Source organism: Pelophylax lessonae (assembly GCF_965119305.1).
Source record: "Pelophylax lessonae genome assembly, chromosome: 3".
NCBI classification, from domain to species: Eukaryota; Metazoa; Chordata; class Amphibia; order Anura; family Ranidae; genus Pelophylax; species Pelophylax lessonae.
In genome coordinates, this window is record NC_138770.1 from 642,906,655 (window position 1) to 643,050,833 (window position 144,179).

Consider the following 144,179-nt stretch of genomic DNA (forward strand, 5'->3'; position numbering starts at 1 on the left):
TTTTTTAAAATATTTTTTTTTCATTTATTTTTTACAATTTTTTTTTTGGAAGCCCCATTATGGTGCTTTGGATAAATATCAAGGGTCATTTTCCTTTCACTTAAATATCAAGAGACCCCTGATGTCTCATTTTTTCGGCAGAGAAAGAAACTAGGGACATAGATTCCCTAGTCCTTTTCTCTGCAGCCTGCAGTAAACATAGTTTACTATGCTTCAGTTACGAATGAAGACAGAAACGATTGGTACAGATCACTTACTTTGTTCATTCAGAAAAGGAAGGGGCCAGTTAATGAAATATATACTAGGCTCTTACCCTGCTCTTGAGAGGAGAGGAAGGAAGCTGGCAGCACTGCACACGCCTATGGTCAAGTATCAATGCAAAAAAAATATAATACCATTTGGTAAGGATTGGGGTTGGGGGTCTTTTTAAATGCTTAAAGGGCAACAAAAATACAGTGTGTACTACAGCAAAAATGACTATTAGAGAAAAAAACCATTACCTCTTAAATGATATTTCCCAACTGGTTTAGCAGAACAAGAGGGTAATCTTCCAAACAGGGACACAAACAGAAAGAGACAAAGACTCTAACCTTTCTCCACTTTATCCAAAACGACTCCACTTTATCCAAAAGGAATATAAAATAAAAGTTTGGGTTAGAGATATACTTTAAAGTGAACCTTCCATGGCAAATGGAAGGCCCTCCTTTTTGCCAGCCCCCCCCCCCCACTCCCCTCTAAAGCAAAAGTAATTTCCTTAAAAAACAAAACAAAAAATAAATAAATAATTACCTCGGACCGCCGATACTTTTTAAAGTGTTTTTGGTGATCAATGAACGTAATGATAAAATGCGTTTGTTTGATAAGACTGGGGACCCTTGGCTCAGATATTTGGCAGGCCCCCCTTGAGGGGGGAGTGCCGTTGTCCCCCTCGGGGGCTTGGAGGTGTGAAAAGGCCCTGATTGGGACAGACGGACCTGGATGCAGACCCCCTTTTTTACCCGCCGCTACTAATCTCTTCTCCTACTTCTTTCCTTGCTATTGCCTTGGCCCTTGCAGGCTACCTGGCCTCTTTCTCTCTTTTCCTTCTCTTTTCCTCTGCTCCCCTTCTCTTTCTTTATTTTATTTTTATCCCCACTTTATCATTTTTACTCCTTACAGTGCAATGCCGGAAGGTCAATGCCTCCCTCGGCTTGAGGTGTGGTGGTGAGGCCGGGAGTTGGGGGGCGCCTCCCTCCTGGGGCGCAGTGTTTTCCCGTACGGGGCGCCGGGGGGGCGGGGCCCGGGCCCGCCGGCCAGCCTGGTGGCTGATTGGGGGCTCTACTCCGGCCCTGACTTGAGTCACCATTCCATGGCTTACTCTGTTTATATGGTGTTTCTTAATCCTGCTATATATGTGTCAGTTGTTCTTCAATTCACGTTTTGATGATGTTCTACTATTTCTGTTATGTATGACCAAGCCTTATGGGCACACTTTGCACTGTTGTATATTTTGTTTACCTTTTCGTAAAACTTTAATAAAAATATTGGAAAATAAAAGTGTTTTTGGGGTCTTTTTAATTTCCAATAGTTTTTATTAAAGTTTTACAGAGAGTAAACAAACTGTACAACAGTGCAATGTACGCTCAAAAGGCTTGGTCATATACCACAAAGATAGCTTAACAATCTCGAAAATAGAAGTCAAGGCTCAACTGACACAGATATTGCCGGTGTAGTACATGTAACAGAAACAGAATAATGCTAGGAATGGCAGCTCAAGTCAGGGTCAAGTCAGAACCCCGAGTCGGTCGCCAGGTTGGCCAGGGGCCCGAGCCGCCCCCCCCCCCCCCCCGACGCCCCTCAAGGGAACATGCTGCGCCCCAGGAGGGAAGGCGGTCCCTGACCCCCGGCCTTGGCCCCCCTTCCCAAACTGAGGGGGGGGGTACCGGCTCTCCGGCTGTGCACCGTATTGAATAAGAACAATAAAACGGGGAAAAAGAAGAGAAAAAAAAAAAAAAAGGAGAAAGAACAAAGCAAAAGTAGAGAAAGGTAGGAGTAAGCAGAGAGAAGGGGAGCAAAGTATAGAAGAAGGGGAAGAGAGAGGAGAGTCAAGTGGTCCTCAGGGACAATTTGGGGTCTTTTTAAAAGTCTCTCCCCTCTAATGACACCCTTATTATTCCTAATAAATTCCCCTTAAATTTTTAGTGAACTTTGTTTTGTAGATTAAATGTAATTTTAGAATATAATAATTTAAGAAAAAAATATATATATTTATACACAGTATCTATATATACCACATGTACATATATACTGAATATAGGCCCAGACAACTTTAAAAGAGATTTTTTTTTTTTTACATTAAGATCTTTTAAAGTTAGAATTCTGAGATTAAAAGTCAAAATTCTGGCTTTATTATCTCTGAATTCTGGTTGGTTAAAAGGTCAGAATTCTGAGATTAAATCAGAATTTCACGTTTGAAAGGTCAAATTCTAAAATTAAAATTAGGAATTTTTACTTTATTATCTCGTAATATCTCATAATTTAGGGGTTTACATTCAGAATTATGAGATTAGTCAGAATTTTAAAGTCAGAATGTTGAGTTTCAAAGTCAGAACTAAAAGTCAAAACTAACTTTAAATTTTTTCAGAATTCCGACTTAATGAAAACTCCTAATTCCATGATTAAAGTCAGAATTGTGAGATTAAAAGACAGAATTCTCCCTTGCAAGCTCAAACTTTTGTGATTAAAAGTTTAAGTTTTGAATTTTAAAGATAGAATGTTAACATTACAAGTGATAATTCTGAGCTTTAACCACTTGCCGACTGCGCACAGTATATTTACTGCGGCAGTCGGCCCCGGCCAGGCAGAGTGACGTAGGTCTACGTCGCTCGCCTGTCACTCCTTCTAGAGCCAATAGCGGGCGAGCGCGCGCCCGCCTCGGCTCGTTCACGGAGGAGTGCGGGAGTGTGACTGGCGGACCCGATGTCCGCCGGTCACACTACGATCGCCGGTACAGCGGGAGAAAGACAGAGCGGCTTATGTAAACAAGCCGCCTGTCAGTTCTCCCTGTGTAAAAATGAAGATCAGACGGTTCTACTATGTAGAACCGTTGATCTTCGTTTTTACACCAATAGCAATGTCCCACTACAGTTAGAAGCAGGCCCCTAGGACACACTTAACCCCTCCCTGTCCAATACAGTTAACCCCTTCCCTGCCAGTGTCATTTTTGCAGTAACAGTGCATATATATAGCACTGATTACTGCAGTAATGTCACTGGTACCCCCAAAAGTGTCAAAAATGTCAGTCAAGGGTCCGATCTGTCCGCCGCAATGTCGCAGTACCGCAAAAAAAATCGCAGATCGCCGCCATTACTCGTTAAAAAAAAAACACCAAAAATGACAAAAATCTTTCCCTTTGTTAGTAAACGCGATAACTTTTGCGCAAACCAATCAAAATACACTTTTTGCGATTTTTTTTTTTTACTAAACATATGGTAAAAAAAAAATTGGCCTAAAATGTCAAAAAATTTTGATTTTTACATTTTTTTGGGGAATTTCATATAAAAAAATGTGAAAAATATTGCTATTTTTGCAAAATGGACGCTCTTTTTTTGTTTATAGCGCATGATCAAAAAATCGCACAGGTGATCAAATACCACCAAAAGAAAGCTCTGTTTATGGGAAAAAAGGACGTCAAATTCATTTAGGTACAGCCCCTTATCTGTATAGACCTTGTGTGTCAAACACAAGGCCCGGGGACCAAATGAGGCCCTAAAAGCCATTTCATGTGGCCCTTGCACCTCTCCTGCAGCTTAGCCCCTATCTTCTTCCTGGCAGCAGCACAAGTTAAGGGGGTGCACTGTGATGTAAGGGTGGAGGACTCTTGACTTTTGATGGTGGGGGGCTCTTGACATTTGATGTAAGGGGGGGGGTGGAGTGCTCTGGAGATCTGCTTATGTATTATGAGAATACTATGATTCCATGACAGTTAAAAAGGAGAGTCGCACACCGCTGGGATTATCCACAAGAAACTTTATTGGAGACTTCAGACAGAACACCATGGCAGCACCATGTTCTCTCTGAGAAGTCTCTAGTAAAGTTTCTTATGGATGATACCAGCGGTGTGCGACTCTTCTTTTCAGAATTGCAGTGGATACATTTATAGTCTTAAGGCCCGTACACACGTGCAGATTGTCGGCCGAAAAGATTCGGCCGACGACCGATCGGCCGATTTTCGTCTTGTTAGTATGATGCTTCCGACAGCCGACAGCGCACTTTCGGCCGAACAGAATCTGTCGTGCAAGCATTAAAATTTTTGTATGCCGACACCAGAACGGCCGATTGTTCGCCAGTCAGTACAGAATTTGGCCGACAGACAGCAGATTTGCAAGACTGGGCATGCTCAGAAAAGAAAAAACACAGGGAAAGTTAACCATCACATGACATCACTTCTGCAGTCGGCGGACAAAATTCGTGTGCAGTCTTTTGCACTTTTCAGCGGACATGACAGCCCGGGGACAAAAGACGGCCGATCGGTCGGCCGACGATCGGTACGTGTGTACGGGGTTTTAGGCCCCTTTCACACATGCCCAGGGGCGGACTGAGAACCCTCAGGGCCCCCGGGCAAAATAAATCAAGGGCCCCCTTCCAGGCCCCACCCATGTCACGCCTCCAGTCACACCCTTGCCCTGCCTCCAGACACACCCACATCCCGCCTCCAGACACATCCTACACAATCTTTAGACACAAGGAACAAAAGTGCAATAATTTATAAACAAGTGCAATATAAATAATTCACAAACCAAGACCAGTGCATTACAAAAATCATAAATAGACAAAACCAGAGCATTACAATAGTAAATTGCCAGATCTAGGTGGGGTAGGGTTGCTACCTCATCCCTTTAATCCAGGACACATACGAATTACCAGTGGCGGCTGGTGCTCAAAATTTTTTTTTTGCGCAAACAGAAAAATGTAATAGGCATTGCTTTGTAGCAAAAAACACTGTAAAAAATTGCGTGACTTAACAAACAATCATTAGGTTGGTTCAAGATAGACCAGCGTGTCCCCATTCAATGCACAGTGTCCAGCATGTCCCCCATCAATGCACAGTGACCAGCATGTCCCCATCAATGCACAGTGTCCAGCATGTCCCCCATCAATGCACAGTGTCCAGCATGTCCACCATCAATGCACAGTGACCAGCATGTCCCCCATCAATGCACAGTGACCAGCATGTCCCCCATCAATACACAGTGACCAGCATGTCCCCCATCAATGCACAGTGACCAGCATGTCCCCATTCAATGCACAGTGACCAGACCAGCATGTCCCCATTCAATGCACAGTGTCCAGCGTGTCCCCATCAATGCACAGTGACCAGCGTGTCCCCATCAATGCACAGTGTCCAGCATGTCCCCCATCAATGCACAGTGTCCAGCATGTCCCCCATCAATGCACAGTGTCCAGCATGTCCCCCATCAATGCACAGTGACCAGCATGTCCCCATCAATGCACAGTGACCAGCATGTCCACCATCAATGCACAGTGACCAGCATGTCCCCCATCAATGCACAGTGACCAGCATGTCCCCCATCAATGCACAGTGACCAGCATGTCCCCCATCAATACACAGTGACCAGCATGTCCCCCATCAATGCACAGTGACCAGCATGTCCCCATTCAATGCAGAGTGACCAGACCAGCATGTCCCCATTCAATGCACAGTGTCCAGCGTGTCCCCATCAATGCACAGTGTCCAGCATGTCCCCCATCAATGCACAGTGTCCAGCATGTCCACCATCAATGCACAGTGACCAGCATGTCCCCCATCAATGCACAGTGACCAGCATGTCCCCCATCAATGCACAGTGACCAGCATGTCCCCATTCAATGCACAGTGACCAGACCAGCATGTCCCCATTCAATGCACAGTGTCCAGCATGTCCCCATCAATGCGTGCCCCCCCCCCCCGAGGACTTCACTTACCTCTGGTGCCACGTCTGTCGGGCGTCTTCTCCCTCCGAGTCCTTGTCTCGACCTGCATGCGCGCCGCCCGTCACCGTCCCGACTCCCTGGCGACCGTGCTGCTTGGGATTGGGAGTCGACTTCTTCCTCCTCCATGGCGCCGCGACTCGGTCGGACCGGTGTCCTCCGACCGGACACCGGACTCTTCTTCCTCCATGCGCGCCGCCCGCTGCCTCTTCTCTGACGGTGGGCGGGTAGGTGACGTCGAGAGGGGGGGGATAGGTAGTAGTGAATGATCAGGTCTGAAGGGGATCGCATATTGGGGTGGGGGGGATTACAGTGTTGTGCTGAATTTGGGGGGAGATCATATATTGGGGGGGGGGGGGGGCAGTGCTGAATCGTCAGTCCCGGGTGTCAGTGGTGAATTGGGTGTTGGAGAATGAGAGCGGTGGTGAATTTGGGGGAGATCACATTTTGTGGGGCGTAAGGGGGGTGGTGACACAGCAGTGGTGAATTTGGTGGGGGGATCACATTTTAGGGTGGGGGGTGTCAGTGGTGAATTGTGTGGTTTTGGGGGGGCTACACCACCACTGTATCATACCCCCCGCACACAATTCACCACTGATCTCCTCACCAAATTCCCCACTGCTGTGTCATACCCCCCACACCACCACCAATATGTGATGTCCCCACCAAATTCAGCACCGCTGTGTCACGCCCCCACCCCCGACACCACACAATTCACCACAGAGTCTGTGGTGAATTGTGTGGTGTCGGGGGTGGGGGCGTGACACAGCGGTGCTGAATTTGGTGGCGAGATCACATATTGGTGGTGGTGTGGGGGGTATGACACAGCAGTGGGGAATTTGGGGGACATCACATATTGGTGGGGGTGTCAGTGGTGGTATGACACAGCGGTGGTGACACCTCTACTGTGTCATACCCCTCTTCCACCACCCCCCCCCCCCCACTGACACCCCCACCAATATGTGATCTCCCCCAAATTCACCACTATGGTGAATTTAGGGGAGATCACATGTTGGTGGGGGTGTCAGTGGATGTGGTAGATAGCTGGGCTTGCCTTGAACAAAACTGCTGTACTGTACTGTATTCTGTTATTATCTAGTCACTGAACCTGACCTCACTGATGAGGACACCATAGAAAGCCAGCGCCGCCGGGCCCCTCCTCCCACGGAAGCAGCGCTGGCCACCGGGCTCCTCCTCCTACTTCTATAGCACTGGCCGCCGGGTCCCTCCTCCTAATTCTATAGCGACGGCCGCAGGGCCCTGCCCCTCCTTCATTTCCATAGCGCTGATCACCGAGCGGCGGGCCCCCGAAAGCCCGATGTTGTCTGTGAGACAACATCGGGTGAATTAGTGCTGTACTGGGCGGCGGGTTCCCTTCCCGGGCGGGCCCGCCTTCCCAACCGGGCCCTCGGACCAGGTCCGAAATGCCCGACCGCTCAGTCCGCCCCTGCACATGCCGCTCCGTCGGCGGACTCAGTTTTTCTCAGCAGGGGATCGATCCGCAGATTCCCTGCTGAGCAGGCGGATGGCGGCTCTGTCTCCGTGCTGTGTGCTGAGACAGAGCTGTCAGGTCCCCGCTGTTCTCTATGGGGGAATCGGATGGGATTGGACCGCCTGTCCGTTCTCATCCGATCCGATCCGCCAGACGGATAGAAAATAGGGTTTCCATGTGTCCGGATTTGACGGGAAGGATCGGATCAGATGTCAGAGGACATGTCTCTGCTGATATCCAATGCCCCATAGAGATGCATGGGGCATCCGTTCAGATCCACCAAAAAAACTGACAGGCGGATCTGAACGGTCCACAAGTGTGAAATGGGTCTTACAGATACAACTGGTCCTTTGAGGGCAACCATAATGCTGATGCGGCCTGTGATGAAATTGTGTTTGACACCCCTGGTATAGACAGTTAATTGGTAAAGGTGAACCCTTTAATTATTACAGAATTAATGTTTTATTGACAGTATATTAAAAACTCAAAGTACTTTATTTAAAAGTAAAAAAAAAAAAAAAAAACTTTATTTTTGTCACACAGACATTAGTGTTTTACAGGCACTGTAATGGTAGCAGAGGCTAATAAACATCCTCTGCACGGTATAAGGGCTTTTTGTTTTCCCTCAGGCCCGGTGGGGAACACAAAAGGCAGTGTGGCCCCTGTCTGTGAGGTACTGGGCCCCTCAGCTCCGCGCCCCTCCACACCTCACACTCCCTCAGCTAATGCTACCGGGTTAGCCCTGCCTCTCCACCAAACTTAGCGCACGGGCCCGCCCTCATTGCGCATGGTTGGCAGCCAACAGCCCGCTGATTGGACTTTCTAGGCAGCCCGAGCCACGCTGTCTTGGCCGTCCCGCCATCTGATTGGCCGGGGCCGTTCGAGACGTCTGGCGATTGGCTGCTGGCCGCCGTCAGTCAGGGCTGTCTAGTCCTCTTCGTTATTTTGCGTCGCGGTCAGGTTGGGGATGCTGTGCAGCCTCCATAGTGTCTGCGGGGGAGCCGCCGCCGCCGCCGCTGAGCGCTGCACACGGAGAGGAAGCGGAGGCGGCCTGAGCGCTCACTGGAGGCGGCCTGCGGGCTCTGGCTGGGCCTGAGGATCGCCTGTGGTGTGAGGAAGGGAAGGCCGCGCTGCTCAGCCGGGACACTGACTGGTGAGTGAGGTTAGGCGGACTCCCATCCGGGGTATGAGTGCCGTCCCCGAGTTTTCACTGCCCCCCCCCCCCCCATCCGGGGTATGAGTGCCGTCCCCGGGCTTCACCCCCACCGAGATCAGTAATCCCCATCCCTGTCCATTGTTATCACACTAAATGGAGTCATTCCCATCCCTGTCCATTGCTATACTAAATGGAGTCATCCCTGTCCATTGCTATACTAAATGGAGTCATCCTCATCCCTGGCCATTGCTATACTAAATGGAGTCATCCCCCGCAATCCAGAGGAGCCCCCCTCCGAGCAGGAAAGTCATCCCCATCCCTGTCCATTGTTATACTAAAAGGAGTCATCCCCATCCCCCCATCCAGAGGAACCCCCTGAGCAGAGAAGTCATCCCCATCCCTGTCCATTGTTATTATACTAAAAGGAGTCATCCCCAGCCTCACATCCAGAGGACCCCCCCCCGAGCAGAGGAGTCATCCCCATCCCTGTCCATTGTTATTACACTAAATGGAGTCATCCTCATCCCTATCCAGTGTTATACGAAAAGGAGTCATCCCCACATCCAGAACCCCCCCCCCCTGAGCAAGAAAGTCATCCCCATCCCTGTCCAGTATTATACTAAATTAAGTCATCCCCATCCCTGTTTATTGTTATGCTAAAAGGAGTCAAATCCAGAGGAACCCCCCCGAGCAGAGAAGTCATCCCCATCCCTGTCCATTGTTATACTAAAAGGAGTCATCCCCATCCCTGTCCATTATTATTTATTATTATACTACATGGAGTCATCACCATCCTGACTAGGATCCAGAGGAGTCCTCCCCATCCAGTGTAATAATACACAGGAGTCATCTTCCTTCTTATATACAGAGTTATACCTCCATCCATATACCTAGGCTAGTATCCAGAGGAGTCATCTCCATCCCTGTCCAGTGTTGTTCTATCTGGAAATGTCATCTACATCCTTCCATACAATATTACACCTAGATTAGAATCCAGAGTAGTCCCCTCCATCCATACAGAATTATTATACCTATACTGTAGGTGTCATCTCCATCCTTTATATACAGAGTTATTATACCCAGAGGTGTCCTCTCCATTTACTGTGATCTCATACCCAGAACAGAATCCAGAGGTGTTATACCCAGAGGTGTCATCTCCATCCATACAGTGTTGTATTATGTATTCAGCACTACAATGTTCTATATTCTGGAGGACTGTCCAGGGTTCTATGTATCCAGTCCTACAATATTCTGTTCATTGTTATACAGTGTAATCAATCATGTGTTCAGTGATGTATACAGAAAATGTACAGTACTATGATGTGTCTTACCCAGTGCTGTACCCATCATCCACTGCTATAGTTTTCTGTCCGAAGCCTTATATATATTATATATTTTTTTTTTCTTTGTCCAGTACTGTACTGGAGTGCTCTGTTCTATGATCTCGCCAGTATCTCCATTGTTGTGCAGTGTTCTATGTATTAGGTGCTGTGATGTTCTGTTGCTGTATCCTCTGTAACATTCTGTGCTGCAGTTTTACATTTGGTGTCACTTCTATTGTTTCTAAACATCCATCTTTTCAAGCACAGCAGCAAGCGAAGTTAGTGGACAGAATACAGTCACAATCCAGTGATAATTGTGGGTTTTTTTTTTTTTTTTTTCATTTTTGAACATGCATTCATACACTCATTGCTCCATCCAAGTTCCTGCCCCAGGTGTTCTGGAGGAAAAACAAAAAGATTCTTGTTGGAAAAGTTGAACTGTGGTGGATGTTGTGTAGTAATTGTTGCACACTTTAGAAAATTGGGTGATTCTTTTTTTTTTTTTCTTTTCTGACCCTGTTACTCTGCTATTGCATCTGCATTTTTTAATTTACACTATCATGCCTGTATTGCTTCCACCCCCCCCCCCCCCCCCAGTGGGTTGCATATAGAAAGATCTGTGTATGTGTAGTTTACCCAGTTCTTCCTTTTTTTTTTTTTTTCTGGTAAGGGCTCTCTGCTCAGTTGTCTGATTATGTGTGCTGGTATTGCTACCGCTCATCTCCCTGCACCTATTGGTGTGTACCTATTGCCCTCAGAAAGCAAATTTAATATTCAAGACAAGGATGTGTGTGTGTGTGTGTGTGTGTGTGTGTGTTTTCCCTGGGTGAATGTGCATTATATCTAGACCATCAATTGTTCTCACAGCAGTACTTTTTTATTTTGTGATCCTCCCTTGTTTAGTCATCTTGTCTACATCCACATATCTTGTTATACTTGCTACATCCACATCGCTGACAATTATTGAATGCAAGTGTTGGGATGCAAGACATTTAACTTGCCTGAACCCTAGTTTATTTTATCCAGATATCAAAGGTTACCATATTCGTTTTTACAGCAATGCACGTGGGATGTGTGTGTATTATCTATAATTTAATACTGAATACATTGGTGCAATGCATGCTACTTATACAGCAGTGTAGATATAGTGAAAAAAATGTTCACAGGTTAGATTGTACTGTACACAGAGCTGCCTTCTAGTAAGCTAAATAGTCATATAACTGGGCACTCCGATATCCAATATCACAGATATATGCTGACAATTGCATTACTAATCACAGATGTATCCCACTACTAACTATTTCTTACTCACACTGATCACCTGTATCTCTGCAGATGGGTATCTTGTATTGCTGAATATGTTTCCTCATCATTTTAAAATTTGTTTTTTCAAATCTTTAAATGAACTTTACTGGATTACTGTTTTTTTTTTTTCCCATTTGTCACTTCTTTGTTCAGCACTATTAGAGATGACAGTGCTGTGTATAATTTAATAGTAATGATCAGATATCTTTTGGGTCTCTAGTATGAGAGCTTTGTTCCTTAGACCAGTGGTCCTCAACTCTGGTCCTCGGGGCCCACTAACAGGCCAGGTTTGCAAGATAACTAAATTACATCACAGGTGATATAATTTGCTGCTCAGTGATTGCAGTATTCTACTCTGCATCTCCCCAAGGTAATACTTAAAATTTGGCCTGTTGTTGTGCCCTGAGGACTGGAGTTGAGGACCACTGCCTTAGACCTTTTGCGCAATGTTTTCTGCCTAACTCCATTGCATCCTGCCTTCATTTACTATGCATAGAGGAGCAGAGTCCTGTGCAGCCTCCCCTGTAGCAGCATCCAGTATATAGATATTTGTCTTTGTGACAGACGGACTTTAGTGACGATGTACAGTTTTTCTGCAGCTAGATCATCAGATTTTTTGTGTTGCTCATTTTCTGTTTGTATGTCATATTAGGTTGTGGTATGTTTAATTTCTCTTTGCAGCAGGGCTGTAAAATGTAGATGAAATAGAAAAAAGTACAAAATTGATTGTCCTAATCGGACAGTAAGTCATAAAGCGTGGGTTATATGCCGCAACCCTCTGGTAATTGGGAACTGGAAAAATCGCACCCTCAAATCCCTGCCCACTCTGTGACCAAAATTTTTTATTTTTTTTTCCTCTTCCTGTCCTTAAGGCTTCTTTCACACGGTCCGCCTCCGCAGGCGGATCCGTGTTGCTCAGCGGGGATCGATCCGCGATCCCCGCTGAGCCGGGCGGATGACAGCTCCGTCTCCGCTTGCAGAGCGGAGAGGGAGGTGTCTCAGCACCCGCTGCCCTCTATGGGGGATCGGAGGAGAGCGGACCGCTTGTCCGCTCTCATCAGATCCACTCCGATTACTGAACGGATGGAAAAATAGGGTTTCCATCCGTCCAGATTTCAGCACAGGATCGGATGCGGAGGGCAGCGGGGGTCAGCGGAGGTGACCTCCGCTGACACCCGCTGCCCCATAGAGCTGCATGGAGGATCCGATCAGATCCGCCTAAAAAACTGACAGGCGGATCTGATCGGACCGCCCGTGTGAAAGAGCCCTAAGGGATGGACCTCTTCTGCTATGGAGAAGTTTTCTAAACCCTTTTTCTTTCGTTCATTGACACACAGCTCCTGATATTTATAAAAATTGGGTCATAATGCCCCCTACAGGAGTAGTACACTAGGTAGAAAAACATTCTGGCTAGACCGAGGGGGTATACTCCCCTCTCTCTGCTATAGCCACTCAGTTTTTTTTTTTTTTTTTTTTCTGCCTAGTCAGTACTAAGGACCTATTTCCTTGCTGGGATCTTTGGTCCTGGCAACATTTTTTTTTTTTAGATGGAACATTTTTTTTTTTTTTCCTGTGAGATCTACAATCAACTGCTATACTGGGTGACATGTTAGATAATCTAGGTGCTAGGTCGACCACGACCTAGCCCCACTGGACGCAGGCTGGCCCGCGACCGCGTTTTGACCCGAGTCACAGCATTCCTCCTGGCTGACAGTTCTCCCCCCCCCCCCCCCCCGTCCCTTATTTCGATGGAGAGGAGGTTCTGTCTGGAGTGGTGCCTGCCTGGTTCCTGGTATGGTGAGTAGCTGTCCCCACCTGATCCCCCTCTCTGAGGCTGTGAGGCCCTCCGGGTCCCAACCATCCATCCATGCACTGACGGCGTTGCTGGAGTCCCTTGTGTCCCGGGTGAAGGTGGGTTTTGGGTGACGGGCTAACACAAAGTGGCCCCTGCTTTCCCCTACCTCACTTGTCTTATTAGATCCTGAATCTGATTCAGTCCCTGTGGACGTGGGTCACCCTGCTGGGTCTGCAACCACTCGCCTCTGATAGTGAGGATGATTCTTCTACGTCTGCGCCCGTACACAAAAAGGCGCTGGTGGATGCACTGATTGTATCTGTGCATGAGACCCTGTGTCTATGCATGAGACCCTGAAAATGGAGGACACAGCTGAAACTGCGACAGAGGCGCAGGTACCCTTTGGCACTCCTAAACCTTCCAAAGCCCCAAAGGTGTTTCCTTTCTCTGCCCAATTTAACAGAATTGTTGCTAAAGTGTGAGAACGACCAAAGCGTCCTTGTGGGGTCCCTAAGCGCCTTACTAGGCATTACCCCTATGAGGAGTCCCTTCCTAAGAAGTGGATTGTGTCACTGGTGGTGGACCCTCCGGATTGAACCAGGCAACCATGATTCCAGTTGAAGAGTCCCTGGATTTTAAGGATCCGGCTGACCGGAAGGCACTCTTGACTGGTTCGGCAGTGAGGCCGGTATTTACCATTGCCCTAGTGTCGCAAACTCTGACAGAGTGGGCTAAGCTCCTACCCTGTAAATGTATGAAGAGAACCTCCTCTATGATTGGGGTTTTAGGGGAATAATTAATTGATTGAAACATAATTTATATTAAAAAATATTAATTTTATTGATTCATTATTCATTGTTAAAACTACATATACATACACCATATTTAATAAGTGAAAACATCAAATCAAGTGTGGTTACTGAGGTAGTTGTGTTGATTTTTTTTTTTTGCCCCGACCAGGATAAACCATGGAAAGGGGGTGATGGAAAATTGGACCAAATGATTCACAGAAGGAGAGATTGTCCAAACCCTGTGACTTGGAGGGTGAACAGCTCCCCCCTGCCTTTGCCGAGCTGGGGGACCAGCTGGTCCAGGGACTGAGGTTTTATCTATGATGCTTCGTTGGATGCGGCTCCCCTTATGGATCACCTCTGTTTTGGCAGCGGTCCTTCGACATGTCTTTTGGTTCAAGTGCTGGTCTGCGGATCGGACTTCAAAAAAGGCATTGACTGATCTTCCTTTTCAAGTAGTTTGCCTGTTTGGAGCTACCCTGGATGACATCATTAAAGGTCTCACAGTGGGGAAGAGTACTTTTTTCTTCCGCAGGCTAAGGGCAAGGACCCTTATCGTAGACGTGTGTCTTCCTTCTCAGCTTCTAAGAAGTTTTTTTCATCCCTCAGGGCCGACTGAAAAGGGCTCAAAGCCTTTCAGGGACTTTTCTGGAGGATCCAAACGAACCTGGTCTAGCAAGCCAAGATTGATCTTCTCCAGACCCTTGGACAATGCTTCTTCTGCATGAAGGTGCACCCTCGCCTGTATCGGAGGTCAGGGGATGTCTTCGCTGGTTTCCGGACCTGTGAACTTCAATCCTGGACCTCAAGGTGCTAAACTGCTTTTGCGGGTACAGAAGTTCAGAATTGAGTCCATTCGAGCGGTGGTGGCATTCATGCGTCAGGGGGATTTCCTCGCCTCTGTCGATATCCAAGGATTCCTACCTTCATATTTCAATATGTGCTAGTCACTAGCATTTTCTGAGCTCCACTGTGGAAGAGAAGCATTATCAGTTTGTATCGTTACCCTTTGGTCTCGCATCTGCTCTTTGGGTCTTCACAAGTGTTAGCCCCGGTGCTAGCTTTGCTACGCCAATGGGGGGGTCACAGTACTGGCCTACTTGGGACGATCTACTTCTGCAAAATGGAGTCTCCCTCTGCTCTGGTGGAGAACCTGGAGATCACAATACGAACCCTGCGGGAGTTCGGCTGGATTCTGAATTTTCAGAAGTCTGCTCTGGTTCAGTCCACAAAGCTGGATTATCTGGGCCTGACTCTGGACTCGGCCTTAGCTAGAGTTCTTCTTCCTCTGAACAAACTCCAGAAAATGCAGGTTGCAATTTTGCCTACTGCTGTCCAACAAATGGTCATCCCTCTGGACTTGAATGCGGTTGCTGGGCCTGATGGTGTTTCCACCTTTTGAGGGGGTTCTGTTTGCAAAGTTACGAGGTCCCTGCAAAGGGAAATTCTGGACATTTAGATCCGGCTAAGTTAGGGCATGAAGGAGTCCCTGATATGATAGCTTCCTTCTCTGGTGCTTCGGCTGGGAAAATCTTTCCTCCCCTTGTATTGGACAGTTGCACTACGGATGCCAGCCTGTCTGTCTAGGGAGGCGGCCTCGGCAAGCGTTCTGCTCAGGGATGCTGGGAAGAGTCCAGGTTCCCAATCAATGTCTTGGAACTTCGAGCGATCAGACTGTCTGGATCATTAATCACCAAGAGGTCTCAAGAAGTGGCCTGGCGACTCTGGAGGTAGCCGGCACTTCTAAAGGTGGGCAGAATGATTTGTTCCAGCCCTCTCCGCGGTACACATTTCCAGGGTGGAAAATTGGCAGGTAGATTACCTCCTCTTAAGTAGGGATGCACCGAAATGAAAATTTTGGGCCGAAAATGCACGATGCCCTTGGCCGAAAAACGAAAATTACTTTTTCCCCCAAATTATTTTAAAATGGATAGAACAGGGGCATACACCAAAAACAGGCAGCGACGTACACCTGTCGCTGCCACCCTGTCACAGTATATGTACTGTGACGGGTTGGCAAGTGGTTAATTTAATTACCAATGGTATTTGTATTATGCAGCATGAGGGGGTTAATGTATTGGCACTGCTGGTCACTGATGCATTAGTGACCAACCAGTGGCAGTTAACCCCTTTGTGCTGCATTACTGCAACCAGTATCCGTGTTAATTCACACTGGTTGCACTGATACTGGTTGCACTAATGCAGCACAAAGGGGTTAATTGCCACTGGTTGGTCACTAATGCAGCAGTGACAATACATTAACCCCCTCATGCTGCATATTACTAATTCCAATGGTAAGCTCGCCTCAACCCCCCCGCCTCAGCGTCCCTCTCCTACTCACTCAGCTCCTCCGGTGTAAATTATTCAAAAGTCCCGCCTCTGGCCGGCCTCCCGGTGATGTCACTAGTACTACCATCTGTGCATGAATGAACTGCACACCGGGCGGGAGGGCAGGCGAGCGGCCGCTAAAAACTATGTGAGCCTTCACTTCCCTGTCAGCAGCACGATGTCCATGAATGAACTGACACACTCCGGGTGGGAGGGTGGGGGGAGCGGCCGCTAATAACTATAACTATGTGAGCCTTCACTTCCCTGTCAGAGGAGATACCCGCATGACAGGGAAGTGAAGGCTCACATAGTTATTAGCGGCCGCTTACCCCGCCCTCCCGCCCGGAGTGTCAGTTCATTCATGGACATCGTGCCGCTGACAGGGAAGTGAAGGATCACATAGTTATTAGCGGCCGCTCGCCCGCCCTCCCGCCCGGTCTGTTCATTAATGCACAGATCGCAGTAGTAGGGACATCATTGAGAGGCGGGCTGCCGGCCAGAGGCGCGTCTTTTCAAACCTGCGCTGCGCCCTCCTCCTTCCTCGCGGCGGCCATTACTTTTCGGCATTTTTAACCCATTTTCGGCCGACATGGGATAGGCCCATTTTCGTCCGGAAATTTCGGTGCATCCCTACTCTTAAGCTTCTGTCCAGACTTATACGCAGGATCGAGGCAGAAGGGATTCTGGTCGTCGTAGTGGCTCCGGAATGCCCTAGCTGGGCTTGGTACGGCTGGTCGTCGACGTTCTTTAGCAGCTTCCTCTCATGGAGGATCTGCTGTCCCACGGGACCGATCTTCCATCCTGCTTTAGTCGCTGTTAAACCCCCTATCCTTCAGCACCTATCGTTCATCTGAGTCAGTGATTCCTTCACTGTTGATAGCTAGAAAATCTACCTCTAGGAAGATCCATTATCGTACGTGAAACACGTACATTGCGTGTTGTGAGTCTATTGGGGTTCTTCCTTGCTCTTTCTTGGCTTGGATCTTGACCTTCCTTCATCAGGGGTTGAAGAGAAAATGGCCTTGGGAGTACCATCAAGGGCCAGGTGTCTGCTCCTGGCGTTCTTCTACCAACGGCCTTTGGCTACACACTCCCTGGTGCATGCATACCCTTTTTCAAGGTGTCGGACATTTTGGTTCCTCCAGCGTGGGCTCCTTTGCCACCTTGGGATCTTAATTTGGTGCTTTCAGCTCTACAAAAACCTCCCTTTGAAAATATTTAGGAGATTCCCCTGCTTGCGCTGTCCCAGAAGGTGGTCTTTTTAGTGGCCATCACCTCTGCACGCTGTGTGTCGGAACTGGTGGCGTTATCCTGTCGCTCACCTTGGTGATTCACAGGAATAAGGTGGTTCTTCGCCCCCTGTCCATCGTTCCTTCCAAAGGTTGTCTCTGATTTTCATTTGAATGAAGACGTTGTGTTTGCTTTCCCTGTGTCCCAGGCCTAAACATCCAAAGGAAATTGCCTTGGATATGGTCCGGGCAATTAGGGTATACCTGGCAGCTACAGAGTTTTTCAGTAAGTCACTCTTTGTGCTTATCGATGGACCTCCAAAGGGTTGTCCGCTTCCTCTGCGACCATTTCCAGATGTATCAGACAGACGGTGGTTCAGTCCTATTCCATCAGGGGTCAGGTTCCTCCTACAGTCTACTAGTGCGCTTAGTGCCTCCTGGGTTTTCTGTCATCAGGTGTCAGTGATGCAGGTTTGCAAGGCAGCCAGTCATCGGTGCACACTTTTACAAAGTGGATGTGATGCTTCTTTTTGGCCCGCAAGATTTTGCAGGCTGCAGGTTTAAAAGGACCTGATCCCCTTTGAAGGTGTGTGGTGTTTGTGTGTGGGGGGTTGGTGGGTTTTTTTTTTTTTTTTCCAGGTGGGCTCCAGTTGATTGAGCTCCTTTAGGAATATTTTTTGTTGTTCCCACCCCGTCATGTTTAACACTGGTTTGGGATGTCCCAATGGTTATTAATATCAGGAGCTTTGTCCGACAATGAACAAAAGAGAAAATGGGGGTATTGACTTACCGTAAAATCCATTTCTCTGATGTTCATTGACGGACACAGCACCCACCCCTCTGTGGAGTTATAATTCTTCTGACACTGCTAGAAGCCAGCAGCGTTTTTGCATAAAAATGCCTGTCGCTTGTAAAAATTGTCCTGAGCTTTTACAGGTGTCAAGCTCTTGGATGTTTAATTTCATTGGCCAGAATAAAAAATGTATTCTAGTCATTGAAATTTAATGCTGGAGTGTTTAGCAGTTTTAGATACTAAGCTGTTAGTAGCTTCAAGCGTGTTTTTTTTTTTTTGCCCAAACTCCGCTATTCCTGAATGCACTGGCAGTCATTCTTTCTGCCTGTAAGGCCTCATGCATACAGGGTGTTTTTTCCCTCCATGTTCTATGGCCTCCTATGCGTGCGCTCACACAGGCTTTCAGGAGCTGGAAGTGGCATAGGCATTTTTAAGCTGTAAAAAAAACAAAATAAAAACCCCAGGGCCCGTGCGTTCTGGAGCAGCGGTGTAAAGCTGTAAAAACGCCTGATGCTGCATACAGCATTAGGCCATGTCAGACGTTTTTAAGGCTCTAGTTGTTGAATTTGAGGTTGGAAAATAGAAGAGGGCAGAGAGAGGCTGCTAAACGTGGCTGAAACGTATATTCACGCCAATACAAAATGCTTCTAAAAGCCAGTTTTTTTTTTTTTTTTTACAGCGGCTTTTTCCTGGCATCAGAACTGGCTTTGCAGCTCGCGCCCTGTGTGCATGAGGCAAGCTTCTACCACTAAACGTTGCTAAAAGCCTATGCGTGCATGGACACACAGGCTAACATGGAGGGGCGTTTAGAGGCAGGGAAAAAGAAAGCAGACTTCCCTAGAACCAGCTGGAAAAACGTCCAGTGTGCATGAGACCTAAATGTCCCTACTATTTTAGCGGTAGGTGTTATTCTTGTGTTAACCTTTTCAAACTTGGTGGGTTTTTCCCTACACAGCGTTGCTGCTTGGGTGGAGACGTGGTGCACATGACAAGTCACTAAGGCAGATTTCATTGCAACTATGTACATTTAACTTTTTGGAAATTTTGCCCTTTTTAGAACCTTTAATCCACAAGGTCTAAAAATGCTCCTCTGCTTTTCCATCGCCTCAATCTATTCAGGTGTATAACTGAGCATCCCCACCTCTGAGGATGATATGGATAAAGCTGGGTTCACACTGCTGTGTGGTGCAGCTCACAGCAGGGGACCGGTGTGTCCCTGTTTCAGTGTGGAATCAGCCCCGGATTTTTGGCTGGATTTGGACCAGATGATGCACAGGACTCTTCTGCACACTGCTCCGCAGCCATCCTGGAGCTGTGTGAACCAACTCCTTTGAGAGCTGGTCACTGTCTCCTGACCTGCGAATTGGATATGGGGAAACCCACATCCAATTCACACTAGTTTGAACATGGCCTCAAGGTGAGGTGGCTGTAGAAGGGAATCCTGTAGAGGACTTTTCATCTCCTGCATTTTGTGATCTCCTATTGGCGCTGTATGTACTAGCTTTTGCCTCGCATCTCCTCAGCCTAAACGTGCTCCTATAGGAACTAAACTCCTAGCAAAGTCTAGAAAGACCTTTTTTCCTTGCACACGCAAATTAAAGCGGCGTTCTGCCTCCCCTTCCAAAAATTTAGTCAGCAGCTACACATACTGTAGCTGCTGACTTTTAATAATGGGACACTTACCTGTCCTGGAGTCCAGCGATGTCGGCACTGCAGCCGATATTTCCATCGCCATTGCCGGTAAGGGAATCTGGCAGTGAAGCCTTGCGGCTTCACGGGCGGGGGCGGGTCCCTACTGCGCATTCCTACTGGCTCGGCAGCGGAGGAGGGGTGCCGAGCTTCCGAGATCCGGCACCGTCCCTCGGAAGTGGGGAAAGGGTACCTGTCAAAAACAGGTACCTCCCCTCCCCCTTGAAAGGTGCCAAATGTGGCACCGGAGGCGGGGGGGAGCGGGGACAAAAGAGCGGAAGTTCCACTTTCGGGTGGAACTCCGCTTTAACTATGCCTTACATGAGGATTGGACAAATGATTTGCTGAGGGATATCTTATGGAAAAGGAATTTTCAATTAAAAAAAAAAAGAAAAAAAAGTCTCTCCTGGTAGTGGATCCTGCCATTTTCTGTTCCAATAAGCATATCACTGTTGCTCTTAAGCGCCGGTTCACACTACCGTGACGCTACTTCCCGGGGCGACCTCCGAGATCGCCGAGCGAGCAGCGCGCCGCGACCTCGGAGCGGCCGCCACGGACTTCATAACATTGAAGTCTATGGTGGTCGCCTCCTGGTCGCCCCAAAGAAGCTCCGGACCCTTTTTCTAAGTCGGAGCGACTTGTGTCGCTCCTATTAGAACGGGTCCGCAGCTTCCCTATGGGAGGCGACCTGCGAGGCGACCAGGTCGCCTTAGTTTGAACGGGGGCTTAAGGATCGTGTTCATTAGAAAGTTTTGACACTATTGAAGGCAACCTTTGCTTTTACAGGTCCTGCCTTGCAACCATTGTGGCTATGTCAAATTGTCAGACTGTTGCTAACTGGAATGTGCAAAATGCAAATGAATAGAGAACACAATTCTGTTTCTGAGGACCCTGTTCTGCTGGAACAATTGCAAATCATGGCATTCATGCGGTTTGAAAATGTACCTTTCTGTGTGTCTAGTATGACACTGTCCGTGGCAGTGCTTATTCGCAGGTTTGGTCTGCTGGAACGTGCTTGCAAAAGGTCTCATGTACGCATGCCATTTGATGGTAATTGTCAACCTTGGCAACTTCATCAAGGAAGTTACGGGGGGGTCTGTGGTTGTACTTTTATCTCACAAAAAACCGTCTGCTACCTGTTGTTATAACAGAAGGGGTCCTTTTCTCTCCACCTGGGTGTCACTCCTAAATCAATGGCCTGTTTTGTTGCAAGCTCTGGACCCTAAACCATCCAAGCCTTCCCAGAAGTCCTCCTCAAAATGGAGGGCTTTCCCACTCTCTGAAATGGGTGGCACATCTGGTGGCAATCTGGATCAGAAACATCCGAGTCCTCTGGGTACATTCTGTTATTTCCAGGGGCTACAAAATAGAATTTCCATCCCAGCCCCCCTCTTTGATTTGTACCCTCTGACCTGCCAGCTTCACCTCAGAGTGAGATTTGTGGGCCTCCCTATGTCCACTTCAGGCACAAGGAGCGGTAGTTCCAAGTTCCTACAGCGGAGAGGTAGATAGGTTCCCTCCACCTGATTTCATGGCCTCAAGATTTAACAAAGCTTAGGCTCCGTTCACATCTAGGCGTTTTGGGGCGTTTTTGGGGCGTTTTTCTGCTCTAGGATCAGCTCTCAAAACGCCCAACAAGACAAATCCTATTCATTTCAATGGCCCCTGTTCACATCTGAGCGTTTTGACGCTGTATACAAAACGCTCAAAAAAGTACATGAGCTTCTTTTTGGGCAGATTACAGGCGTTTTCCATTGATCTCTATTCAATCTAAAAACGCCTGCACAAAAATCGCGGTAAAAATCGCGGTAAAAAACGCCGCAAAAATCGCGGTAAAATCGCGGTAAAAAACGCGCGAAAAACGCTACGCTCAGGTGTGAATGTAGCCTTATCTAGACAGGTTTGTCTAGGTTGCCCAGGTCCAGAGATTCCTTAGATCATCATTGCTCTAATGTGAACAACGGAATACATATAAATTAAAACAAAATATTATTTCTCTTACGTCCTCCGACAGTCGCCGCCTCTTCATATTCGTCACATATGGGGGTATTACACTTTGCTCCGAAGGAGTAGCTAGGCAACAGAATATGTTAACATTAAAGCTTTTAACATATCCCACCCTCAAGGGGTGGTCCCCTCAGTCAATACCCTCCTACTTCCTGCAACCATATCTCAGTTTCAATGTCTAGCTTGTCAGGAGTGGCTGGCTCTCTCTGTGCTGGGGCTTTGTGCCCCAGACTCTTTTTTTTTTTTCTTCTTTTTTTGATTTTTTGTTTGAGTTTTCTCTCTACCTTTTACTTAGCTGTTCTTTTTGTCAGCGTTAGTTAGTTCTTCGGATGAAGAGGATCATGCAGGCTGGGTCTCGGGCTGATCCCCCTGGTCGCAGGTCGTGGGTCAGTGGCTTCCCAGCCTGCCATCGAGCGTTCAGCCAGGCACAGTGAACGACCCATCCCTGTTCGGTGCAGGGATGATTGGTGAGGTGGCTACCTCACTGGACGCTGTGCGGTTTCTTAACCCCCATTCTGTGCGTCTTGTATGCGACTCTCCCTGCCTCATGTGCAGCGGCTTGTTCGCCTGTGCGGGTCCCCCGCGCCATTGTGAGGTAAGTGTATCCATGTGGGGACCTGTCTGTCTGGGGGGGTGTCAGTCTGGGACTGTGTAACCTGCCTCTGTTCTCACTGTTTGTCTCCCTATCACTCGGCTGCATGCTGTGGGCTGCAAGGGGGGGGGGGAGCTGTGTGACACTGTGTGTGTCAGCCTTGTCAGTGTGAGAAGCTGTGTGCTGTGGGGCATGTTTTGTGGCATGTTTGGGCACTATACAGCGATCGCTGCGGCGATCTAACATGTTTTTTTATACATGGATAACATGTGTGCATTACTGTACTGTGGAGCGGCGGTTTCGGCGCCAAACGGCGCCATTTTGCCTACACTCGCTCCGGCCGCATGTTCTACATGCATGGCGGCCATTTTCTTGTAGCCTCCCATAGGCTTTAATAGAGCGCCCTAGCCGCATCACTTCCTCTTCTCCAGGAACACCTATCGAGGCAGCAGCAGCGGCGAGGGTCTCCTCAGGTTATATCCTTCTTATCCATTGCCTGTGTCAGTTTTATTGTCCCTGTGGGTGTCTCATTGTGCTTGTGTGTAGTGCGGTGGGCTGCGCTCGCCGCGCTTGTTAAAGGGGCAGTTAACCCTTTCTTATCCGGCATTTGTAATTGGGGCAATGGATTCTCAGGAGGGAAAATTTCCTACCGCCTTGGTGGAAAGCCAGGGGACCGCTGTTTCCCCCCCAGGGGGGGATTTAGCCACTATTGTGGCTGGCCTTGCTGCTCAGGTGCAGATGCTGGTGGCTGCTCAATCTACTAAGAGACCCAGAGTTTCTCTTTCCTCTGATTCTGAGGGTGAAGGTGATGGGGCTGTTATGGCGGGGGCCTCCTTATCGGGGTCCCGCTCCTCCCTGGATCTAGTGGGGTCTGAGGTGGAGGCTGAAGTTGAAGGGGTTGATAATTCTCCCCCTGGCTCGCCTGAAGAGCTTGCAATCATGGATGAATTGATTGCTTCCATAAAACAAACGCTGCGTTTGCAGGATGAAGTGTGTCCCCCCGCTGCCTTGGCGGCTTATGGGACGCAGAGAAAACGCAGGACGCCGCAGGTTTTTCCCTGCAATGATGATTTTCAGCGCGCTGTTAAAGAACAATGGCGCAATCTACGCAAACCTTTTGCTGTACCAAGTAGGTTCAAGCTGCGTTATCCTTTCTCGCCTTCCACTGATGAAAGTGGTGTGTGCCACCCCCGGTGGATCACGCAATTGCGGTTTTAAACAAATCCACTGCGATTCCTGCAGAGGATTCCCCTGTGTTCCGTGATGCCACGGATAGGAGATTGGAGTCTCTTGCCCGTCATACTTATTCTGTTACGGGTTCTATGCTTAAGGCTCTGTTTGCCTCTCTCATGGCGGCCCAGGCTGTCGCAAGTTGGACGCGGATGCTTAGGCGCGTCCTAGTGGCCGATTCGGCCTCGCCGGTGACCCTGGATATGGTGGATCAAATCCACCAGGGTGTCATGTATCTGTGTGATGCGGACTTGGACCTAGTCCCGTTGGTTGAAATGTTGGTCGGTGGACCAATCTTCACGTAAGACCTTTTTGGGGAGTCCTTGGATGTGTTGATTAAGGGGATCACCGGAGGTAAGAGCACTCTCTTGCCCTATTTCCCCAAGGCTAAGGGGGCTTCTGGGAAAAGCATGCTAATTTTCGGCCCCCTCAGGGGTCCTTTCGTGCCTTTCGGTCGCACTACAAGGGCAAACCGTTCAAAGGTCAAGGCTCTCAGAAGAAGCCCTGGTCTGGGAAACAGAAGTCCGGTCAATCCGGATCCGCAGCCCATAACAGTGCGGCCTGAAGGGGCGCCCTCACCCAGTTTTGGGGTGGGGGGACGCTTGCTCGGTTTTCTTCAACCCTGGTTGGCCCGTGTGCGAGACAGATGGGTTCAGGAGATCGTTCGATCTGGTTACAAGATCGAGTTTCTCTCTCGGCCGGAGAGCAGATTTTTTCCCTCAAATCTTCAACTGTCTCCGGAGCGTTTACGGGACCTGCACCTGGCGGTGCGGGACCTGAGGGCTCAGGGAGTGGTGGTTCCGGTGCCTCATCGGGACAGATTTCGGGGGTTTTATTCCAATCTGTTCACCGTGCCCAGAAAGGAGGGCAAGGTTCGTCCAATTCTGGACTTGAAGGCTCTGAACCGCTCTGTGTGGGTTCGCAAGTTCCGCATGGGATTCCTGCGGTCGGTGGTGGCTGCCCTGGTGAATTCATGGCCTCCATCGATTTGAAGGATGTGTATCTTCACATCCCCATTTTCGAGGGTCACCAGAGGTACCTTCGATTCGCCATTGCGGAGGATCACTACCAGTTCGTGGCGTTGCCTTTTGGTCTCGCCTCGGCTCCGCGGGTCTTCACCAAGGTGCTTGCACCGGTTCTGGCATTATTGAGGGCCCAGGGCATTTCTGTCCTGGGGTATCTGGACGACATTCTGGTTCGGTCTGCGACCAGCCAGGGTCTGGAGAAGGACCTGTCTGTCACGATGCAAACTCTGCAGGAGTTTGGTTGGACGATAAATTGTCCAAAGTCGACACGGAGTCCGTCGGTTCGTCTTCCCTACCTGGGAATGATTCTGGACTCGGTGCAGGCGAAGGTCTTCCTGCCGGAAGACAAACTCAGACCTCTTCTGGAGGAAGTCAGGTCCCTCAGGGACGTTCCGCTCTCGTCTCTGCGGACGTGCATGAGATGTCTCGGATTGATGGTCTCGGCCTTCGAGGCGATTCCCTTCGCCCAGTTTCACACGCGGGGTCTCCAAGCGGAGATCCTGTCCATGTGGGACGGGCGACCTCAATCTCTGGATCTTCAAATCTCGTTGAGTCATCGCACCAGAAGAGACCTTCTGTGGTGGCTCCAGTCCCCGATGGTGTCCGGGGGCAAGTTGTTTCGTCCTATCTCGTGGACGGTAATCACCACGGATGCCAGCCTGTCGGGCTGGGGTGGTGTTCTGTCCGCCCAGGGGACTTGGTCGGAGGGGGAGTCCTCCCTTTCCGATCAACATTCTGGAATTGCGTGCGATCAAACTCTGTCTTCATCGCTGGACGGACCGGCTGCAGGGCTGCCCGGTTCCGGTGCAGACGGACAATGCCACGGCGGTGGCCTACATCAACCACCAAGGGGGCACCAGGAGTGCCCGAGCGGCTCGAAGTGGCCGACATTCTGTCTTGGGCCGAGACTCATGTCCCGGCGATAACGGCGGTTCACATTCCAGGGGTGGAGAACTGGCAGGCGGACTATCTGAGTCGCCAGACCCTGGATCAGGGGGAATGGTCTCTCCACCCGGCTGTCTTCCAGATGTTGTGCGCGAAGTGGGGTCTTCCAGATGTGGACCTGTTCGCGTCTCGTCTCAACAAGGTGAGGAGGTTCGTGGCAAGGACGCGCGACCCTCGGGCAGACGCGTCGGACGCGTTAGTGGCCCCGTGGCATCAGTACAAGCTGATGTACGCGTTTCCACCGATTCAGTTGCTGTCCAGGTTCCTTCGCAGGTTACACTCGGAACGCAGCACGGTGGTTCTTGTGGCACCGGACTGGCCTCGCCGGTCCTGGTACGCAGACCTCGTGAATCTGGCGGTCGACGCCCCGTGGCGTCTGCCTCTTCGAGACGATCTACTGTCTCAGGGCCCGATATTCCATCCTGCTTTACAGTCGCTGGCTTTGACGGCCTGGCTGTTGAGACCGAGGTCCTGAAGGAGAAGGGTCTCTCCCCAGAGGTCGTTCATACCTTGATCAACGCGAGGAAGTCTTCCTCGGGGAAGGTTTATTACCGTACTTGGAAGGCCTATTTTGCCTGGTGTGAGTCCAGGGGGTTTTCACCCCGCACGTACTCGGTTTCCCGAGTGCTGTCCTTCCTTCAAACGGGTGTCGATCAGCGTTTGGCGCTGGCTACGATAAAGGGTCAGGTGTCTGCGCTGGCCGTTCTGTTTCAACGTCCCGTGGCTTCCAACTCCTTGGTTGGCACTTTTGTTCAGGGTGTGCGGCATCTGGTTCCTCCTAGGAGGGATCCTCTGCCCCCTTGGGACTTGAATCTCGTTCTATCTGTGTTACAACGTGCTCCTTTTGAACAGATCAGGGAGATCTCGTTGTCTATGTTGTCCAAAAAGGTCGCCTTTTTGGTTGCGATCACTTCGGCTCGCAGAGTGTCGGAGCTGGCGGCTTTGTCCTGCAAGTCTCCGTATCTGGTTGTTCATTTGGATAAGGTGGTCTTGCGACCTAATCCTTCTTTTCTTCCGAAGCGAGTTTCGGAATTCCATCTTAATGAAGATATGTCTTGCCTTCGCTGTGCGCGAAGCCTAAACATCCAAAGGAGGTGAGACTACATTCTTTGGATGTTGTTCGGGCGATAAGGGTTTACCTTAAATCGACTGAGTCTTTTCGAAAGACGGACTCCTTGTTTGTTCTTCCAGAGGGTCCTCGGAAGGGCATGGCGGCGTCGGCCTCTACCATCGCCAAATGGATCAGGCAGACCGTTGAACAGGCCTATGCTTTGCAGGGGAAGGTTCCCCCTGTGCCTGTGAAGGCGCACTCTACTAGATCTCTGAGTACGTCTTGGGCCTGTCGTCATGGGGCTTCTGTAGCCCAGGTGTGTAAGGCGGCGACCTGGTCGACCGTGCACACTTTCACAAAATTCTACAAAGTAGATGTTCAGGCATCGGCGGATGCTTCCTTTGGCCGCAAGGTTCTTAGTGCGGCAATTCCCTAGGGTCCCTTGTTGGGGACCTCTGTCTGTTGGGATAAGTTTTTTATCCCCTGGTTATTTGTCTTTTCCTGGGTTGTTGCTCCTGTTGAGCAATTATTTTTCCTGTAGCCCAGCTGGTTTCATTCCTTTGGTAAGGTTCCTTTCTTTGATGCGGAGACTGCGTTGCCTTTCGGCGCGGATGCGTTTCCCACCCCTCATGTTTGCACTGCTTTGGGACGTCCCCATATGTGACGAATATGAAGAGGCGGCGACTGTCGGAGGACGTAAGAGAAAACGGAATTTTTGTAAAATCTTACCTGTAAAATTCCTTTCTCTGAGTCCTCCGACAGTCGCCGCCCCCGCCCCTCTTTTGGGGTTTGGTTGTATACTCTACTGCTATTCCACTGAAACTGAGATATGGTTGCAGGAAGTAGGAGGGTATTGACTGAGGGGACCACCCCTTGAGGGTGGGATATGTTAAAAGCTTTAATGTTAACATATTCTGTTGCCTAGCTACTCCTTCGGAGCAAAGTCTAATACCCCCATATGTGACGAATATGAAGAGGCGGCGACTGTCGGAGGACTCAGAGAAAGGAATTTTACAGGTAAGATTTTACAAAAATTCCGTTATTCCAGTAGCGCAAAGATGGTGGCAAATCATCACCATCTAACAATCTATAACCATAACTGCTAGTGCACAGACAGTCTGGATACAGTCAGTATAGATTTCACCAAAACAGCAGGAATAATAACAATAAACAGTCCACAATCATTATTCCTGGGATGTTAATTAATATGTGCAGATATACTGGATCACCATGTCCGCCACCACCGTGCTCGAAGGGGGGAGAAGCAATGCAAACTCACCAACATCTCTGGCTCCGTTACTCTCGTGACTGAGCAGATAAGCCTGATGTAAAAAATATCCACTCAGGGGTCCACAATAGACACAGCGATAACTGATCAGTCGAGCTCAGCAACATGTAGGGGAAAGAACAGTGCTCCACTAGACTGATAACGCTTAACGACTTTATTTGCACAAAAGACAAGTAATGCACTCACATGTATCCAGTAAAACATCCGCATGTCACAACATAAGGAGGTGTGCACCCTTCGGGACTTGTGTCCAGACTCCACGCCGTGGATCGCGCGCCTTCCGGGTGTCCAAGCTCCTCGTACACAGGTAAAATTACGCCGCCTGGTCACGCCCCTACTTTTGGTATCGTGGTTTAGTAAGCTCTATTTAGTAATCTCTATTTATACATCATTGCTCTAAATTGACCCTGGAGAATTTGGTATATTCGTGGGGGATGAACCACGGCTCCTTTTTATACAGGTAAGACTTCCTGTCAGATCCTCTACTCCACCTTGCTTCTAAGTCATTGGCTTTAATGGCATTCCTAGTGAAACCCAGGCCTTAAAGAATGGGGGAAATGCTGATCATTCCCTCCTTAACACGTGAAAAGCTACTTTTTGTAGGATCTACCTTCGCATCTGGAGGACCTACTTTAGCTGGTGCAAATGCAGGTTCCTCAACCCCTGTGAATGTTCTATTCCTCGCATTATGGCTTTTCTCCAGCCTGGCTAAGACCACCACCTGGGACAGGGAAAGGTTTCTGCCTTTTCCATCCTGTATCTCAATGGGATCTGAATCTGGTGATTTGGTTCTTCAAAAATCTCTAAACCAATTCAGGATATCCTGAATTCTGTTCCTGAGTTCAAGGGTATTGAATTACAATTCATGGAGGTCGGATTTTTTAAAGTCTTCTTTTAGCAGAGGTCCAAATTGCATTTTTGTGCAATGACTCGGATTCTTTACATCACAGCCCAGGTGTGCAGGCATTTGAATGGGCTGCTGTCTGCATTGTTTGCTGGGGGAAAAAGCCCTGACACATTTTCAAAAATGAAGCCGCATGGAAACTGCATGGTGTGTTTGCACCATGCAATTTCCATGTGCGGGAAACTGCACCTTGTATTTCATTGCTTTTAAGAGTCAATGGTTTTTCATGTCCCCCGCTCCCCATCCTTCACATGTTCACAAGCCATGTCCTTTCTTACCTTCTCTCCTACCTTACAGAGCGGAGAGAAGGAGGTTGGACAATCCTGAACTGAAGGCAGAGGCACAGCAGCACTGGATGGAGTGTGGGACCGCCTCCTAGCAGCCAATCACCTCTTGGTTAATTTGAACAGTTCATTCAAGCAGAGCTACCTCTCTCCATGTAGTGCTGGTCCTGCCCCAAGTCCGGAATTGTCCCATCGTCTGCTCTAATGGCAAAGGCTGGGAACAAAAGCAGCAGTTAAATGGGGTGATGGCGGTCCAGATAGAGCAGTAGCTCGGGCCGGACACAGAAGGCCATCTGCCATTTAGTGATGCCTGCCATAGTTGGTCTTATGGGTAAGGTGGCCTTTTCTAGTGGCCTTAACCTCCATCAGGTGCATCCCCCCCCCCTTCCCCCAGGAGCCTTTTCGTGTCTTACACTGGGTCAAGGTAGTCCAGAGACCCAGGCACTTTTCTTTTTTTTTTTTTTCCCCCAATGCAGTCTCTCTTCCTTTAAACTCAGTGAGGACATTTGACTTCACTGCCTGTATGGGGGGTCACAATGGTTGGGCCCTTCCTAGCCCACATCTTCTTCTTTCAGAAAAGAGTCCCTTTTTGTCCCCCCTAAAGGTTGCAGGTATAGACATCCTGCTTACTCTTCCATCTTTGCTAGTTGGCTCATGGCAGCTTATTCCTAGAGCTTTATGCCCTCAAGGAAAGGCTTCCTCTGTTCCCTATTAGGGCCCAATTGCTCAAGGTGTGTGTGTGTTTGTGTGTGTTTCTATGTAGGCTATTTTTAGTTTAATTCTGAGAATTGAATTCCCGGGATTTATTTATTTTAGGTCTCGTGTTTCCAAAATGAATGTTGATTAAATAAGAAGTCTATTTGTTTTTCGCACAATTGAAATGGCCAGGTGATCATTGCTTTTTCACCAGGATAGCCTTTCCACTGCATTATGGCAAATTATTTCCTCTTATGATACTATATCAGCTGTCATGTTTTCTGCTTCAGTTCAACAGTAAATTTACCCAGAAAATAATATGCTTTTCCTTGTAGACAGGGATGTGTGTGGTGCCCCCCACCTGTCTTTCTCATTGCCCCAAAAACTGTATGCTCATGTTGTACTTATTTCTATTTGTTGCCTTTTAAACGTTAGCAACATTTAATTTTCAAAGCCTTTAAAACAGGGCTTGACAAATTTGCCTGAAATCTAGGAGCCAGCTAAAAAAGTTAGGAGCCAGTTTTTTTTTTTTTTTTTTTTTTAAACTAACAACCAAGCTTATTTAATAAAACGGATACTAAATTTACACATAAATATGACTAGAACCCCACTCTCCTCTATAGCGCAATTGGATGGAAACAGACTGTCTGTCTCTTTCCATCCGATGCCATCTGATCCGATCCACGGGATGGATAGAAAATAGAACCACCATCCGTCTGTTTTTGGCGGACAGGATCAGATGGCGGCAGATTACTGCTCCATGGAGGAGAATGAAGGGTCCGATCAGGGGGTCCGATCAGGTCTGCCTGAAAAACTGATAGGCGGACCTGATCAGACAGCCCGTGTGAAAGGGGCCTTCGGCTGTGGCACGGCGATGAGGGAGGAAAAAAGAGTGTGTATATGTGTGTGTGTGTGTGTGTGTGTGTGTGTGTGTATATGTATATAATTTTAATAAGAATTGGAAAAAAATGAATTTTTTTACATTTAAAAAATAAATTAATAACCACACTCCGTGTCCACTTAGCTTTAAGCAAAGGTAACTGGACAGAGATGAAGCCTTAAACTTCCCTCCTCTCCTCTTTGGAAGAAGATGGGAAGGCATTGAGAACATGCATTACTCCCGGCCACCACAAGAGGGCGCCAGTTCCCCTAGCCTCTCAGGTCACAGAAGAAGGCCGAAAAGCCGGGGCCTCAATTTTTGTACGGCGCGGAAGTCCGTGCACTCGAGGAGGTGGGGGGCGCAAAAGGGACAGGACACCTCCTGCAGGGCACCCCAGGTCGCTAATTCTAGTCGCAAATGCGACCTGGCGCCCGGGGTTTGCCGAGCCCTGCTTTAAAAGAACCCTGCCAACGGTACTTTTCATGATATACTAGAAAACCATTGTCTTTTGAGGGGGGGGGAAAAAAAAATCGCAACAATGTGTATATACGCACACGGAACAGCCACATTATGGCCACTGACAGGTATAGTGAATAACAACTGATTATCCCTTTTTATATGCAATATAAAAGTAGGTGGGATATATTAGGCAGTAGGTGAACATACTGTCCCTGAGGTTTGATGTGTTGAAAGCCTAAAAAAAAAAAAGGGCATCGGTTTGTTGTGTATGGGGCTACGTAGCTGCAGACCAGTCAGGGTGCCAATGCTGAATATCATAACTGGTACATGATAGCCTGGTCTGATTAACAACTTTTTTTTTTTTTTTTTTTTTTACACGTGTGCGTTGCTTACCTTGGAAAATATGGCACTAGGATGCAGTATGGGAAGAAGGCAAGTCTGCGGAGGCAGTGATGCTTTGGGCAATTTTCTAATAGGAAACCTCGGATCTTACCATATATGTGACTGTTACTTTGACACACACCACCTACCTAAACCTTTTTGCTGACCAAGTACACCTCTTCATGAAAATGGTAATGCGCCCTGCCACACTGCATACATGCCTAAAGAATGGTTTCAGGCACATAACGAGTTAGGGTGTCTACTTGGCCTTCAAATCTCCTCCAGATCTCAATCCAGTCGAGCATCTGTGGGATGTGCTGAAATGAAAAGTTTGATCCATTGAATCCATACCTCGCAACTTACAGGACTTAAAGGGTCTACTACTGAAGGCTTGGTGCAATATAATGCAGCATACCTTGTGAGGTCTAGTGGTGTCCATGCCATGACGGGTCAGGGTGGTTTTGGCGACTAAAGGGGGGCCTTTTCAATATTAGGTGGGTATAAAGTTATGGCTGATCGGCATGTATGTATGAACGTTTTCCAGGTTTTATGTGCTGTAGATCAGACGCTAGCGTAGTTGACAGCGTTGGGGGCATCTGTGGACTAAAGTTGAATGTTGCTTTTATTAGGTGTAGACCTTTTTTACCTACCTTATGAAGCCTGGCCAAAAAAATACCAGAGGGGGCATCATCCCATCTTCCCTTGTTGCTAGGATATTGATACATCTAGCCATTATTGCAGTGTCCTAGCAACGAGGCAGGATAGGATGATGCCATCTGGATGTTTTTGGACTAGGCTTCAGGGGATATGAAAAAAATGGTCTACATCTGTAGCAAGGGCATTTTTTATTTTTGAAAGCTGCAGTGTTCTTTTTTTTTTTTTTTTTTCTTCTGCAAGCACCTCTTACCTGCATATAGGCAGTTTTTTTTATTTGTATTTATTTTTTATTTTTTTTTTTTAAAAAAAGGTGAACTAACCATTTTAAGTTTTTAAATGCACCTTTTGCCTAAAATTATTATTCTCCTTTTTGCTTCTGTCCTATCATCAATAAACACCAATGACCCAGTGCCACTGGAAGCCATGCATTCCTATGCCATCACATTGTCTTCTTCGAGTCTTCTCTTGATAGTAGACTTTTGACAATGATACGTCCACCTCCCGGAGAGTGTCCTTCACTTGTCTGGATGTCCTTCACTTGTCTGGATGTTGTGAATTTTTTTTTAATTAGAGAGGATCTTGCCATCATCCACCACTGTTGTCTTCCGTGGACGTCCAGGCCTTTGGCCCTGTTCACACCTGAGCGTATTTCAGCTCGTAAAACGCTCATCTCTGAAGTCTCAAAACACACCCAACAAGCAAATTCCCATTCATTACAATGGCCACTGTTCACATCTGAGCATTTTGTCTCCAGAAGAAAAACACCTGAAGTTCAAAAAAGTACATGAGCTTTTTTTTTTTTGGCTGATTACAAGCGTTTTTGTTAGACGTCAATGCCTGCCTCCAAACACCTGCAAAAAAAGCCTGAGAACAATACGCTCAGATGTGAATGGAGCTTTAATGTTGCTGAGTTTACCAGTGTGTTCTTGCCTCAGAATGTACCAAATTGTTGATTTGGCCACTCTTAATATTGCTGCTATCTCTCTAAGCCCCGGTTCACACTTGTGCGTGTGCGGGGTTCACATGTAATGTCGGAGTGCACTGCTCCGACATTACATGCGATCGGCTGTGCGGTGCGAGTTTAGCCATACACTTTGTATGGCTAAATTCGCACCGCAGCCGCACCACACGAACAGGGACCCTTTTTGGAAGCCGCATCAGGATCGGATCGCACAGCGGTTCACACTTGTGCGATCCGATCCTGTGCGAACTGCGCGATCGCACTGCGATATGCGATCAAACTGGGGGTGTCGTTAAGATTACATTGACACCCCCAGCATATCGCATATGGCAGTGTGAACTGCCGGGGGTGCGTGTGCGATGCGGGAACAGGCTGCGGATTCACAGCCTTCCCGCACTCGCATAAGTGTGAACCGGACCTAAGGCTCCATTCACACCTGAACGTATCGTTTTCAGGCGTTTTGGGGTTTTTTTCAGGCGGGCTTCTTTTTTTTTTTTTTTTTTTTTTTTTGAGACGGCCATTTTTCATCAGCCAAAAAAAGAAGCTCATGTACTTTTTTTAAGCTTCAGGCATCTTGCTTCAGGAGAGAAAGCGCTCAGATGTGAACAGGGGCCATTGAAATTAAAGGGATTTTGCTTGTTGGGCTTTGGATTTGTTTAGTTTTTGAAGCCTTACAATGGCCTATTTCACTTGCATGGACAGCTCCTTTGGAAGCATGATGTAGGTTCACGGCAATAGATTCCAAATGTAAATACCACACTTAGGCCCCTTTCACGCTATCTGTCCGTTGGACAGATTCCGGTTTTCTCAGCAGGGGATTGAGCCGCCGATCAGGAGGATGACAGCTGTGTCTCCGCGCTGTGTGCGGAGACACAGCTGTCAGTTCCCCATGCATCTCTATGGGGGAAATCGGATGGGAATGGAACGTCGGTCTGCTCTCATCCGATCTGCTGGACGGATGGAAAATGGGGTTTCCATGCGTCCAGATTTGACGGATCGGATGTCAGCGGACATGTCTCCGCTGACATCCGATCCCCCATAGAGATGCACCGTTCAGATCCGCCAAAAAATCGGACAGGCGGATCTGAACGGTCCGCCTGTGTGAAAGAGGCCTTAGAATCAACTCCAGGCCTTTTACCTGCTTAATTGATGAAGATATAATGTAGTAGCCCACACCTGGCCTTGAAACTGCTTTTGATTCAATTGTCCAATTACTTTTGGTCTTTGAAAAAGGGGCATGGCTATTCTTAGGAGCTGTAATTCCTAAACCCTTCCTCATTTGGATGTACATGCCCTCAAATTAAACCTGAGACTGTGCACATTCAGCCCATATCCATTATATAACTGTAGCTTGAATATATGTTTTGGGTAATGCCTGAAAAAATCTAAAATTGTGCCTGTGTTCAAATATATATGGACCTAACATTATAACCTGAATATTTTACCAACATTACCGAATGGGAAAAGCCTATTTTTATTTTGTCTTTCAGCAGCTTAGTAGATGCCCCCTACTTATGTGGTAGTGCAGTGTTTATTTTGATGTCAAATTTTCGATTTCGTTTTGACTAAGATGCCATGTTAGTCGTCTGAATTATTTTAGTCGACTAAAATCTCCAGTTCATTTTAGTCAGTCGACTAAAATACAACTAAAAGTCAAAATGAACGAATATACCGCAGTGCAATCTGCGTTGCATTATATTGTGCAGCACAGGGGAGACCTGCAGGATCTTTTAGACCCTGAATATCTCATTACAGAGAACCTGTCACCAAAACAAATCATCAAATAAGGGACTTTTTGTCCCCTGTGTGATAGTTTAAATTTTTTTTTACAATGGGGGGGGGGGTTAAAGGTACACCCATGTACAGGGCTTGAAAATTTTGCTTTGAATCTAGGAGCCATTTTTTTTTTTTTTTCGATGAAGAGATGGCAGATCTTGAATTTGCACATGGAGGGGTCTGGAGCCGGCAATGCTGCTGGGTGGGGCGGTTTTCCCACTGGGTGGTAAGGGGATGCATGTCCCTTTTGGGGCTCTCGGGATGTGGGGATTTGACACTTGAGGTTGTTGGGGCTGAGGTTTTTGGTTTGTGTGTTGTGTGGCATGCTGCGTGGCCTGGGCTCTGCTCCCCTTCCTGCTTGCCTATAGCGCATGCACGGGGACTGGCTGGGAGGAGGAGGAGGAGGAGGGGGGAGCCTTTCCACACAGTGGTTGGGTGGTCTGCTAGTTGAGGGGGGGGTGCATGGAGTTGTCAGTGTGTGGATAGAAACTTTGGCTCTGCTACAGTGCTGTGACAAGGTGATTTGGTGCCCGGGGTAAAAAATGCCAAACTGGGCCCTCCCAATCTTAAGCATTTTTTTGGACATCATAAACTGCATACCTAAAATCCAGACCATTTAGGTTTCATGTTTCAGAGGCATGATAGGTTTAGATGCACCCTCAAAAAAATCCTACATGCTGCAGTTTTAGCATGCTGCTCAGCCTGCCCAGGACTTCCCTGGGAACAAATCCGAGCTCTAGGTTGTATATGACTTGAAGTCCTTTTTTTTTTTTTTAGAAAGTGTCAACCCATAAACGCTAGCTGAGCATTTTTACATAAAACAGTAAACCTAGCAACTTATTTCATGTACTTTTTCTATCCAAAACAATCCACTCCCACGCTGCGTTGCTCTTTCTTTTTGCCCTGGGGATATAACTTGGGGTGGGCCGAAATTATTAATGAAATTATTTTCATTATATTATATATATATATATATATATATATATATATATATATATATATATATATATATATATATATATATATATATATATATATATATATATATATATATATATATATATATATAGAAAATAATTTCATTATTATTATATTGATAATTCACAAGTAAAAATGCTGAAAAGGTAGTGTTATGTGCAGAAAATGTAATCCCTAAAAAAAAAAAAAAGTATATTATAATGAAATAAAAAAAAAAAAAAATATATATATATATATATATATATATATATATATATATATATATATATATATATATATATATATATATATATTCATTCATTACAATATACATTTAATTATTTATTTTTTAGGGTTTTCCCCTCTCTCCCCCCCCCCTCCTCTGTCCTTGATTACCTCATGGAAAGCTCATCATGCCATAATTTTCTCAGACCCGTGAACAAATAGGACCTTTTCACTTCCGGGGACAGAGCAGGCGGGGCTGAGGTGGGACGGAAGACACCGTCGCGTCATCTGCAGACTTGAATTGAGGAGGCGTGACGGAGGTGCGGCCTGCCGCGTCATCTGCAGAGTGCTCAATGGAGGAGGCGTGATGGAGGTGCGGCCTGCCTCGTCATCTGCAGAGCGCTGAATGGAGGAGGCGTGACGGAGGTGCGGCCTGCCTCGTCATCTGCAGAGCGCTGAATGGAGGAGGCATGACGGAGGTGCGGCCTGCCTCGTCATCTGCAGAGCGCTGAATAGAGGAAGCGTGACGGAGGTGCGGCCCGCCGCGTCATAGAGGAGGCGTGACGGAGGTGCGGCCGTGAAATAACCCCACCCCCAGAATCGCCGATATTCGTGATGGAGATCGCATAGGGGGGTGGATCGAGATCGCGATCCCAGAACGATTAATCGTGCAGCTCTACAAGCAGTATGGCTTTCAGGCTTCTTGTGCTGGCTGCAGGATCTGCTGCGCGGGACATATAGTGTTAGGCATTAGGGCAGATTGCAGATTTTAGCAGCATACATGACGGCAATAGGAGTGCCGGCGGTGAGTGGGCTGGCCGAAGCCCAGGAGCCAGGACCTTGTTTCTGGTTACCACGGCGACCTGGCGCTTGGGGTTTGTCAAGCCCCGCCCAAGCACATAAAAGCCCCCCCCCCCCCCCACATAAACACAAGGATAAACCTAGACACATGCCTGAAAGTGTAGATTGCAATACACGTTGCATACCGCCGCGCACGCTGGAATGAGAGCAATAAATCTATCACCAGACCTCCTTCGTAACGCTAAACTGATCTTCTAGAGGGCATTCACAGTGTTGCCTATGGAAAATATAGGGTACCGAAGTTTGTCACGATTTATGGGTACATGCAAATTTAAAGGATAAGCTCACCTTTTAACAAAAATAAATGCACATTTTTTTTTTCTGCAAAGATATGTGCATTTATTTATTCCTGAAAGGTGAACTTCTCCCTTAACAAAGAGCTGAGACCAAAAACTAAAATTCAATATGTGATAAAACTTGGTAAACTGTAAAATGTCTTTGTCATGTAAATGCTAGGATATAGAGAAATGTACCTGCCCCCCCCCCCCCTCCAGCTTGTCGGCTTCCTTTATTATGGGGACAACGCAGCTTCCTCACTTTCCAAATGGTTCTATTGTCCCCTTTTTGCTTAATGCCGCAAGGAACTACAAGAGAAACCATGGTCATGGGGACTTTGAGGCTCATCACACAAATAATGCATAAAAATATAATATATAAATTTATTGCATAATACTGATAAGGATAACAATATCAGACATAATCAGGTGGGTAAAAAACAATTTATTGAGCTGTATTCTAGTCAATAGTCAACATGATTATCACAAAATAATATTTATACACAATGTTTGAGTAAATGGCTTTGCAAAATTAAATGGGGTAAAATGGCGCTGTGACGTCATGGGGGGCATTGCTGCTTTTCCTTTGCTCTAGCGTTTCAGTGAAGACATGCCAGGGCTCCGCCCACTTCTCACGTTTGGCCTGCCTATGACACTGCCCACTGAATCATGGGAACTGTAGTTTAGTTTCCTGTGGGAGATGTAGACGCTAGCATAGTGGAAGGCAATGATTGCTAGCTCTGTAAAACAGATGATGGGGGGGGGGGGGGGTAGAGCATGCAAATACATGTGTATGCTGAGGTAATTATATTTTTTTTAAATGTTGCACTTTCATTACCTTTATTCATAGTGTGGTTCTAAAAAGACCAACTCCTCCTATGGGACATTGGTGAAAAGTGGGCTTGGGGGGACTTTTTCTTGTATCGTACTCAAAAAATATACAGCTACATATATGTAAAAAATTGACAAATTTTAGAACCTTACAATTTGGGATGTATGTATCTATTATAAGCTAAACTTAACATAATAGAGCACAATCAAATTAATTTAATCCAGAGTGTACACTATAAAAATATGTAGGCTGCCTTTAGTTGTAGTTTAAGTGTGAATTCAGACAGATCTGGCATCGTGACCATAATTGTAGTTGCGTGCTGGATAAAGCAGGGTTTTTTTTTTTTTTTTTTTCCCTTTTCCTGAAGGTCTTTGTGGTCCGACACTTTTTTTGAATATTTTCCCCAGGCTTTGTAAAAGTTTTTATATAGCAGGCTTCAGCTGTTGCTTGGCATCTGAGGTACCGTGCTATCCTCTGTCTCGTGATCATGCAATATGTTTAATTCACCATCTGGTGCAACCTGCATTAACAATTAATCAGATTACAATAAAAAAAAAAAAAAAAAAGCTGCCTGACAATTTTCTGCTGCTCTGAAATCCGTGGGCAGATGCAGCCACATTTGATAACATCCTTATCTCATGCGAGTTATATAAAAGTTTGCTGAACAGATGTGAAATAAGGGCAATGAGTATGGAATAACAGGCCACATTTTTAGTTTTGACCCCCTTCCCCCATTTTACATGGTACATAAGTTTACTCTTCAGCATGTGTTGGCCTTTTACAAATGCTGTGCAATTCAGTGATCTATGAGAACAAAGTACTAAGGATCATTTTTATATATGACTGCATTGCTTTCTGCATGTATATAAAATTTGCATACATTATCCAGCACTGTGTTTTGGTACTTCCCGTCCTGTTTCTAGAACCCAGCCGCTGCTAAGTCGTTCACTGGAAGCCTTGTATTTTTATGAAGGGGCTTTCTTTCGTTGGCTGAGGGCTGATATTACAATCTCCACCTCAGCCAATCAGAGGAAGCCTTGTATTCCTAAAAATAACTGAACAGCAAGTAGCCTGACTAGGTTTTTTTCCAGGATACTACATACCGTATATTTTTGTATATAGATATTGTGTGTATGTAAAATAGATTAGTGAAGGAACTTGTTTGGTCAAAAACTCACTATTTTAAAGTGATTATAAGCCCCCTTGCTCACGGGGTAGGCTCTGTTGGAGTCCACCTGCTCAGTGGAGAATCTGTCTGTTTGTCCACACACAGCCCCTCCGCATATGTTTGGATGTAGACAGACCGCCTGTCCCATTTAGATCTGACTACCATCCACTCTGTCAAATTGATCCCCATCCATGTTTTTAGCGGATAGGATCAGATCAAATGTTGGCAGGTGTCAAGTACACATGTCCATTGACACCCACAGAGGAGACTGGATGGTCCAATCAGGTCTGCCTGAAAAACTGACAGCCCGTCTGAAAGAGCCCTGAAGGATTATTCATTCAATAATATACATATCTGCTCTGTGCAGAGGTAGTGTGCAAAATTGGCAGAGAATGCATTAGGTAAAAAATATCTTGACTTTGAAACCACTTTAAAGTCATAGTATTTCTAGAATTGGGCTTTAAGTTAGCACAACATACCTCATTTACTAAGAGGTGTAAATTTCCTTTTGAAAGTGAATATTCTCTACTCTAGTAAGGCTCCATTCACATTAACACTTCTCCAAAGTTGCATGATTTCCAATGCTATTTTGGTTTGTTTTTGCCCCATGTATATGCGTGGAGTGGGAAATGCCTTGCTCACTTATGACAGGGCTTGACAAATCCCAGGTCAGCATGATGACAAGAAATTGCTTGCTGGCGCCTCAGCTGCCACCCTAAAGCTTCCACGCGTGCCGTGTGTATCCTGGGCTCCGCTTGCCCATTTGCAGGCCCGGAACTGGCATAGAGGGTGCTGCAGCGTAGAGGGCTTCCAGGTTTCCATTGACCATTTTCCCAGCCATCAAGACCAGGAAAGATTGTAATGCAGTGCGATGTGCATTACATTCAATGGAGTGCAGGGGAGACATGCAGAGTCTTTTAGACCCTGATAATGTGGTATAAAAGAGAATCTATCATCAAAAAAATCATCACATAGACTTCTTGTCCCCTTTCTGATGAACAATGGCGCATGCATATTTAGGGTTTGACATGTTTGGTATGTATCTTTTACTTGGTGCAACCTCAGCTTTTATATTTTACCACAAAATTGGGTCATTTTATTGCGTTTTTGTCCCCCCCCCCCCCCCTTCCCCCAAAATCTTTTTTTTTTTTTTTTTTTTTTATGTTTTTTACCTTTTGCGGTAATATCCTGTGACCAAAAAATGGGACTAAGAGTAGTTTATTCTCTAGGGTGTCAGAAAATAATGTTCTGAGGGTTTTATGGTAATATTCAGATCGAACGTTTTATTTATTTTATTTTTTTTCATGTGTGCAAAAAAAAAAAAAAAAAACACAAAAAATGGCTCTAGCAGCAAAAGGGTTAAAGAATGAGTTCACCTTTGGGAACATGTTACATGTTCTACCTTTAAACTTTTTGTTTAAAAAAAAAAAAAAAAAAACTGGCTCCTACGTTTTTTGGCTTGGTCCTAGATTAAAAGCAAATTTGTCAAGCCCTGACTTATGATTGGCCGTGTGCAATGGCAGCTTCCTGGAGTGGGATATTAAAATGGCCTGAGCTCATCTCTGCTTGCAGAGTAATTACTCTTTGGTCAGGGAAGTGTTAAATTGACGTCAAATTTTTTTTTTTTTTTTTTTTTTTTTTTTGTAACTGCTTATCATAAAATAGACATGTTTTTTGCCTTTTTTTTTTTTAATTGTCTGCTTATTTTTCCTAATTTTTTTTTTTTGTCTACAGGTTTAATGGCAGAACGCTGAATAAAGGATTTGTTTGCACTGGAAGCGGAGACCTCCTCTTCTTTTCTTAACTTGCACTTGTCATCTCGTTGCCTTGGAGCACTAAAAGCCACCCTGCACTTGAGCATAGAAGCTCTTCAGCACTTAGAAATGTTTGGACTAACTAGAATGCACTAAGGGTCAACTTTTTGTCTGGATTGGAGAATTGCAGGATTTCATCATGAGGACTGTGATGAAGAAATAATTACGGTAGGTGTATGAGAATGGGGATGGTGCAAGTGGGGAAAAAAAATAACCATCAGTCACTGACTCTGGCCACACAGAAATTGGAAGATTAACGCTGTTTTAGGTGTTCGTATGTTTATTTAGGCATTTTTAAAACTTGGGCTTGTTAAACAGAAATCCTGCCATAACAGAATAATGCCAGCTTCAATTGCTAACTTTATTTGTAAAAATGCTAGTTGCCGGGCTGTCTGGTTTTCTTTTAAATTACGAATCTGGAACAAACAAGCAGAAAGTGAGCTCAGAGCAAAGTCAGATTCTATTTATTAAAGCCTTTGGGCCCTTTTATACTGGTGTGCTTAACTTGAGCCGTAACGACTTAATAAAAAATGTTATTTAGCAAGGAACATGCATTCCACATGAAAAATCATGCCACCAAAATTTTGTGGGCACTGTAAATTGCCTCCAGCATTGTTCCTACTGCTACTTGCTGGAGGCTTCCATTTTGCTGAAGCCCTGGGCTGCCCTGTGATAAACTACTGAACAGAACAGGTGAGTATCCCATGTTTTTTTTATAAAAAAAAAAGACTTTACAATCACTTTAAGGCCCCATTCACACTAGTGCGACTTGTCCCGCGATTTTGGATCGCATGACAAGTTGTTTTCCATTATTTTCAATGAGCCCCATTCATATCAGTGCGTTTTGAAGTCGCACCGACTTCAAAGTAGTTCCTGCACTACTTTGCCACGATTTGAATGCGTTTTGAGGCATATAGCCTTGCCATTGCTTTCAAAATTGCGGCAAAGTCACGGCGAAATTGCGGTAAAATTGCGTGGCATAAGTGTGAAAGGGGCCTAAGGCCCCTGATTGAGAGCATTGTGGTCATGGAGGTGCTGCTTCACTTGTTGCATGCAGTGCCTGATATCGGAGTGGATGGAGGATCTCGGGGATAGAAGCATATTTTTCAGGACTGTATCAGAGACAGTCAAACTGAAAGTTGAAAGGATTAGCAGAGGTGCATGGAAGTCAGCCAGCCCCCAGTCTGATGTACTCACCCTCCAGTCTGCCACCAACCAAGTAGACCTGTCTCATGATATAAATAAACAGGGGTTAAGTTTACAAGCATTTGCAAAAGCATGTGTAAGCTGCAAGGCCACTACACGGCACCCTGTGTTACCTGCAGTCCTAATACTTTCTATTTGAAGTGTCTCCACAATGGAAGCACATGGCTGCTAATGGATAGATGGGAGACAGGTGGAAGGGAGGCAGCCCAAACCTCCCCCCAACCTGCTCCCATCTATGACTGGTTGAATATATCAAAAATCTAATAGCGATCTACAACATCCACCTGTCTCCCATCTATCCATTAGCAGCCATGTGCTTCCATTGTGGAGACACTTCAAATAGAAAGTGTTAGGACTGCAGGTAACACAGGGTGCCGTGTAGTGGCCTTGCAGCTTACACATGCGTTTGCAAATGCGTGTCAACTAAACCCCTGTTTATTTATATCATGAGACAGATCTACTTGGTTGGTGGCAGACTGGAGGGAGAGTACATCAGACTGGGGGCTGGCTGGCTTCAGTGCACCTCTTCTTTTAATCCTTTCAACTTTCAGTTTTTCTGATACAGGGATGGAAATGCTGGGCATTACCTGCTGGTGTCTCACTTAAAGTCCCACATAGCCTATATTTTCCACGTATCAAAGACAGTTTGCCCCTATCACCCCCCCCCCCCCCATTGGAAAGTTTGCTATGGGGTCTTGCAGGTCAGATACAAGGTCTGCATGGGGCTGTAGTACAGGGCCTAGCTCCATAGTAAGTACCTGCTCGTTTCCAGGGGGAGTCCCGGCATAGTTGCGCCTTACCAGGGCTCCTGGAGGATGGAGAGACCGGGGAAGAGGTTCCTGAAGAGCCCTCACTATCTGGATTAGCCACTTACCTCAGTTGGTGACCGTTGCGGGCTCCTTCTCTGGCGCCTCTTGGTGATGACAGTGTCCGGCCATTTTGTTGTAGTCCTGCGGCGTGCGGGAAGGAGAAACCCTCCAGCTTGTTGAGCTGTGGGGGTTCCTTCTTTGGCTGCGACATCTGCGGCAGTGTCCGGGTGCTCTTGAGGGGCAGCTCGGGTGACGGAGGATGGTGTTAGGGAGAGAAGTCCCAGGTGGCCAAGGAGAGTGTCTGGCTTACGCGACCATCTTCCTCGCCTGACTCCACGCCACCGGGACTTTTTTTTTTTTTACCAAAAATTTGTGGCAGAATACATATTGGCCTAAATTGATAAATTTTAATTTTTCTCTTACGTCCTCCGACAGTCGCCGCCGCCTCTAAGTCATCACTGTTGGGTATTGACTTCCGCTCCACAGGAGTAGCTAGGCATATAGACTTAGTCAAAAGACAAAAGGCATTAGCATATACACACCCATGGGGGCTGTCCCATCTGGTCAATACCCCCCTGCACGACCACTCCCAACTCAGTTTTAGTCTGCCTAGCGTCAGGAGTAGTCGGGCTTCCCTGTGCTGGGGCTTCAATCTCAGCCTTCCTAATCTTTTCTTTGATTTTCTTTGAAAATGTCAGTTTTTTTTCTTACTTTACTGGCTGTTTATTTTGTCAGCTTTTAGTGTTAGTCGTTTCTTCGGATGAAGATGGATCATGCGGTGCTGGGATTCGGACTGACCGCCCTGGTTCTCCAGGGCAGAAGGGTCAGATGGACCCCCAGCCCCCCCATCGAGCGTTCAGCTATGGTTCGCCCTGGCATTACGAATGACCCATCCCTGCTCGCTGCAGGGATGCAGCCGTGAGGTGGCTACCTCACAGGACATCTGCGATGCTGCAGTGTCATGTCCCTTCCTCAGATGAGGACAGAGGTTTTCCGTGCATAGAGGCTCCCCACACCATCTGGTACAGGTAAGTACTTCTGTGTGGGGCCTCTGTCTGGGGTGGCAGTCTGTGTTGCTGTGTGTTCCCCATGTCTGTGCCTGTGTGACTCCCCATGCGGTCCCTGTGGGGATCGCTTGTGAAGATACTGTATGTTTTCTGGTGGTCCCCTTCCCTGTGTCACTTCGGTGCATTGTTGGGGATGCAGACGTTTTTTTGTGTGGCGACCGCAGCGGTGTGTATTCGTGCGGTCCGCCATCTTGGATATGGGCAGGCATGTGTAGCTTCCCTGGGGGCGATACTGCATGCTATTTTGGCGCCATCCGCCGCAGCCATTTTGTGGGAGATGGACGATCGGTCCAACCGCATGTTCGGCGGCCATTTTGGCGTAGCCTCCAATGCATTCCTATGGGGCAGCCATTTTCCCTAAGTCTAGCAGTCATAGTTCAGCCTACTTTCAGCAGCACTTCCTTTCCATCTGCAGCAGGACATCGGTAGCAACACTCTGCGGGCTCTGCAGGTTATCGCTCTCAATTTTCCTCTGTATTATCGCTTCTGGCTAAGTTTTCTCTTCTCCTTTTGGGGTCTTTGTAGCTGTAGCGGTGGGCTGCGCATTCTGGTGGGGATTCCCAGTTCTCCTGTGGCCCCGCTGCGACCCGATTTGGCTGCTGTGGTGGCGACTTTAGTGTCTAATATGGAAATGCTCATGTCTGAACGTGCTGCAAAGAAGAGGCCCAGATTGTCTCTCTTCTGATTCAGATGGGGATATGGCTGCTGCTGCGAGCGTGCCCTTTTCAGGGTCCCGCTCATCCTTGGACCCCCCGGGGTCTGAGGGGGAGGCTGAGGTGGAGGGGGTGGATACCTCCTCCCCAGGGTCACCTGAAGAACGGGCGACCATGGATGAGTTAATTGTTTCTGTTAAGGAAACCTTACATTTGGAGGATGAGCCCTGTCCTCCGGGTGTTGTGTCCTCATTTGGGACGCACAGGACCCGCAAGTCAGCGCAGGTTTTTCCTTGCCCAGCTGAATTTAATTACACTTAATGAAATGTGGCGCTTGTTGAAACGTCCATTCCTGGTACCTAGTCGGTTCAAATTGCTTTATCCTTTTGCGCCGGCTATGGAATCACGATGGTGTGTGCCTCCCCAGGTAGATCACACTGTGGCCGTGTTAAACAAGGCTACCTTGGTTCCTACTGAGGATACCCCGGTTTTCCGGGATCCCACGGATCAGCGGTTGGAGTCTCTAGTCCGCCATTCCTACACGGTGGCGGGTTCGTTGCTCAAACCCGTTTTCGCGTCCATTTTGGTGGCGCAGGCGGTGGCTGATTGGACTAAGATGCTTAGGAGCAATCTCGTGTCTGATGGTGTTCCGCCTGCCCGGCTTGAAATGGTGGATCAGATCCACCAAGGAGTCATGCATTTGTGTGATGCGGCCTTGAATGAGGCCCCCTTAGTGAATCGCCTCTAGTGTCGCGGTGCTTAACCGGCGACTGATATGGCTGAAGAGCTGGTCGGCCGACCAGTCCTCACAGAAAACAGTTGCTGATTTTCCCTATGCTGGCTCTCGCCTTTTTGGCGAGGCGTTGGGATACCCTGGTGAAAGGCGTCACTGGGGGCAAGAGCACTATGCTGCCCCAGAACCTGAAGAACAAGTCTTTTCGAGGCAAGCGGGGTTCTGCGCCTAGATCCACTCAGGGGTCCTTTCGTGCCTTTCAGAACCAATCCAAGGACAAGCCCTTCAAGGCCCAGGGCAACCAGAAGAAGCCCTGGGCGGGTAAGCAGAAGTCGGGTAATGCCGGCTCGGCGGGTCAGTCCACCTCTGCCTGAAGGAGCGCCCTCACCCATTTCAGGGGTGGGGGGACGTTTGCACGGTTTCCTCCAACCTTGGCTGCTCCGGATATCGGACAGGTGGGTTCAGGAAATCATTCGATCAGGGTACAAGATCGAATTCCTTTCCAGGCCGAAGGACAGATTTTTTTCCCTCAAATCTTCACTTGCCTCCGGGCTGTCTGCGGGACCTGCACCAGGCGGTACAGGACCTTCTTGCTCAGGGGGTGATTGTCCCGGTGCCTCATCGGGACAGATTTCGGGGGTTTTATTCAAATCTGTTCACTGTGCCCAGAAAGGAGGGCAAAGTGCGTTCTATTCTGGACCTAAAATCGCTGAACTGCTTCGTGCGTGTTCGGAAGTTTCGTATGGAGTCTCTGTTCGGTGGTGGCCTCTCTGAGCCCAGGGGAATTCCTGGCTTCGATAGATCTGAAGGATGCGTATTTGCACATCCCCATTTTCGAACGTCATCAGCGGTACCTTCGGTTTGCTATTGCAGAGGACCATTACCAGTGTGTGGCGTTACCTTTCGGTCTCGCTTCGGCACCCAGGGTTTTTACCAAGGTGCTGGCGCCGGTTCTGGACCTACTGAGGGCACAGGGCATTGCGGTCTTGGGCTATCTGGACGATCTCCTTCTGAGGGCACGGGCCAGCCAGCACCTGGTGCGCGATCTGTCCACCACGGTACAGACGCTCCAAGAGTTCGGATGGACCATCAACGTTCAGAAATCCATGTTGTCTCCATCGGTTCGTCTTCCCTATCTGGGAATGATTCTGGACTCTGCTCAGGCAAAGGTGTTCTTGCCGGAGGACAAGCTCCGGACCTTGCAGGACGAGATCAGGTCCCTCAGGGACAACCCGTCCTTGTCACTCAGGACCTGTATGAGGTCTCTGGGGTTGATGGTGTCAGCCTTCGAGGCGATGCCCTTTGCTCAGTTTCACATGCGGGCTCTCCAGACGGAGATCCTGGCGAGGTGGGACAGACTGCCTTTGTCCCTGGATCTGAGTGTCTCCTTTAGTCGTCAGACCAGATTGGCTCTTCTGTGGTGGCTCCAGTCCCCGTCGGTGGCAGAAGGCAAGTCCTTCCGTCCGTTGGTGTGGACGGTGATTACCACGGATGCCAGCCTGTAGGGCTGGGGTGGAGTCCTGGGCAACCTGTCGGCCCAGGGCACTGTGGGGTGTCGTTAACTTTTAATCGACACCCCCTGCTTATCGCCGATGCGGGAACACGCTGTATATTCGCAGCATTCCCGCAACGCAGAAATGTGAACCGGGATTAAGGGCTCTGTGCAGTGAAGAACAGCATCTGAACCCAGAAAAGGTGGAGGCCGATAGACTAGATACGATATAAGGCATTACAATTAAATTTAAAGTAAAAGTTTACTAGTATTGTGCATTATATTTAAAATGATTATATCCATGAAAAAAAGTCTCAGCTTTTAGTACTACTTTAATATAAAAATGTTATTTCCCCCTTTCACTCTTCTTATAGCTTCATGTCTGACTCCCAGTGAAAATATCCTGCATATCTGACTTCTGGGCATATTTTTTTATATACATACACATGATACAAGATATAATACTTTCACTGTTTCACAGTAGAAATTATAATTACAGTAGCGATTATCTGCTGTTCTTTTTTTTTTTTTTTACTATAAAAGGCTATATATATAATAAAAAATTTTAACCCCATCATGACAGGTGATTTAAAAAAAAAAAAGCAAGCTGCTGCTACTAAATGTCTTCTGCCGCCCATACATGTATTGGATTTTTGTATGGAAATATTTTCCATCTATATTTGTACAAAACCTATTTGTATATTCGTTGAATGGACGAGTGTTGTTTGAAAATTCCACTTGCTTTTAACATTAAATTTTAAAATGAATATAACTTCTGAGCGAAAACGACATACACTATTTTGAAGAATAATTTGATCGAGAAGTTTTCTATTCTGCTCCTTCAAATTTTCCTGTCACTGTGGTTGACAACGAACACTGAATAGACCCCACTAATGGTTAGAAAAATCGGATGAATGTTTTTTTTTAAAAATGTTCTTAAAAAAAGTAGTTTGTGTATGGCCAGCATAAGTGACAGCAGGCGCTGGGAGCTTGTATCAAACTACCTGCCTATTATTAATAAGGGAGTCTATCATGAATATTATATACCAATCCGGTCTGAAAATTTGCAAAACAGTGTTTTTAGATCTTTTAAAAATATTGATCTTGGAGTCTGATATGTACCACATGTAAACCTCTAATACATAGATCTGTCTCAGAGTAGATTAAATATCCAAATATAGCTTGATACTAATATTTACCACTGCATATAGATATCCAAGAATATTAACTAAATTATACACAACCTTTTTTTTTTTTTTTTTTTTTTTTTTTTTGTCGATTAATCGAAACAATATTCGCCAACTAATCGATTTATGAAAATAATCGTTAGTTGCAGCCCTAGTCTGGGGACTGAGGAGACAAGCTGCCCAAGTTTAGGAATAGGAAGGTTGTCCCATTCTTGTCTAATACAGGCTTCTAGTTTCTCAAGTGTCTTAGGTCTTCTTTGTCACATCTTCCTCTTTATAATGCACCAAATGTTTTCTATGGGTGAAAGATCTGGACTGCAGGCTGGCCATTTCAGTACCCGGATCCTTCTACACAGCCATGATGTTGTAATTGATGCAGTATGTGGTCTGGCATTGTCATGTTGGAAAATGCAAGGTCTTCCCTGAAAGAGACGATGTCTGGATGGGAGCATATGTTGTTCTAGAACTTGGATATACCTTTCAGCATTGATGGTGCCTTTCCAGATGTGTAATCTGCCCATGCCACACGCACTCATGCAACCCCATACCATCCGAGATGCAGGCTTCTGAATTGAGCGCTGATAACAACTTGGGTTGTCCTTGTCCTCTTTAGTCCAGATGACATGATGTCCCAGTTTTCCAAAAATAACTTCAAATTTTGATTCGTCTGACCACAGAACAGTTTTCCACTTTGCCACAGTCCATTTTAAATGGCCCAGAGAAAACACCTGCGCTTCTGGATCATGTTTAGATATGGCTTCTTTTTTGGCCTATAGAGTTTTAGAAGGCAACGGTGAATGGCACGGTGGATTGTGTTCACCGACAATGTTTTCTGGAAGTATTCCTGAGCCCATGTTGTGATTTCCATTACAGTAGCATTCCTGTATGTGATGCAGTGCCGTCTAAGGGCCTGAAGATCACGAGCAGTGTAAAGTAATGCACTTGGGGGCCAGAAACCAGAAAGCAAGCTACTCACTAGGGGGGGAATCTCTGGGTGAGTCTAGGATGGAAAAGGACTTGGGGGTACTGGTAGACAACAAGCTTGGCAGTGGCATGCAATGCCAAGCCGCCGCAAGCAAAGCCAACAGAATACTGGGATGTATAAAAAAGGGGATTCACTCCAGAAATAGATTATTCTCCCAATCTACAAGACTCTGGTCCGGCCACATCTGGAGTATGCTGTCCAGTTCTGGGCACCGGTCCTCAGGAAGGATGTGCTGGAACTGGAGAAAGTCCAGAGAAGGGCAACAAAAATAATTAGGGGAATGGAGGACATCAGCTATGTGGAAAGACTACAAGCCCTGAACCTTTTCTCTCTGGAGAAAAGACGATTGAGGGGGGATATGATATCAATGTACAAATACTGTACTGGTGACCCGAGCATAAGGAACAAACTATTCAGAGAAAGGAGATACAATAAGACACGTGGCCACTCACTAAAACTAGAGGAAAGGCGGTTTAACCTTAAAGTGCGTAAGGGGTTCTTCACTGTAAGAACGGTAAGGATGTGGAATTCTCTTCCACAAGCAGTCATATCAGCAGGGAGCATTGATAGTTTCAAAAAACTATTAGATGGACACCTTAAAGACCACAACATACAGGGGTATACAATGTACGGTTAATAGCAAACACACACACGCATCATAGGTTGAACTGGATGGACTGATGTCTTTTTTCAACCTCACTAACTATGTAACTATGTAACATCCAGTATGGTTTTCTGGCCTTGACCCTTACGCACAGAGATTGTTCCAGATTCTCTGAATCTTTGGATATTATGCACTGTAGATGATGATAACTCCAAACTCTTTGCAATTTTTCTCTGAGAAACTCCTTTCTGATATTGCTCCACTATTTTTCGCCGCAGCATTGGGGGAATTGGTGATCCTCTACCCATCTTGACTTCTGGGAGACACTGCCACTCTGAGAGGCTCTTTTTATACCCAATCATGTTGCCAATTGACCCAATGAGTTGCAAATTGGTCCTCCAGCTCTTCTATATATGTACATTTAACTTTTCTGGCCTCTTATTGCTACCCGTCCCAACTTTTTTGTAATGTGTAGCTCTCATGAAATACAAAATGTGCCAATAGTTGGCATGGCATTTCAAAATGCTTGACATGTTATCTATATTATATTGTGACTAAAATATAAGTTTATGAGATTTGTAAATTAGTCCATTCCTTTTTTACTCACCATTTGTACAGTGTCCCAACTTTTTTGGAATTGGGTTTGTATATACCGTATATTATCTTTCTTCATAATTGTTGGGTTTTTTTTTTTTTTTTTTTTTTGAGCAAAAAAAGTAAGCGCAGAGGTGATCAAATACCACCAAAACAAAGCTCTATTTGTGGGGGGAAAAATACATAAATTTTATTTGGGTACAATGTTGCACGACTGCTCAATTGTCAAGTAACAGTGCCGTAAAAAATGGCCTGGTCATGAAGGGCTTAAAGCTTTAGTAGTTAAACTGGAACTAGCTCCACAGACTGCAAGCTATATTTAATTTGTGTTTATTATTCAAAGCAACCGTCCTCATCCATCCATGTCCCTATGCTTTATTTTGCTGAGAAATCACTTACACCCCCTAGCATTTCTGGCGTGGCCGTCTGTGCTAAGGGCAGATGATTAATGTAGTATTACTTCCTAGAATCCATCTGCCCTTGGGGCACACATGCAGGCAGGAGGGCGTGGTTAGCTGGGAGAACCCCTTCTCTCTCCTGCAGACTCTGGGATGTATGACCTAATTTACCTAGGCCTGGAAACCAGGAAGTAACTGAGGAAATGTAAAAAAAAGTTTTTAAAACCAGTAAATGGGATAGGAAAATATATCTATTTACACTGTGTGCACATTTATTAGGCAAGTGAGTGTTTCGACCAAATCATCATGTTTATGCATATTGTCCAACTGCAAGCTGTATAAATTTGAATGCTTATTGGATTAAGAGCCCTTTCACACAGGCTTTCTGATCAGGTCCACCTATCAGTTTTTCAGGCTCAGGCGTACCTGATTGGATGCTCCATGTACCTCCTATGGAGCTGCGGATGTCAACAGTAACTTGTCCGCGGACACCTGCTGCAATCCAATCCTGTCCGTGTAATATAGACGGACGGGAACCCTATTTTTCATCTGTTCTCCCATAGAATAGAGCGGGATCTGACAGGTCTGTCTCTGCAAAGTAAGTGGAGACGGACCTGTCATCCGCCTGCTCAGCGGGGATCAGCAAATCGATCCCGGCTGAGCAAAACGGACTCCGCCAGGTAGAAAGCCCTGTGAAGGACCCTAAAACATATCAGGTGATGTGTATTTGTGTAATGAGGCATGGTGTGGCCTAAAGAGATCAACACCCTATGTCAAGGTGTGCATAATCAATAGGGAGCTTCTTTTACTCAGGCAAAATGGTCCAAAAAATATTTACCTGACTCTGAAAAGTCAAAAAGATATATTGAGGCGTGTTCACAGAACCGTCAAATGTTTTGTTGCAAAAAGGCAACAGGGTCCCATGAAACGTGTTGAGAAAGAGGCATATTAACTGCCAAAGATTTGAGAAGAATCAAACGTGCAGCTACCAGGGACCCATTATCTTCCAGTGCGGTCATATTCCAGAACTAAAATCCCTACCAGGAGAGCCCAGAAGTACCAGGTGTTAAGTACTCAGATATGGCCAAGGTAAGGAGGACTGATTCCTGACCACCACTGAACAAGACTCCTAAAGGTCAAGACTAGGTCAAAGAATATCTCAAGACCGTTTTTTTTTTTTTTTTTTTTTTTTTTTTTTTTTCCCCAAAGGTTTTATGGACTGACGCTGATTGACTCTTGACAGGCCTGTGGCTGGTTCAGTAAGGGGCACAAAGCTCCAATTTCACTCAGACTCCAGAGTACTGGTATGGGCTGGTATTATTAAAAATGAGCTAGTTGGATCTTTTCAGCTTGAAGATCAATATCAACTCCTAAACCTACTGCCAGTTTTTAGAATACTTTTTTATGCAGTGGTACAGGAAAAAGTCTGCATATTTCAGGAAGACCATGATGCTCTTATCGTATGCATCAAAATACTCCACTGCATGGCTAGTCAGTAAAGGCCTTGAAGATGGAAGAATTGACACAGCCCCTTTCTCACCTGACCTAAACCATATTGAAACCTTTTGGGCCCCTCTTAATCGTGAGATTTATGGTGAAGGAAAACGGTACACCTCTCTGAACAGTGTCTGGGAGGCTGTGGTTGCTGCTGCACAAAACGTTGATCATCAACAGACCAAGAAACTGAAAGACTCCATGAATGGAAGGCTTATGACTGTTATTGGAAAAAAAGGGTGGCTTTATTGGTCACTTTTTTTTTTTTTTTTTTCTTTTTTTTTTTTTTTTTTTGGGGTCATGTCAAATTTTTTTTTATTTTGTAAATTTTGAGTTTATTACTCACTTTAACAGATGAGAAAAACAAGTGAGATGGGATAAGTTTCGTTTAGTTGCCCAATAATTGTGCATTCGTAGATATTCTCCTAAGAAAGCCAAAACCTAACTTTTTTTACTTAAATATTCAGGTTTGAGGCTAACATTTTGGATTGGCTGAGAGCACTGTAGTTCAATAATGAAATGAATCCTCAAAAATACAACTTGACTAACTGTGCACACAGTGTACTAATGCTAGCAGCATAAGGTTTAAAAGTTAATATTGATTGAGAGAATGAAGTTCCACCTTTAAAATACCTGGTGATACTGCCATAAAGGTCTTTGTTCAAGTATAGGGTAACAATGCTGTTCCTTGTGTTGTCACACACAGACTTCTATCACTACAGTGGTGATCGTAAGTTTGGGCACCCCTGGTAAAAATTTGTATTAACCACTTAAGCCCCGGAAGATTTTACCCCCTTCCTGACCAGGGGGTATTTTGCGATTCGGCACTGCGTGACTTTAACGGACAATTGCGCGGTCGTGCGACGCTGTACCTAAACGAATTTGACGTCCTTTTTTTCCCACAAACAGAGCTTTCTTTTGGTGGTATTTGATCACCTGTGCGATTTTTTTTTTTTTTTTTTTTTGCGACATTGGGGCGGACAGATCGGACCCTTGACTGACATTTGTGACACTTTTGGGGTTACCAGTGACATTTCTACAGTAATCAGTGCTATACATATGCACTGTTACTGTAAAAATACACTGGTTGTGAAGGGGTTAACTTTATTTGGGAGGGAGGGGCTGTGTGTATCCCTAGGGGCGTGCTTTCTACTGTGATTGGCTGTGGCTTGAGCTGTAAGGACACTGATCAACGGATCTACATACTAGATCCGTTTGATCAGTGTCTTTACAGCGAGGAGAATGACAGGTGGCTTGTTTACACAAGCTGCCTGACATTCTCCCTCTCCCCCGCCGATCGCCAAGTGACCGGCGGACATCGGGTCCGCTGGTCACACGCGCGGGGGGGTCCGTGACCACGCCTCCGGGGGCGCGCGCTCGCTCCCTAGACCCTCACAAGCTAGTGACGTAGCCCTACGTCACTTTGCCTGTGAGGGGCTGACTGCCGACGTAGATCGGCGTTAGGCAGTCGGCAAGTGGTTAATGTGCATAAACCAAGGAAAGATGGAAAAATCTCCAAGGCATCAAATTACAGATTAGACATTCTTATATGTCAACAAAAGTTAGATTTTATTTCCATCATTTACACTTTCAAAATAACAGAAAACAAAAAAAAAATGGCTTCTGCAAAAGTTTGGGCACCATGCAGAGTTAATATCTTGTACTGCCCACCTTTGGCAAGTATCACAGCTTGTAAACTCTTTTTTTTTTTTTTTGTAGCTAGCCAAGAGTCTTTCAATTCTTGTTTGAGATATCTTTGCCCATTCTTCCTTACAAAAGTCTTCCAGTTCTTTGAGATTTCTGGGCTGTCTGGCACGAACTGCCCTTTTAAGGTCTATCCATAGATTTTCAATTAGGTTGAGGTCAGGAGATTGTGAAGGCCATGGCAAAACCTTCAGTTTACGCCTCTTGATGTAATCCCCCGTGGATTTTGAGGTGTTTAGGATCATTATCCATTTGTAGAAGCAATCCTCTCTTTAGCTTAAGCCTTTTCACAGATGGCATCAAGTTACCAACCAAAATTTGCTGAAATTATATTGAATCCATTTTTCCTTCTACTCGTGAGATGTTCCCTGTGCCACTGGCTGCAATACAACCCCAAAGCATGATTGATCCACCCCCATGCTTTAACAGTTGGACAGAGGTTCTTTTCATTAAATTCTGTGCCCCTTCTTCTCCAAATGTACCTTTGCTAATTCCGGCCAAATAGTTCAATTTTAACCTCATCGGTCCACAGAACTTGTCTCCAAAATGCATCAGGCTTGTCTATATGTTCATTTGCAAAGTTCAAACGCTGATTTTTGTGGTGAGGAAGTAGAAGAGGTTTTCTTCTGCTGACTCTTCCATGAAGACCGTATTTGTACAAGTATCTCTTTATAGTGGAATAGTGTACCACAACTCCAGTGTCTGCCAGATCTTTCTGGAGGGATCGTGCAGTCAAACGTGGGTTTTGAATTGTTTTTCTCACAATCCTGCGAGCTGTTTTGTCTGATATTTTTCTTGGTCTTCCAGATCTTGCTTTAACTTCCACTGTTCCTGATGACTGCCATTTCTTAATTACATTCCTAACAGAGGATATTGACATCTGAAAACGCTTTGCTATCTTCTTATAGCCTTCTCCAGCTTTGTGAGCGTCAACTATTTTCAGTTTTCTAGACAACTGCTTAGAAGATCCCATGGTGTTGCTTGTTTGGGTCAGATGAGTCTGGGCATTTAAAACCTTTGAGATTGACATCACCTGGTCTTCCCAGACCATGATTGAGAACAATCCATGACACTGGCAGGTCTCAGCCTTGCAAAGGGGGCAGGGCATGCTATAAATTCTGCAGGGTGCCCAAACTTTTGCAGACACCATTTTTTTGTTTTCTGTAATTTTGAAAGTGTCAATGATGGAAATAAAATCTAACTCTTGTTGACATATTATAAGAATGTTTAATCTGTAATTTGATGCCTTTTGGAGATTTTTCCATCTTTCCTTGGCTTCTTTATGCACATTAATACTAATTTTTACCTGGGGTGCCCAAACTTTCGATCCCCACTGTATGTGCGGCTGGTTTCAAACGCCTAACACAGGCATGGTCCACTGTTATCTTCATCTCCATCTTCATCTTGAGAAAAGCCATGCACCTATCATTCGAGGGCATGTAGGCAGGAAGTGGCTGAAGGGGTCCGCAACACAGTATTAAGAAAAATATAAGTTTCAAGGTCCCATTCACACGGGGAACTGCATGGGAATCACACAGTAATGCTGTGCATTTCCTGTGCAATTTACATTCAGGTCTGCGCAGTGATCTCAGCTTCATACATTTTAAATGTGCTGAAATCGCGATGCACCAAAAGTGCATGCACTGTAACTGGATCGCATGGTACTTTTTGTACTATGCGATCTGGTGTGGGAAACCGCTCTGCATTTACAAGCGGTGTTTGGGGTTTTGGTAACATTGCACTGACACCCGCTGCAGATCGGAAGGGCAGTGTAATTTGATTGCGGTGCAGGAAACTTACATGAAATGTGGGTTTCCTGCACGACACCAGTGTGAACTGGCCCTAAAAAGTGTTCATTTTAGAAGGAAAAATTCTGATTCGTTTTAGGATGATGTTTTAAACTGAATGTCTTAGTTTAAGGCCTTGTGTACACTGCTACTTGTAAACGGACGTTTAGGAGCAGTTGGGCGTTTTTTTCAGAAGCCCCTGAACCCTCCTCTATGTTATCTTATCTGTCCATGTACACAGGGTCACTTACAGGCAGTTGAGTTCAGTGTCGTTTTTTGGAAAGCAATTATTTGCGTTCAGGATGTTCTGAACGTTTGTTTACCGCCGTTTCAAATGCAGAACGCGATCACCCGCGTTTAGCGCTTGCGTTTTTCCTGTTTAACCACTTTACCACCGGAGGATTTTGCTGTCTTCCGTCCAGGCCACTTTTTGCGATTCGGCGCTGTGCGACTTCAACTGACAATTGCGCGGTCGTGCGACGCCGTACCCAAACGAAATTTACGTCCTTTTTTTCCCACAAACAGAGCTTTCTTTTGGTGGTATTTGATCACCTGTGCGATTTTTACTTTTTGCGCTATAAACAAAAAAAAGCGTTTATTTTGAAAAAATAACAATATTTTTAGCATTTTTTTATATGAAATTCCCCCCAAAAAATGTAAAAACCAATTTTTTTTACATTTTTTGGCCAATTTGTTTTATGCTACATATGTTTGGTAAAAAGAATCGCAATAAGCGTATTTTGATTGGTTTGCGCAAAAGTTATTGCTTTTACTAACAAAGGGAAAGATTTCTGTCATTTTTGGTGGTTTTTTTTTAACGCGTAATGGCGGCGATCTGCGTTTTTTTTGCGGGACTGCGACATTGCGGCGGACAGATCGGACCCTTGACTGACATTTTTGACACTTTTGGGGGTACCAGTGACATTACTGCAGTAATCAGTGCTATATATATATGCACGGTTACTGTAAAAATGACACTGGCAGGGAAGGGGTTAATTTTATTGGAGAGGGAGGGGTTAATGTATGCCTGGTGCTTACGGACGTGTAGGGGGGGAGGTGACTGTGTGAGTCATGGACAGATCGGATGTCCAGCTATGCTGAACACTCCGATCTGTCACTCCCTGTCACTATGGAGATCCGCCCGCTGTGTTTACACACAGCGGGCGGATCTCCAGACTCGATCCCCGACGATCGGGTAAGAGCAGCGGCGATCGCCGCTGCTCCTCCCCTGGCCCGACTCCCGCTGTGAATGAAAACAGCGGGAGCGAGCCTCCGGCGGCGCGCAAGCGCCGCCCAGAAGGGGGAGTGTCTAACGACGTTAATACTACGTCGCTGGACGATAACGAGCCACTCTGCCGCAGTAGTATTACTGTGAGCGGTTCTAAAGTGGTTAAAGGGGAATGGTTTTTTGATCTGAGCGCAGACGCCCGCTAAATGCTGCTGCAAACGCGACACAACGGACGTTTTAAACGTCCTTTTACATAGCTGTTAAATTCCAGCGTTCAAAGGACTTTTTAAAACGTCCCATGTACATGTAGCCTAAATGTGCTTTAGGCTACGTTCACATGTGGGCATAGTGGATCACGGGCAAAATCACCAATTCTGCCCGCGATCCGGAATCATTGCAAATCGATGTTGCCGCGATTTCCGCCTGCCGAATCGCGGTAACATCGCGCAAACAGAATCGCGGGAAGCATGACGCCCAAAAAGGTACAGGAGCTACTTTTGTGCGTCATGCGTCCCGCGATTCTGTTTGCGCAATGTTACCGCGATACGGCAGGCGGAAATCGCGGCAACATCGCACAGCGTTTGGGGTGCCATTGCAAATCACGGGCATCGCACAGGCGTCCTGCGATTTGCAATGATTCCGTATCGCGGGCAGAATCGCGGGGATTCTGCCTGTGATCAGCTACGCTCACGCGAACGTAGCCTTAAGCTTTGGCAAGATACTTTGTGAGCTGACTTCCTATTCGGTTTCTCATATCCAGTAACATTACTGAGGTGTGTAGTAGATGCCATGTAAAATCCTTTATTTTGGTATATGTATGCTTTGATTTTTTACACAAAAACCATCCCTCTAAGTAGGGACCAAATTTTGCTCTTGGCAAGCTGTAACTTTTATTTATATTTTGTGGTGTTTGCTTGTATAACAGTTCAAAATGTTTGCACAGATACATGAGCTGTTTCCACGTGATTTGAACCTTTTCCAAAAAGCAGATGACCCTGGGGATTTTGCAGAACAATGAAGTCGTTGTTTTTTTTTTTTTTTTTTTTTTTTTTTTCCCCCTCTTCTCAGGAAGTGTTTGTAGTAACCTTTTTGGTTTTTGGCCCAACTAACTTCTCCTGAGTGGTTCTTGCAGATCAATGGTACCTGACTTTTCACTTGTGTACATGAGCGGTTTTAAGGGATTTGTCCAAAGCTCTTTTGGTCATATTTCCAACCCAGATTTTACTGCAAAAATCAGTCAGTACAGAGATTGCCACCCCTGTATGGTTTGCTGGAGACTGGTCAACATCATTCAACCCACTTTCTCTAAACCCGGGTCATTCTGGATCCAGCCTGTCATTGGACAGTAAAAAAGATGCAGCACAGGGCTAAACTTCTTTGTCGCTCTGCTCTTTCCTCCTATCAGAGCATGAACATTGGCTCCCTGCAAGAGACTGATAACCCAGGCAAATTCTGGGACTTCCACTGCTTGCATTAAAAAATACATTTGATGTACTTAACCTCCCTGGCGGTATGATTCTTTCCAATTTTAGGTGCTGAAAGCGGTACCATTATTTTGCATGTAATTCTTAAGAATGAGCAGCCCAAACCAACTATTTACATATGGTTTTTTTTTTTTGTTTTTTTTTTTACTGTGCGTTCTTCTTTATAACATCTCGGGTATGATAAAGTTTGAAACCCAAAATCATAAATTATAATATAACTATAAATAAGTGTGTGTGTGTATAGATATACACACACATATACAGTGCATTGCGAATTCGGCCCCTTGAACTTTTCGACCTTTTGCCACATTTCAGGCTTCAAACCTAAAGATATAAAACTAATTTTTTTTTTGAAGAATCAACAAGTGGGACACAATCATGAAGTGGAACGAAATTTATTGGATATTTCAAACTCTTAACAAATAACTGAAAAATTGGGCGTGCAAAATTATTCAGCCCCCTTAAGTTAATACTTTGTAGCGCCACCTTTTGCTGCGACTACAGCTGTAAGTCGCTTGGGGTATGTCTCTATCAGTTTTGCACATCGAGAGACTGAAATTTTTGCCCATTCCTCCTTGCAAAACAGCTCGAGCTCAGTGAGGTTGGATGGAGAGCGTTTGTGAACAGCAGTTTTCAGTTCTTTCCACAGATTCTCGATTGGATTCAGGTCTGGACTTTGACTTGGCCATTCTAACACCTGGATATGTTTATTTGTGAACCATTCCATTGTAGATTTTGCTTTAGGTTTTGGATCATTGTCTTGTTGGAAGACAAATCTCCTTCCCAGTCTCAGGTCTTTTGCAGACTCCATCAGGTTTTCTTCCAGAATGGTCCTGTATTTGGCTCCATCCATCTTCCCATCAATTTTAACCATCTTCCCTGTCCCCGCTGAAGAAAAGCAGGCCCAAACCATGATGCTGCCACCACCACCACCATGTTTGACAGTGGGGATGGTGTGTTCAGGTTAATGAGCTGTGTTGCTTTTATGCCAAACTAACGTTTTGCATTGTTGCCAAAAAGTTTGATTTTGGTTTCATCTGACCAGAGCACCTTCTTCCACATGTTTGGTGTGTCTCCCAGGTGGCTTGTGGCAAACTTTAAACACTTTTTATGGATATCTTTAAGAAATGGCTTTCTTCTTTCCACTCTTCCGTAAAGGCCAGATTTGTGCAGTATACGACTGATTGTTGTCCTATGGACAGAGTCTCCCACCTCAGCTGTAGATCTCTGCAGTTCATCCAGAGTGATCATGGGCCTCTTGGCTGCATCTCTGATCAGTCTTCTCCTTGTATGAGCTGAAAGTTTAGAGAGACGACCAGGTCTTCGTAGATTTGCAGTGGTTTGATAATCCCATTTCAATATTATCACTTTCACAGTGCTCCTTGGGATGTTTAAAGCTTGGGAAATTTTTTTGTATCCAAATCCGGCTTTAAACTTCTCCACAACAGTATCTCGGACCTGCCTGGTGTGTTCCTTGTTCTTCATGATGCTCTCTGTGCTTTAAACTGACTTCTGAGACTATCACAGTGCAGGTGCATTTATATGGAGACTTGATTACACACAGGTGGATTCTATTTATCATCATTAGTCATTTAGGTCAACATTGGATCATTCAGAGATCCTCACTGAACTTCTGGAGAGAGTTTGCTGCACTGAAAGTAAAGGGGCTGAATAATTTTGCACGCCCAATTTTTCAGTTTTTTATTTGTTAACAAAGTTTGAAATATCCAATAAATTTCGCTCCACTTCATGATTGTGTCCCACTTGTTGGTTCTTCAAAAAAATTAGTTTTATATCTTTGTTTGAAGCCTGAAATGTGGCAAAAGGTCAAGTTCAAGCGGGCCGAATTCTTTCAAAATGCACTGTGTGTGTGTGTGTGTGTGTGTGTGTGTGTGTGTGTATATATATATATATATATATATATATATATATATATATATATATATATATATATATATATATATATATATATATATATATATATATATATATATATATATTTTTTTTTTTTTTTTATGTAAAACTGCAGGAAAGGACACTGGGGGGCAAACTAATGTGAATTTTGTAATGTATCAGTGTGTGTTTTACTGTTTTGAATTTTTCGCCGGTTCCACCCCCCTGCGAGCGCCACGTTGCAGGAGACTGAAGCCAGGGCACAGAGCATCAAGAGGAAGATCCGGCCGCGATACATCGCTACAGAAACCGGAAATTTATGATGCCCTTGGCCGAAAACCAAAAATTACTTTTTTTTTATTTTTCCCCCAACTGATTTTAAAATAGTTTTTTATATCATTTTATTAATATAAGATTAATGTTATTAATATAAGATTATTGTAAGTCGGAAGACACCGACTGCAGTGGCCATTAATTTTCAGGAGACTTGAAAAAACACATACATATAAATGCTAAAGTCCATCCAACATAAATGACTGACTGCTAGGAGGGAAAAGGGGAGGGGGGAAAAAAAACAATCCAAAATTGGTAAATATGTATGGAATGTCCATAAAAAATTTCATTGAATAAGATATCCAACTGCACGAAGCAGTTCTTCTCACAAGTGAGGAAAACTCTGGAACAAATACAAAAAGCACAGAATAGCGCTCCAAGTGCAGACAGATGTTATTGAAGTGTGTTAAAACAAATGTAGCCACTCTCAAGAAGCCACGGCATGAAAAGGCTGTTGTATCAATGATTGAGCAAGACTCCTCTCGGTGGTGCCGTCCATCCACATGTAAGGACAAAACTGAAGTAAGCCGTCCATCACAGGAGGAGAGGTGCCAGCTGTCTCCTGTGGTAGTCCGGGTCCCAAGCGGAGCTGTGATGTGGAAGTGAAGATGAAAGCATACGGCAGCGTCACCCGTAAGCTGAGGAAAGAGCGCACATGTCCGTTTGGGACTTGGCGCATGCTCAGAAACGAGTCTTCCAGGGTAACGCTGCCGTATTTTCATCTTCTCTTCCGCATCACAGCTCCGCTTGGAACCCGGACTATCACAGGAGACAGCCGGCACCTCTCCAACTGTGATGGGTGGCTTACTTCGGTTTTGTCCTTGCATGTGGATGGACAGCACCACCTAGAGGAGTCTTGCTCATTCATGCTTTTTGTATTAATTTTCGGCATATTTGACCCGTTTTCAGCCGAAATGGGATAGGCCAATTTTTGGCTGAAAATTTGGATTGCCGAAATTTCGGTACACCATTACTATAAACATACCATCCCCTCTGTAAAATAACAGTGTGTGTATGTATGTGTATATTAGAGCTGCACGATTAATCGTATGAAAATCGCGATCTCGATTCACCCCTCCTGACGATCTAACCCTGAAATATGCTCGATTCTTTGCATAGCAGAGAGAACAGCTGTGGGAAAAAAAAAAAAGCCTCCTGGCAAATGGCTATCAGCAAAGTCTCCCAGTAACTATAAACAAAAAGGATTACATTGTATCTTTTCCTTCCCTCTGCCAGGGAGAATGTAAGTTTAACCTCTTAAAGACTGGATCTTTTTCTGACATTTGTTGCTTGCAAGTTAAAATCAGTTTTTTTTGCTAGAAAAGTACTTGGAACCCCCAAACATTTTATATATTTTTTTTAGCAGAGACCCTACAGAATAAAATGGCGATTGTTGTAATATTTTATGTCACACTGTATTTGCGCAGCAGTCTTTCAAACGCAATTAATAGACTTTAATGAATAAAAAAAAAAGCGGTAACAGTAAAGTTATCCCAATTTTTTTTTTGTTACAGAGAATTGTGAGAGAATCGTGATCTTTATTCCAAGCTAAAAAATCGTGATTCTCATTTTGGCCAGAATCGTGCAGCTCTAGTGTGTATGTGTGTGTGTGTGTGTGTAATATATATATATATATATATAGAGCAGATTATAGCACCGCCTGGCGCTCTCTGTCCTCCCCTCTTCCCTAGCTGATATCAGCGGGAGTTTTTGCCCCCCTCCCTCAATAGCTGTCAGCCGGGGAGAGCCGAGAGTCACATGAGCCTAGGGGAATGCTCTTTATAAGGTATAATTGGCCGCCTTCTTTTTTTATAACAAACACTGGGACATAATGTTTTACAGAGGGGTTGGTATGTGTGTAATGACTTAACCACTTTAAGGCCTCATGCACAGAGGGCACTAGAAAAAAGAGCTGCAAAGCCACTATCAACAGCAGGAAAAACCAAATGTAAAAACACCCTTGTAGTAGCTTTCTCCATTGGCATTATTGCACGGTTAGTCGCGTTTTGCTTTTAGCAGCATAATGAGAGCAGTTTTTGATCAGACTTTCAGCCCGTTGATTTGAGGTCCCATCTGAGTCAGATCATGATGATCCGACTTGTGCTCTGAGGATCTTGAAGGGGAACTCCACGCCAACATGGAAAAAAAAAGGGGCTTGGGGTCCCCCCCCCCAAGTTCCATACCAGGCCATTTGAGGTTGAACAAAACGGTTGATCTGACTTGAATGTGCCTTCCATTCAAATCAATGGGCTCTCATAGGGAACCATTGATTTTTAACATGTGGAAAAAAAGAGAGCCTTTAGAAGCATCAGACGTTTTTACAGCTGTAACGCCGGTCCTCAGAACGCACTGTCCCTGGGTTTTTTTTTTTTTTTGCCGCTTAAACTCCTATGCCACTTACAGCTTCAAAACCCATGTGTGTGCATGAGGCCATAGAATAACATGGAGGGGCATTTTTAAGCTGGAAAAAAAAATGCCTGATGCTTCTAAAAATGGCTGTAAAAGCACCCTGTGTGCATGAAGACTAGCTAGAGCTCAACTGACACTGATAGAAGTCACAAGACTGCTATATACTGCTGATGAGAAAAGGTATTTGGCAGTTTATATTTACTAAAATAATTGCATTTCCATGTTCTGTGTACTGTGGGAGACCGGATATAGTGAATGCAGGATCCTGGGTTTAGTAACCCCTAACTCTAACTCCAGGTTTCATTGGGCTTAAAAAAGGTTGTTTGGACCCAGCTGGTCTGAATGAATGAACTATAGGCTTCACTAACAGACGCCCCTGCTATCCTCTGTTTACGCTGTTAGCATCATCTGTGCTCCGACAATGATACAGGGACTTCCTGTCTAGTTCCTGGAACAAACTGGTCAGGCTGAGTGCTGCCGTTCACAGGACTGGTTGGCTGAGGTGGAGGTCGTGACGTTATCCGCCCACCTCTCAATCTCAGCCAATAAAAGGAAGGCTTGTATTCATTGGTGAAATATAAAGCTTTATGTGAATGGCTGAGCAGTACTCAGCCTGACTTGATTTTTGTTCTGGGAATGGGACAGCAAGTCCCCATACTGCTTCCGTAACACAGCGCTGTATATACTGTATTTAGCTGATGCTTCATACAGTGCTAACAGTGGCCACATGTATTTGTGAGGACAATAATTGGTTTGGACAACTTGGTGCAAATAAACTATTTAAAGGTAAATTAATCCTGGAGTTAGGCTTTAACCAGTTCTGAACCGGAAGGATTTGCCCCCTTAACCGCTTCCAGACCGCCCGCCGCAGTTTTACTGCGGCAGGCAGCCCCTCCTGTGCGAACCGACGTTGGTCGCGCGCCAGCAGCTAGGGCGCGCTCCTGACCCCACTCATCAGCGGGGAATCCAATGCACGGGGCAGGCGGCTCCGATTGCCGCCTGCCACCCGCGTCACTCCCCGCTGAGAGAGAACGGTCAGCTGTTGTAAACACAGCTGACCGTTCTCTCTGGAATGATTAGAGTGCCTGTGATCCTTCTATGTAGGATCACAGGTCTCTATGGTCATTTCACAAGCCTATTCCCCATACAGTTAGAAAACACTCCCATAGGATCACATTTAACTCCTTGATCACCCACAGTGTTAAAGTGGTAGTATACTCAATTTTTTTACTTTTACCTACAGTTAAGCCTATAATGAGGCTTACCTGTAGGTACAATTAATATCGCCTAAACCTGCACGGTTTAGGAGATATTTGCCCTGCATGCAGGCGCTGACGCTAGCGGTGCACGCGCTCTGAAGGTCTGGCGGTCCTTCAGTGTCTTGCCGTCTACTTGCCGGAAAGTGATTCATGCGCGGGAGTGACGTCATCGTGGCTCCGAGAGAGAAAATGCTTTCCATAGTGTAGTATTTATTAAAAGATAACTAAAAACAAGAACAGGCCAAACACAAAGGTCCAATCTGCAGAACATCACTTACATGAAAAGCCACCAGAACCCACAATAGCACTGGTGGCTAAGACTTCTGGCATGTAATACTGCTCTACGGCCGTTTTGCGTGAAAGCAGTATTACATGCCAGAGGTCCTAGCCACCAGTGCTATTGTGGGTTCTGGTGGCTTTTCATGTAAGTGATGTTCCGAAGATTGGACCTTTTGTGTTTGGCTTTTTCTTGTTTTTAGTTGTATTTTTTTTTTTTAATAAATACTACACTAGCATTTTCTCTCTTGCATATCTATTGATATAGCTTCCTGCTGGTTGGAGTACTTGAAGGAATTTTCTCCGGTGTCATCCTCTTCTGATTTTGCTTTCTGGCTCAAGACCTGCTGTATAATATACAAAAATGCATTAGCTGTCCTAATAAGACAGCAACATGGTCTGGTGAGTGTGCATTTCTGTTTTTGGGTGAAGGACCACTGGTGGAGGATTGACCTTGTTTACACTGACACTGATTATCCATATGGACTTTTTTTTTGCAGTTTTATGGACTGAGTTCATTATTTTTGATCATATGCACTATATGTTCACTAATTTTATGTTTTAGCGCTGCAAACTATTTTTTCATATATTTAAAGTCTATTCAGTTTTATGTGGAGCATTATTCTGAAATTGGTAATTTTTAGATGCAGTGTTTCACAGATTCACTGCCCATCTTTACGTCTGAGACACTGATTCTCTAGGATGCTCTTCTTTTTTTAAAATCCTATTATGTTCCTGATCTGTTCAGATAAAACTGAATTAGTTGCAAAATGTTCTTTCTAGCTCTTCCTTGTTAAACCCCATACATACTAGTTTTTTATCCTTCAACCCAGCAGGGCTGTACAAAAAAAAAAACTAACCGCACAGGAGGAGCCGCTGTAACATGTGATGTTAGTACAGCGATTTCCCCTGCTATGCCATTGTTTTCTGACAGAGGCTACTGCACCCTCCCCCCAGCCCAACAACACTCCGGTCAGCGTTCTTAGCTATTGGCTGTGAGCGCTGATCGGCAGACCTTTTTTCAGTCCTGCCTCTTCTACAGAAACCGCCTGCTGTCAGACCAGCTGACAGCAGGCGGTTAAGTGACGGGCTAAGTGACAGTCAGTTTCTATTGAACCGGGTGATGTCGCTCAACTTTGGGCCAGTGTGTACAGGGATTACTCTGCCAGCTTTCTGTTGCACTGTCCCAACTTTTTTGGGACGTGTTGCTGAACCGGAAGGTTTTACACACACATGTTGGAATACAGAATACCATCCACATACCTCTTTACTGTCCTACGCATCTTCAACTTCCTACTCAAACACCAACTAACTGTCCCTCTCCGCGCCTGGCAGTTTTACCACTCAGACAGGAAAACTCTTAAGGGGATATCCGTGTTCTATGACACTCTCCTGTCAGACCACACACACACACTGACCAGGCCATTTTTTGCGATACGGCACTGCGTTACTTTAACTGACAATTGCGCGGTTGTGCGACGCTGTACCCAAATTGTCCTCCCCCCCCCCCCCCCACAAATGGCTTTCTTTTGGTGGCATTCAATCACCACCTCAGCAGTTATTTTTTGCACGATAAAGAAAAAAAGCGACAATTCCGTAAAACTATTGTTTACTTTTTGCTATAAAACCGCCAATAAATAATTTTTTTTAAAAATCAAACGTTTTTATCATTTTAGGCCAAAATGTATTCTGGTACAAATTTTTGGCAAAAAAAAATCCCAAGAAGTGTATACTGATACTTATTCTTCTTTTTTCTTTTTTTTTTTTACTAGTAATGGCTGTGATCAGCAATTTTTAGTGGGACTGCGACATTGTGGTGTACAGCGCGCCCCCACTGGCTATTGCATGAAACTATGTATAGGTACATCATTTCGTGCAATAGAGCCGACCTGCCGCAATATACGTGGCAGCTGGAGGTTAAACTCAGTTTTGATATGTTCTCTATTTTCTATTGTGAATAAAATATATAGGTTAATATGATTTGCAAATCATTGCATTCTGTTTTTAGAGTTTACACAGCGTCCCAATTTTTTTTTTTTTTTTTTTTTTAGAATTGGAGTTGCAGAACAAGTGATGATTTAAATGTCCCTCTCACGTTCCAAATTTAGATTGGGCTTGGTTCAAACTCTTCTCTAAACACGTGAGTTTGGGCTGGAGGCTGGTGTGATATGAGATTACAACGATAGTCTACTCTGCTTTCAGCATTCACAACGGTGTGAGTTCTGGCTGACACTGCTCATGCTTTCAGTGAAGAATCTCTCATTAAATATTAAAGGAGTGATTCAGTTTCCCTTTAGCCATGATATATGTATATCCAAATATCAGTTTAGATCAGACCTCTTAGCTCGGAGCCTGGAGAGTGTTGCCTAGGAGACATCCTGACGCTCTCCAGATACTCTGCTACCTGGCCAAGTTCTTCCTGTGTTAGTGCCTGCACTCCGCAAACCCCAGGAGCCGTACACCTCCTTCACTCCAGGTCAGGTTCTGCAGAAATCCCTGCTGTACCGATCTCAGGTACCCTTCCTATCAGTGCTTTTCAGAGGGTATTTGAGCAGTGAGGAGGGATCAAATCACCTGAGTTAACCCTATTATGCCACACTGTCCCACTGCAAGGGTGTACACACAGGGCCAGCCATTGGCTGCAAGTGCTGCTTGAATGCTGGTTTTCCAGTTAGGCCAACTTCTGTCGGACAGACAGCTGTACACACTGACCAAATGTCTGCTGGTTCCTGCTGAACCGGACAATTTTTGGCCTGTGCGCTCAGCATAAAACTGGTGCTTGTTTACACATAGCTAATGATCCACCCTGCTTTCATCTCCATTTCAGTGTTCATGCCTGATGAAAGGGCACTTGGGCATCTAATATGGGCTCTGATTATAGCTACATTACTTACTTGCTCCACCACTGCAAATTTTGACACCATCAAGGTGCAATGGAGTGCATTTTGAAGAATGCATACATCCTACATCAATGCTGAAATTGCCTTTCCTGACCGCACTGCATATTTCCAGTAAGAAAGGTCCCGCTGATGCTGTGGAAAAAGGCAGATACAGAACACAATGTTTGCAGGGCCCCAGATACCCCTAGGCTCTGCTGCAGGCTTTCAAAGAGGTTGGGACTCTATTCGGGCCAACAGAGTGCACTTCAGCCCTCTAGAGAAGCGACTGTGCCTGCCCAAGCCAATGTAGGCCTCGTCCGGGTGGTCAGTTTTCTAACATCACTGGTTCATCCTTGTAGAAGTTCAGAGTCAAAATATTGAAAGGAGGCCAGCAATGGTCTGCATTGCTGGTTCCAATCTTGTGCCAAAAAAGTGTTGGAAGTTGATCCATCAGCCTTGCCCCAAAAAACATTAAACTGCAATAGTAGAATTAATGGCTGTTGTGCCTAGTGATACACATTATTTGCACTTGTCTCATTGGCCTACTTTTACATTTAGGCTATTTAACCCCCCCCCCCCAGTCCATCCTGAATGCTGCTGCCGGACTCATCCGCCTTAACAACCATTTTGTGTCTGTTACCCCTCTGCCAATTCCTCCATGGCTTCCTCTTTTCAAATGAAAATAATTCAGAATATTCACCGGGTCTGGGCCCAAGTCGCAGCTTTCCTCCTGGCTGACAGCCCCCTATTTGGATCCAGAGGGGTTCTTTCTGGAGCAGTGCTCGCCTGGTTCCTGGTATGGTGAGTAGCTGTTCCCCCTGGAGGGTTTTGGGGTGGACATGGGCCCCTCCTTGGGACAGTCGGACCCCCGGGTTCCCCTCTTTCCCACAGGCACCCCACCCTCTTGCCAAGTACCTCATTCTGCCCCCTCTCCACGCTGGGGCTGTTTGGGTGGTCTGGCCACTTTCCTTGGGATAGGGGCAGAGTGCTAACTGGCAATGGGGGCTGGGGGGGAGGTGCCGCCGGTGACTGGACAATCTAATATGCTGGGGGCTCCTGCCAGGGCCCCCTGACCTGCCTGGATCGGTCCTTGAGGCCTGGTCTCCCTCCTGGGTCCCTTTAAGCCTTGTGGGGCTGCAGTTTTGTTGTAGCCTGTTTTTCTATACACGGCGCCTATTTTGTTGTTTGCCATTGGAAATAGAGGGGGCCGTGACAGTGGTACCCCCTCCTCATTCCCTGGTGCTGACTCTTGTATCATTTTACTTCCTGATGGCCAGCCGCACGTGTAGTGCAGATTCCCCTGGTGGCTGCAGGTGCCAGTTTCTGTGGGTGGTGAATCTGGTGGGGTCCTCTCCCTCTATGCAGAGGATCGCTTGGTGCTTTGTGCCTGACGACCAGATGGTGCTGCCAGCACGGTGGGGTTTGTCCCTTTGCAGTGTTTAACACTACTTGTGGGGTCCCCACAAGTGATTCATGGAGTCTTTGAAGCCTGTTTCCTCAGCTGATCCCCTCTCTGAGGCTACGGGGCTTCCGGGTCCCAACCATCCATCCATCCATGCACTGACAGCAGTCCTGGAGTCCCCTGTGTCCCGGGTGTAGGTAACTTGCGGGCGACAGGCTAGCAAAAAGCGCCCCTCGCTTTTCCCTGCCACACCTGTCTCGTCAGATCCTGAATCTGATTCGACCACAGCGGAAGTGGGTCACACTGCTGGGTCTGCAACCACGTTCCTGGAATCCTCTGTTAGGATGATTCCTCCACGTCTGCGACCTCGCACTAAAAGGCGCTGGTGGATGCACTGATTGTATCTCTGCGTGAGACCCTGAAGATGGAGGATGCAGCTGAAGCTGCGACGGAGGCGCAGGTGCCCTTTGGCACACACAAGTCATCTAAAGCAGCAAAGGGGTTTCCTTTCCCTGCCTATTGATAGAATTGTTGCTGAAGAATGGGGACGACGAATGGTGTCCCTGTGTGGTCCCTAAGCGCTTTACTAGGCGTTATGAGTCGTCCCTTAAGGACCTGGCTGACCGGAAGGCGGAGGCTGTGGCCTGCACTGTGTACACTCTGGCTGGTGTTCACCATTGCCCTAGTGTTGCACACTCTGAGTGGACTAAGCTCCTACACCGTGACCTGGAGGGGGGAACAGATCCCCCCTGTCATGGCCGAGCTGGCAGGGGCTGCAGTTTATCTGTGATGCCTCTTTGGATGCGGCTCCCCTGATGACTGTTTTTGGCAGTGGCTTGTTTTTTTTTTTTTTTTTTTTTGCTCAATGGTCAGTCTGTGGATCAGACTTAAAAAAAAAAAAAAAAAAAAAAGGCCTTGACTGATCTTCCTTTCAAGGAGATCGCCTGTTTGGAGCTACCATGGATAATGATATTCAAGTTCTCATGGGGGGGGGGGGGGAATTTTTCTTCCGCAGGCTACAAAGGGCAAGGACCCTTGTCATAGACGTGGGCCTTCCTTCTCAGCTTCTAAGAAGTTTTTTCGTTGACTGACAAGGGCTCAAAGCCTTTCAGGGCCTCTTCTGCAGGATCCAAATGAACCTGGACTGGCAAGCCAAGATCCGGGTTTTCCAGAACCGTGGACTAAGCTCCTTCTGCATGAAGGTGCTCCCTCACCCGTGTTGGGGGTGGGGGGGGACGTCTTTGCTAGTTTCTGGACCCGTGGACTTCCCGGGTGCAAGACAAGTGGGTCAACAAAGTAATTCGGTTTGGCTACAAGATCGAGTTTTGCTCTTGTCCCCCTGCAAGGGTTTTTCATTCCAACTTGCGCCTGTCCCCAGACCGCTTACAGGGTCTGTATGGGGCTGTACAAGACCTGTTCCTTCAAGGGGTGATTGTCTCTGTTCCAGCTTCGGAACGTTTTTTTCAGGGTTTTTTTTTTTTCTCAAACCTGTTCACAATCCCAAGGAAGGAAGGCAAAGTGCGTCCAAACCTGGACCTCAAGGCATAAACTGCTTTGTGTGGGTACAGAAGTTCAGAATGGAGTCCATTCAAACAATGGTTGCATCCCCACGTCAGGGGAATTTCCTTGCCTCTGTCGATATCAAGGATGCCTACCTTCACATTCCAATATGTGCCAGTCACCAGCGTTTTCTCTGCTTTGCTTTGGGAGAGGAGAATTATCAGATTGTGGCGTTACCCTTTGGTCTCGCATCTGCTCCTTGGGGGTCTTCACAAAAGTGTTAGCCCTGTTGCTAGCTTTGCTACACCAACGGGGGGATCGTGGTACTGGGCTACTTGGACGATCTCCTTCTGCGAGCGGAGTCTCCCTCTGCTCTGGTGGAGAAGCTGGAGTGCACAATAATAACTCTGTGGGAGTTCGGCTGGATTCTGAATTTTCAGAAGTCTGCTCTGATTCCGTCCTCACAGCTGGGCAATCTGGGCCGGACTCTGGACTCCTTAGCCAGAGTGCTCCTTCCTCTAAACCAATTTCAGAAATTGCAGGCTGCAATTCGCCTCCTGCTGTCAAACAAATAGTCATCCCCCCCCAGACTTGCATGTGTTCCTTGGCAGCTTCCTCTCAGGGAGGATCTGCTGTCCCAAGGACCGTTTTTTTCCATCCTTTTTTAGTCGCTGGCTTTGGTGGATTGGCTGTTAACGCCAGGTGTTGAAGGATAGGGGTTTATCTGAGTCAGCGATTCCTACACTGTTGAAAGATGGTAGATCTTCCTAGGAGGTACATTTCCTATCGTACGTGGAAGATGTACATTGCATGTTGTGAGTCTCTGGGGGTCCTTCCTCGCTCCTTTCCAATGGCTTGGATCTTGACCTTCTTTCAACGAGGGGTTGAACAGAAATTGGCCTTGAGTACTGTCAAGGGCCAAGTGTCTGCTTTGGTCTTCTTCCAATGACCTTTGGCCACACACTTTCTGGTGTGTACATTTCTTTAGGGTGTCCGACGTTTGGTCCCTCCAATGCGGGCTCCGTTGCCGCCTTGTGATCCTAATTTGGTGCTATCAGGTCTACAGAAGCCTCCCTTTGAAAATATTCAAGAGATTCCCCTGGTTACGCTGTCCCAGAAGGTGGCCTTTTTAGTGGCCATCACCTCTGCATGCAGGGTGTCGGAACTGGCAGCGTTATCCTGTCATTCACCTTACCTGATGATTCAGAGGGATAAGGTGGTTCTTCGCCCATGTCTGTTGTTCCTTCCAAAGGTTGTCTGATTTTCGTTTTGAATGAAGACATTGTGTTGCCTTCCCTGTGTCCCAGGCCTAAACAGCCGAAGGCAATTGCCTTGCATGCCTTGGATGTGGTCCAGGCAATTAGGGTGTACCTGGCAGCTACGGAGTCTTTTAGGAAATCTGACTTCCTCTGCACTCAAGGATGGACTTCGAAAAGGGTTGTCTGCTTCCTCTGCGACCATTTCCAGATGAATCAGACAGTGGTTCAGGCCTATTGCATCAGGGGTCAGGTTCCTCCTTTCCCTGTCAAGGTGCACTCTACTAGGGTGCTTGGTGCCTTCTGGGCTTTCCGTCATCAGGCGTCGGTGACGCAGGTTCACAAGGTGGCCACCTGGTCGTCGGTGCACACTTTTCTTACAGTTTTATAAAGTGGATGTGTTGACATCTGCGGATGCTTCTTTTGGCCGCAAGGTTTTAAAAGGATCTCTTTTTGAGGGTTTTTTTATTTTTTTTTTTTTTTTTTTTTTCTGTTCCCACCCCTAATGTTGTTTAACACTGCTTTGGGATGTCCCAATGGTTATGAATATCAGCTGTGTTTGTCAATGTACGAAATAGATTTTACGGTAAGTAAAAAAAAAAACATTTTCTATTTCTCTGATATTCATTGACGGACACAGCACCCACCCCTCTGGAGTTAGAATTCCTTCTGACACTGCTTGTATCAAAACTGAGCGGCTAAAGCAGAGGTAGATGGAGTATACCCCCCTGGGACTGCCCATGGGTGTAGCCAGAATTATTTTCGGTCTAGTGTCCTACTCCTTTGGGGGGCAGTATAACCCAATGGTTATCAGAGAAATGGATTTTACGGTAAGTCAAAAATGACGTTATCGATTGCATCATTGTTTAGTATTGGTTTTCACCAGCTTGTGGCAGCAGTCACACGTGCCTCGTTTTTGTGAAGAGGAAATGGGGTTGAGGCTTTTTTTTTTTTTTTTTTTTCAGTTAACAACTTCAGCCCACGTGTGGGTTCATTGCACATGTTTTGTTCAGACTGTCACTGTCCCTTTCTTGTATTGTGAAATCTCGCAGTACATTTCCATCCTGTTAAGGAATTTCTTTTGTAGCTTTTAAACACTTGGGTTACTAGATTTCTCATATTAAAGTGACCCTAAACACAGTGGGGTTGATTTACTAAAACTGGAGCAGTCAGAATCTGGTGCACCTATGCATGGTAGCCAATCAACCAACTTCAGTTTGTTCAATTAAGCTTTGACAAACCTGGAAACTGGTTTCTATGCAGAGCCGCACCAGATTTTGCACACTCCAGTTTTGGTCAATTAACCCTGCTCTGTGTTTTAATTTGCATTATCCCTTCTGTTTATATGGATGATGGCACTGCATTTACTTTAATAAAAAAATTTAATTACTTTTTTTTTTTTTTTTCTTTCAAAATTAATATACAGCGGTCATTTAACCAAGTTCCTTCCCATCCTATCAACAGGGAAACATGAGCAGGAGGATCTTCTAGTCCTCTGCTACTGGCCATATGTTAAAAAAAAAAAAAAAAAAAAATCCTTCAGATTACAAAGGAAAAATCTGTAGTTAACCACTTCTGCTCCAGGTCAATTCGGACACTTTTAACAAACATGCAAAAATTTGCATTTTTTTTCCTAGAATTTTTTTTTTATAAACCCCCAAACATTAAAAATTTTAAAGCAGAGGCCCTAGATAATAAAATTATTGATTGGTGTTGCAATTTTTAAGTCGCACGGTATTTGTGCAGTGCAGCATTTGTTTTTTTTTGTTTTTTTGAAAAATAAACTAGTAGCTTTTAATGCACAAAAAACAATAGAATACCCAATTGTTTGGTAAAATATAAAAGAGGATGTTACAGCAAGTAAATGGATACATAACATGCCACGCTTTAAAATTTCGCATGCTTGTGGAGTGGGGCCAAACTTTCAGTACTTGAGAATCTCCATAGGTGAGGCTTTAAAAGCCTTTACAGGTTACTAATTTTGATTTACACAGGATGTCTGGTGCTAGTTATTGCTCTCCCTATAACATTGGCGACAATACCTCACACGAGTGTTGTGAACACTGTTTACATGTGTGTGCAGGACTGACGCATGCATTTACTTTTGCGCTTAAGCACAGAGGGACAGGGGACACTTTAAATTTATTTTGTATTTGAATGTTTTGATCCACTTTATAGCTATCACAAAAGATGATCAGCATCCTCTGCGATAGCTTGGGCAGTGACAGGTGCTCCTTACTGAGAGGTCTGGGGTCTATTAGACACGACATCTCTCCCTTGCCCTTAAAAGCTTTCGATTGAACCAAAATAGGTTTGATCTCCATGCTTTTACAGGCTGATGACGGCCTGTTTCCATTGGCCAAAACCGGAAGCGAGAAGCTACTCGTAGCGTCTGGTTTCTTAGACCATAGAGAGGATCAGGGATGTCCTTCGTCTCTAAGGTCAGCTGGCAGAACCACTGGCTTCAGTCCTGGGAAAGGTGAAGGTGGGGAGAGGGGAGGCCCCTTCTGCCTCCTCTAAAAGTGATCCAGCAGCTAATTAGCTCCCAGGATTACTTTTACATTAAAGCCCATCTCCAGCTGAAAAAATAAATACTGGGATGCCTGTAGCGGCAGGCATCCTTGTATAACCCCTTCAACCAGACAACGTACAGGTACTGAGGTAATTGGTAATGTGAAAGGTTTTAAATCGACATACAAACATATTTTTAAACTCCAATCTTTATTATTTTGTGCACAAACATGAAGTGAGCTATCTAGGGGGCAGGTCTGCCATTAACAGCCTGTCATGCCCCTTCTGCCTGTGTCGATTGTGTATATGTGCTTAAAATCACAGGGAGGTGAAGCCTCAATCAATCAACATGTAATATCCCACCCATAGTAAAGGGTGGTTTAGTGGGCATGGAGGAGGAGAGATTGGGCTGCCCTTTATCCAGTGTGTATACACCCACATGTAACACTTAGGTGGGTTGCGCATATAAAAAAAAAGAGGAAATTAACAACTTAGAAGGGAAATGAAACTGGAGCATGCTTAGTAGATGTGGCAACAGGATCAACCAGGTTTATTTCCGTGTGTGTGTATGTATGTGTGTGTGTATATATTATAGCGGGGGGGTTGTAAATCAGTTTCTGCTGCTTTGGTATTAATAAAATTAACGGGCACTAGATGGGCAACAATAAGATGACCTCCAAAACAGGAAAGGTGGAGGCCACTGACACTTTTTCTCTACTCATCTTTTCTGATCGTTTTCCACTAGTTTTGCATTTGGCTAGGATCAGTCACTCCTGGTAGCATGAGGTGATACCTGGACCCAATAAAGGTTGCACAGGCAGTCCAACTCCTCCAGGATGGCACGTCAATACGTGCCATTGCCAGCAGGTTTGCTGCGTCTCCCAGCACATTCTTAAGATCATAGAGGAGATTCCAGGAGGGGACACATTGTTCCATGCTGTACAGTCAGGTGTCTGCATGTGAGTAATTTTACATTAAAGTAATTGGCTTATTATAAATAACCTGTTATACTTACCACCTCTATGCAGTTGGTTTTGCACAGGGCGGCCCAGAACTTCCATGTCTCAGGTCCCTCTTTGGCACTCCTGGCTCCTCCCTCATGTTGAGTGCCTCACACAGCAAGCAGCTTGTTGTTGGGGCACCCGAGCTAAGTCACAGCTCCCTGTGTCCATTCAGTTACGGAGCCATGACCCGCCCCCTCTCCTGATTGGCTGAATTTTTTTGATAGCAATGGGAGCCAATCGTGCCGCGCTGCTGTCTCAGCCAATGAGGGGGGGGCTCCCAGGCAGCTTAGACACTCCTGCAACATCCCTGGCTAAAGACGGGCTTGGGTAAGTATGAGGGGCGCTGCTGCACACAGGTTTTTTTTTTTCCTTTATGCATAGAATGCATTAAGATAGATATATAGAGATATATATATATATATATATATATATATATATTAAAAAAAAAAAAAAAAAAAAAAAACCTTTTGCCTTTACAATCCCTTAAAGCTGGAATTCCAGCTTAATGGATATTGTATAAATTGTGGAGCCATGTGTAGTCCTGGTATTTTTTTTGTGCATTTCCATCAAATCTTTGCATCCAGCATGAAAGCACTCTGTACTTGCCTTTGTTCTGGAGTTTCCTGTAATACAGACCAGTCACAGATGCTCTTTCCTTGTGCAGAGTGAGTGCCCGTTCACATTATTGCGGCTTGCGAGATCGCATGTAATTCGGAGCACACTGCTCCTTCATTACATGCGATCTCCTGTGCGGATGCAAGTTTAGCCATACACTTTGTATGGCTGAATTCGCAGCGCATTCGCACCAAACTCGCACATGAGGCATTTTTTGAGCCGCCTCAGAATCGGATCGCACAGTGGTTCACACTTGTGCGATCCGATTCTGTGCGAACTGTCAGATCGCACTGCGATATGCGATCAAACTGGGGGTGTCGTTAACATTTAATTGACACCCCCTGCATATTGCATATGGCAGTGTGAACTGCCAGAGGTGCAGATGCAATGCGGGATCACGCTGCATATTCGCAGCCTTCCCACATCGCACAAGTGTGAACCAAGCCTGAGTGGTCGTGTTTGCCACCTCTTGTAGTTTTTAGCAGGTTGCCTACAGTGGGTGGAGCTTCTGAGTCTCACCCACCCCTACCATGCCTCATTGCAGCACAAAACTAACAGCTAAAACTTGGCGTTTAGTGTGTCAATGGACCCTCAGTCCATCTATAGAAGCAGTTCTTCCTCCTTTTCACAGGGGCAAAAATTGTCTGTAGTAGGATTTCCCTTCCAAAACGTATCCCATACTGTTTTTTTTTTTTTTTTGCAGCTGCGTGTTTCTTTGTTTGCAGGATACATGGATATGGGAACTTTTGGATTGTGTTGGTCATGTGAATACAAAAATGGCAGAGAATAGTCTGTGTGCATTGACTCTAGAACAGCCTTTTTCAACCAGGGTGCCGAGGCACCCTGGTGTGCCTTGAGGTTTCTTCAGGGGTGCCTCAGCAAAATGCCCCAAACATTTCCCAAAAATTGTATACAAGGCAGCGGGTGAATGAAACCTGCCTTTTACGTTACACAAAGTCACAGGTTTTCCTTGTGCACCGTTACGGCCCTCTAGCTGCCGACCTGCTAATGACCAATGACCTCAGTTGATAAGGAGGATGTCAGTCCCCTGAGTAGCATGCTTGTTTGACCCTCCCCTGCTTCTCTCCATAAGTTTTGGGGTCATATTAGCTGATTGATAAAGAAAAACTGAGGAAAAAGAGAAAACATTGGAATACTAGTCAGTACCAACTTGTACCTCTAACGTTGGGCATCCTACGTGTGTGTATGTTGCTGCATTATGTAAAACTTTTAGGATGGGGTGCCTCAAGGCTGTCCATAATTTTTTAAAGGGCGCCTCGAGACTGTCCATAATTTCTGGGGTGTGCCTCGACTGAAAAAAGGTTGAGAAACACTGCTCTAGAAGGTCAAAACTAATCAAATTGGCTCTGCTGCTATGATTCAGATGAAGCTTCCTCTGTAAGCTGTGCTGTCAGTCAGCATGTTAGCAGAGGGTGTGGGAATAGACAAGTGTTTAGGATGTCAGCACCTGGACTGCATATCAGCAGCTCTTCATTAGAAACACAGAAGGTAAAACGGTTTTATTTTAGCAATGCATGGGTAGCGATGAAATTTGGTGCCAGTGTGAAATGTTTCCACTTGGTTATTCAACTTTTCCCTCCTAGTTTGTCATTTAATTCCTGCAGAAGCTGAGAATATTTATAGAAGACTTGATATGTAAAGGAAAGAATAGCAGGAATTTTCTGCTAGTGAAAAACGAACCCTTTTCCTTTGCTTGCAGTACTAGGGTATATGCACTTTTTTTTTTTTGCATTGCCAGATGTGATATAAATATATTATTGGAAAAAAAATTCCGCTTTGCAGCCAACAGCTACAAGTAGCAGAACATTTGTGTGGGGAATAAATACCCACGTGTCTTAGCTTCTCTGAGCCAGTATAATCTGGGAAGTTGAGTGGCTATCTGTTTAGTGTAGGCTTTCATTGTTACTTGAAAAACTTTTTTTTTTTTTTTTTTTTTTTTTTTTTTTTTTTTTTTGCAACATTAGTGCAAATAGTATATACTCTTCTTTTTTTTTTTTTTTTTTAAGATACCTTGTGAAGAAGTTAAACTGACTGCACTGAATACTGATGTTATTTTGTGCAGGTTTGTGGTTTATGCCTCCTAACAGTATTAGATTAGTAACAGATGTGGAAATATCACTACAGTCGGGTAGTGCAGGCATGTAACATCCTTACAATCCCCCAGTCGGTTGTCTGACACTGCTGTTGGTTGAGTGAGCAGACCCAATCAGTAAGAGTAATAGTTCCCTATATACTACATAGAGCCAGAAATCTGACCACACTGTTAATAGTGGTTAACCTTTTTTTGGCCAGAGGTCATTGAGGCTTAGTTGCCTCGGCCAAATTTAGCAGGGACAGTATGTGTTAAAGGAGAAGTACAGCCAAAGCTTGTTTGGCTTTACTTCTCCCTGGATCACAGGAATACAGTCTGTTCTGCACTAATGTACCCCCTTTTTTAGGCTGAAGCCCACTGTCAGCTGGGGGTCACAGAGCCAGTCAAGGCTTGGGCAAGATCGCGACAAGTCAGGATCCGCCCACATGCCTGGACCAGAACCTGGCTCAACCTCTTAGCGACCCGCTGAGTTCCTGAGCCAGCCTCTCCACAGCCAGCAGTGACTGAATCACCAGCTCTCTGCTCAGGGAGCCCTGAGAACCGAGCGATCAGCGGTGTTTGTTCAGTTCTCAGTGTGGGCCCGGTAGGGGGCATCTACATAGGCAAGTATGATTCTGCAAAAAAAGCCCCTTCTGTTAAACCATGCTCTTCTTCTTTTTTTTTTTTTTTTTTTTTTTAATATGCAAAGTGGTTATATATTTTACTACTATAATTGTGTCAGGCAATTACAATTTTTTAAAAAAGAAAAAAATTCTAATAAGCGCTAATACCACAGTGTAAGCAGCCAGCACAAAATAACTGATATACAAGTTATAGGAATACAAAAAAGGCAAATAAGTGCAGCGCTAAAAAATTGGAGGAAGGCATTAACATGACAATACCAACTTGTGATAACATGGTGAAGGCATTGGTTTTTTTTTTCACCATGTTATCACAAGTTGGTATTGTCATGTTAATGCCTTCCTCCAATTTTTTAGCGCTGCACTTATTTTCCTTTTTTGAATTACAATTTTAAACAGGTGCAGTACCATCTACATGCTGCTGTGGCCCATGCAAACTAAACATTTTCCTAAATGAATGCTTCAGTTTGCAAGTGATGGCCTTCATAACTGATATGGGAGTCACACGATTGATCAAATCAAGATCCGTCAAGATACATAGTATGAATATTTTCAAATCTCTATACACCAGTGACTGACTGTAGAATAACTGAACATCTGTAAATTTAGCCATTGTTTTGCTTTTAGCAGTTAGCCTCAGCATTACTTCCACTGCCACGTTTAACGCTTTCTCCTTCACTACACTTATAGCTTATTTTTTTCTTTTATTTTATTTTTACCTTAGGCAGAACCCCTATTAGAAATCTGACAATTATCCGTTTCCTTTTTACTTGATTGCAGGTAAGTACTATACTCTGAACATATAGAAACATAACTGGTATGCATAGGTGGCCCTTGATTTTCTGAGCTGTTAGTTTACGGGAATTAGAGGGATTTTACCTGCAAACTAATCTAAGCCATCTTGGACCAATAAAATATAAGAAGATAATGCTATGTCCCTTGGATGCTAATGTTGTGACTCTGTGAATGTGCCCCCTTTCTAGTGCTATAAGTGTACTGGCTTCTGTTTTAAATTCTCAGATTTGCACCAGAAACCTCACTGATTCCATTCCCTTTTGCGCACAAACCATGGAAAAACTGATTGCTGGCCAACAGATAAATATTTAGTGGGTCTCCTCCTAAAGCCTAGTACATACTAGTAGGGCTGAAAAAAAAAAACTGCTCCAGAGGAGCTGCTGTACTAACAATTCGATGTTAGTACGGTGATCTCCCCTGCTGTTGTGTTCTCGCAGGGGGACGCCACCTCACCATAACACTCTGGTCAGCACTCTTGGCCATTGGCTGAGAGTGCTGATCGGGAGCCAGTCAGTCGGCAGACCTTTTTTTCGGTCATATCCAGCTTCAGTACACGGACCAAATGTCAGCCAGTTTCTATTAAACTGGCCGATGCCGCAAGACATTTGGCCCATGTGTACTAGGCTAAGGGGAGACTGTTGAAGATTAGAGGCTGCAGATAATATTCATGCACCATTCACACCTAAACTTTTTGTATCAAGTAGCTTGAAACTCCTAAATGCTCGATGGAAAAAAAGTGTTTTCTCCTATAGAAATGCATCCAGATGTGAGAATGTGTTTATGTGCGTTTAGGAGCATTCTGCTCATATGTACAGTTACTTCCCCACCGGGAAGTGACCAAATAGTGCCAGGAATTCAGCCAAAATCTATTTTGGACAACAATGCCAACAATGTGGAGGAGATACTTTGGCTAAGTTGTTAGCACTTCCACCTAGCAGCACTAGGGTCTTTGGTTCAAATTCACAGCGGCTTCACCTGCATGGTGTTTGCATGTCCTCCCTGTGCCTGCATGGGTTCCCTCCGGGTACTCCAGTTTCCTCACATGCCAAAGACATGCTGGTAGGTTAACTATTTTGTTCTGGTTTTAATTGACCCTGTATGAAATGTGAGTTGCAGACCTTAGAATGTAAGCTCCCTAAGGGCAGGAACTGATGTGAATGTAAAATATATTCTTTATCTTTCTTTTAACTTGCAAAGTGCTGCGTAAATTGACGGCGCTATACAAGTACCTATAATAACAAAAAATTGTCTTTTCAATATCAAGACCTTTTATCCAGATGGTGAGGGAGCACCCCTTTCTGTACAACCCTCAGGACTCCCATTACAAGGTGCTGTGCTCTCCTGGGTCTCTTCCTCCTCATTGGCTTCCACCATGGTCAATCACATCCAGTGAGCCAATGAGGAGACAGTGGAGGCGGCATCAAGCCAGGCTTCATGTGAGAATAGACACACAGATCAGCAGTTTGGGTGCGAGCCTGCTCGGGTGCCCCCATAGCAAGCTACTTGCTGTGGGGGAACTCAGCAGGAGGGGGGAGGTGCCAGGAGTGCCGGCGTGGGACCCGAGAGGAGAATCGGGGGTTCTTTGTGCAAAACCACTACACAGAGAAGGTAATAACATGTTTGTTAGTGATTTAATATCACTATTTTTGTGGCAGTTTTCTTTTCTTTCCCAAATAAATGGGAAAAGATCTGTTGCCACCAAATGAGAGCCCAATTTGGCCTAAAAAAAAAAAATTGTGAGGATATACAAATTTTTACAAAAACATGTAAAAGCTGGAAAAATAAGTTCAGGCGATTTGGATTTGTTTTACACTTTGTGAAGGGGTTAAGAAAAAAAAAAGAGGGGGGGAGGGGGGAACTACTAGAATTTAAACTGACATTTTATGACTATAGGTTGTTGTACATGATCCAAAACTTGCCACTCTGTCTCAGTCAGCAATAACAGGATGGACCCAGTATCTTTGGATCATCCTTCTCTTTCTTTTCTAATATTGCGTTACTGCAGCTGCTGCCATGAAATGCTCCATTTCATCCTTCATTGTTTGGAGCGCGTAAAGCACCACAGAACATAGAGAAAACCAAGGAGATACAGAGCATCCGGAAAGTATTCACAGCGCTTCACTTTTTCCACATTTTGCTACAGCCTTTTTCAAAAATGGATTCATTATTTTCCTCAAGTCTACAAACACCTCATCATAACGTGAAAGAAGTTTGTTTTGAAATCTTTTGCAAATTTGTTAAAAATAAAAAAATCCCATGTACAGAAGTATTCACAGCCTTTGCCATGACACTTCAAAATGAGTTTAGGTGCATCCTGTTTCCACTGATCATCCCTGAGATGTTTCTACAACTTGGAGTTCACCTGTGGTAAATTCAGTTGATTGGACATGATTTGGAAAGGCGCACATCTGTTTATAAGACAAAAAGAGAGAGAAGACCAAGCGCCAATCTAAGTGTAGCAATGCAGTTGATTTAATAGCAATTAAAAGAGTATTACTCACAAACGTGCGTTAAAAACAGGCATCTCAAATAGTATAGGGCATCTGGGCGCTATTCATCCAGGGTGTCATTCCGGATCCCTTGTGGAGCTGGCGCTGTGGGGGATGAGCGGCGATCTCCTGTTGTGAGGCAGGGGACGTGCAGATCCTTCAGCGGTGGTGTAGCAGCGTGGGTCCTTGGGTCGGTGCTACACCACCGCTGAAGGATCTGCACGTCCCCTGCCTCACAACAGGAGATCGCCGCTCATCCCCCACAGCGCCAGCTCCACAAGGGATCCGGAATGACACCCTGGATGAATAGCGCCCAGATGCCCTATACTATTTGAGATGCCTGTTTTTAACGCACGTTTGTGAGTAATACTCTTTTAATTGCTATTAAATCAACTGCATTGCTACACTTAGATTGGCGCTTGGTCTTCTCTCTCTTTTTGTCTTGGATCCATACAGGGTTGCTTCACCCTACAAAGCCTGCAGCCATCAAAGTGTTTAGCAATTCCACTGGACTCAATCATCTGCATTTTGCCCATATCTAGATTATCGCAGCAGCTCGTGTAATCCGATTGCGCCAATCTCTCCCCCCCTTTTTTTCCTGCACATCTGTTTATATACAGTCCCATAGGTACCAGTGCATGTCAGAGCACAAACCAACCTATGAAGTCCAAGGAATAGTCTGTAGACCTTTGAGACAGGATTTTATTGAGGCACCGATCTGGGGAATGGTTCAGAAAAGTCTGCAGCATTGAAGGTTCCAATGAGCACACTTGCCTCCATATGTAAATGGAAGAAGTTTGGAACCACCAGGACTCTTCCTAGAGCGAGCCACCTGGTCAATCTAAGCGATCGTGGAAGAAGGGCCTTAGTTACGGAGTTGACCAAGATCCCAGTGGTTACTCTGACAGAGCTTCAGCGTTTCTCTGTGGAGAGAGGAGAACCTTCCAGAAGAAAAACAATCTCTGCAGCACTCCACCAATTAGGTCTGTATGGTAGAGTGGGCAGAGGGAAGCCACTCTTTGTAAAATGCATGTGACAGCCCGCCTGGAGTTTGCCAAAATGCACTGTAAAGACTCAGATCACGAAAAACAAAATTCTTTGGTCTGATGAAACAGATTGAACTCTTTGGCCTGAATGGCAAGCGTCATGTCTTGAGGAAACCAGGCACTGCTCATAACCTGGCCAAAACCATCTCTACAGTGATGCATGATGGTGGCAGCATCATGCTGTGGGGATGTTTTTTTAGTGGCAGGAATTGGGAGACTAATTGGGATCGAGGGAAAGATGAATGCAGCAATGTACGGAGACATCCTTGATGAAAACCTGCTCCAGAGCGCTCTGGACCTCATACTGGGGCAAAGGTTTATCTTCCAAAAGGACAACTACAATAAGTAAACAGCCAAGATAACAAGGGACTGGCTATTGGACAACTCTGCGAATGTCCTTGAGTGGCCCAGTCAGTCCAAACCTGAACCCAATAGAAATCTCTGGAGAGATCTCAAAATGCCTGTGCACCAACGCTCTGCATCCAACCTGATGGAGCTTGAGATGTCCTGCAAAGAATGTCCAAAAATAGGTGTCCAAAGTTTGTAGTATCACTGAAAAACACTGTAATTGGTGCCAAAGGCTCTTCAACAAAGTATTGAGAAAAGACTGTGAATACTTCTGTACATTGTTTTTTTTTTTCCTTTTTAATAAATTTGCAAATATTTCAAACTAACTTCTTTCACTTTGTCATTATGGGGTATTTGTAGAGTTTTGAGGGAAATCAACTTTGGAATAAAGCTGTAACATAACAAAAAATGTAAGAAAAGTGAAGTGCTGTGAATACTTTTTGGATGAACTGTAAAATAAAAATAGCCCAGAAAGCAGAAACCTAGCAGCAAATGTCAGATAATAGCTAAAAATTAAAAAAAAAAAAACTCTGCTGTAACAATGTTTAAAAAGCATGCGACAAAAGATGATGCTCAGAAGTGAGTGCTGTCTAACAAAGGATCTCTTCTGTGTACATCAGTCCATGGCAGTGTAAAGAAAGTGCCAAATGAGATTTAAATCAAGGGTGAATCAAATGTAAAACGCGATAAAAACTGTACCAACAATGAAAAAATATGCAGCTGATCATTTGTTTGGAAAATAAAAAAATTTGTGGTCATTAACATTTGTTAAACTTAGAAAATATTGTCCCGTAATGCTTAAAAACTAAAAAAAAATAAAAAATAAAATAAAGCGTGCGACACAAGTTGACAGTCCTTGTGCATTGTTTAAGAGCGTTGGAAATGTTCCTGTTAGGTGGACTGACTGTAAGTAATGAGTAAGTGCAGTTTGAAAGAAATTATCACACCCCACCCCTCTTCCATAATAAAGTGGGGAATAATAACTTTTGCCAGGTTTTTGTTTTTCCCAGACTTTGGGATTGATTTACTAATAGGAAAATAGACTGTTCACTGTGCAAGGACATTTTTGCCAGAGCTAAAGTAGTTCTAAAGGCAGAGGGTTTTTTGACCTTCATGCATTCTCTGCATTAGGGCTCTTTCACGTTGAGAAGTTTTTTACCTTGCATCAGTGTGAAAGGGCCCTAATGTTTCCCTTTAAATCCTATGGGATTTTTCACACCGCTGTGGGTGCAGTGTGTTCAAAAGTCCTGCATACTGCATCTTTGGTGTGGTTTTGAAAACTGCACCAAAAAGTCGCAGCTTTGCATTGAAATTAATGGAAATCGCAGTAACACTTGTGATTTTGCGTTTGAGTCACATGTCCATTTTTCACAGGTGCTGACGCCCAAAAAACGCACCAGTAATGCATCTGAGAAACAGCAAAATCATACGGTTAAAAAAAAGTCTATTAGAGCAGCAAGAAAGGGGCCTTAACCCTTTCGTGCCTTAGGGTGAAACAAATCTAAATGCCTTAGCCCAATTTTTTTGTAATTTTTGACACGTGTTCGTAAAACCGTAGATATTACAACTACTTTTTGCATCCCGGATTCTTTTTTTTTTTTTTCTTTCAGGACAAATTGAGCTTTCACTTAGCGGTAAATTATAATGGATATCTCCTGATTTGATATTTTTTTTTTTTTTTTTTTTTTTTTATTTATCAAAGGTAAACTGGCCCAAAATAATAAAAAAAATTATATATATATATATATATATATATATATATATAATATATATATATATATATATATTTTTTTTTTTAACTGTATATTTCTTGCTACTACCATAACCCGAATAAGGCTGGTGTAAAAGGTGCGCTGATTATAACCTGTGTAAAGCTGCAACTGTAGAAAAATGTGAAAATCTCGTAGTGATAAAATCGAGTGCACTAAACAGGTGTAATGGTGTTCTTCAACGAGGGGCACTAAATAATGCTTAAATCAAAAAGCAAGTATTCATTGATATAACACAACAAACAAATGTGTTAACCAAACAGTGTACAAGTCTTCTAAAACCTTAGAAATAATGATGCACAATGCCAACAAAAAAAGTGTACACAATCCCAGATGCAAAATAAAGTCCAAGTAAGAATAATGTCCGTGATAAGTGACAAAGCAGAACAGTGCTCCAGGAAACAGCCAGAAAACAACTTTGTGTGTCTGATGTCCCACCACTGATAACAGATTTCCTTCTTACCAGAGCTCAGTATTAAAAGGGCATATAGACAGCCAAATCCAATGTGAAGACCCTCAAGTGGAGGAGAAAAATAGGTGAATATCTTCCCACACCTTCCTTCAGGAGGGTGGGTAATCCTCTTACTGGATGGTCACACAGTTAGGGCCTATGGATATTCCCTGGTTTGAAAATACACTTCCTTCTTTCCTTCAGGTCCCTCAATGGACCAATGTTCCCGGGTGGTCTTGGGCTACTCAGGTCCTCAGTGTTCAACATAAGAGACAAAAAGCGGCCAATAGTGCATTATCCCCAGACCATTTATTGATAAAGTGGGTACACTTACACCAGAGATTACTGCCGGGGAGTCAAATCTACCGATCAATATACTGGAACTTTGGGTGATTTGTCTGGCTCCTTGGGCAAATCTCCTTCAGGAGTGCCAGGTAAGGATCAATCGGACAATGTCACCGCCGTGGCGTATGTCTATCACCAACGTTGCAAAAAGTGTCCTAGCAGCTCAGAAAGTAGCTGGCATTCTAAAGTGGGCGGAACGTTTCATTCCAGCTCTGTTTATACATATTCCAGGGGTGGAAAATTGGCAGGCGGATTACCTCAGTCAACAGGCCTTGGACCAAGGAGAATGGTCCCTTCAGCTGTGTCTCCAGTGGGGAACTCTCAAGGTGGACCTGTTGGCCTCTCGTCACAACAGGAAGGTGCAGAGATTCGTGTTAAGGTGTCAGGATCCTCTAGCCGACGCACTGGTGGCTCCTTGGGGCCAGTACTGTCTGATACATGCCTTTCCCCCTTTCAAACTTCTGCAGAGGATCGAGGCAGACGGAATTCTGGTCATCCTTGTGGCCCCAGACTGGCATCGCTGGTCTTGGTACATGGATCTGGTACGGCTGGTCACCAATGTTCCTTGGCGGCTTCCTGTCAGGGAAGACCTGTTGACCCAAGGGCCGATCTTCCATGCTGCTTTACAGTCGCTGGCTTTAACGACTTGGCTGTTGAAAATCAAGTGCTGAGGTATAGGGGGTTGTCTGACTCGGTGATTCCCACATTGTTGAAGTCTAGAAAATCTACCTCCTAGAAAGATTTTACCATCGCGTCTGGAAGTACAGTGGGTACGGAAAGTATTCAGACCCCCCTTAAATTTTTCACTCTTTGTTATATTGCAGCTATTTGCTAAAATCATTTAAGTTCATTCTTCTTCCTCATGAATGTACATATAGCACCCCATACTGACAGAAAAACACAGAATTGTTGACATTGTTGCAGATTTATTAAAAAAGAAAAACTGAAATATCACATGGTCCTAAGTATTCAGACCCTTTGCTGTGACACTCATATATTTAACTCGGGTGCTTTCCATTTCTTCTGATCATCCTTGAGATGGTTCTACACCTTCATTTGAGTCCAGCTGTGTTTGATTATACTGATTGGACTTGATTAGGAAAGCCACACACCTGTCTATATAAGACCTTCCAGATCACAATGCATGTCGGAGCAAATGAGAATCATGAGGTCAAAGGAACTGCCTGAAGAGCGCAGAGACAGAATTGTGGCAAGGCACAGATCTGGCCAAGGTTACAAAAAGATTTCTGCTGCACTTAAGGTTCCTAAGAGCACAGTGGCCTCCATAATCCTCAAATGGAAGACGTTTGGGACGACCAGAACCTTTCCTAGAGCTAGCCGTCCGGCCAAACTGAGCTATCGGGGGAGAAGAGCCTTGGTGAGAGAGGTAAAGAACAACCCAAAGATCACTGTGGCTGAACTGCAGAGATGCAGTCAGGAGATGGGAGAAAGTTGTAGAAAGTCAACCATCACTGCAGCCCTCCACCAGTCGGGGCTTTATGGCAGAGTGGCCCCGACGGAAGCCTCTCCTCAGTGTAAGACACATGAAAGCCCGCATGGAGTTTGCTAAAAAACACCTGAAGGACTCCAAGATGGTGAGAAATAAGATTCTCTGGTCTGATGAGACCAAAATAGAACTTTGTGGCCTTAATTCTAAGCGGTATGTGTGGAGAAAACCAGGCACTGCTCATCACCTGTCCAATACAGTCCCAACAGTGAAGCATGGTGGTGGCAGCATCATGCTGTGGGGGTGTTTTTCAGCTGTAGGGACAGGACGACTGGTTGCAATCGAGGGAAAGATGAATGCGGCCAAGTACAGGGATATCCTGGACAAAAACCTTCTCCAGAGTGCTCTGGACCTCAGACTGGGCCGAAGGTTTACCTTCCAACAAGACAATGACCCTAAGCACACAGCTAAAATAACGAAGGAGTGGCTTCACAACAACTCCGTGACTGTTCTTGAATGGCCCAGCCAGAGCCCTGACTTAAACCCAATTGAGAAAATCCAGGTGTGAAAGACTTGTTGCATCTTTCCCAAAAAGACTCCTGGCTGTATTAGATCAAAAGGGGGCTTCTACTAAATACTGAGCAAAGAGTCTGAATACTTAGGACCATGTGATATTTCAGTTTTTCTTTAATAAATCTGCAACAATGTCAACAATTCTGTGTTTTTCTGTCAGTATGGGGTGCTATGTGTACATTCATGAGGAAGAAGAATGAACTTAAATGATTTTAGCAAATGGCTGCAATATAACAAAGAGTGAAAAATTTAAGGGGGTCTGAATACTTTCCGTACCCACTGTATATTGTGTGGCGGGAATCTCTGGGAGTTTCTCCCGTACCTTTTTTTCAGTGGCTCGAATTTTGGCGTTCCTCCAAAGAGGTGTGAAACAGCGCCTGACCTTGGGTACCATCAAGGGCCAGGTTTTGGCCTTAGCGATTTTTCTTTCAATGTCCTTTTGGCTACGCATTGCTTGGTTCGCGCCTTAGTTCAGGGGGTTTGCCACTTGGCTCCACCTGTGCAGTCTCTGTTGCCTCAGTGGGATCTCAATTGGGTACTGTCGGTTCTTCAGAAACCACCTTTTGAAAATATTTGCGAGATTCCTCTGCTTACATTATCCCAGAAGGTAGCCTTCTTAGTGGCGACTACTTCAGCATGCAGGGCTGGCAGCTTTGTCTTGTCCACCTTATTTGGTGGTTCAGAGATAAGTGGTGCTTCGACCTTGTCAGTCGTTCCTTCCTAAGGTTGTCTCTGGTTTCCATCTGAATGAAGACCTTGTGTTGCCTTCCCTGTGGCCTAAGCTTCCTAAGGAGATTGCCTTGCAATCTCCGGATGTGGTTCGGGCGATCAGTAGTGTGTACTTGGCTGTGACCAAGTCGTTTAGGAAATCAGGCTCCTTTTTTGTATTAGGGATGGACCTTGCATGCTCAAGGGGACATGGAGAAGAAACGAACCCTTAAAGAAACATAGAAGGTCCATGCTACTATTAGACGTATTGCATTTATTTTATAAAATATGTGAGTTTAGTGTCACTTAAACACTTGCCATGGATAGGCTATTTAGAAACAACCTGGACTCATGTCTGCAGCAGTAGCCTTGGGCTTGTATTGCATTTTTTTTTCCCCACAGCCAGGCCTTCCTGGATTTTTTATTTTTTTTTTTAACAGTACTGTGAAGTGCGCCCCTCTCCCTATTGCCCTCAGGGAGCCCAAGCTTTCCCTATCCTCCAGGGAGCCCAAGACCATAGTCAATTTCAGGATGGAGAGCAAACACAGATCGGGGAACATCTGTTCCTCGCTCTGCTCTGTGGGGAATGAAAACAAAAATCACTCAGCAAAATTGCACCCTTGCCTTTTTTTTTTTTTTTTTTTTGGTAGCTAGGATCTTGGCTTTCTTGCCTTGGGCATGATCAAGGGCCAAGTGTTGGCTTTGGTGATGTACTTCAAACGCCCGTTGGCTGCTAATACCTACCTTGATTCACACTTTTCTTCAAGGGGTGTGTCATATGGCTCCTCCGAGATCCCCCTTGCTTCTGTGGGATATGACTTTTTGGTTTGGTCTATTCAAAAGGCTCTTTTTAAGAATATAGGGACATATCTCTGCCTTTGTTATATCAGAAGGTTGCCTTTTGGTGGCTATTACTTCTCCGACCTAATCTGTTTTTTTTTTTCTTCCTGCGGTGGTATCTGATTTCAATGCAGACATTGTTTTGCCTTCACTCTGTCCTAAGCCTACACATCCCAAAGAAATTGCCTTGCACTCTCTGGATGTGGTTCGGGCGATCAGGGTTTGCCTGTTGGCCACAGAGTCCTTTAGAAAATCCTTTTTTTTTTTTTTTTTTTTTTTTTTTTTTTGTCCTTACAGAGGGATCTTGTAAGGGTTTGGCTGCATCTGCGGCGAATATGTCCAAATGGATTAGGCAGACAGTTGTACAGGCTTATTCATTGAAGGGTCAGGTTCCTCCTTTCCCTGTGACAGAGCGTCCTACCAGAGCGCTGAGTGCATTTTGGGTTTTTCCTCATCAGGCCTCTGTAAGGCGGCGACTTGGTCATCCGTCAGCTTTTACAAAATTCTACAAGGTAGATTTGTTGTCCTCTTCGAATGCATCCTTTTGGCCGTAAGGTTTTGCTGCTGTTTAAAGAGAATTGTTTTTCTCTTTCGGGGGTTTATATTTGCTTTCTATGGGTAATCTCCTGTGGTTCCTGGTTGAACTTTGTTACCCAGTTGGCTATGTTTAAACTTTGGAAAAACGTTACCTGTTTTTTCTTGTTTTTTTAATTTTGGTTGCGTTCTTCCCAACCCTCATGCCTATACTGCTTTGGGACGTCCCTATGGTATAAGAAGCATAAGAGTTGCGTCTGTCAATGGACAATAGAGAAAATAGGATTTTTGTAAGAACTTACTGTAAAATCCTTTTAGCTGAAGTCCATTTACAGACGCAGCACCCGCCCCTTTGTTATAGGGATGGTTTGTGTCATCTTTTTCACTGCTTACTACAAAACTGGCGTGTGGTGTGAAGAACAGCCCCTTTAGGCGTGTCGGTGAATTTTTTTCCTGCCTAGTACTACTCCTGTAGGGGACAGAATAACCCTATGGTATAAGAAGCATAAGAGCTGCGTCTGTCAATGAACTTCAGAGAAAAGGATTTTACAGTAATGGCACTTTTCTACTGCAAGTACCGGCTCTGCTCTGCTTGGCCCGGTTTGCTTTTCCACTGCTGGTACCGCATGGTACGGTGTTGGAACGGTTCGGTATGGTACAGTATGGTTTGCTTTTCCACTAAAGTAGTACTAAAGTTAAGTGGGTGGGATAACAACGGGGTGGGTGGGATTCTCTGACCAATCAGTGGCTAGTAGTGACTGCATGCAAAGGATTGTGGGATATGGTACCGGGTATGGTACCTCCTTGGAACCACAATCGAGGTGGTACTGTTTTTGAGAGCCGTACCGTTCGGTTCCATGCAGTGGAAAAGTGCCGCTGTACCGTACCGAACCGTTCCTACCCCATACCATGCGGTACCAGCAGTGGAAAAGCACAAAAGCGAGCCGAACCGTTCGGTTCCATGCAGTGGAAAAGCGCCATAAGTTCTTAGAAAGATCCAGTTTTTATTTTAATAAAAAAAAAAACTTCACAACCGCTTTTAATACTGAGTAATGAAACGAGGTGGAAGTTTTAGTTGTAACAATGCTTAAAACAAAGTTCATGTTATCGTAAATTATGTAAGGGCTCCTAATGTTTTTGCAAAGCTGTCACATGTTGCCACACTGCAGCTGTGTTTTTGTCTACACTAACCAGTATTTTGGTTCACGTTTCCTGTTAAGGTAGAGGGATGTTGATGTTTTTGCAATTCTTACCAACTTCCTGGCACATGTTGTCAGTGGATTTACTGTTTAAAGCCACCTTTTGCATTCTATTTTATACTTGCATAAGTGAATATTAGGTCTATTTATTTATCTTCAGGCATTCAATTGATGCAAATAATGTTATCAAAGTAGTGTTTTTTTTTTTTTTTCAAAACCTCTACACACACACACACACACACACACACTATAAAAAGTCTACACACCCTTGTTAAAATGTCAGGTTTCTGTGAGTGTAGCTGAAGCCCCCACTCTTCCTTTAGGCATCTGCCAGCCTGAGGATCTGTGCAATTGCGGCTGAGCCCCACAAGAAATTTAGGCTGCGGCCTGCTGGGCCATATGGTTAGCTTGCCACCTCCCTTGGACCGGGTGGCCCTGTGGGGGTGCTTCATTTTTAATGACAGCCTTGCCGTCATTGTGTGGGCCACCTGACTTGTATTAGCGATGACACCCTGCATGCACGTCCATCACTGCAGGCAGGCCCCCTTTTAAGGTGGCTGTGTCATATTTGGAGGGCAACCCCCCCCCCCCTTATTTTTTTTGCAGGGTCCAATAGGTGGTTCATTTGTGGACCCTTGGCCAGAGTCCCCTTTTGTGGGATCGCAGTCAGCGGCCTCCCCTGATTTTTTTTTTTTTTTTTTTTTTTTTTGGGGGGGGGCGGGGGTGAGTTAAGTATATAGCGACACTACTGGGTCTGCGTCCACGCTCAGTGTGCTCAGATGGACAGGATGATTCCTCTGCTCCTCTAGCCAAGCTTAAATAGGCACTGGTGGATGCACTGTCAGTGCATGGAGGTTGCGTCTAATGCCGTGTCGGAGGCATCGGTTCCTTTTGGCACCCACAGGCCCTCCAAAGCGGCGGGGGTGTTCCTCTTTCCGCTTACCTTGACAACATTGTCACAAACAGTGGAGCTGTCCAAAGCACAGTGGTTGCTAGGCGTTTTTTTTGCTTGCGGTATACTTATGAGGATTTACTGCGTAAAAGGTGGACGGTCCCACCCTGTAGTGAACTTGTAGTTTCCAGATCAACTTAAGTTACCTTCATCCTTTACAGGTCCAGCTAATAAGAGGGCGGATGCTCTGGCCCGCCATATGTGCACTATGGCTGGTTCGGCAATTAGGCTGGTAATTACTATTGCCCTGGTGTCGCGAACTCTGAGTGGGCTAAGCTTTTACGCTGGGACCTGGAGGGAGCATAGCTTTCCCCTGTCTTTGCGGAGCTGGCAGACCGGTTGGTCCAGGGGCTACAGTTTGTCTTGCCTCTTTGCATGTGGCTCCTTTGATTTCTAGGCTGTCTGTAGCAGTGGTCCTTCGGCGTAGTGTCTGGCTAAAATGCTGGTTTGCGGACTAGACTTCTAAGAAGGCCTTATCTGATCTCACTCTTGGAGCGGGTCACCTGCTTGAAGCTTCCTTGGATGACATCGTTAAGGGTCTCATGGGGGCAGACGTACTCTTCTTCCACAGGCTACCTAGGGCAAAGAGCCCCGTAGTAGACATGGGCCATTCTTTGTCTCTCAGGATCACAAGATTAGGGATCAAACGTCAGGGTCTCCACCAGAGGTTCCTAGAGGACCTGGTCTAGCAAGCCATGAGCAGGCTCTTCCAGACCTGTGGACAAGGCTGCCTCTGCATGAAGGTGTGCCCTCACCTGTATCTGGAGTGGGGGGGGGGGGGACATCTTCGCTGATTTCCGGATCAATGGACCCTATCTTGTACAGGTCAAGTGGGTCCACAGTTAATCAGTCAGGCTACGAGATCAAGTTCAGGCTTGTCCACCGGAAAGGTTTTTTCCCTTCCAACCTGCACCTGTCCCCAGATCACTTACTGGGTCTCCTTGGGGGCAGTGCAAGACTTTATTTCAAGGGGTTATGGTTCCAGTTCCGACTTTGGAACATTTTTAAGGGTTTTTTACTCAAACCTCTTTACAGTCCCCAGGAAGGAAGGCAAGGTAAGTCCAATTCTGAACCTCAAGGCACTAAGCTGCTTTGTGCGAGTACAGAAGTTTTGCATGGAGTCCATTCACATGGTAGTGGCATCCCTACAACACGTGTTGTATATATGAAGCTATTTGACCCTTGCGTTCATTCTATTTCCACTGCAGGGTGCAATTTGGTAACATTTTGTATAACAATTTTGGTAACAATTTGTATAACAGGATATAACAGTTTAACACTTGCAGAGGTGTCGAATGCTGAAATCTGATGAATGCTACAGCTTTCAGTGGAGAAAATATAGGCAACTAAGGCCACTGGAGGTGTAACTATATTCCCTACTTTTACAAGGAACTATTTGAGAAATGTCGCTTTAGGTGCAATTTTGGTTTGCTTGGCTTACTGTCGAATTCCATATTACAATCAAATGGGCTGCGAGATAGCCCAGAGGTTGCAGTGTTGGTCTGCTTATATAACAGTTACCAATATGTGGTGAACTTCTTTAACATTTGGGTTGGAAGCATTTTGAATGACCCCATTTTGTTTTGGAAAATTCCATTCAGTTGACCAAAAATGTTGCCTGCTTGTTTTTCTAAGTGTAGAGACTATTTTTTGGTGCAAATGGTATTCATGTATTTTAAATGATTTAAATAAAATTTTCGTTAAAATCCACTTTCAAAGGGGGAAAAAAATGAAGTCTGGTGAGGGAGGCATTACAGCTTGCTGTGTGTACGTGGGTACAACATTCTGTGTTTTACAGCTTCCAGATGACTTCATATCTGACAGAAAATAGTGTATGCACCCATGTGGATACTCAGTGTTTGATATAAGGGAACAAAATGGACAATACATATTGATGATAGTCAACTATGAAACTTTTAACAGCCATTTTGAGTAAGGGGAGATGATTCATGTAGCATGGACTTCCTGGAATCCATCTGTCCTTAGTTCAGGCATACAAGCAGTAGAGGATGTGCGTAGCTGTAAAAGCCTCTTCCCTGCCCCCCACTGAAAACTCCTGGGATGTATGAGAGATTGACGTTTCTCTTTAAAGAGAAGCTCCAGTCATATTGGTGTTAATGTGAGCCTCTACAAAAACTGTAGCTGCTGGCTTTTAATACACTTGCCTGTTCCAGGATCCAGTGATGTGCATACCCGAGCCATTCCTTCCATCGATCTTCTGTCCCCCGTACCCGGCTGCGTCACAGCCGTGTGCCCGCTGCACATTGTGGGACCATTCACAGTCTTCTGTGACATATCCCAGAAGACTGGGGGTGAGTCAAAACCAATCCCCCCCCCCCCCCCCAAAAAAGTGCCATTTTATAAGGGGGGGGGTGGAGGAGGCCTTAAAACAAAACTTTCTCTTTTGGGTGAAGCTCTGCCTTAAGCATGCCATTCTGTTTAAACAGGGATCAAAATTTCAAGTCCTGAGCTACTAGCCAGGCCTTAAGGGTTACTCGCCACCAGTTGCCCCACCTATAGGAGACGCCCCCCCCAATCATGTGACCATAAATAAGACATGCTGTGCCTTGTAGTCCTATGAGACCCCCTCCCCCCCTTAGCCATGTGACTAGAAATATGGTATGCTGAGCCTTGTAGTCCTATAGGAGACACCCCCCCCCCCCCCATCATGTGACCATAAGACATGCTGTGCCTTGTAGTCCTATATGAGGACCCCCCCTTAGCCATGTGACTATAAATATGGAATGCTGAGCCTTGTAGTCCTATAGGAGACACCCCCCCCCCCCCCCATCATGTGACCATAAATAAGACATGCTGAGCCTTGTAATCCTATATTAGACCCCCCCCCCCCCAACCATGTGACCATAAATATGGATTGCAGCCTCACCTGTGCAGGAGAAGAGAGAGGAAGAGGAAAGGCGGCCAGATAATCAGAGCGGGATCGCTGCACTGTAACATCTTTCATTTATATTGCCGGGCGCTCAGCTTCACACATAGTCCATGGCTCGGTTCCTATGATAGACGTCGCACATACCGGCGGTGTTCTGTCTATCAAAGGAGGCGGGACTACGTGTGAAGCTGAGCACCCGGCAATTCAAATGAAAGATGTTACAGTGCAGCGATCCCCGCTCTGATTATCCGGCCGCCTTTCCTCTTCCTCTCCTCTCTTGTCCTCGCCCGCAATCATTATCCACTCTCAAAATGCGAGCAAGCGAGTGGAAAATTTGAGGACTGGTTTTAATATTGTGATTCCATCTCTTGCTTATTTTATGTTTCTTTAGTTTAGTGCCTGATATTCTCTTTCTGTACTTGCAGGTCAGTCGATCAATGGATAAAGTTGGGAAAATGTGGAACACATTCAAATATCGGTGCCAGAATCTCTTTAGCCATGAGGATGATGGGAATCAAAATGACATTGTGGATGTTAATGCCAACAGATGTTCGAATGGTGGGGAAAAAGCAGAGGGTTCCGCTGGTCCGGCCTCCATGCAGTCAGCTATTCCTTTACACCAAAACATTTCTTCTGAAATGAGCCTGAGTCCTTGCAGTAGTTCTAGTAGGAGGAACCCGAACTGTGTTTCTGAAATGCCACAGTTAGTTGAAATTAGTATTGAAAAGGACAATGACATGGGTCTAAATGCAGGTGCCCGTCTGGCACGCAGAGATTCATATACTCGCCATGCCCCGTGGGGTGGCAAAAAGAAGCATTCATGCTCCACCAAAACTCAGAACTCTATTGATCCAGACAAAAAAATCGGTAGGCAAAGGAGCGGGCTTCAGAGGAGAGAGAGACGTCATGTGGTAGGATCGGTGCACGATATGGAGGCTGTTTCGAGCAGGGCAGTTGGAAGTCGCAGTTTACGGCAGAGGCTGAATGAGACTGTGGGCTTGTGTTTTCCTATTAGAGCTTATAATAGGCAGTCAAAGCCACTTTTTACTACTAAGAGGAAAATTCATCTCTCTGAACTGATGCTTGAAAAATGCCCCTTTCCTGCTGGATCTGATCTGGCCCAAAAATGGCACTTGATTAAACAGCATACAGCACCTGTCAGTCCACACTCAACCATACTGGACACGTTTGAGCAGTCTCTACTTTCTGCTGAAGATGAAGAGGATAGATTACGGGAGAGGCGTAGGCTTAGTATTGAGGAAGGTGTTGACCCTCCACCAAATGCCCAAATCCACACTTTTGAAGCGACAGCACAAGTCAACCCTGTATATAAGCTTGGACCAAAACTTGCTCCTGGCATGGCTGACATGACCAGCGACAATGGTGCAACGGCACAAGGCGGGTGCGAGTCTGAAGAAGATGGCCCAACTCTCTGCCTGCAGTCACGGCGACAGAAGCAGCGCCAGTTTTCAGGTGACAGCCATATTCAAACGAATAGACAGGGAGCCTGGAAAGTGCACACCCAGATCGATTATATTCACTGCCTTGTGCCAGATCTGGTGGAAATCACAAGCAACCCATGTTACTGGGGGGTCATGGATCGCTATGAGGCAGAGGCCTTGTTGGAAGGCCGGCCAGAAGGCACTTTTTTGCTCAGGGATTCCGCACAAGAGGACTATCTATTCTCCGTAAGCTTCCGCCGCTACAACCGATCTCTGCATGCACGCATTGAGCAGTGGAACCACAACTTCAGCTTTGATGCTCATGACCCCTGTGTGTTTCACTCCTCCACTGTTACAGGACTCTTAGAACACTATAAAGATCCCAGTTCCTGCATGTTTTTTGAGCCCTTGCTGACGGTACCTTTAAACAGAACTTTCCCTTTTAGCTTGCAGTATATCTGCAGAGCAGTCATTTGCAAGTCTACCACGTACGATGGCATTGATTTACTTCCTTTGCCATCTATGTTACAAGACTTCCTTAAGGAGTATCATTATAAGCAAAAGGTCAGAGTGCGGTGGCTAGAGAGGGAGCCCATTAAGTCAAAATAATAAAAAAGCAACATTTCTTATTGTCCTGTCTTTACCTTCCAGATTATCACCTCATAGACTTGGAAATATGCTCAACGTGTATCAGTTAAATAAAACAAAAAAAAAAAAAAAGCACATGTACCTGTATTTAGAAAATATACAAGTATGACACTTCAAGCTTCAAGTGTATCTGTCTATTCTCTTCTGCCTATACAGAAGACATTTTGTGCATTCTGTGGAACGATGAAGCAGAATCCTTAAACTGCATGTTCTTATGAATGCTAACACTAATTGTACTAATGCTCGTATCTCTGTTTTTGTAGCAGAAAATGAGGTGTCTATATGGCTTAAATAAAAAAAATAAAAATAAAAAAAAATAGTTTACTTGTCCAGATTAAGCTATGTTTTCCCACCACATAAAATTCTGGATCTCCCCCCCAAAAAAAAAAACTAGATGGACAACTTGTCTTTTCCCATCATAGTGTGGAGAATAAATCTGTTGCCTTTTTATTAAGCTAAAGTCCATAATATGCTACCGCAATAGAAAATATTTTCAATGACAAAAAAAAAAAAAAAAGAAATCAAGTTGTTGAACTGGTGCTTACTTGGTTAAAGAGAACAGAGTTTGAAAGGATCACAAGCTAAAATACAAGTTGACTTGGACTGTTCCACACTGTTCTGCCGTTGTAAGTTGCATGTTGGGGTGTTGCAGTGTCCTTCATTAAAGTGGATCTTCACTGCATCTGAGAACCACAAACCAAAAACTCAAATTAATTTTTAATATTCAATGCAAACTCCCCCATCTATCCATCCATGTCTCCATGCTTTATTTTGTTAAAGAGGTTGTAAACCTCAGAGTAAAAAAAAAAAAAAAAAAATGAACACCTGAAAGACAAACACATCGCATACTAGTTCATTATGAAATACTTACCTTAGAACGAAGCCTCGCAGTGCCGCCCACTCACCTGTCTCATGGGTAACATGTTTGGTCACCCTTCTTCCGGGTTTGTGGCATCCAGCCATCTGATTGGCTGGAGCCGCAATGACGTCACTCCCGGGCATGTGCGCAGGAGCAGACAGTCGCGGCACAAGGCTTCTGAAGAAACGGCATGAGCGGCCGTTCCTTCAGAGCGCATGCGCCAGTGATGTCACTGGCTGCATGCAAAGTAAAAATCTCCTAAACGGTACATGTTTAGGAGATATTTACAGTACCTATAGGTAAGCCTATGATAAGACTTACCTATAGGTACAAGTTGCGGAGGAGGATTTACTTCCTCTTTAAGAAAGCATTTTAAAAAAAACACCCCTAGCATTTCTGGCTGTGGGCATCTTGAGTAAAGGCAGATGATTCATGTTGCATTTACTTCATGGAATCCCTCTGCCCTTAGTTCATGCGTGCTTGCAGGAATGTGCCTAGCTTAGAAAACCCCCTCCTCCTCTCCTGCCCTCTTGACTCCTGGGATGTAGGACATAATTAGCCTAGGCAAGAAACCAATAAGTAACAGAAGAAATGTGTAAATAGAGTAAAAAATAAAAGTTTAAAACAAGTAAATATGATCTACTTTTCTATTTATATACTAATTCTAACAGCATGAGGATTAAAAATAATCAAAGTTGATTGGTAGAGTGAAGTTCCACTTTAATTTTCCCCAGGGCACCTTGCCAAACACACGCATTGAAGAGTATATACTGAGTGTATGTATGTATGTGTGTGTGTGTGTATGTATGTGTGTGTATGTATATATATATATATATATATATATATATATATATATATATATATATATATATAATTTTATGTGTATATAATAAATATATATGTGTGTGTATGTGTGTATGTGTGTGTGTGTGTATATATATATATATACATTGTGTGCTTCATTAGCCCTGGTTCACTCTATACCCTGCATGTGAATTGCACAGGAACCGCGCTGCATTCACGTGCGATTCAGTGTGGTGCAATTTAAGCCCATTCAAAAATGAATCAGTAAATCGGATAGATCCTGTCAACCTGCTTACTAGAACTCCTAGCCACCCAATAGACAACGAGATGATCGATTTCTTATCCAGCCTATTTCAGCAAGATTGGGCAACTGACCCGTGCGTGTGTACCAGAGGAAATACCTGGCCAGCAAGAGCAATAAAATTGGAAGATTTTTTCACATTTCTGCCATTTTTACAGCAGCATAATCTGTGTCTGCATTCTGTGCTCCAATCTCACAAATGTGTTCAGGGTCACTGTGGTTGATAGGCAGCCCCCCCCCCCCCCCCTCAAGCAGTAAGATCATAAATGTGTTCAATGGACCACACACCCATGTTGCCCATTGTTCTCCCTGTCAATCTGCACAGGCAGCAGACTCCGCACAAGCACTTTTTTTGCTTTTTTATGTCAGCTTGTATTTTAGCCACTGTGATCCTATGGTCCTTTTTAAGTTGAACTTTAATTGCCTTTTCATGGAATTTCCAGAAAATAGATTTTATGGTGCAATAAGGCAGTCAGTGGTCAATCATTATGACTAGCCTCAGTGGAATTGTAAAAAAAAAAAAAAAAAAAATACGGTTTTCCACTTCATAGAAGTGCAAAAAAAAAAACAAATTAAGCTAGACATTATAACTGTAGCATATGAAATTGATAAAATATGTCTACAACCTTTAAAACCGTGCATCCAGCATTACTGCAGGTGCCTTTAAGGTGGACTTGTTACCTTGCTCAGTTAACTCCCTCTTTTCTTTATTTTTATACAAAATTGTCTTAAAAAATGTGGAATATTGCAAGAATCTGTTGTTGTATTAATAAACTTAGTGAATCCAGAATAATTTCTAGATCAATTTGTATTAAACTGCACAGTGGCCAGGATTCTAAAGGCCCCAGTGGTGAATATTGGTGGTTTGTATAAAATAAATAAAATGGCACAATTCTGTTTTTGACTTATATTGGACTTAATGCATTTCAAAATCACGTGTCAATATTAAACGTAAATCTCCAGGCTAAACTAACTAGTCCAAAAAATGTCCCCTCCTTTCTGCCAACAGCTGTGTTAACTAACCTCTGTTAAAAAAAGGAAAAAAAATATGCTTGCCTATTTTCAACTCTCTAGTTTGGTCCTTTGATCTGGCTCCCCTGTGCCAGTTTGCGGCTGCTGCAGGTGAGAGGAGGGACTGGGGGCAACGAATGGTCCATGGGTGATGTCATTACTTCCAGCCATTGTCAAGCACTCTCCCCTGCAGCTGTCACAGGGGCTCACATGACCAGAAAGGTAAAAAAAATAAATAAATCAGTATTTAGATCGTTCTTACACAGGTTAGTCAGTTATAGGTGTTAGGATGGGGAATGGAGCATTTTTAGGACTAGTTGGGTTTAGTCTGGAATTTTACTTAAAGGCTCCATTTACACATAGGCGGTTTGAATAGCGGGCAAAATCGCTGCAATTCTGCCCTCGATTCCAATATCTTAGCAGAAAGAGGGACGCGCTGGCATTTTTTTTAATGGCACCAAACACGTTGCCGCTCTGCAGCGATTGTCATGCAACAAATTGCGCTGCAAAACTTCTTGGGTGCGGACACATCACACGATTTTGGTGGTAATCACTGTAGAATTGCACCAGGTTTGGAGTGCCATTAAGAAATAATGGCACCGTCTACGCTTCCCACATTCTGCCACGATTCTGGATTCCTGAGCAGAATCACGATTCTGGACGTGTTTCACAACGCCTATGCGTGAACAGAGCCTAAAACGCCAGAGAACCAATCTAGGAAAAGTGTGCCAAATATATTGTTGCTCACAGAAATTTGATATTTTTGCAGCCCAGATCTAAAAATATAACATGGTGTTTGGTTGCTGTGGTAAATTTTTCACTTTAAGTAAATCCTCCTCTTAGATCTTTATAGTAACATTTTGGACCTTGGCTAGAAATGAAACAGCCTGTTGTAGCTGAAAAGTGTTCTAAGAACAATGGGCTACATTGTGTAGACTCAAAGAAGATTGTTTGTAGTCCAATTCCAGTAATCTTACTAGTTCCAAGAAAAGCAGCAGGGCAATTATTGGGACAGCCAGAAAAATAGCTTTCTTCGCAGTATTAAGATTGTATAGTTATATATATATATATATATATATATATATATATTCTAGTTGACAATTGCTGACATAACCGTAGGTCTTTTGTGTGATTCTCCATCCCCCTTTAAAGTGTAATTCCAAATTTTGTTGGAAAACCAAAACCATCTCTAGGCAAATTCTATGCATTGGGAGGGTTATAGCAAACTGCATTGCAGTCCTACCTGCCGATAGTTTGTTGAAACTTGCAAATGCGTTCTGTTTTCCAGGCACTTCCTTGCTTTAATCACATGACGCCTGTGTTGGAACAAGAGACGAAGCTGATGGGGAACAGCAGTGACCCGTTCACTGGAACAGGAAATTACATTTTTTGGGAATCATCTATACAGAACATACCCAGAAATGTAATTTATTTCATAGTTGCATCAAAACTTTACAGTTTGAGTCCATGCAAACTGGGCTTAAATGCTGCAATTAACTTAAATTCTGTAGGAGTTGTTTTTCCTGTTGAAGCTGCTCAATGTTATCCTGTGTATCCATGCACATCAGGTCATTTAGAGGCATATTTTAAGCTCAGCGTTTAGAGACAGGAAAAAAAACCCTTTTGTTTTACATGTTTGAGGGGTTTTGTGGCAGAAAAAACGCTAGTACCAAAAAGTGCTCAAACTTAGTGCGTTTTTCTGCCAAGAACACTGTCAATTTATTTTTGCCAGTGTGCATGGACCCTAAAAAATCTTGTGCATTTATTAAAAAAGGTAATTTTTAGTAACCTAATTACAAAAGGGCTTGACAAATTTGCTTTGAATCTAGGAGCCAGCTGAAACAGTTAGGAGCTAATTTTTTTTTTTAAACTAATAAAGCTTTATTTTAAACGTCAAAACCCCTCTTATGTAGCCAAAAGGCTGGCTTCTGCTGAAGGGTCATAAATAAATGGTCTGCTGATTGGCATCCAATCAGTGCTCTAAGCCCATGGCTGAAAGTACGGACGACTGGTGTGTGTTCTTGGGGGGGGGGAGGCAGTCCCCCATATTAGAACACAAAAGCAGGAACACCGGATAGTTAGTACAGCAAGCTCCTTGCTAGCTACTCAGATTTTTTTTTTTTTTACGAAAATAAGCTGCTAGTTTGTACTAGGCTTGAGCCTCCGTTTGGCTGCCACATCCACAGCCTTTTATTTTTGGGTATATAGAGTGTATAAAATTGGTGCCCCAGGTTTCATGTGTTTGTGTATAAAGCGCAGAAAGAGAGGAGATCTCTGGTGCACAGGCATGGCCAGGGGAAGGCACTGGTAGAGCTGCCTCCCTTGGCATGAAACATCAGACCGAAAAGGCATCAGCACCTATCAATCATCTCCTTACCCCCCCCCCCCCCCCTCAGATGGTATGAATCAGGTAGTGGCACTCCTCACCCCCCCATATTAGATCTTACCTGGGAGCTAACCCCCCTACCTTCACATCAGCTGCATTGATCTCCTTATCCTCCCCAGATATCCAAGCTCGGGTACTTCTCTCCTCTCTGCAGCAGAGGAGGGATGGTGGTTGTGGTAATGAGCTTGGGCCCCTGGCTCTGGATAGCATGGACAGCGGCTCTGCTTACAGCACCAGCTCTCCTTCCCTTTCTATCTGCCAACCTCTGCCACACTACTGGAGCAGGGTGCTCTGTGCCAGGAAAGCACCAACTCCGGGCCCCCACGTCCCTGAGCTGGGCTGCCGCCTCCCTCAGGCTGTGGCTGCTCTGGCAACACCCTGGGGGTGGGGGCGCAACAGAAGCAGCGTGGATGATGAGCCTCCAGGAATCTCCTAGCGCCAGCTCAGCCTGCTCTAGCAGCACCCTGGGGAAGGGTGGTAACGGCACAGATAATGGGCTGACGGTGATCCCAAGCTGGACTGCAATCTGCTGGGTGCTCGCTTCTCCCGCCGTGTCTCCTGATGCGCCATCCCCGGGTCGTCTTCATCCCCGCTGCCACCTCTAATCACATTCCGTATGATGAGGATGGTGCCCCGCTGCCTGCCCTGTAATGGCAGCTGAGGCACCTGTCACTGACAATAGCCCAGGCGCCAGGATACCATTTCTATTTGCCATGACAACCTGGTGCCTGGTATTTGTTGAGCCCTCACTTGTGTAGCAATTACATTAAATTTTAGTTTTCCTAAGCATTACTAGTATACAGTATATAGTAGCACTGCGCTACTATGTACCTGTTTGGTGAACGACCTATTCCTTAAATATGTGTTCTGCACCTTTTTAACACAACATTTTCAATTGACAAAAAAATAGGCAGTACAAACAATGCGCAAAAAAAAAGTGCAAATCAAGCAACACAAAACCATAGTCTATATGATTACGTGCAGTTTTGAGAAATCAATAAAACCAGTGACTATTTAAACAAATTAAAGCTGAAGTTTAAGTATGGCAGCTTGGACCAATGTAAGTAGTCATTTGTCATACCCTTGAGGTCCCCGTAGAAGCTGGAAATACCTGTAGTTCATTGTAGTGCCTGCTCAGCCCTGGTGCTATTTGAAGAGCACTTTGCATTTTTTCAGTGCATGAAAGTGTTCTCCCATTGAATGAAGTGGAGATTGGATGAGGTGGGTGGGTGACATCACAATCGGGGAATCTTTTGCATTAACTGAGAAATTGCAAAGAGTTCCCCGAATGGAGGCATAGGACCCCAGAAACGAGTGAAGATCACTGTACTAGCAGTGCCTATTAGTTATTTCCAGCTTCCATGAGGATCCCACAGATCTGGCACAGTTGTATTGGCTCAAGCTATGCCAATGTAACTGTAGAAACTGTTACTTTAACAATTTTAAGGTTTAACAAATTTTATTTCCTAATGTATTGTCTTCCCAAATAAAGAACTTTAAACTGGGATCAGTACCTCTCCACTTTTTGCCCTCATTTACCTTGTGCTCTGTGGTACCACAGACATGGAAGTCACATATTAGGGTTTCAATTATTAGGTTAGACTTTTTCTCTACCTCCAAAGGAGCAAGGCAGCTAATTTGAGAAATTGTTTGTGTAGAATTGCCTAGACGATCCTAACAAAACATGCACCCTCATGTTTGCTAAATTGATGTATTCAGCTAGGAATATATAGTAAGGGCCCAGGCTCTGGCCTTCTCTTAGCGAAACCGTTTAAATTGTCTGGCAAAATACACCCTGGACAGTACCTGTTTTCCAGGATCGGTCTGGCAGGGAATACTACTGAGGTTGCAGATAGCCCATAACTGTAGCTTTCTTATACTGGCCATACACTATACGAAAAATCGTTCAAACGCCTTTTTGAAAAACTAACACTCGGCCGTGAGAGCAAACGATAGTGCCATCATGTAATGACCGATAAATCGTTCAATGGACATAAATGAATTCACGTTTGGTACGGTTTTTCACATATACTTAATGCAGACAGTTTGGACGAGAAACAAATTAACCTTTCAATTTATCATTCGGCAGAAAATTTCCAAACCTTTGTTTTTACGGCTCAAAAACATCACAACTGATTTGTGCCCATTAACTAGCCAAAAAAACGTACAAACTGTCCAAATGACCGAATTTTGGCCAATTTTTCCTATAGTGTATGGCCAGCATTTAATCTTTTGCAGACTTGCCACTATTCACTTCCAGCCGGTCCACTCCTGTATTGTTCCAAGAGAATGTGCTAGTACAGCCTCCAGAAACTGAGCTCCTGTGGTTGTGTTATGATTGGACACAGCAAATCACAGCCAAAAGGTCAAGAGCCATAGGGAGTGGCTTTGTACCATGTAAATTCTGTAACCAATAGCAGCATCACCAAATGCAAACAGGCTGCAATTAGCAGCTCTATGTTAGTTACTGGCAGGCTAGGAAGCATTGTTTTCACCCACCAATAGGTGTATGAGAGGAAAGGGAGAATCCTGACCACTAAACAGCACAAGGTCAATTCATTACAGTGCAAACATCACAAAAATCCACCTCCCTACTGTCCTTAACCTCTACAGTGTGTGTCACCACCATCCAGTCTCTGAACTGCCCCTCGCCCTATCTTATCTTGCACATCTCTGTATAATAGCCCCTTCATCCCCATCTTCCCATTCTATGTGACCTGCAAATTAAGGCCAGCCAGCAGGGGCCAGACTAATTTTGATCCGTGTGCTAATATTGAATTGTAATTGTACTGACTGCCCTCATGTTGTAAAACGCTGGGCAAATTGTTGGCACTATATAAATCCTACAATCCCAATACAAAAATTGTACATCACATAACAAATGTGCCATAGATAAAAATAATTAAGTCTTTCAAAATATTATATATAAAGCGTTCAAGTGCTCCAAGCGCCAAAGTATAATGTGCAGAAGTATTTCATATAAAACATGCCATGAAGTGTGCCACACTCCCCTCTTGTTTCCCCACTCGCCAGAAAAAATGGACCCGCATCTTTTCAGTCTGGGGGTCGACCAAGCTTGTGTCTGGTGTGATGGAATCCAGCCCGCTAAACAAATCGGGTCCCACCAATTGTTGGTCTTGTGGTGACTTTAGTAACCTTTGGCCTCAATGAAATAAATGGTATCCATAGTGAAGTACAGCAAAAAATATAATTTATTGCGCAGCATAAAGAATAGCAAGATTTGCAGAAAACAAGGGCATAAAGCAATGACAGGCTCTTTGGGTTCGCCACTGGTAGCGTGCATTCTACGGAGGACAGAAAGTCACGTCATTGGTTCGACGAAAAAACGGAAATGTGTCAACGTGTTTCGCCCCTCTCCCATCCTTTGATGATGCCTGTGGGAAGAGTGAAACGCGTTGATGCAGTTGCGGTTTTTCGTCTAACCAACGATATCAAAGTATGGGAAAGGTTTTTAATCCCCCCCCCCCTTTTTATATAGTTAGAAATAAAACCCAATGTTTTGTAAATACAACCAAAGAAAGCTCTCCCTCTCAAAACAAAGTTATAAAATTAATTTGGGTTCGCTGTGAAGCATGGGATCATTTCCTAAAACATAGCATTGCTTTGCAAAGATGGTCAAGATGCTGCTGTTTTTACTTGTGTAAAATAGAACCCCCGGACAACATGAACCTCCATAAATATCGAATGTAAAAGGCTCAACTTTAAGCACTTGCTAACCGGCCAACAGTGATTTTACTGCTGGCTGGTGGCGTGAGCAGGCACTGCGATGTACTAATACGGTGTGTGATCCATGGTGGACATAGCGGATGGCTGTGCTCAGTATTTGAATGCTATGGTTTGCCCAGACTCCATGTGATCGCTGTGTGATCACAAATCACTGTATCAAATGTGGGAACAACAAAATTTATAATGAAGGTGTATTGGACAGCCACTGAAATATCTAGTGAATATTTAAAATGAACAGAACCACCAAGAGCAGTTTTGATAAAAGGCATAAAATAAAACACTTTACTGGACATCGAAATATATAAAGCTTCTTACACATAAAAGTTACCATTAACAGTAACACGATTCAAACATACACTCCTATTCCCAATATCCCAAAGAAACGTCTAATAATACCTAACTCTGGCAACAGCTTGCACTCGATATCTGGAACAGGACAGTGAGGAGGTTTTTTTGCTCTATGCTTTCCTTCCACAGCTCCAAAAAACAAACCTTCCCTCCCCCCGCAAAGCAATGGCGCTTTTCCACTGCATGGAACCGAACGGTTCGGCTCGCTTTTGTGCTTTTCCACTGCTGGTACCGCATGGTATGGTGTAGGAATGGTACAGTACGGCGGGGCGCTTTTACACTGCATGGAACCGAACAGTACGGCTCTCAAAAACAGTACCACCTCGATTGTGGTTCCAAGAGGTACCATATCCTGTACCATATCCCACAATCCTTTGCATGCAGTCACTACTAGCCACTGATTCGTCATAGAATCCCACCCACCCCGTTGTTATCCCACCCACTTAACTTTAGTACTACTTTAGTGGAAAAGCAAACCATACCGTACCTTACCGAACCGTTCCCACACCGTACCATGCGGTACCAGCAGTGGAAAAGCAAACTGGGCCAAGAAGGGCCGAGTAGAGCCGAGCCGGTACTTGCAGTGGAAAAGTGCCACTAGAGTCTCTATTCCTGCTGCCTACTCACAGGTTGTTTTGTGAGTAATGTCAGCAAGACATGGTTGCACCCCCCCCCCCCCCAACACCACCTGGTCAGTTGGATATGCGGCAGCCATCTTTACACATGACATCAAAGCTCACCAAACCACCTGTGGGTGAGAGATATTACACATGTATGGGAATATTTGTCAGTAAAAAAATATCCACAACTGATACAATCCACCTGTAAATCCCATACGTAGGCAATAATTACGATTCATACATTTCTACCTCTCGTAGGGGCCTAGCTTTCCTCAATGTTTTTTTATATATATATATATATATATATATATATATATATATATATTAGCGCACATCACACATAGTTACAAAAATATGCCTACAACATGCACAAGCTAATCTTCAAATAAGCATGTACAATGTGTATGCAATAAATATCTTAAACAGTTACTCAAAGATGGAATCAAGACATAATCTTCATAGCTCTTTGCTTAGAGTCTGAACTGCTTATCAAGTCTAAAGCAGACATGTTGTTCCTTTTGTTTTCCAAAAACAACTCTTCTTTGTCTGAACATATGCTTGTTTCAAAAGTCCTAAACAAGCCCCCCCCCCCACCACCACCACCACCACCACCCCCACATCTTGTTACATGTTTAGTTCCTAAACCATTCGGGTTGGTTTATTTGCATATCAATGGGGGGGAACCTAGCATCTTAACACAGAATCTTAACTAACAAATACATTTGCTAAAAAAAATCATCAAATATCCATAGAAACCCAATTGCCTAATAAACAGTCATGAATGAAATCAATCATGGTTTTTTACTGTGTGTGATCTGTGATTGGTCACCTGTGATCACATGGTACCTGGACCAATCAAAGCACCCTGTACCATGTGATAGCTTCGACAATCACAATAGTAAACTAGTCCTAAATTAAATCTATTCATGGCAGTTCAAATGATTGTTACATTGATCATCACTGGAACAAGCAATCACTGTAAAAAAAAAAAAAATCTTCCCCCCCCCCCCCCCCAAATTAGTTTTATATATATTGTCCCTGATCACAGCCACACAAGTGGTGGACAACACTGTACTGCACTGGTAACCATAAAAGAAAAATGGTTTAATTTCTTCAGTTTCCAAAAAATTGAGACACAAAATGACTTGTCATACATCTTACCATAAATACCTTGGACTGTCTTCTTTCCAAAAGGGGGTCATTTGGGGGGTATTTGTACTGTCCTGGCATTTTAGCATCTCAAAAAATTAGATTCATTGTCAGTACATTAGGATTTATGAATTTTCAGATCAATCCATTGTTTGTATAGGTTCTTTAACTTTGACACAAACCTATTAATATTGGTAGGTATGTATTGGTATTTTTTTTTTTCTTACCAAAGATGTAGTGGAATACATTTTAGCGCAAATTTATGAAGCAATTAGGTTTTATTGGACAGGTTTTATAACCGTAGAAATTTTAAAAAGAAAAATCCATCAAATACCACCAAAAGAAAGCTGTGTGTGAAAAAATATCAATTTAATTTTTATACAGTGTTGCATGACCGCGCAATTGCCAGTTAAAATGGCGCAATGCTGAAAAGCAAAAAATGCCCTGGTCAGGAAGAGGGTAAAACCTTCCAGAGGTCAAGTGGGTAACCTATATATCTGGTTTTAAATAGTTTGGTTGTTTTTGAATAGTTTGGGCAGAAGATGAATTCTTGCACAAAGGTGCTGGGCTCACCAAAGAAAATCCCACTGCCACGCCATCTGGCTAATATCCTTACAGCCTCATGCTTTCCAGTGCACACACATTTTTGTCAAAAGGACCGTGCTTCTTTTTCCCCTTGCCATGATTTATATCTGTGAGCTGCAGGGAATGGCTACTAATACTTATAGCAGGGCTTTGAACAAATTTGCTTTGAATCTAGGAGCCAGCTGAAAAAGTTAGCAAGTTTTTTTTTTTTTTTTTTTTAACCAACAAAGCTTACGGGTGGAACATCTTCCTAAAGGTGAACTTCGCCTTCAACCCTTACACAGCCAGTACTTTTTGCGTTTTTTTGCACACGTTTAAAAAAGCATTTTAGGCCCGAAGATTACATAACTCTCATAACATATATTTTCTGAAAGCAGACACCCTACGAGGGGGGGGGGGGGGTGATTTTATGTGATTGGGTGTAATTTTCATTTTCTGCACACATTTTTTCCTAAATTTAAAAAAAATTTAACATCTTGTTACATGTTTAGTTCCTAAACCATTCGGGTTGGTTTACTTGCATATCAATGGGGGGAACCTAGCATCTTAACACAGAATCTTAACTAACAAATACATTTGCTAAAAAAAAAAAATCATCAAATATCCATAGAAACCCAATTGCCTAATAAACGGTCATGAATGAAATCCATCATGGTTTTCTACTGTGTGTGATCTGTGATTACATAACTCTCATAACATATATATTTTCTGAAAGCAGACACCTTACGAGGGGGGGGGGGGTTGATTTTATGTGATCGGGTGTAATTTTCCTAAATTTAAAAAAAAAAAAAAAAAACATCCTAGGTGAAAGCTGGGTGCAAAAATATAGACCCCTTTAATCTCTGATAATCCGAGGCCTTTCCAAAACTTTTTTTTTTTTCCCTTTGCTAGCTCAGTTTAAACCCCATACATGATACAATTTTCTTTTTTAATTTCCTTTAGATTTACCTTCAACCATGTAGTATAAAGCTCGGCTCACACTGCTGCGACATGGGAGACCCAAGTTGGATGACATGTCAAGTTCAGCGTTTCCCTATGAGAGCCATCTTAACTGATGCTTCACAAGTCGCTCTGACTTTAGAAGAGGTTCCTGCACTACGTTGGTCTGACTTGGGTGCGATTTCAGCCTTTGTACATGCTGCTAAATAGCATCCATGTCACAAGGAAGTCGCCATTGCAAATTTGTATGACTTTGCCATCTTGCCACTGTGAACCGAGCCTTAAACCTCGTGTACACGCAACGATTATCGGCCGACCGATCAGGCCGTCTTTTGTCCAGTGTTGTTGTGTTGGTTGAAATGTGCTCGACTGCACACGAGTTTTCTCGGCCAACAAAAACCAACTTCAGAAGTGATGTCGTGCTGGTTAACTTTCCGTGTGTTTTTACTTCTCTGAGCATGCCCAGTCTTGCTCATCTGAATTTTGTCTGCCGAAATCTGTACTGACTGACGGAAAATCGGCCGTTCTGTTGACGGCCAACAAAAATTTTATAGCATGCACACCCAGATTTTGTTCGGCCAAAAAGTCGGAGTTTGTTGTCGGAAGCATCATACTAACAAGCCGACAATCGGCCGATCGGACGTTGGCCGAAAATTCACGGCCAACAATCTTTGCGTGTGTACGAGGCATTAGAGTCTGCCTGATTGCATACAAATTGAAAGTGTTTAGGTTTTGACCTTATATTATATGGTTTTGGTAAATCTAAGGCCGGCCATAAACGGAGCAAATTTTGGTTACAGGAAAGAAATTTGCTAGATTCTCCCATCAACAGAAAATATTGACAGGGGAATCCCTCCTGCCGAGCCATTGTGTTTGGAGAAGCCGTCCCCGCCGGGAGAACACAGTGATTAGTGCTAACGACTATGACAGCCGCTAGCAATAATCACATGTAACCACCGGCAGGCTGGCTGTACCCAAGTTGATCAACTTGGATACACTCAGCCTGCCCGTACATGGTTTGAATCTTGGGCCGGTTCCTGCTGAAGCGGCCCAGATTCAAATAGTTTATGGCCGGCTTAAAGTAAAACTATGGGCAAATTTTTTATTTTTTTTTTCATTTTGGATAAAGTAAGAGAATTTTATAACCCGTCACATTTTTTTCCGGCATCTGTGTCCTGTTGCTAAGATTTCCCTTCGCTTCCTGTCCCCATAGCCAAACAGGAAGTGATAGAGAAATTCCTTGGGTACCCCCAGGTCACCGGAACTAGTGACCCCGTTTGGAATATTTCCCCTCTTACTTTTGTAGGGACAGCCCAAAATTTGGGATTTTCCTTTTAATTTTAATGGTAAACAGATCAAATGGAGAAGGTGAATCTCCATAATGGGGTCACAGACCGCAAAAAAAACTAACAGCCATTCTAGCCTTTCTCCACTCTATATATCCAAAAGAAAAAAAAAAAAAGAAAAAGGGTCATTAGTTATAATTTAAAGGAAAATTATACAAGAAAATTGTATAATGTATGGCCAACCTAAGGAACCCTGATGAGATGCTAGATGTTCTTCCCAATCTGAAAAAAATCAGCCTTTTATAGCCACTGTGGTTTGATATAGAATTGTAATAAATGCCTTGGTACAGATTTCTTGCAGTACTCCACATTGCATCTGCAGTATTCCATCTATGAAAATGCATCAGATTTATATGGCTTTGTTCTCCCTCCCTCATGAAAACTTTGACTCCTTGTTCAAAGGTGTTTTAAGGTACTGTGCATTACCTTCAACTGTAAATATTTTTTTAAAGACTGCATTGGCACTTTAAAGTGTAACCCCTTTTGGCTAAGTCAGGGGTTAATGTATTTTGCCGCTGTCAGACAGTGGCATGGGGGCGGTGTTGGAAATGCTCTTTAGATGAGCATTCTAAAACGTTAACATGTTCATTCTTATACGTTTCTGTGTCTGTCTGAGTATTAGGTATATTACCCTTCTACAACAAAAGCAGTCATTTTGTGGTCTGGGCCTGTTAGGCTTAACCGTTTCAGGAACTGGTGACGGTACTGTGGTGTTGGTTAAGAAAGAAGCCAAAAGAACTCTTTCCATAGCACAAAAACTGATTTGTTTTCATTTTTAAGAAGCTCAGATGGTCAATTTGGACTATATATATCAGTACCTGTCACTCGCTAGTGCATTGAGATATTTGCACCTTCTTAACATGAAGTAAATATATTTGAAAACAGTCCACCACTGACCTCTGTAGCTGCAGGCACTGAGGAGCAATTTATCCACACCTAAAGCACATTATGAAAGGCCCAAACATGGAGCCCTCCAGCAGTGCGCTGTCGCCGCTGACAGGGCTTCCATCTCCCAGGGTCTTCCGCAGCCACCGTTTGGCGGCTGCAATGTCACTCCCATGCATGTGGTCAGTTGAGTGTGCATGTGCCGGTGACCTTATCGCTGCTGCTAAAGTAGACAGTGCATGTTCAGGAGATTTTTACTGTACCTACAGGAAAGCCTCATTGTAGACTTCGCTGTAAGTATTAAAAAAAAAAAAAAAAAATATATATATATATATATATATATATATATATATATATATAAACGTTTTTATTACTACTTTGGTCCAGTTTACACCACATGTAGTCCAGTGCGTTTTTTTTTTTTTTTTTTTTCTGCATCAAAAATGCATGGTTTCCAATGGCATAGTTCACGCCAGTGCATTCTAGTTCCAGAGAAAAAGTGTAGAACATGCTGCATTTTTCCTGCACTGGGCTTTACTGGAATGCTGTAAAACCAAAAATGCACTGAAACGGACGTCATTATTTAAGGTTAAAAAAAAAAAAAGGGAAAAACGCACTGGAACGCATCATAAAAACACACATGCAGAAAAGCATGTGGAACGCATCCGGACTGCGTTTTCTATGGTGTGAACTGGCCCTCAAACAAAAGCTGTGAAGATGGTCTGATCCACAGCACTGTGTGCTCTCCCCTTTCCTGTGCACCTGCTCGAACAGTTTTGGAATCACAGCAAAATGCGAGGTGGGTTTGTGATGCAATTATTTCTTAATGGCGCCTCAAACATGGTGCGATTCTGCCGTGGTTGTCGCACTGCAATCCCGCAATCCAAATCCCCTGGTGTCACGCAAAAAAAGTATCGAACTTCTGGGTGATCTACGTCACACGATTTTGGTTTGCGCAATTTATTGACCCGACAGTCGTGGCAGAATTGCATCTCGTCTGAGGTGCCATTAACGTGTCCCCTGTTTGGATGTGATTTTGCGCGCCTTAGGGCTTGTTCACACCATCAGTTGAAGGGCAGTAAAACCCTGTGGTTGAGATGTTTACTGTCCCCTACTCCCCCCCCCCCCCAGCTGCAGAGGCAGTGACCATGGCATGGCAATCAGGGGTTTAAAGCAGGCAGTGAGGGAGAGATTACAGCATTAGACGTTTGAGGATGAGTTTGCCAAGTGGCTGCAGGTACAAAGGTCAGTGAAAGTTTGTTCTAAATCCAATTTACTGCTTTATTACGAACGTGTAAAGAGTTGTCCGAAGCTTGGCCAAAGTTGTTCTTTAATGTGACCATGCATTGGCAGATGGACTGCCCGATATGTCTTGGCTACAGGCATAGATCACTGAAACAAATGGCCATTGGCTACATAGATACCAAATGCCTAGCCCTATACCATAGAGGGGACAGAAGAGCGAATTGTATGAGGGACACATAAACAGTGATGTCCCTTATACCAGGGATTCCCAAACTACGGCCCTCCAGTTGTTCAGGAACTACAATTCCCATCATGCCTAGTCATGTATGTGAATGTCAGTTTTACAATGCCTCATGGGATGTGTAGTTCTGCAACAGCTGCAGGGCCGTAGTTTGGGAATCCCTGCCTTATACAACCTCTTTTGATCCCAAATGTAGGAACAGAAATTTGTGAGCCTCTGTTATTGAAGATCTACAAGAAATTTTATTGGTTAAGAATCTGCCCATGTAGGAAAATCTTTTAGATAATTGGTAGGCTTTTATTGTTAATCAGCTTTCAATACGTTATCAGTAAATTGTAACAAACTTCTATTGGCTGTTAACTGTAACCCTCGAAATGTTGTTCTGAGATGGTCAATCTCTATGCAACCCTGATTTTTCCCTCTTGCTGCCTGTGCCTTGTATACCTTTTTATTTCAGTGTTGTGATCTGGGCCTACATGCTTTTTAATTCTGCATAATTGCTGTAATTGACCTCCCACATAATACTTGGCTTAGGATCTATGCATTTTTAGCACACATTTCATCCCCTACTTGTGTTGACTTTTTCCAAACACCTTGAAATTGGTAAATCTGCTTTTCATAATCTGGAATACTTCATGTGTTTTTAGTTGTCTGACCCTTAAGAGTGCAATTAAAATGATTGTTTGAACATTTATTGGTTGCTTCTTAAAAAGCTTTGTTTAGACTTTTTTTTTTTTTCCTTTCTGACTAGTCCATGTATCCTCACCCATGTTCTCAAAATTTAAAGTCTAAACCAGGCGTGTCCAATCTGCGGCCCACGGGCCAGGGATGTGGCCCAACACAATTGCAAACGTAATGTTTTATTTGTTTTGGAATTTTTTTAAAAAACGCATTTACACTTAGTGAACACATGCGACTGAACAAAAATGTGAAACTCTTTACTGGACTTTTAGGTCCCATGCAGACCAGATGCTCAAAATCCCGTTTTAAAAAAACGCAAATATTTAGCGTTTTTTGCCAGAATTTTTCAGTGTTTAGAAGCGTTTTTAACAGTGTTTAGGAGCAGTAACATTTTTGTTAAGGAGCACATGACTCATCAGCTGTCAGCGAGGTTCCCTGCTGACAGCTGAATGTAAACTAAACCTTTGGCAGCAATAAAATATTGAGAAAAAGATAACAGCAAGGCTGTGGTATGGATTTGGGGAGACTGTGTTTTAGTTTTTGTTTTTTTGGCATATGGTTCCCCTTAACCTCCTTAGTGTGGCTCGGGGGGGAATTTCAGTGCCATTAGCGGTAACCCCGCGCCACACTCTGGGTACCGCCAGGGAGCATCGCGGGATCCTGGAAGAGAGGTTACTTACCTTGTCCCCGGGATCCCGCAATGTATTCCTGCAGCATACGGCGGCCGGATCTTCCGCCTGATGCTCTGTGCCCCGGCTTCCATTCCCTGCGAGTGTCACGTCACAGGGGGGTGGAACCGGCAGCAAATTTGAAAAGTAAAACATACAAACACACTGATATATTGTAATCCTATTGGATTACACTACTAAATAAAATTACATTAGTTTGCCCCTCAGTTTCCTTGCCTGCAGTTTTACTTATAGTTATTTATTATATTATAATTTGTGTTTCAAACTTTATCATACCCGAGATGTTATAGTTGGTTTGGGCTGCTCGGCCTTAAGAATTCAATGCAAAATAATGGTACCGCTTTCAGCACCTAAAATCGGAAACAATCATACCGCCAGGGAGGTTAATATCCGTACCAGACCCAAAAGAACCTGATATGGATCGGGGAGGGAGGCTGTTTATTTTTTTAATTTTTATTGCTGCCAGTTGTTTTGTTTAAATACAGCTTGCTGACCCACTCCTTACCCAGCTATACAATGGTTGTTAATGATGTCGGTGGGCCACTGGCTAAGAAAAAAAGAAACATTGGAAACTGGTGCATGCTTAGCAGCAGTTGGTAGCGTTTGGGAGCTTCTGGGAGCGAAAAGCTTTTTGCTGGCAAATCATTACCAAAAACGCAAAAACATTTTTTCTTTTGTTCATTAAGGGACACAGCTCCTGATTCTTCTTGACTATTGGGTTATACTGCCCCCTACAGGAGTAGGACACAAGGCAGTAAAAAGCTTGACAACGCCGATGGGCAGTCCCAGGGGTTATACACCCACTCTCAGCTATAGGCACTTTTTTTCTGCCTAGTTCCTTGCTGGGATCTCTGGTCCTGGCACTTTTTTCATTTTAAATGGAATTTTTTTCCTCTTGCCTCTTTTCCTATTTTGTTCCTGTGAGAACTACAATCAAGTGCAGGACTGGGCAACGAACTGGATAATATAGATCCCTAGGGTCCCCCCAGTCCGGCCATCGAGCGCATGCAGGCCGCAACTCGGCACTAGGTCGGCCACGACATAACCCCACTGGACGGGGGAGTGGCCTGAGAGTTAAACATCTCGCGAGGACGCATACAAACTGGCTTCGGCCTGAGTCGCAGAGTTTCCTTCTGCCTTCTGGTTGACAGCACCAACATTATGATGGATCGGTGTCCTGTCTGGAGCGGTGCTCACCCTGTTCCTGGTATGGTAAGTAGCTGTCTCCCCCCCCCCCCCCCCACTACCCTTGGAGTGTTTTGGGGTGGATGTGGGCCCCTCCCTTGGATGGTAGGACCTCCGGGTTCCCTTCCCCCCAGCCCCTCTAAAATTCCAAGCACTGTGGGTCTCGCCCCCCCCCCCCCCAGCACCTGCCTTGGACTAGGTGGTGCTATGGGGGTGCTTCATTTTTACTGACAGTCTTGCCACTATTATTGTGTGGGGCACCTGCCTTGTTTTAGCGAGGGTACCCTGCCTGCGCGTCCACGTCACAGCAGGCGGCCCCCTTTTAAGGGGGCTATGTCCTATTATGTCCTCTATGGAGGGCGACCCTCCCCCCTTGTTTTTTGCGGGGTCCAATAGGTGGTCCATTTGTGGACCCTTGGCCTTGGCCTCTTTGTGGGATCGCAGTCGGCCGCCTCCCCTGATATGTTTTTGGGGTAAGCTCAGTATATAGCGGCACTACCGGGTCTGCGTCCACGCACCCTGAGTGCTCAGATAGTGAGAGGGATTTCTCTGCTTCTCTAGCCACGCTTAAATAGGGGCTGGTGGGGTTGTCCAAAACGCAGTGGTTGCTAGGCGTTTTTTGCTTGCGGTATCCTTATGAGGATTTTCAGCGTAAAAAGTGGACAGTCCCACCTGTAATGGACTTGCTGGTTTCCAGGTCAAATTGAGTTACCTTCATCCTGGTTGAGGAGTCCCGACCTCTACAGGTACAGCAAATAAGAGGGCGGATGCTCTGGCCCACCATATGTGTGCTGTTGCTGGTTCAGCAATTGCCCCGGTAATTACTATTGCCCTGGTGTCGCGAACTCTGACCGAGTGGGCTAAGCTTTTACTCCAAGACCTGGAGGGAGAATAGTTTCCCCCTGTCTATGCGGAGCTGGCGGACCGGTTGGTCCAGGGGCTATAGTTTGTCTGTGATGCCTCTTTGGATGTGGCTCCTTTAGATTCTAGGCTGTCTGTAGCAGCAGTGGTCCTTTTGGCATATTGTCTGACTGAAATGCTGGTCTGCAGACTAGACTTCTAAGAAGGCCTTATCTGATCTCCCTCTTGTAGGGGATCATCTGTTTGAAGCTTCCTTGGATGACATCGTTAGGGGTCTATGTCTATGTGAACAAGGCAGACCGCTGTTCTGTCACAGAGAGGGAGAGAAATCTTGTGTTTCTGCTAATCATGAGCACCGATTTCTCTTCCTCCAGTCAAGCACTGATCACTGTATTGGTGTCACTGGTCCCCAAAAAGTGTCACTTAGTGTCAGATCGGTCCGCTGCAATGTCGAAGTCCTGCTAAAAATCGCTGATCGCCTCCATTACTAGTAAAAACTATAAAAAAATAAAGTCAGTAAATCTATCCCATAGTTTGTAGACACTGTAATTTTGCGCAAACCAATCAATATACGCTTTTTGGGATTTTTTTGTAGTAGAATACAAATTGGCCTAAATTGATTAGGAAATTGGATTTTTTTTTATTTTTTATGTGTTTGGATAGGTTTTATAGCAGAAAGTAAAAAATATATATTGTTTTTTTTTAAAAAAAATTGTCGTCCTTTTTGTTCATAGCAGAAAAAAAAAAAAAAAAACGCAGAGGTGGTCACATACCACCAAAAGAAAACTCTATTTGTGGGGAAAAAAGGAAATACATTTTATTTGGGTACAGCGTTGCCCGACAGCGCAATTGTCAGTTAAAATAATGCAGTGCCATATCGCAAGAAAATGGCCTGTTCATTGAGGGGGTAAAACCTTCCGGGGCTGAAGTGATTAAAAGTCAGCAACTACACTTTTTGTAGTTGCTGACTTTTAATAAACACTAAAATGTCTGTAACTTGACCTAAATTGTACCAAAATCTGCCTATGATATAGTCAGTGCTGCACTATAGTAGAAAGAAAGGACAATTGCTGAACAATCAGTTTAATTATACTGGGCTCTTTAACCATTTGCATATAAAAACTGGAGTTATTAGCAACCAGTCAGCTTTTTGGGCTGCATTACAGTAATGTAAACTGGGATATGACTGGTTTTCGCTGGTTATAATTTGCTCATTCATCCAGTTTTATAAAAGAAGTAACGGGTTTCATTTAACATCTGGGTAAAATATCGGTCTTGGCACGTAAACTGCGCACATGTTTGTTTCCCCTTTTTTTTAGCAAAAGTCAGTCTTCATATACAGTATATGATCTCTTGTTTCCAATGTTTTGTGGGGTATTAGCTGGCAGACCACTGAGTTTTTTAGTTTGCTTGGAGAACACTCTTATTGTCTTACCTTGCATCAGTTGGCTAGGTTCAAATGTAAGCCTTATTCACACAGGCATACTTGACCACTTCTGGACCGGAAGGATTTACCCCCTGAATGATCTTTTGCGATACGGCACTGCGTTATTTTAACTGACAATTGCGTGGTTGTGCGATATCTATACTGATATGGACTGGGTAATGTGTTAGGAACAAAAGGATGCTATATTGTTTAAAGGAAATGAAAATTATCAACGTACAGAGGGCTGAATTAAAAGACACCCCTAAAATCAAACTAAGAAAATGATGCAGCAGGCGAATCCATTTTGCTGAAATTTCATTGCAGCAACTCAAAATGGTACTTAGTAGTTTGTATGGCCCCCACATGCATGTATGTATGCCTGACAACATGCCATCACTGAGCTCCTGAACAGACTGAGGTGCAACCTGGCAGCGTCGGATGGACCGAAACATAATGTCCCAGAGGTGTTCTATTGGATTTAGGTCAGGCGAGCGTGGGGGCCATTCAATAGTATAAATTCCTTCAGTAACTGGCTGTGTACTGTTGCCACAAGGAGCCGGGTATTGTTGTGCACCAGAAGGAACCCCAAGACCCACTGCACCAGCGTAGGATTTGACATTTGTGCAAGGATTTCATCTCCATACCTAATGGCAGTCAGGGGGCAATTGTCTAGCCTGGAAAGGTCTGTGTGTCCCTCCATTGATATGCTTCCCCAGACCATCACTGACCCACCGCCAACCTGGTCATGCTGAAGGATTTTACAGCCAGCATAACCTTCTCCACGGCTTCTCCAGACTCTTTCACGTTTGTCACATGTGCTCAGGGTGAACCTGCTCTCATCTGTGAAAAGCACAGGACACCAGTGGCAGACCTGCCAATTCTGATGTTTAATGGCAAATGCCAATCGAGCTCCATGGTAGTGATTACAGGGTCCACTAAAGGATATCGGGCTCTCAGGCCACCCACATGGCCACCCTCATGAAGTCTGTTTCGGATTGTTTAGTCAGAGGCATTCACACCAGTGGCCTGCTGGAGGTTTTGTAGTGCTCTGGCAGTGTTCCTCCTTGCACAAAGGAGCAGATACTGGTCCTACTGATAGGTTAAAGACCTATGGCCCTGTCCAGCTCTCCTAGAGTAACTGCCTGTCTCCTGGAATCTCTTCCATGCTCTCGAGACTGTGCTGGGAGAGATAACAAACATAAACACTTGGAGTTGGACTGCCTGTGCAACCTCTATAGCAGGGGTCTTCAAACTATGGCCCTCCAGTTGTTCAGGAACTACAATTCCCGTCATGCATAGTCATTTCTGTGAATGTCAGAGTTTTACAATGCCTCATGGGATGTGTAGTTCCGCAACAGCTGGAGGGCCATCGTTTGAGGATCCCTGCTCTATAGGGTCAAGCTATCACCTCATGCTACCAGTAGTGACACTAACCCTAGCCAAATGCAAATCTAGTGAAAAACAGTCAGAAGAGATGAGTAGGGGAAAAAACTGTCAGTGGCCTCCACCTGTAAAACCATTCCTGTTTTTGAAGGTTGTCTCATTGTTGCCCATCTTGTGCACCTGTTAATTTCAATAATGCCAAAGCAGCTAAAACTGATTAACAACCCCCTCTGCTACCTAACTGACCAGATCAACATCCTAGGAGTTGACTTGATTCTACATTCAGATTAAAAGTTTTCCTTTAGTTTTTTTGAGCAGTGTATAAAAAGAATTCCAGTATATATCCAGCAGGTAAAATAAGTATTGAACACATCCCCATTTTTGTAGGTAAATATATTTCTAAAGGTGCTATTGACATAACTTTTTCACCACATGTTCGGCAACAACTCATGCCATTCATACATACAAAAAAACAATAAGTTTAGAAATGAAGTTATGTATATTAAAGTGGAATGACACAAGGAAAATTGTATGGAATACGTGAAAAAAGGGAGGTGCAAAAAGGCATGGAAAGCCAAGACACCAGCTGAAATCTATCGGTAATTGGAAAGCAATCCTGCCTCTTATCGGTGCAATTTAATATCAGCCTGTTCAGTCTCCACTGATAGCCTATAAAATGGCGTCTCATTACCGAAGTGTCACACAAGAAACATCTCATGATGGGTAAAAGCAAAGACCTTTGCAACTTTATTGTTGCAAAATCAATTGAGGGCATTGGTCACAGAAGGATTTCTAAACTTCTGAATGTTCCAAGGAGAACTGTTGGGGCCATAATCTGGAAGTGGAAAGAACATAATTTCACCATAAACTGGCCATGACCAGGTCCTCCTCGCAAGATTTCTGACAGAGAAGTGAAAAGAAGTATCAGAAGAGTTGTCCAAGATCCAAGGAGCACTTGTGGAGAGTTTCAGAAAGACTTAAAACGGTTTCAAAGAAAACGATATGTAATGCACCCAACCACCATGGCCTGTATGCAACTCACCATGTAAGACTCCATTGCTGAAGAAAAGCATCTTGAAGCTTGTTTAAAGTTTGCTGCACAACGTTTAGTCAAGCCTGTAAAATGCCGGGAGAATATAGACTGGTCAGATGAGACCAAAATTGAACTCTTTTGGATGCCATAATAAACACCATGTTTGGAGGTCGAATGGCACTGCACATCACCCCAAAAACACCCCAATACCAACAGTGAAGTTTGGAGGTGGGAACATCATGGTGTGGGGCTGTTTTCAGCATACAGTACTTGCAAAATTCTCATCATTAAGGAAGGATGAATGGAGAAATGTACCAAGGCATTCCTGATAAAAAATCTGCTGCCATCTACCAGGATGATGAAGATCAAGAGAGCATTTCAGCAAGACAATGATCCCAAACACAAAGCCAAGGAAACTCTCAATTGGTTTTAAAAAAAAAAAGAAAATAAAGCTGCAGGAATGGCCCAGCCAATCACCCGACTTGAATCCAATAGAAAATCTATTAAAAGAAAGAAAGATCTGAGTTCATAGAAGAGGCCCACGGAACTTTCAAGATTTGAGGACTGTGTGGAAGAATGGGCCAAAATCACACCTGAACAATGCATGCGACTAGTTTCTCCATACAGGAGGCGTCTTAAAGCTGTCATTACCAACAAAGGATTTTGTACCAAGTATTAAATACATTTCCAGTTAGCGTGTTCAATACTTTTTCCCTGTGTCATCCCATTTTATTACACACAATTTAATTTCTGAACTAATTTGTTTCGGTTTCTCTGTGAAAATTTAATGTCAATAGTATGGATGGACTTTATGTTCTAGTCGAATGTGCATTCGACTTGAACATCGTGTGTTAGCTGAACACATAAACACTTGGAGCACTCAGTGGGAAGTGCAGTGCATTAATTGCTTGTGATTGGCAAAAGCATACACCTGACCTATATGCTTTGGCCAATTATAGCACAATGTCCTGTTAGAGCCATGATTGGCCAAAGGCAGGGTGCTTTTAGCCATTCATGGCTCAGGGGCTAAGCCCAGGCCCCACACTATATAAGGTTGCTGCTTACACGGCAGCCATGTATAGTGTGTGACACTAGAGTTTAGGCAGATAGTGGATAGTGAGTTCAGTCAGTGTAGTGAACAGGCATACCCCACTTTTAAAATATATAGATATGTTGTAGTCCTGGGTCCCCTCTCTGTGCTCCCCAAGTTTGGTGTCCCTGACACTTATGGTTCCTGAGCAGTGCCATGACAAGCTGACCAAGATTTCCCATGGACACCAATTTTAAAGCGGAGTTCCGGCCTCGGGGTGAAATTTAGATAAAAATACCCCCGGGACAGTCAGGGCTAGTATTTTCCACAATGGATAGCCTCTGAACTGTCCCAGGTTGCACTTACCTTTTAGAAGAAATACTTACCTTGAAATTTTCTTCTCCAGCGCTGCCATCTCAGGTGTGAGCAGCTGAAGCCAGCACGTCCTCTTCTGTGTCCTCTTCGGTGATGTTGAAGTCCCAGAATGCCCTGCACCGGTCCCGCTCGTCACTTCCGGTGCAGGCATGGCATCCCTGGGCATGCCCAGAAGCTGTTTAGCAGGGAATGCCGCGCCTGCATCAGGAGTGACGAGCGGGGCTGGTGCAGGCGCTTTGACTCCTGGGAGCGATGACATTCAGCTCCCAGGAGTCATCGCAAGCCGGAAGTGACGGCGCGGGCCGCGGCCGCAGAGGGAGGAAGTGGAAGGAAGGTGAGTATATTTTCTTCTATAACAAGGTAAGTGAACAAAACAAAAAATCGGGAGCATCCATTTCTTTTTCAGGTGATACTCAGCAAGCGGATGGCCCAAAATCAATTTTTTTTTTCAATTTTGAGGCCGAAACTCCGCTTTAAAGACCAGGAGCAGTGCCATGTCAAGCAGACCAATATTTCCCATAGACGGCAATGAGCACTGAAAGCTGAAAAACGGTCTGGGCAGGAAGGGGGTGAAAGTGCCCTGTATTTTAGTGTTAGAGGAATCCTATGCCCGAATTAAAAAAAGAATGGCGTGGCCCCCCCCCCCCCCCCCAATCCATATTCGGCCCTTAGGGTCTGGTACAGATTTTAAGGGGAACTCCATGCCAAAATTTAAAAAAAAAAATGGTGTGCTTGGATAAGGATCTGGTATGGATCTTGGGGGGGGGGGGGCCATGCTGTTTTTTTTTTTTATTTTGGCATGGAGTTCCCATAAAAAAATCTTTGCCAGACCCAAAGGGCCTGATATAGATTTTTTTTTTTGGGGGGGAGGACCTCATGCCGTTTTTTTTTTTTTTTTTTTAATCTGTATTGCCGAGCCCCCAATAAATTACAGCCAAGAGCAAGTTTAGATTACATTTTTTCCTTTAGAAATGTAAGTATTGCTTCAGAAGGCTCCATACATCGTACAGATGGGCCACTTTCCAGGTACATTAACCACTTAAGCCCCGGAGGATTTTCCTGCTAAAAGACCAGGGGGTATTTTGCGATTCGGCACTGCGTGACTTTAACGGACAATTGCGCGGTCGTGCGACGCTGTACCTAAACGAATTTGACGTCCTTTTTTTCCCACAAACAGAGCTTTCTTTTGGTGGTATTTGATCACCTGTGCGATTTTTTGATCACGCGCTATAAACAAAAAAATAGCGACAATTTTGCAAAAATAGCAATATTTTTCACATTTTTTTATATGAAATTTCCCAAAAAAAAAATGTAAAAATCCAAATTTTTTAAAATTTTTGGCCAATTTGTTTTATCCTACCTATGTTTGGTAAAAAAAATCGCAAAAAGCGTATTTTGATTGGTTTGCGCAAAAGTTATTGCGTTTACTAACAAAGGGAAAGATTTTTGTCATTTTTGTTGTTTTTTTTTTTTAACGCGTAATGGCGGCGAACTGCGATTTTTTTTTTTTGCGGTACTGCGACATTGCGGCGGACAGATCGGACCCTTGACTGACATTTTTTACACTTTTGAGGGTACCAGTGACATTTCTACAGTAATCAGTGCTATACATATGCACTGTTACTGTAAAAATACACTGGCAGTGAAGGGGTTAAATTTATTTGGGAGGGAGGGGCTGTGTGTGTCCCTAGGGGCGTGGTTTCTACTGTGATTGGCTGTGGCTCTAGCTGTAAGGACACTGATCAACGGATCTACACTGATCAACGGATCCGAGTGATCAGTGTCTTTACAGCGAGGAGAATGACAGGCAGCTTGTTTACACAAGCTGCCTGACATTCTCCCTCTCCCCCGACGATCGCCGAGTGGCCGGCGGACATCGGGTCCGCTGGTCACACGCGCGGGGGGGGTCCGTGACCGCGCCTCCGCGGGCGCGCGCTCGCTCCCCAGACCCTCCCAGGCTAGTGACGTTAATTAACGTCACTCTGCCTGGCAGGGGCTGACCGCCGCAGTAAATCTACTTGCGGCGGTCGGCAAGCAGTTAAGGGGACCCCCTAGGCATGATATTTAAAGGAATTTTTTATTTTCATTGTTTCATTTTAGGCATCATTAAAATCACTACTTTAAAAACGATAGTTTTAAAAATAGATTTTTGCAATGATGCATGTCCCCCAGGGCAGTACCCAGGTCCCCATACACTTTTTATGGCAATAACTGGCATTTAAGCCTTTGAAATGAGGACTTTTGATTTTTCATGTTCGTGTCCCATAGACTTTCATAGGGTTCGCATGTTCGCTAGAAATGTTTCCCTGTTAGAGATGTTCTGGTGCGAACTGAACAGGGGGTTGTTCTGCCCATCCCTAGTCAATAGCACCTTTTAGGAATATATTTACCTAGAAAAATGGTGACGTGTTCAATACTTATTTTACCCGCTGTATATCATAGCTTATAGACACTATAACTTTGTGTAAACCAATCAATATACGCTCATTGGGATTTTTTTACCAAAAATATGTAGCAGAATACATATTGGCCTAAATTTATGAAGACATTTTGTTATTGGATATGTTTTGTAGCAGAAACTAAAAAAATTACTTTTTTTTTTTTTTTTTTTTAGAATTTTTGGTCTTTGCCAAACCACGGGGCCCTCGGCCGCGATTGCCACCAGGCACCCGTGATCGTTCCCCGCTGAGAGAGGATGGTCTGCTGTTGTAAACACAGTTGACCGTTCTTCTCTCTGAAATGATCACAGAGCGCCTGTGATCCTTCTAAATTGGATCACAGGTCTCTGATAATTTCACAAGCCCATCCCCCCCACAGTTAGAAAACACTCCCCTAGGCTTACATTTAACCCTTTGATCACCCCTAGGTTAACCCCTTCCCTGCCAATGTCATTATTACAGTAACAGTGCATATTTTTAGCACTGATTACTGTAGTAATGTCACTGGTACCCCCAAAAGTGTCAAAAATGCGAGTTAGGGGTCTGATCTGTCCGCTGCAATGTCAGTCCTGGTAAAAATTGCAGATCACCGCCATTACTAGTAAATAAAATTAAATAAATAAATAAAAATGACATAAATCTTTCCCCTAGTTTGTAGACGCGGTAACTTTTGCGCAAACCAATCAAAATACGCTTATTGCTATTTTTTTTTTTTTTTTACCAAAAATATGTAGCAGAAAACAAATTGGCCTAAAAGGATGAAAATGTTTGATTTTTTTTTTTTTTTTTTGGGGGGGGGGGGGGGGGGATATTATATAGCAGAATGTGAAAAACATCAAGTTTTTTTTTTTTCAGAAATGTTGCTCTTTTTTTGTTTATAGCGCAAAAAACAAAAATCGCACAGCTGATCAAATACCACCAAAAGAAAGCTTGATTTGAGGGGGAAAAAAAGGACAACAATTTTACTTTGGTACAGAATTGCGCGTTAAAATTCTGTTAAAGTAACGCAGTGTTGAATCGCAAAAAATGGCCTGGTCATTAAGGGGGCAAATCCTACCGGTCCAGAAGTGGTTATTCTTGGGCTAAAATGGTCATCATTGAATGCAATGCATGGAGTCTCCAGCTCCACAATCACAAATAGTGTTTTCTTACACAGACTCCTGGTTACTACAGCTATATCCTTAGGTGGATGTGAAAAGATCGAGTAATGCTGTCATGCCCTGAATTCCAGAGTTGAGCACCAGTGCTTCTAATCATTTTTTCTTAACCCTGTGGCATCAAATGTTGTATTAACCCAAATAAAGAACTGCAGTAAATGTATTTTCTTTTTAACCTAATTTAAAAAAAAAAAAAAACATGGACAGTAATATTTGTGCTAACATTGCAATCCTTGTTCACGAATATTGCTCCCTCCGGTGGGACCTCCGTCACAGTGGCTTATCAGGCATAAAGCTGAACACACGTTGACCATGTGTGTGTCCCAAAATGCTGCCTCTGCAAAGTTTTTACTTTGAAAACAGGTGTTCTTAAGAGGCGCACGTTAGTAGTCTTCTGAATATAAAAAAAAAACTGGCGTCTTTTAGACTTTAGAATCACAGTTGAACCATTTGAGAGCTTTAAGTGCTAGTTCAAACTATAGCGATGTCAGACATCACATGTGACTCGCACCGCACTGCTCTGCAAATCACATGCGATGTCCATGGGGATGCAAATTCAGCCATACAGATTGTATGGCTGAATTTTCACACATTCGGACCAAAGTCGCACAGGCCCTTTTTTTTGGTCTGCACCAGAATTGGATCGCATGGGTGTTCATACCTATGCGATCCGATTCCTGTCTGAATTAACAGTTGGCACTGCGATATGCAAACTAATCTGGGGGTGTCATTAGCTTTTTATTGACTCTCCCAGCAGTTCGCATATGGCAGTGTGAGCTTCCTGCAAGTAGGGTGCGATACGGGAACCCGCAGTGGATTCGCAGGGTTCCCGCATTGCACCAACGTGAACCGACACTAAAAGCTGTGAGTTTTTTGAGATTAATGTTTAAAGATTCAGAAATAGGTCTAAGCATATCAAACTGATTAATCTCAAGTACAATCCTAGATGGGCACAGCCTTTTGAATAGGAGTGTGCACCTAAAAGCTCAAACACATATTTAACTTTCGCTCATCGATGGACACAGTGCTCCATAAATCATAACTACTGGGTTACATTGCCTCCACTAGGAGTAGGACTAGGCAGAACAGAAAACACCAGGCTACGCCTATGGGCCGTCCTTGCCTGGTATATAAACCCCCCCCTCTGCTCTAGGTAATCCATTTTATTCTGTCTAGTCAGGAGTAAGGACCTAGGCTCCCAGCTTGGATCTCTGGTCCTAGCAATTTTCTCCTTCCTTACATCTTTTTTGTTTTCTCTCTGGAGATTTACGCTCAACTGCCGGGCTGGGCAGTCTAGAGCCAGAGGTCCTTCCATTCAGCGAGCGCATGCAGGCCACAGCTACACGCTAGGTCGGCCGTAACATAGAGGCTGGCCCGCGAGTTAAACGTTTCGCAGGGTTGCATACGACCGGGCTTGGGTCTGAGTTGCAGTGGTCCATTGGCCGACAGCTCCCCTAGTTCGGTAGTGAGGAGTTCTGTCTGGAGCGTTACCCGCACCATGGAAGAGTAAGTACAGTCCCCCCTCTCCCCTTTTGGTGGTTTTCTTTGGATGGATGCGGGTAACCATCAGGGACGGTCAGACCTGCCTGCAGGTTTCCTCCTCCCATCCATAAATCCCTAACTGAGCTGGGCTTCACCTACTCCCATTCCCCCCTGTCTGGACCTAGAGTCTGGTGGGGGTTCCAGGGCAGAGAATGCAGCAGAGACCCCTGGGGTCTCCCCTGCTATCCCCACTCTGTAAGGGTCCTGGGATAGTGTGTGTCCTGCCCTAGTAGTCTGGAGGGGTCCCATTTTTAGAGATCTCTAGGTGCATGCTCTGCTGTTTGCTGTGTGGGTATATTGCAGGACGTAAACCAAGATAAGAAGATTTATACATCACTACTACTAAATTGTAACAAACTTTAAAAAAAAAAAAAATCAGTGTGAAAACCAATATCAATAAATAGAGTGCAATCTAAAATGCAAAAATCGCAATAAAACATTTACAACATAAAGTGGATAACGTTAAAAGTCCATTAGTGCAAAAGAGGTGTCTGTGCTGAATAATTCTTCTGGTGCTTCACAAGGTGCCACTCTGTGCTCCCCTCCTGTGATCCCCACTCACCAGAGATATATATCAAGTGGACATTGGACATGTAGTGCTCTGTCACAACACATATGTGAGGAAAATTCACCTTCTTCAAGCATAAGGGCTCTTTCACCCACTATGTCCGTCAAACGGACTCCGCTTTTCTCAGCGGGGGATCGAGCCGCCGATCCCCTGCTGAGCAGAAGGATGACAGCTGTGTCTCCGCACTGTGTGCGGAGACACAGCTGTCAGTTCCCCATGCATCTCTATGGGGAAAATCGGATGGGAACGGACCGTCGGTCCATTCTCATCCGATCCCATCCGATCCCATCCGCTGGACGGATGGAAAATAGGGTTTCCATCCGCCCAGATTTGACGGATCGGATCGTGTGTCAGCGGACATGTCTCCACCGACATCCGATGCCCCATAGGAATGCATGAGGGGACCGTTCAGATCCGCCAAAAAAACGAACAGGTGGATCTGAATGGTCTGCCTGTGTGAAAGGGGCCTAAGGTATAGGTTATGGAGAACTTCCTGAAGTGGGTAAAGATCCTCCAAAATCCCTCCAATCATAAGGCTCTCATCCAGCAAATATAAACAAGAAAAAGGTGCCCATAGTGTAATATTGTATGTTTATTAAAAAGATTAAAAAGCAGATACACTTGCAATATAGTGCATAAAATCAAGTATAAAATATCAGTGCGGTTTGCCGTTCGGCCTGCGTTCCAACCACTGGACACTATAATAGACTGCCATCCACGCTTGATGCGTTTCGCCCCTCCTACTTGGCTCTTCAGAGGAGAAAAATGTGTCGAAGATGTGTGTGTAAATCAAAATATAAGGTCAGGGTCAGTGTATTAGAGATAGGATTAAAAAAATAAACTATTTTTTTAAATTAGGTTCCATGCACACTGGCCTAAAATCGCTGCTACTACAGGAGTTTTGCCTGTAGAAGAAGCTCAATGTTATCCTATGTGTCCATGCATATCAGGATGACTACAGGCATATTTTAGGCTCAATATTTAGAGGCAGGAAGAAAAATAAACAGCCTTCTGATTTGTGTTTCTGATTGAAGCTTTCTAGCAGAAAAAAATGCAAAACTCTCCTAAACTTGTCTAAACTTTGTACAAAAAACACTCAATATGAGTATTTTTTTTCTGCCAACGGAACTGGCATGTCAGAGCACAAACCAAGCCATGAAGTCCGAGGAAATGTCTGTAGACCTGTGAGACAGGATTGAATCTCGAGGCACAGATCTGGGGAAGGGTACAGAACATTTTTTGCAGCATTGAAGGTCCTAATGAGCACTGTGGCCTCCATCAACCATAAATGGAAAATGTTTGGAACCACCAGAACTCTTCCTAGAGTGGGCTACCCGGCCAAACTGAGCGATCGGGGGAGAAGGGCCCTAGTCAGGGAGGTGACCAAGAACCCGATGGTCACTCTGACAGAGCTCCAGTGTTTCTTTGTGGAGAGAGGACCTTCCAGAAGAAAAACCATCTCTGCAGCACTCCACCATTTAGACCTGTATGGTAGAGTAGCCAGATGAAAGCCACTCCTCCGTAAAAGGCACATGACAGCCCATCTGGAGTTTGCCAAAAGGCACCCGAAGGACTATGAGAAACAAAATTCTCTGGTCTGATAAAACAAAGGTTGAACTCTGTCCGGCATGGTAAGCAGAAACCAGGCACCGCTCGTCACCTGGCCAATACCATCCCTACAGTGAAGCGTGGTGGTGGCAGCATTATGCTGTTGGGCTGTTTTTCAGCAGCAGCAACTGTGAGACTAGTCAGGATTAAGTGAAAGATGAATGCAGCAATGTACAGCAACATCCTTTACGAAAACCTGCTCCAGAGTGCTCTGCACTTCAGACTGGGGCCACGGTTCATCTTCCAACAGGACAAGGTCCCTAAGCACACAGCCAAGATAACAAAGGACTGGCTACGGGACAACTCTGTGAATGTCCTTGAGTGGCCCAGACTTGAACCCGATTAAACATCTCTGAAGAGATCTGAAAATGGCTTTTCACCAATGCTCCCCATCCAACCTGTAGGAGCTTGAGAGGTCCTGCAAAGAAGAATGAGAGAAACTTCCCAAAAATAGGTGTGCCATGCTTGTAGCATCATACTCAAAAAGACTTGAGGCTGTAATTGGTCCGAAAGGTGCTTCAACAAAGTATTGGGCAAAGGCTGTAAATACTTATGTACGTGATTTTTTTTTTATATACATTTGCAAAGATTTCAAACAAACTTCTTTCACGTTGTCATTTTGGGGTATTGTTTGTAGAATTTTAAGGAAAATAATGAATTTAGTCAATTTTGAAATAAGGCTGCAACATGTGGAAAAAGTGTATGTATAATTTTACGAGCACATGTCAAAGTTGCTAAATTGTGTTCAGGCGCTGGGATTTACCCTCCGTCATGAAGGGGTTAAAAACATAATTGCCTCCTCGTTCATTCATTTATTCTGGAAGTCCTTGTTTATACAATGTGTGACCTGTAATTGGTGTCTACACTTGTATAACTCTGTATTGTACATGCTAGCTGGTATTCAATCTGTATTTGTGGGTCATGTCGGTGGCACATATAAACCTTTCATTTCAGATCTTTAGGCAGTGCTAACTGTACAGTCAGTGGAGTTCCCACCATGAAACGATACCAGATTTGTGAACTTTATTTTCAGTGCCTGCTTTTGAGTTTATTATGGCAAGAATTAGATATTCGTGCATTGGCACGTATTCCTTACCATATGCCTGTTCCAAAAGTAGGAAATGTCATTAGTCTTGTGGCTGCTGGCCATGTGACCGCTCCATGGAACGGCCACACCCTCTTTAATTGCTGTTTTGAAATGTCATCTGCCAGGCTATGACTTTGTGAAGATTGTTTATTCTTCATATTCAGATGTCAGATGATGTAACGGAATTGTTTTCTTTGTGTAACTAATCTATAACAACTGCAGGAGAGTAAAGTGGGGTACACACTATAAGAAAATCGGGCGAACGATTGTCCGATTTTCCTCGTTGTTTCACAGCAAATCGGAACCGATGAACAAAAACTCTCGTACGACAAAGCCTTTTTTTGTTGTTTATTGTTTTTGATCATGCGCAGTCTTTCTTTTCTGATTTTCCTTGTACAAAAACGGTACACATTAAACGAAAATCGTTTGTTTTTTTCCCGTACGAGGAAAATTTGGGAGTTTGTCCCTTTGAGAATTTTTGTACGAAAATTCAGAATCAGCTGTAGAAAGTTGTGTACACACTATACGAAAATCGTACGAAAATTCTTTGGACGAAAATGTTCGCCCAATTTTCTGATAGTGTGTACAAGCCTTAAGGCAGGCCATAGATGATACCATTTTTTTCTTTCCTTACACCATCGGGAGAAGGCAGTGTTTCCAACCTGCCAGTAAATGCCAGTGACAGGAAATGATTGCCAGTAAAAAATTTGGCTGTGACACTTGGCTTGGAACTGCCCATGGGCCATGACCATCCGTCTGTCTGCTATGGTGTGTTTGGGTGGTGCCAATGGCGGAGACAGAGCCTGAGCGTGTCGTGTGATGTCATGGTGCAAGGGAGCCGAGTGGAGCGTTCGGAGCCTCATGTGCGGGTCAATAAAGACATGGATGAGCGAGTTTGGGGTGGAATAGCTTGGCTGGCCTGCACAGAGTCCTGACCTCAACCCGATAGAACACCTTTAGGATGAATTAGAGTGGAAAAATGGTCAAACATTCCCATAGACACACTCCTAAACCTTGTGGACAGCCTTCCCAGATGAGTGGACCAAATCCAAATCCATATTGAACCCTACGGACTAAGACTGGGATGCCATTAAAGTCCATGTGTGTGTAAAGGCAGGCGTCCCAATACATTTGATAATATAGTGTATTTTACTGGTTGTATGTACCTGTAGTAGGGCCTAGAAACAATAGTGTGCAGTTTTTTCCTACCAAAATTACAAAAATGCTACCCAAAATATACTGACCCTGACTTTTGACCCAAACACTAACCCTAGCACTGAGCTTGATCAAAACTTGATCTTGGTATTTTTTTAATTTTTTTTTTTTGTATATCTCTCATTTTGTTGCTAAAAAAATTAAATTCAAAAACAGAATCACTGAGTTGAAAAATAATCACCCCCTTGTGTGAGTATTTTGTCAAGCCACCTTTTGCTTTAATTCCAGCCTTTAGTCTGTTGGGATATGTCTCTACTAATTTTACACATCTAGACTTTGCAATATTTGCCCACTCCTCTTTGCAGGACTGCTCAAGTTCAGTTAAATTTGATAGTGATCGTTTGTGGACCACAATCTTCAAGTCATTCCACAGATTTTCAATGGGGTTTAGGTCTGGGCTCTGACTAGGTCATGCAAGGACATTCACCTTCTTCTCCTTCAACCACTGTGTGCTCATTTTTGTTATGTGCTTTGAGTCATTGTCATGTTAGAAAGTAAACCTTCTTCCCATTGACAGGGCAGCAGATTTTCCTTAAGAATTTGATGGTATTTTGCCCCGTCCATTTTTTTCCTTCTATCCTGACAAGTGCTCCAGTCCCTGCTGCAGAGAAAGACTCCCATAACAGGATATTACCACCTCCATGCTTTACTGTAGGAATGGTGTTATTTGGATGGTGAGCTGTATTGGATTTCCACCAGACATTTTGTTTGGTGTTGAGGCCAAATACAGTAGATCCTTGGATTGCGAGCATAATTAGTTCTGGAAACATGCTTGCAATCCAAAGCACTCTATCACAGTGAATTTCCCAATAGGAAATAATGGAAACTCAGATGATACGTTCCACAACCATTTATTCATAAGTCCTTCAGTTTATAGTCCTATACAAAGATTATAGCATTGTGATAGGTTGTGTAAGCATAAAATGTCCATCCACAAATGGTGCCTCCACAAGGGGATTAGAAGCAAAATCCAGCAGGAGCTACAGAGTATAAAAGAGAAGAGAGGCGCCTCTCAGTGCCGGTTCACACTTCCGCGTGTGCGGCGATCGCATGTAATATCGGAGCGCACTGCTCCTTCATTACATGCGATCGGATGTGCAGTGCGAATTCAGCCATACACTTTGTATGGCTAGATTCGCACTGCACCCGCATAAAAGTCGCACATGAGGCATTTTTTCAGCCGAATCAGGATCGGATCGCACAGTGGTTCACACTTGTGCGATCCGATCCTGTGCGAACTGTCAGCTCGCACTGCGATATGCGATCAAACTGGGGGTGTCGTTAACATTTCATTGACCCCCAGCGTATCGCATATGGCAGTGTGAACTGCCAGATGTGCGTTTGCGATGCAGGAACAGGCTGCGAATTTGCAGCCTTTCCGCATCGCACAAGTGTGACCCGGCACTAAGTGTAGCAATATGGTTACATTTAATGAAGGTTCAACATTTAGCAACTCACATGGTTGATGATTAAACGGGGCACCCTGCAGGCATTCAGGGTAAAGCTGTCCACATAGCCCATCTTCCACACTGCCAGTTCTCACCGCTTTCTCACCGCTGTCATTTCTGTAATCGGGACCGGGAAGACTGTCCTGCTGTAGAGTAATTTGAAAGAGAAGTTTGAAGCGCTTGTGGAGCACAGTATGGAAAGGATGATGTCAATGGCGGTGTGTTGTACCTTCATTAAATGTAATCATATTTCTACACTTAGAGGCTCCTCTCTTCTCTTTTATACTCAGTTGTGACATGATGCTACTTGTATATCAAGACATCGCTTGTTTATCAAGTCAACATTTAAAAAAAAAAAAATTGCTTATCTTGCAAAATGCTCTCAAACCAAGTTACTCCCAATCCAAGGTTTTACTGTAATTCAATTTTTGTCTTACAGTGCCTTACGAAAGTATTCGGCCCCCTTGAACTTTGCGACCTTTTGCCACATTTCAGGCTTCAAACATAAAGATATAAAACTGTAGTTTTTTGTGAAGAATCAACAAGTGGGACACAATCATGAAGTGGAACGAAATTTATTGGATATTCCAAACTTTTTTAACAAATAAAAAACTGAAAAATTGGGCGTGCAAAAGTATTCAGCCCCTTTACTTTCAGTGCAGCAAACTCTCTCCAGAAGTTCAGTGAGGATCTCTGAATGATCCAATGTTGACCTAAATGACTAATGATGATAAATAGAATCCACCTGTGTGTAATCAAGTCTCCGTATAAATGCACCTGCACTGTGATAGTCTCAGAGGTCTGTTTAAAGCGCAGAGAGCATCATGAAGAACAAGGAACACACCAGGCAGGTCCAAGATACTGTTGTGGAGAAGTTTAAAGCTGGATTTGGATACAAAAAGATTTCCCAAGCTTTGTGCAAGCGATAATATTGAAATGGAAGGAGTATCAGACCACTGCAAATCTACGAAGACCTGGCCACCCCTCTAAACTTTCAGCTCAAACAAGGAGAAGACTGATCAGAGATGCAGCCAAGAGGGCCCATCATCACTCTGGATGAACTGCAGAGATCTACAGCTGAGGTGGGAAACTCTGTCCATAGGACAACAATCAGTCGTATACTGCACAAATCTGGCCTTTATGGAAGAGTGGCAAGAAGAAAGCCATTTCTTAAAGATATCCATAAAAAGTGTCGTTTAAAGTTTGCCACAAGCCACCTGGGAGACACACCAAACATGTGGAAGAAGGTGCTCTGGTCAGATGAAACCAAAATCAAACTTTTTGGCAACAATGCAAAACTTTATGTTTGGCGTAAAAGCAACACAGCTCATCACCCTGAACACACCATCCCCACTGTCAAACATGGTGGTGGCAGCATCATGGTTTGGGCCTGCTTTTCTTCAGCAGGGACAGGGAAGATGGTTAAAATTGATGGGAAGATGGATGGAGCCAAATACAGAACCATTCTGGAAGAAAACCTGATGGGAGTCTGCAAAAGACCTGAGACTGGGACGGTGATTTGTCTTCCAACAAGACAATGATCCAAAACCTAAAGCAAAATCTACAATGGAATGGTTCATAAATAAACATATCCAGGTGTTAAAATGGCCAAGTCAAAGTCCAGACCGGAATCCAATCGAGAATCTGTGGAAAGAACTGAAAACTGCTGTTTACAAACGCTCTCCATCCAACCTCCCTGAGCTTGAGCTGTTTTGCAAGGAGGAATGGGCAAAAATTTCAGTCTCTCGATGTGCAAAACTGAAAGAGACATACCCCAAGCGACTTACAGCTGTAATCGCAGCAAAAGGTGGCGCTACAAAGTATTAACTTAAGGGGGCTGAATAATTTTGCACGCCCAATTTTTCAGTTTTTTTTTTTTTTTTTAAAAGTTTGAAATATCCAATAAATTTCGTTCCACTTCATGATTGTGTCCCACTTGTTGATTCTTCACAAAAAATTACAGTTTTATATCTTCATGTTTGAAAATTGAAAATGTGGCTGAAATGTGGCAAAAGGTCGCAAAGTTCAAGGGGGCCGAATACTTTCGCAAGGCACTGTATCTGACCATAACACCTTTTTCCATGTGGCCTCAGAATCCTCAAGGTGCGTTTTGGCAAAGCTTAGTCGTGACTGCATGTGGCCTTTCTTGAGGAGTGGCTTTTTTCTTGCAACCCTCCCATACAAGCCACATTTGTGGAGAATTTGTGATCTTGTCACATGCACACAATGACCACTCTTTGTCATAAATTTCTGCAACTGCTTCAAAATTGCTGTAGGCCTCTTGGCAGCCTCTCTGACCAGTTTCCTCCTGGCTCTTTCATCCAGTTTGGAGGGACATCCTGATCCAGGGAGGGTCTGTGTTTGTTAGCTCAATCTTGTCAGGAGGCAATTACAAGATGATTTACGGCCCTTCAGTCCTAACTCCCCCTGTGTAGTGAATTCTCCATCTGCTGGCCAGTAGATGCAACGACACATAGCAACTTAAGCTTAGCGTAGACACATCTGATTTATTTCAAGTTGGCTCACACATTTAAAGGAAATTTGAGCTGCAAAACCCAGTTTAAACCAGTTACAATTCATGGGTCAACTTAACAATAGAACATATCTCCACAAAAACAATACATGAAAAGGCCCTTGTGTTCCCCATACATCTCTGTCAATGTGGGGTGTCTTGTGTCTGAAATTGTGTTTTGTGGGAAAGCCGCTCCATCTGTGTTCAGCTGTCTGATGTGTTAATGTAAGCAATTGTCAATTGTGTTCAGGTGTTGTCTGTCGTCTATATGCAAAAATACAACTGCCAAGTGTCAAAGGATGTATGAATGAGGTGTGTTCAATATGTAATTGCAAATGGCCACATTCCGTTGTAGAGTGGGCACGAGCTGGAATGTATTATGAAATCTAATATTTTAGTAAGGCGCATTGATACACTCTTTCAGTGTTGTATAAAACACCTTCCACTTCTTAGAGTTCCAGTCTGGAAAAAAAAAAAAACAATTAAAAGTACTTTTAATAATACAACTACTGTAGCTGCTGACTTTTAATAAAGGACACTCACCTGACCAGGGAGCCCGCAATGTCTGCACCCCAAGCTGAATTGTCCATTGACTGTGTGTGCAGGCGCTGGTATCTTCACTAAGCTTCACAGCCTGTTTCTGTCAATGCGCGAGTTTCTCTGTGCTTTTTGAAAGGTCCCATTGCCTTCTGGGAACTTTATGTCTCCCAGAAGGCAGCAGGGGGGGAGCAGGAGGGGCCAGAGATTATGTAGATCACCACTTAATGATTGCAGAGATTTTACCTATGGAACTCCTTACCCTTATCTGTCTGATTATCTCCTACTCTATTAGCTTTTAGGCGATCTCTGAAAACCCTCCTCTTCAGAGAAGCCTATCCTACCCACACCTAACAACTACACCTCCTTTTCTCCATCAGCCCATCCCCCATGGTTATTGCCTTTTGTTTTACTTGACCCCCCCCTTCTAGATTGTAAGCTCTAACGAGCAGGGCCCTCTAATTCCTCCTGTATTGAATTGTATTGTAACTGTATTGCCTTCCCTCACATTGTAAAGTGCTGTGCAAACTGTTGGCGCTATATAAATCCTGTATAATATAATAATAATCTTTCCCGAAAGTGGGAGCGGGTACCTTGTTTTGACCCCCGTAGGTGAAATTTTTTTTGGTATCCATTTCCTGACTTGTGCCTGTCCACAACTTTATCCCGGAGATCTTTTGACAGTGCCTTGTCACCCAAAGTTATTTGTTCATTTCAGTTGCAAGATCTGAGAAGACAGAATCAAACAGCCTTTTTACACAATCCAGAGGATTAACCCCTTAGGTTCCAAAGTGAGTATTACAAGCAGGCTTTACTGCATATACAGACTGATTTTACTGTTATGGGTTAAAGCGGTGTTCCGCCCCCCCCCCCCTCCAAAAATTAAAAGTCAGCAGCTACACATACTGTACATATACTATAGCTGCTGACCAGTGGCGTAGCGTGGGGGGTGCAGGGGGGGCGGGCCGCACCGGGCGCAAGATCTGGGGGGGGCGCATCCGCAGTGTCACTCTGTCTGTCTGACTCTGACATTCACACACTGTCTGCGGCTGCCTCCATCTTTAGGCTGGGAGATGTCCAGCGCGGCCGCCCTATGGCTGAAAATGGCGGGTCGGGGCGGGGCTGGACTGTACCTCACCTGTCCATTGGTGTAGGGTGGGGGTGGTGTTGCAAACCAAGCCCCACCTATGCCGCCTCTCCTCACTGCTCAGTCAGTTTAGCAGCGAGTGAGTCAGCAGCCTGGCACTGTCAGAGTGGGTTTTTTTTTTAATCACCTGATTAGAGCCAGAGGCTCTAATAGGCTTCAAAAAAGAGTGGACCCGGGGCGCAGAGCAGTGCACCCCGAGCCCACCCATTGTGTGACAATAGCGAATGAAAATTCGCTATTCTCACACGGATCCTCCTCCTGGCCAATCAGGAAGCGGTTCCGAGACCCGCTTCCTGATTGGCCGAAAGGCAAACACATGCTATTGGCCAAGGAGGAGGCGGGAGGACTCGAGGAGACGCGGGGAACTGAGGAGAAGCCGCCGCTGCAGGTAAGTCTCTCTGCATTGAAGGGGGCACGCTGGTCTCTCTGCATTGAAAGGGGGCACACTGGTCATTCTGCATTGAAAGGGGGCACGATGATCTCTCTGCATTGAAAGGGGGCACGCTGGTCATTCTGCATTGAAAGGGGGCACGCTGGTCTCTCTGCATTGAAAGGGGGCACGCTGGTCATTCTGCATTGAAAGGGGGCACACTGGTCATTCAAACTTGTATTTAGATGCATTTTACTTTAATTACATCAGTATTTTCATAACAAACAATATATGTGCTTAGGGGGTAAGGGTTTCTTTAACTAATCTATTGGAAGAGACTGAGTGCTAAAATCCCGCGGGTTAGGGGGCGCAAATGACTTGCCTTGCCCCGGGTGCTGACAACCCACGCTACGCCACTGCTGCTGACTTTTAATATTAGGACACTTACCTGTCCTGGAGTCCAGCGATGTCGGCACCGCATGTTTCCATCGAGTGTCGGATGCTGCCGCTGCCTTTGCCGGTAAGGAAACCGGGCAGTGAAGCCTTGCGGCTTCACGGGCGGGTCCCTAATGCACTGTACATTCGGATTGGCTCGGCGGTGGGTGAAGGAGGAGGGGACCAAACTTCCGAGGGACAGCACCGCGGTGCCGTCTCCCGGAAGTGGGGAAGGGTACCTGTCAAAAAACAGGTACACGTTTCCCCCTGAAAGGTGCCAAATGTGGTATCAGAGGGGGGAGGATCAGATGAGCGGAAGTTCCACCTTTGGATGGAACTCCGCTTCAAATAACACTTTAGGTACGCCTGTGTGAACAAGGCTCTACTCTGGCCAATATTTAGTTTCGGATTGGGTGGAGAAGGGTTAAAAACTAGTGTGTGAACCACAAGCTTGGACATAATACCTTAGGAAACTATAAATAAATACATCTTTTTCTGAAATGCTTTTATACCCGTATGCATTCTGAAGACAAAGCTGCTTATAACACTAAGCCACTAACAAAATGGGAGCCTTTCCCGTTCAGCACAATGTGCGTTTCATAAAAATTCAGGCCAGGTAATACTATTTATAGACTTGCTCTTCTGGTTGAAAGAGTGTTTACGCTGACTACATTTTTTTTTTAGCTTGTAAAAAAAATTATAATTTTATCAGGTGTGTTGGCATACTCCCATTTCCTCACTTCTATTGAATAGCAATTCATACCGCAATGTGCTGAAATGTAGCCAGCTATGATATTTGCCAGGTAAAACAGGCTACTTAAAGTTGGATTCTGCTTGATTGCCTTTACATTCTACAGCCAGGGGTTGGCCAAAATTATGGAAACAAGTATGGTAAAAGAACAAAGGTGTTACCTGATATGGTGTCGGCCTGCCTTTGGCTTCCAAGACAGTCTAAGATCTCCTGGGACTTGACAAATATAAGCCTTGGATGGTGGATAATGGATATGGCCTGGTCATGAAGGTGGTAAAACCTTCTGGAGCTCAAATTAATATATCATTTTTATTTTTTTAAAAACACAAACCATAAATGTGATTGTAAAGGCAGGACTGTAAAAAACTTTCTGTGTGCAGCAGCCCCCAAATTCTTACCTGATTCCCCATCTCAAACCAGTGATGTTGCATGAAAGACTTGTCTATACAGAATCCTTCCTGATTGGCTGAGACACAGCAGCAGGCACTATTGGCTCCCGCTGCTGTCAATCAAATTCAGCGAGCCAATGAGGAGAGAGAGGGGGCTGGGCCTAGCTGCGGCTCCGTGTCAGCATGGACAAACGGAGCTGCCGCTCGGCTCAGGTGCCCCCATAGCAAGTTGCTTGCTGTGGGGGCACTCAGCAGGAAGGAGGGGCCAGGCGTGCTGGTGAGGGACCTGAGAAAAGGAGGATTGAGGCTGCTCTGTGCAAAACCATTACACAGAGCAAGTAAGGTATATAAGAAAATGAGGCTTTAGTATCAATTTAAGGTTCAATAAAGAATCTTCTAAGATTTTACATATCAAATACTGTACATTTTGAAGAAGTGCAACTTAACATATACATTACCTCTACATTTATAACTAGTTCTCTGTAAAGGGAGGTGCAAAAAGGCATGGAAACCAGCTGAAATCTATCAGTAATTAGAAAATAATCCTGTCAGTGCAAATCAATATCAGCTGGTTCAGTCTCAGCAGATGGCCTATAAAAAGGAGTCTCATGACCAAGGTGTAACCTCTCATAATGGATAAAAGCAAAGAGCTCTCTCAAGACCTTTGCAACCTTATTGTTGCAAAACATACTGATGGCTTTGGTTACAAAAGGATTTATAAACTTCCTTAATGTTTCGGTGAGCACTCTTGGTGCCATAACCTGGAAGTGGAAAGAAAATCAGTTCACCATAAACCAGCCACGACCAGGTGCTCCTCGCAAGATTTCTAACAGAGAAGTTAAAATAATTATTAGAAGTGTTGTACAAGAGCCAAGGACCACTTGTGGAGAGCTTCAGAAACATCTGGAATTAGCATGTACAATTGATTCAAAGAAAACTATAAGTAATGCACTCAACCACCATGTCCTGTATGCAGCTCACCACGCAAGACTCCATTGCTGAAGAAAAAGCATGTTGAAGCTTGTTTAACCTTCCTAGCGGTATTCCCGAGTGTGGCTCGGGGTTAAATTTCAGTGCCAAAAGCGGTAACCCCGAGCCACACTCGGGGTACCACCAGAAGCATCGTTGGATCCTGGTAGAGGGGTTACTTACCTTGTCACCGGGATCCAGCGATGTATGCGGGCAGTGTGCGGCGGCGGATCTTTCTCCTGATGCTCTCTGTGCACCGGCTTCCGTCTCCTGCGACGTGGCGCTCGCAGGGGGGTGGGAACGGCGGCAAATTCAAAAGTAAAACACACTGATATATTACAAAATAAAATAAATTCACATTAGATTGCCCCCCCCCAGTGCCCTTTCCTGCAGTAATACTGTACTTTCTATATATATGTGTGTGTATATATATATATATATATATATACGTATGTATATATATGTATATATATATGTATATATATACGTATGTATATATATATATATATATACGTATGTATATATATATATATACGTATATATATATATATATATATATATATATATACGTATGTGTATATATATATATATATATATATATATATATGTGTATATATATATATATATATATATATACATACATACATACATACATACTTAAACTTATTTATAGTCATTTATTATATTATAATTTATGATTTTGTGTTTCAAACTTTATCATACCCAAGATATTATAAAGAAGAACGCACAGTAAAAAAAAAAATCGTAGGTAAATAGTTGGTTTGGGCTGCTCATTTTTAAGAATTGCATGCAAAATAATGGCACCGCTTTCAGCACCTAAAATCCGAAAGAATCATACCGCCAGGGTGGTTAAAGTTTGCTGCACAACATTTAGACAAGCCTGGGAAATACTGGGAGAAAATAGAATATAATTGAACTCTTTGGATTACATAATAAACACCATGTTTGGAGGTCAAATGGCACTGCTCACCACCCCAATACCAACAATGAGGTTTGGAGGTGGCAACATCATGGCGTGGGGCTGTTTTTCAGCATCTGGTACTGGCAAACTTCAAATCAATGAAGGAAGGATGAATGGAAAAACATATCAAGACAATCTTGATAAAAATCTGCTGCCATCTACTAGGATGATGAAGATGAAATGAGGGTGAACATTTCAGAAAGACAATGATCCCAAACACAAAGCCAAGGAAACTCTCAATTGTTTTAAAAGAAAGAAAATAAAGCTGCTAGAATGGCCCAGCCAATCAGCTGACTTGAATCCAATAGAAAATCTATGGAAAGAACTAAAGATCAAAGTTCATAGAAGAGGACCATGGAACCTTCAAGATTTGAAGACTTTTTGTGTGGAAGAATGGGCCAAAATCACACCCGAGCAATGCATGCGACTAGTTTCTCCAAACAGGAGGTGTCTTGAAGCTGTCATTACCAACAAAGGATTATGCACGAAGTATTAAATCCTTTTCAGTTAGCGTGTTCAATACTTTTTCCCTGTGTCATTTCATTTTATTACACATAACTTCATTTGTGAACCTATTTGTTTTGGTTGTATGTATGGATTGCATGGGTTGTTACAGACATGAAAATTTTCATGTTAATAGCACCTTTAGAAATCTATTTGCCTAGAAAAATGGTGACGTGTTCATGAAGAATGCAAGGCTAAAGAACTTCTAACCATCAGACGTTGTCAACAGCTAAGCCCATGTTGGGCAGAGGTGACCATCAACATTAGAAATGCATACTAATGTATTTGGTAAAGTAGCAAATGTCAGTTGATTTGCAATCTGTAATATTCCATGGAAGCCAATCAGAATTCAACTTCCAGTGAGCTGACTTAAAATAGAATCTAAATGTCATTTACTGCACATTATCACTGCCGTGTCGTATAAATATGCCTGCTTGTACTTGTTTATCTCAGGACTATGGCTCTCCCACTGTTGCTGACATATTGGCCCTATTATGTACTGTACACCCAAGCCTGCATTATGTGTGAAAAGTTGTAGTTCAATGGCGCTACTACAGGCCCGGGTTTCCGAAGATACTGGAGGCTGTACAGAGCTGTATTGCTTTTCTTCCACCGAGGCTCAACCTGATGGGTCTTTACAAAACGGAGGGAGCTGCAACCTGCTATCGTGCTTTTAAACCTATGCAATTAGGTGCAATATCCTAATAAATATATACAAATGCAACAAACTGTATATATCTTGAACGGAGCATAACTCTGAGATCACAGAGCTCCCGCTGAGGCGAGATAAGTGAGGGCTTGGAAAACCAAATAATGGACTTTAGCGGTACCAATTAAACATTAAATATTCACAAAGAGATAAAAGTATTAAAGCTTTATTCATTGTACATATAAAATCATCCGCTTAGCATAAGCTGAATGAAGAAAAAAGAGAATGCAGAAAACAAAAAACAGAAAATAAACCAAAAAACAAACGTGATTGGTAGGATATATCACATATCACATAGATAGTGTTAACAAGACCATATATAGATCATATACAGGTGGGCTAATCCGGTGAGTAATCCGGTTCTAGTCCACAGAACAGCGCCCAACATGTTTTGCCGGAGGCTTCTTCAGGGGCGTTAATATGTTGAACTTATGGTCGTGATACTACATCAAAATATGAGAAAAACAGATGTTACATAAAATTAACACTGACAAAGCATTGATTCAGTAAACAGAGTGCCATGCAGATCCAAAGAGGGAGACCACACCAATTGGACAGATTGCCCAAAAGTCCAAGAAATAGCCATATGGTGATACGCATGCATGGAGTTGTGGGAAACGCATAGAACAGCTGGGGGGGGGGGGGGGGCGAGTGCGGGAGCCAATATTAGGTAGCTCTAATTGATAGTGTAACAGAATAGTTAAAAAGAGATATACTATTATAGTGCATGCTACATGCATAGATAGGTCTATAAATATTAAAATGTACCTTGATAGACACCTAGTTAGATTTATCATTCATATGCAGTATATTCTGATACTATTTAAAAATCTTGAAAAGAGATCATGGGGATATGAGCGGGGACACATCAAAGGGTTAACCCTGGCGATTAGATAGATTGCCACACTGCAAAGAAATAGGTATATATATGTGTTAGGGAGAAGTCTTTTCTCTAACGATAGATGATACATGAATATATACATTTCATGTACATCCAAGGGAGAGAGATCAAGTTATGTACCTGAAATGATGCTTTCAACCAGAATGACTGGGTCAGTTTTAAGAGGTAGCATACACAAAAAAAAGACTCACATACCAGTGAGTGTTGCCTAAGCATAGTCATTGGTAGAGGATGGGATCGTACTGCAGAAATGTAGAAAAATAAGCAGTATATTAGCTACTTCCACTTGTATTGGATATCTAGCACCATAAGCATCTCGGGAATTAGCAATAGAGAAGGTTGTTGTTAACTAGGTCGCAGTACTCGCCTGTATGTGTGATCCCGCGTCGAGTCCCCATGAACTGACGCCGCCATCGGGGCCAGGAGGGTCAGGAGATATCACCTCCAAAACGAAGAAGGAAATAACGGAATTGTGCCAAATGATTCAAAGTGTCCAGCCACTTTCAAACTGACACTTCGAATCAATGTGTCTGTAAAGCCTACTATGTAGGTAAGACAATCAGACAGTTTAACCAACGCATAGGGGACCACCTTTATCATTCGGAAGGAGGTAAAATCCTTACTACAGTCACACGCCACATTGGCCTTCATCACAAATATGACAATTCCGTT

The 144,179-nt window shown here is 44.5% G+C and overlaps 1 protein-coding gene across 2 annotated transcripts; it reads left to right on the forward strand.

Annotated features, from left to right (window-relative positions):
• Nucleotides 1-41,060: 41,060 nt before the first annotated feature.
• Nucleotides 41,061-97,738, forward strand: SOCS5 (suppressor of cytokine signaling 5). 2 transcript variants are annotated; one of them, XM_082252479.1, is made up of 2 exons: nucleotides 41,061-41,306; nucleotides 95,445-97,738. In XM_082252479.1, exon 2 carries the CDS (start codon nucleotides 95,457-95,459, stop codon nucleotides 97,068-97,070), a length of 1,614 nt encoding a protein of 537 aa, XP_082108605.1. In that variant the 5' UTR covers nucleotides 41,061-41,306; nucleotides 95,445-95,456; the 3' UTR covers nucleotides 97,071-97,738. The 2 variants fall into 2 exon arrangements, with proteins under 2 accessions (XP_082108605.1, XP_082108606.1); XM_082252480.1 differs by lacking the exon at nucleotides 41,061-41,306 and adding an exon at nucleotides 79,362-79,413.
• Nucleotides 97,739-144,179: the final 46,441 nt, after the last annotated feature.

What these genes read in the sequence shown, in the direction of transcription:
- SOCS5 (XM_082252479.1), top strand. Translation starts at nt 95,457, where the DNA reads ATGGATAAAGTTGGGAAAATGTGGAACACATTCAAATATCGGTGCCAG.